This window comes from Peromyscus leucopus, chromosome 1 (genome assembly GCF_004664715.2).
Source record: "Peromyscus leucopus breed LL Stock chromosome 1, UCI_PerLeu_2.1, whole genome shotgun sequence".
Lineage (NCBI taxonomy): Eukaryota > Metazoa > Chordata > Mammalia > Rodentia > Cricetidae > Peromyscus > Peromyscus leucopus.
Window position 1 is genome coordinate 83,216,540 of NC_051063.1, and position 144,179 is coordinate 83,360,718.

Sequence of the window (144,179 nt, forward strand, 5' to 3'; positions counted from 1 at the left end):
CCCCCTGAGCCACCCCCTCAATCCAACAGTTACCTGTTTACCCTCTGCCTTAACCTGTTCAGGATACTGACACAAAAATGCCCTGACTGAGTTCCTGGTAAACAATGTCACTTCGTCTTCTAGTTCTACTGGCTAAAGTCCAAGACCAAAGCGATGGCCAGTTCAACTGCTCTCTGCTTCCAAGAGGATGGTTTGTAAGTGCTGTGTCCTTTGGAGACATAACAGACAGAAGGACAAAGGTGACTGAACTCCCTCTTTTAAGCCCTGTGACAGGGGCCTGCACAGAGCCCTAACAGCCTATTTGCCTTCTAAGGGCTCCGCCTGTTGCTGCTTTGCATAGAGGATTAAGCTTCAAAAGGGATTTTGGAGAGGACAGATAGTCAAGCTGTGATTGCCATGGTCCACCACTCACTAGATTTCTGGTTCACCCGGTTGAGCATCTGAAGCACTGGGTGGCTTTTGTTTAGGCACGCTGGAATTATAAAGACAGGTAGTACTCAACATCAGGACCAGTTAGTGAAGCAACATGTTCTCAGTGACAATCATATGCATGAAAGGGAAGAACAAAAGACCTGGGCCTCCTTCTCACAGTTATTCTACAGTGCGTGTGCGTTTTATCTGCAAAAATGGAAGATAAAATTGCTGTGCCATTTAAATCGTTTCTCCCTTTCTTTCCCTGACAGAATGGAATTGAACTTGGTTGGACTGGAGCTTTATAAAGAGGTGACTCCTTGAATCACCAGCTGAGTAGCATCTGACTCAATACCGAAAATGCATTTGGTCCAGGTCCCAGAGCTCAGGTTAATTCTAGGCACCAGGCACTTGAACACATAACACAAGTCCTGGCTGCTGATTTATCTCCTCAGGTCTTCTCTGGCCGGGGAAGCTGGGAGAGGAGCAATCAGGCAGCGGTGCATCCGAGCCGGCTACTTCTGTCTCCAAGGAGTTGGTTGTGTATAACTCCTCCTCTCTGGACACTCAGCCACGCTCACTGGTAGCTGGGAACCGGCCACAGAGGGAACATTTACCCCAGGGATGTTGGCAGATACTACAGTTGATGACCTTTGTCTTGCCGCTCCCTCAGAGATCTGATTTACTAATCTGGAGATGAGGTAGAGAAAAGTTGGTACTGGGGTCTCCTGCCTTCAGAACTCAAGTGGAAAAGAGGGGGAGACAAATTGGAAGTCTCAAATAGTACCCATGTTTGGGGAACATGGAGGCACTTCCTAGGTCCATTCTGAATATTGGTTGAAAAATGTTGGTAAGCAGGGACAACTTTTCAAACACTTGGGTTTCCTTCTAACAGAGCCTGTTAACTGCCTCTCTGACCTTCGTTTCTCCTTCTTCCCAGGCATCAACACTCTAGGTTGACATGTGTTCAGCAAAGAGACTGCATTCCCTGACTTTCTTTGCAGTCAGAGGTGACTAAAAGATATAAGTGTAAGAGCCACACTTGTTGGCCCAATTAAAAATATTTGTTGCTGCAGAGTTCTTAGGATGCCCCATATGGATGCAATGCCCAGGTTCTTAGGATATCCCACAATGCAACACCCAGATTCTTAGGATGTCCCATGATGCAATGCCCAGATTCTTAGGATGTTCCACAATGCAGTGCCCAGATTCTTAGGATGTCTCACAATGCAATGCCCAAATTCTTAGGATGCACTATGATTCAATGTCCAGGTTCTTTGTGTCTCAAACGATGAATTGAGCAAGATACATGTTAACGGGCAATCAAGATCCCCTTTTAAGAAAGACTAATTCTTTGTTTAAGCTACTGTTCTCATCAAAGCAACCAGTCAAGAATACTGGTCCTATGGAGCACATTTACATGTTCACTGTACAATGGCAAAATGCAGTAAGGGTTTTATAAGTGCATGCCAAGGCACGTATGCTTGTTCTCCAAGCTCCCAGAGGTAAAAGCAACATGTTTAAGCTGGGTTTATCCTGAACCAGTTTTGACTGAACTGCTCAATCCTGGGTTGTAAGAACAACTTCATTCAAAGTACGCGGGACGAGATAGGATGAAGGAAATTGCTATGAGCTCAGTTCAGTTAGAGCTGCAGGGCCTCTCATCTGACAGAAGACTAGCAGCTGTGGCAGGCTCTACTGCCAGGGGGCAAATAAACAAGAACAAACTGAGAACCTACTATGTGCCAAACAAGAGCTTTCTCACCTAATCTTCACACAAACCTCTTGAGTATGATGTATGTCTTGATTTACTGATGTTTAAATTATCCCGAGAAGAAATAATCTGCCCAAAGTCATACAGCTAGGAAAAAAGAGAGTTTGGGCTTAAACTGGAACCTCTTGACCCCCAGAGTAGTGCTTTCTCTAGCTGCCTTTAGGTAGAGGCAGGGCAGAGGAAGCAAGAACTGACTCACATTCTATTTAAATGGAGATGCATGTTCACATGCCACAGTCCCAGAACTACAGAGAGCAGCACACACTGGAAGCATTGCTCTATGAAGAGTCTGTGTCTGGGACGGGAAGGTGGCCCTCCATACATGCTGTACTCTGCTTCTAAAACAGAATCCCTTATATCTCCCCATCTCCCTGCACTTCGTAATGTGGCCAAGGGATTGAGTTCTACAGAAGTGGGTGTGGATAAAGGGAATGCTACCACCCCGTACAACCCTCAGGAGTACCATTCATAACACGAGGAGGCAATGAATAGAATGGATGCTGTAACCTGAAATAGAAATAGAAAGGATGTTATAGCCTCAACGAGAAGTGGCAGCTTTCTCCTGAACCTTCTTTGGCTCCTGAGGGAATGGAGTATGAGGGGCCAAAGGCCAGCCAATGTGATGGTAGATTTCTGACCCACCACCTCCAACAGTCTAGTCTTGGTCAGTGTGTGCTAGATAACTCTTCTTCATCTCCTCTTGCTTTCCTCTCAGCACCAACCACAGAAAGACAAACGTGACCCTCCACCTACACATCGGAGAGCCTATGGCCAGCTTCCCAGTGCCAGCCACCTCTGCTCAGGGCACACACACCCTAGTCCTTCTTCCCCTTCATTCCATGGGGAAGCTTTCCCTCTGACTTGGAGGCTGTGCCTAAGGCAAGGCTCCTTGCAGTAGTGAGCCGAGCGAGCTCTGAGTCAGTACCCCTGTTTCTTCTTTTTCAGGGTGGTCTTTATTTCTTGTCCTCTTTCTGTGGCGTGGAATGCGACCATGTGTCACCATCTTGAATTCACAAAGGTGTGAGGACCCTGCATCTCTGGTATTGAAGACCAGCCAGTCACCTGCTTCAGGATACTATCAAGAGAGAGAGGCACACTTTTCAGTCTTGTAAGGTACTGCTTTGGGTCTGGTTTCCACACCCCCACCTCATGTGCGTGTCTCCTTGAGGAGGCCTCCCTCTTGGACTCGAAGGAAAGAGGCAGACTTCATCTATTTAAACTGCACTAATGTGGGTCTTGTGCAACTCTGCCCTGGGGCAGCCTGAGCAAGAGGGAACATTTACACTGGATTAAAAATCAGAGTTTGCTGAGCAGACTCATGTACTCTGGATTTCAGTCATTTAAACTTGGATTTTAAATGCACCTTAACATCTTTCATTTGCATACAATGATTGATATGCTAATTACAGGAGGCATACCTATTCATTAAGATGGGGCGGCTGCTTAGCCCGAGCGGTCTGTGGATGCTGGCAATGTAGAGGGATGCAGCTTATCTGCATACAACATTCAAGATTTTTACAAATTCTTTGTGAACTCTTGGGAAGTTGAGATAAAGTCTCACATTTTTCTGACTCTTTATCTGAGGTTTCTTTTATGTCCCCATGAAACTCTGTCTCTATGGTTTTGGTCAGAGTGTGGCTTAGGATACCAGGACACTAAACAAATTTCAATAGGAAATACTACAGGGTGATTTATTGACATCCACATTCAACTTGTCCTTCTGTTCACTAATGGCTCAGGGTCTGGGTTCTAGGAAGCCATGGCTCCTCATTCCTCTGCATCACATTTTCAGATCCATAGGAGTGAACTCACAGTACTCATTTTTCAGCATCATAGGCGCAGTTATCTGCTGTCCTGGAAGATGCTTGGCTCACAAGACCTGCCTATACATACCGTTAACACCTTAGACTTCTGTGTCCTTTGATCCTGGTAAGTCAGATACTGCCTTCCTACGACCTACAGGCATTTAGAACTTGTACTGAAAAACAATAGTTCTTTACTTGGTCCCACAAGATACTATGGAAATTTGGCATCTCTGTCTTCATTTTGGACCTGGTTCCTTTTCTTAGGGTCACCTTCTTACCTCTGCATGCAGGCATGCAGGTGTCTATCTAGAAACACTAGATGTCTAGCTTGTCTTACTCCCCTCCAAGGGTAAAGGCACCAAGATAAGAATTGCAGAGACCTCTTAACATCAGTGTTTTACAATGTCCTGTTCACAATCCCCGAAGGGTATCAAAAGTCTCTAGCCATTATCTTAAGTCTGCAGTTGCTTCCAATGCCAGGAACAACATGACCTTGCAGGGACAGCACACCGCTCAGATAAGGGAATTACCTATGAATGGGAGGTATTCTGGAGCAGGGGTGATCACCCATGCTCATCAGATTGCTCTTCCCAAGTGATAAGGTCTTATTGGACCATCCTGCAAAACCAGAACTGGGCAAGAGCATCCAGACCATACTTGACCAGAATGGTGTAATTATGTCTACCTGGTACCATTCTCCCTCTGTTTAAACCCGAAGCTCTAGTCAATACCCTGAAGATGGACTTGGGGTCATGTGGTCCCTTTTTCTGTCCCCCTTCCCAGAGTAAATATGGATCCAAACCCCTCTCTCTGCTTTTCATTATTATTCATCTTAATTGGTTTAGTGGGACAGGAGGCCAATTGTTGGGGGCTTTTGCCCTAAAACTCTGCTAACACCTCTATAATGCTTGGCAGAGCACATGAATGCAGAGGCCCTCAGAGGTTCCCTAGTGCTTCCTGCCTCCTAGGCCATGGCACCATCCAGGAAGCATACTGCAGCAGTTTACTTCCTTGGCACATGCTTATCCAAGGCCCTAGTCTTCAGCATCCACCCACACACCTATCCATCCAGCCATTAAACATTTCCTGTGAGACTACACTGGGTTGGCATAAAACAGTCATGATCTTCCAAAGTTCATGGTCTATGGTGGAAACACATTTAAATGTCTATCTGTTATCTTAGTATAATGAAATCTGTTATTGATAAACTACCAGATGAAAACAGAAGAGTGAGCAGATGTCAGCAGACAGAGATGGCCTTGCAAATGCCAAGCAAGTGATACTTGAATGAAGTCTTACTGGGATCCTGGTTTTCAAGTGAGATGGAGATGTGGGGAGAGGGAGAAGAGCAAGTATTCCAAAGCAGAGGAAAGGGAATGGGCCAGAGTATGCAGACTTGAAAAGGGCACAAGAAAGCACGTAATTCTGGAGTGTTGGAGGAGAGGATGAGAAAGAAGCAGGAGAAGAGCCAGACGGACGGGGGGGGGGGGGGGTTAGGATTATCTTGGGTGCCATATTGGAGGGACTGGACACCATCTTGAGAGTCTGGGACATTTAAGGCAAGACTGGGAAATACCCACATGGGACAAGCAGATTATGCATATTAGAGAAAGGGCCTATGCAGGAGTTGGGAAGCTCAGGCGTGCAGGTCCTGTCCAAAAGTGGCCACCATTTCTCATGGTAGAGTACAGGCTTTGTGTAGACAAGTATCCATTTTTTGAAAAAGAAGCTGAAACCCCACACTTTGACACCAATACTTCCAGTTTGTAACCATTGCCAGGTATTTCAAAGCTTCATGCCAGCCAGGCAAAAACATGTCTGATGCTCCCTCAGTCCTCGGACCTTCCATTTGGTATTTTCAGTTGAAAGTATCTAAGCAGAGATATTATCCAGTCAAAAACATGTTTCAGAGAAGAAGCTGGGTCTGCAGTATATGACTTTAATCCCAGATACTCAGGAGGCTGAGGCTGCAAGACCTTTAGTTCAAGGCCAACCTGGGAAACTTAGTAAGACCCTACTCAAGATTTAAAAATACAGGAGCAGGGGAGAATCAGTAAAGCTTCCTGAGTAAGCATGAGAGCTTTTGTTTGATTCCCAGCACCGAAGGTAAAAGCTGGACCTGGTGGCAAGCATTTTCAAACCAAGCCCTGGGAAAGTGGACACAGGCAGATCCCTGAGGCTTTCTGCTCAGCCAGCTAAACCTAATCGGCAAGCTCCAGCCAACTAAGAGACTCTGCCTCAAAACCAAACAAAACAACAAAAACCAAGTGGACAGTCTACCTGAGACATAATACCCTAAGTGGCGAGCCTCAAACTAGTGAGAGACTCTGTCTCAAAAAAACAGTGTGGATGGCCTGCTCGATGAATGACACCTGAGACCAAGCTCTGGCTTCCACAGGTCTGTGCACACACGAGCATGTACATCCACACATACATGAGCACACTCTCCACCATCCTGAACATGTATGTATACAGCACACTACCTCAATAAGAAAACAAATGTAAAAATGACTGGGCTATAACTTTGTTTTAGAACACTCGCCTAGCATGTATAAGGGTCTGAGTTCAATGCCTAGCCCTGATGATAAATAAATAAAATGAACACATTCTTTACAGATCTCTACGAAATCTTTCTGTCCCAGATTCCTATAGCTAGAAACCACCCCTGTCTCCACCCTGGTTTCTCCCCCCACCCACAGTCTTCACACTCCCACCCACCCCTAACTGTCTTCCCATGTCTTCCACATCACTGACTTCTTCTTACACTGGGATTTACTGATGAATAAAGGCCTGGCTTAGAGAGAAACACTCAGTGGTAAGGACACGAGAGAGCCATATTTATTTCACATGGACAAGCATGATTCCGTGCATGTTGAACATGAAAGCTCGTGTGAAGAAAGTACCCGTAACAGCAGAATTATGTGCTTTTGTCCACAGGGAGCAGGGAGAGAGAGTCACAGAGTGCTTTTCAAAGACAGCATCCTCCAGGCCCAGTGGAGACCACAGGCTTTGAAGTCACTGGCTTGTTTCATCATCACAGAGTCTGTCTCCTGGAGTGGCCAGAGAGGTGTTTTTGGCTCTGCATACTGTTGATGAGCTGCTGCATTCTGAGGAGGGTGGAGGGCGTTCTCCTATCCTACCACTCAGGGCTGCTGGGGGAAATTAAGCTCAGAGGGAAAAGTACATGCCACATGGAATTAAGAAGTCCACCACTGAGTGCACAGTGATGGGATGGACTGATGTTCTCACAGCAACAGAACCATCTCCACTCAGAATGTCCCCTAACATTGGGAGACCCACCCTTCTTACAGCAATTCCCCAAGGCCTCTCATGGGTGGGAGGGAGCCGATTCTAGAACTGAATGGGTATGCTAGAAGCAGGTAGACTTTTCCTGGACAGAGCAGGGACCGCCGGTCTCTTGGCCTTTACTCAGCTTCCTGGTTCCAAGATGATCCATCATAGGGTTCAAGATGGGAAGAGGGGCTGGAGTTGAGGATCAGGGTCTCTGGGCACAAACCTCATGGGAGAGATAAGAGCCCTTGTACCTCAGAGACTCACTCCCACCGGAAGTCCTGCCCAACGGTTTCATAAAATTTAATATTATAAGGTCTATAAAATTCCCGGAGCTGGTCTATGACTTCAGGGTCGATCTGTACATGAGTTCTCCCTTTTGATTTGCCCAGGCATCGTGGCAGGAGTGTCGACTCTGGTTTTTTCAAGCAAGGGAATCCTTTGGTCTTGTTGAAGTAGAAGTGTTTGTCTGTGATGAATCGCTTGATGCCCAGGAAATCCTGGATGCGCCCCATCTCACCAGCTGGATCAGTGATGAGCCGCTCGCCACTGACGAAGTGGATCTGGGCCAGCGGGAAGTACTGCAGCCAGCTCTCCAGGTGCAGTGCGTACATGCCGATGCGGATGGCATTCCAAGACACGTCCACTAGGCCGAGGCTGCGATTGCGGAAGGACAGGCCCTCGAAGGTGGGGATGTCCGGCTTCTTGGAAAGTGTCTGCGTGTAATCAGAGATGGCGCGGGTCACCGGGTTCCGCACCACCACAATCAGCTTCGTGTCTCGTGACATGTTGAAGATCCGTCGGGGGGCTTCTTGAGTGACGAAATAGCTAGGCGTCTTCTCTAGTGTGATCTGGGTCTCCGAGGTCCTGGGCATCAGGCTCCTGGGGACAGAAACAACACATCATCAGAGAGCATGGCTGGTTTGGTTTGCTATTAGTTCCCTCCACTCCTGCAGGCCTCTCTCTCCTGCCCCATTTGAGTTTCTTACTTGGTGAGGAACTCCCTTCAACTCATGTTGAATTTTAAAAGCATATTTAACAAGGGCTTCTTTAAGGCATAAACAAACTGAATATCTGTCACTACGGGTTAAACAAATTGTTTAACCAACCCGTAGGGTCCAGTGGATCTACATGTATTACTATGCAATGATCTCTACCATACAGCAAGCCTCCGTATCCATGGGTTCTACAGCCAGAGATCCGACCAGTTGTCAATGGAAAATATTTGGGGAGGCCAGGCAAGTATGATGGCTGGAGTTTGAACCCCTAGAATCCATGTGAAGATGGGTATCTGTATGTCTGTGAATACCAGCACTCCTATGCAAGACGGGCAGAGACGAGACTCTCTGGAGGCTACTGGGCAGCTAGCTTGGTATATACAGCAGAGAAACAAAGGCAACCTGCCTCAAACAGAGTGGAAGATGAGGAATGGTACTTGAGCCTGTCCTCTGCTACACACACACACACACACACACACACACACACACACACACACATACACACACACACACACTGTACACGCACACACTGTACATGCACATACACACTGTACACACAGACACACACACTGTTGACACATTCACACACACTGTACATACAAATATACACTATACACTCATACACACACATACACACTGTATGCACACAAACTAAAAATATTTTAGGAAAAGGTATACATGCTAAATATATACAAATGTTTCTTTGTATACAATATTTATGCTGCATTATGTACTATAAACCGGTCACTTAGAGATGATTCCAAGACTACATGAAGGGGAGTGTGGGCCACACACAAATACTACACCATTATATAAGAGTCTTCAACATCTATAGAGTTTGGAATTGTGGCAATTTACACCAAGGATGACCCTATCCTTCATAATAAAGAAAGGCCAGGTATGGCCTCTTGTCTCAGGAAGGAGACACAGGACTCTGGTAATTGTAGCTAGTGCTGTGGGGGGGAACTGTATGTGGGTGGGGAGAGCCAGGCAATCGGGGATAAATGAGAATTACATTTGATTGTATAATCTTTTACGCTGCTTGAAATTTTTAATGTGTTTATTATGTATTCAGAAAGATACAAAGTAAGCCGTTGAGTATTATCCTGGCAAAAAATATATTTCTTCAAATATATTAAAATCTTTTTTTTTCCTGAGGAGCAAAAAGCTTGTTTTTGCAAGAATAGCAACAGTTATAGAAATGAGTTCTGACGTCTTCTGTGGAAGAACATCTGAATTTACACCCTTTGTGTAGGCTGCATGAAGCAAAGACCTCTCCAGGCTGGTAGCAAGCTCCATCAGAGCCAGGCAATGCCGCCCTCTTCCCCTTGTTTTTTAATTTTCTGGCTCTGCTTGGGACTTCAAGGGATGAGGGTAGCCGCCCTGCAGTCTCTGGTTGGTCCAGATGTATCTCTCTCCAGCCTTGATGAAGAACACCCCTAGTTCCCAGTTGCTACTATTTTTTGAAGGTCATGTTTTGTCTTTAAACCAGCATTTCTTGCTGCGGGCTGCACTTGAACATTATTACATAAGGATGTAACTTCTTCTTTCTTCCTGGTTCGTTCTTGGTTAGTTTGTTTCTTTCTCCCCTACACCTCTATTTAAATAAAGATCTCCAAGGTTCTTTCTATCCTAAACTAATCAATTCACAGCATTTTGGGCTAGGTCTGTTTTAAAGCTGTTCTAAAATTCACACAGAGTCAGATGAGGCCAACAGGAAAGCATCAGAGTTAAGACAAACCATCTCCTCAGTCTTATTACCCTCCAACAGTGCACTTCATCAGCCCCCAACACACCCCTCCTCACACTTCTTGGTGTCACAGACTCTCCATTCCCAGCATCCTCCCTGCCCCGACCTCCTATCACCTCCACCTGGCCTCACAGCTCTCCAGCTTCTTCTGTCACCAGTTTCGCTTTGCTTTCCTCTAGAGCAGAAGTTTTCCACCTTCCTAAGGCTGCTGCTCTTTAACACAGTTCCTCATGTTGTGGTGACCCCCCAACCGCAAAGTTACTTTTGTTACTACTTCATAACGCTAATCTTGCCACTGTTATGAATCATAGTGCAAATATCTGTGTTTTCTGATGGTCTTAGGCGACCCCTATGAAAGGGTCGGTGATTCCTCCCAGAGGGTCGTGACCCACATATTGAGAATCACTGCTTTAGAAAACTCTTACAGTCAAACTTTGGACCTTGTTGAAAGTGTCACGATTCTAAAATGCTTCACCCTGCAATTTATTTTAGGGCCATGAAATGAGTTTAGTGAGGACTGGCCCAAAGACATATCCACCTAGAACCTGTGAGTGTGAGTGACTACTGGGGGGAAGAGTCCATGAAGATGTAAAGGTGAAGTCCGGCATCCTGGATGTGTGGGACTCAAATCCACAGCAGTCACCTTAGACACATAGAGGACAGGGTAAGCTGACACAGTAAAGCTGTAAACCCGAAGGCCAAGAACAACACAGCAGTCACCAGAAGCTATGACAGGCACAGAGCAGGGCTCCTTCCTTCACGCACATAAAGGTGACTGACCCTGTTAGCAATCTGACCTCCAACACCAGGGAAAGAATCTCTTCCGTTGATTCAGTGTTACCTGGCTTCCAGTCTGTTATGGCCTGGAACCAGTCCAGGAAATGACTGGTTACAACTCTGTCTCCTTTTACCTTTACCACAGTTCCAAACTCATTATACCTGTCCTCAAATTTATCTATGAGCCTCTTTGTGGGGGCCCACAGAGACCCCCTAGTAAGGCCTTACTCAAGGTCAGAAAGTCTGAGCTTGCTTGGCCCCAGCAGGGCTGCATAGTGAGGTGATTTGGCCAAAGGCGTGGGTACCGGGTGTTTTGAAGGGTCTACACTTGTTGGTACCTTATACCTTGACCTTGGAAGGGGGAAGTCTTTTGCCCCTCCCCTTGCTGATGCATAAAAGGCCCGTTAGGAATAAAGTCTGGGCGGTTGGGTATTGACCCAGGGCCCTTCCGAAGCTATCCTGTGTCTCTGTCTTTCTTTGTCTAGGTTTATATTGCTATCTAACACTTCCTCATTCCTCTCTTCCCCCCCCCCCCCCCAAGAACCCTTCAACAGGTCGGAGCTGGTCTCTGACACCTCTTGGTTTCACTTTCTTCTGTATTCTGGACCCAGTGGACAATAATTTCAATATAATCACCATGTATCGCTTGATCTCTCATTCTCCAACAATGTAGCATTCCAACTGTTCATCCTTTCCAATTCTGTGCCCAAATTTCCAACCAGCAGACAGAATTGCCTTCAGACAGTTATCAGTTCCAGCTTTGGTTGACTCTCCAGGTGTGTTTGTACAGCACCCCCTGTCATTCTGCAATGGTTCAAATTCTCACTGTAAGCCCCCAACCTTGCTTCTCTTACCCACTCTTAATACGAGATTAGTGTCCCCCACACAAGAAAGGTATAAGCTCTTATATCCCAATTCTTTCAGTTTTCCTCTAGCCCATCTTGAAACTGACCCTTTTCTGGGGCCATCCCCAGGCCCTCTCACAGGTCCATCTGTGAGAAAAAGTATGCTGGCTTCATCCTCATGGTGCACCTGTGAGAACAAGGCTTTCTGGGCTCATGGTCCACCTGCGAGAGCAAGATGTGCTGGGCTCATGGTCCACCTGTGGGAATAAAGTGTGCTGGGCTCATGGTCTACCTGTGAGAAAAAGGCATGTTGGGCTCATGGTCCACCTGTGCTCAGCCCATTTCCTCAGACTTCTCTGAATACTCATCCTTAGGCTCTACATTTACTGTGCAGGAAGGCCAATATTTTTGTTTTGAGACCCAAGGTCTGTATCAACCCATATGGGATGAAAATTTTAATAGTGGTTATTAGTGAAAGGACCAAGCAGATACCATAACAGGCTGTCAGTCTTCTCTCAGAGATCAGGCCTCAATTTCAGTTTCCTGAGACTCAAGCAAGCAGTTTCTGGGAGAGCCATAAACAAAAGACATAGTCCTTGCAGTAGCTCCCTTTCTGAACGTACTCTGCTCAAGGTTCAACCAGTTGTTTACTGTCTGGGACCCCTCACCAACTTAGAGCTACAAGTATGGGTCAGTGTGAACATGTGAGGCCAGTCAGCCTCCATGGCAGCTCAAGGACAGAGCCTGGGACTTGTCCAGGCCTGCCCCCAAAATGATAACTGTAACCCCCAACCAGTAAATTCAAAGGTAACACATCCTCACCCAGTCATATGATGCCAAGGCTTGTACCACCCTGCTTGCAGTTTTTTTCCTTTAAAAACCCCTCACCCTGAGAGCTCAAGGCTGTCCTCCTCCTCCCTCTGTGTCGAGTGTTGGATGTGGACCAAGCCTGGGTTTGCTTCTTATTGATAACCATCTGTGTGTTTTGCATCAGATATCAGTTCTGTGGTGGTCTTGCTTGGGGGGGGTGTCTCATGATGAGGCCACAACATTAGTATGGAGTGGGCCAAGTTTTAAATGTGGGATATCAAGCCCAATATGGTAGCATGTCTGCAATCCCAGAACTTGGAAGGCAGAAACAGGAGGATTATGAATTTGTGGGTAGCCTGGGCTACATAGTGATACTCCTCTGTCTCAAAAGAAGAGAGAAGGGATGAGGGAATTAAAACAACCCCAAATGCATTTCAATAGACTCCTCAGACGGAGTTTCTTAGATATAAACTTGGTATACATTGAAATTAGACAGGTAGGGGTGTATGATGAGGGTAGACATAGTGCACATATGGCGCAGGACAGGTAAACCACCTCTAATGTTCTTCCAAACTCTGTGGGTGTAATTGATGCAAAGGTTTCCCCCAGCATAGGACTTGGTGCTTGACAGGCCACTAAATGTATATCTTTGCAATATCTTTTAGTGCAATAGGGAATGTCTGAGAAGGAATCCGTGGAGGCAGCATTTCTCAAGCTTTAGTAGGCCAACTGTGAACTCTGCCCTCAGCATCCATTAACCTCTCCCCCTTTACTAGTTTAGAAAATTCTGACCAATTCTGGTGACGTCCAGAGTAGCACAGCATCCCCCAGCTGGACACTAATAGAGACTCTACCATTCCAGTTCCTAATAGGCACATTAGTTGCAAAACCAACATGATCCATGCTAAAATCAAGGGGCATGTGCACCTGCTGTGAAAGCATGAGGCTCTGAGTTTGGATTTTAATAACTACAAAAATTTCCAGGTGTGACTGAGCATGCCTGTTTTCACAGTGACATAGAGGCAGCCGAGACAGGAGGATTGCTGGGGCTTGCTGGCTGCCAGCCTAGCTCTAGGTGCAGTAAGAGACCCTATCTCAAGGGAATAAGGGGTAGGGGAGTGTTAGAGCAGGGCAGCCAAGGGCCTCCTCCAGCTTTGGCGCGTGTGCGCACACACACGTACATACACACATAGGCATCCATACTTGCATACATGAGCACATCACACACACACATGCACACACACACATCTAAACACACATGGGCATCCATACTTGTATATATGTGCACATCATACACAACACACACACACACACACACACACACACACACACACACACACACAAGCCAGACTATAAGTTCACAGTAGTCATGCCCCTGTGCCCAGCAAATCATTTCTTTTTACATCATTGGAACAGGTCACGACCTGTGATAATACTGTGGGGAGAGGCTGAATGTCCACCTCCGTGCTCTCCACACACGGGTGGGGACATGAGCCTGCACCTTGAGGTCTGCTTTTTCTTCTTATACCACAGATGAAATTTTGCTTGTTTACAGTTTCTAGCAAACAGCAGAATGCTTCTCCTACTGCATATCCCTCTTGAGTCTCTGTATCCCTTCTTTTTTACATAGTGCTGGAAAAAAAATACCAGGAGACTATTCCTACACTTGCTGTTTGGACTTACCCCCCATCTGTTGTTTTAACTTGCTCAGCAAGGATTCTCCCTACAGCCAGTCACAGTCTGGATTTTCTTTCCTGGAACTGAACTGCCCCTCTTGCTTTGGACAGTCTTGCACACACCTGTATTTGTGTGTGCGTGCACACACACGCTTACGTGCGCGCGCGGGCGCGTGTGGTTTTCCTACATGTATGTCTATGCACCATGTGTTTGCAGTGCCCATGGAGTCCAGCAGGGGTCGTCTGATCCTATGGAACTGGAGTTACAGATGGTTGTGAAACCCCAAGTGGGTGTTGGTTGAACTTGGGTCCTCTGGAAGAGCAGTCAGTGCTCTTAACTGCTGAGCCATCTCTCCAGCCCTTCTCTATATATTTGAGATTTAAATGGAGCCAACAACCTCTCTAATCCAGGAATGTTCTGGATTCCTCAGCCTCTTTCAAGTTCCCGACTTTCCCCAGTCTATTCTGCCTCTTCCCAGTAGACTATCTCCCGTTTCTCTCCTTCTCCACGATCATCCTGAATGACCTACTTGCTCTCCCACGCAGGAAGTGATTCATAAGTTGGTAATGGGAGCTGTAACTTCAGCTTTTCTGTCTTCTAAACTGCAGGGTCTGACTGTCTCTGAACTGGACACTGCTCCTCAACAACCAAACTCACTAGCTTCCTCCGAAAATCATATTGCTTTAAAGACAGGGGAACAAATGTCTGTCTTTTTTCCTTGGAAGATGTGCCTTCCCAGCCTTCCCAAGTCTGCATCCTCCTCGCCTAGTCACAGGGTGTCCACACTTGTTTTCTCTCTGCCATTATAGCTTCCCATGCACATGCTTCTGCTGGCTTCAATCCAGTCTGCCACCAGCACAAACCCTCTAAAGCAAATCCAATCAACTCAAGCCTCGGTGATTCTTTTGAATAAAGCCTGTATTGCGTGGAATATGAGTTCCCTGGCTTTCTAAAATTAATCCCCATCACTTCCTGGTAAGCTGATGGTCATGCTACACTGAACATAAAACCCACTCTCCAAACACAAGTGTTTTTTTCATACGCGTTTTTCTTTGGCTGAATTTATTTTTTGTGGGTACATGTGCATGTGCATCTGTGTGTGCACACACTTGCACATGGAGGCCGGAGGTCATTCCTCATGAATATGTCCACCATATTTTTTGGAGAACTGGTCTCTCATTGGCTTGGAGTTCGCCAGTTCAGTGAGGCTGGTGGCCATGGAGCCCCAGGGATCCACCCATTTTAACCCCCCCTCCATGGAGATTGCAAGCACAGGCCTCCACCACTGTGTCCGCTTTCTGTGTAGATTCTGAGGTTGAAGCGCCTCCTCTTGCTTGTGTGGCAAGCACTTTGCTGGTTGAGCTGTCTCCACACTCAGGATTTTTAATTTTTCAGGGGTTGGTACTGGCTTTTGTCCTGCTTGTTCTGATGAATGCTTCCTCATCTTTACAAATCCAAACCGAAGTCACACATCTGTGACCCTTCCTCGTCGTCTCCTGGTGTTTCATATTCATTAGCATCATCCTGTCCTTTGGTAATTATCCCTTATGTCTCTTTTTATTACCAAAGATCATTAGTTATTTGGACATGCCTCTTGTTTATTTTTGCCTTCGGCATATAACCTAGCCCACCATCATTGCTCAGTGAGGGGATCCAAGATTCAACCTCAGAAACAGGCCTGTTGGGAAGTGTCCTGTTTTAGCCAGTTTTCTGCTGCTGTAACAACAACATAATGACCTACATAATCAACTTATAAGGAAACACATTTGACTCACAGTATTGGATGGTCCAGGGTGTGGCTAATGAGCTCCATTTCTTGGGGTCTGTGGTGAACATGTAGGAGAACGTGTGTTGAGGAAGCTTTCTACTTCACAGGCAGGAAGGATGAAAGGAGCTGGCACTAATACCTTCCTCAAGTGCACACTTCAGGGACCAAAGGGCCTCCTGCTGGGCCCCACCTCCTAGAGGTTTTACCACTTCCCACCAGCACCACTGGCTGGGGACTGAGCTGTTACCATATTGGCCTGTGGAGGACACAGTTGCCAACCATAGTGTGGCTTCTGAGTCCTCGGACATCAGCACTGGTTTAGAAGCTTAGTGCTTCTTTACCATTCTGGCAGAGGAAGCCTTGACAGAGAATCCTTGGAAGAGGTTTTTTGGTTTTGTTTTTCTTTTTTCTTTTCTTTTCTTTCTTCCTTCCTTCCTTCCTTCCTTCCTTCCTTCCTTTCTTTCTTTCTTTTTCTTTTTTCTTTTCTTTTTTTTTTTTTTTGAGACAGGGTTTCTCTGTGTAGCTTTGGAGCCTGTCCTGGAACTCACTCTGTAGCCCAGACTGGCCTGGAACTCATAGACATCCGCCTGCCTCTGCCTCCCAAGTGCTGGGATTAAAGGCGTGTACCACCACTGTCCAGCTTCTTTTCTCATTGTTTTTAAGATGTCATTATGGCCATAGGTGCCATAGACCAAGGGGGGAAATCCAAGCTCTGCTTCCATCACACATTCCAGATACAGGAAGGAAAATGAAGTGTAAAGGAGTGCTTCCCACAGAGTTTCTGTGCTGTTCACTGCACTTTCTCCCGAGCTCAAGGCTCAGCACTGGGCCTGGTGACCACCCTGGGAGTTCTTGGAGGAGCACTTCACCTGGATCCCAAGCCAGACTAATTCAATTAGAAACTGAGTGCAGCCCCAGGAGCCTCAGTGGGAAAGCTGATGTTTCTAGTGGACAAAGAAGGATCGATTAGACTATGTGTTTCAGTACCACAGCCTTCACCGGGGCTCTTTGTGAGCAATGGCTACCGTGTGCCCCATGCTGCTCCCCCATGCATCACTACTCCGTGAGAATGGAGTAAGGGTCTATAGCTTTTTTGTTTGTTTGTTTGTTTTTGTTTTCAACAAAGTCTCATGTATTCCAGGCTGGCCTCAAACTTGCTTTGTAGTCAAGGGTGACCTTGAATTTCTGATTTTTTTTTTTTTGCCTCCACTTGACATGTGCAGGGATCATAGTTTTGTGCCACCAAGTGAGGTTTATGTGGTTCTGGATCAAACCCAGGGTGTGCATGCTAGGCAGGCATTCTATTAATGGACTCACATCCCCAGCCCCCAGTCCATTTAATAGCATATTTAGAGTCCCTTCTGCCATGATAGGGCTGTAAACTCTCAGAGTTTGGATTGATGTCTTTGTCCATTGCTGTATTCTTGGCACTGGGGAGGAGGCGACTCTGAAAATATCCACTGAGGAGAGCAAGAGAAAGATAAGGCTTTCCTTTGGGAGGGATGACCATGCATTACTACATTGTTTACTACATTGTCCCACACCTCAGAATTCTGTGCCGTGTCATCTAAAGAAAAAACTCAAAAGACTTCCTGAAGAGCTTACTAGAGAGAAAAATAATTTTTTTTCCAGACATGACAAGATAGTTGGAGACACCATTTTAAGGGGGGGGAGCAGATTTATTTTAGCTCATGATTCCAGAGGTTTCAGTGTGTGATCAACAGTTTCCACTATTCCTGGCTTAGTGGTAAAATGTCCATTAAGCATACACCAGGTTCTAAGTTCAATTCCCAGCTCAGCAAAAAAGGAAAAACAAACAAACAAACAAAGCCAAGGCAGGGCAAGGAAGAGCAAGGACAGTGTGGACAGAGGGACCGGCACGTACTGAAGATGACAGACAGGAGACACACATTTGAAGAAACATCCTAGGTGTGGCGAGATGGCTTAGCAGGATCATCATGGTGTCAAGTACATGCAAGACAGAGCTGCTCCACAGCTGAGCTGCTGGGGACCTTGGGGACCTATAGGAAACTAGACTCATGTGTAGACCCATCTGCCAGAGGAGGAAGCCACCAATGTTTGTGGGAAGCTGAGTTTAGGCGCAGACCCTAACATGGCAAGTGGGAGACTTCACCTCTCCATTCCTGGCTGGCCCACACAACTGTTAACGCCTTGAGGAGGGAAACTGTACCACACATGTTTTTATATACCTGGTATGTAGTGGGTGCTAAATAAATGCTTCCCCAATGAATATGTAAATGGAGAGAGGGCTGCACGGACAAGATACGACCTTCAAAATTCCCCCGCTTCCCCGACCAGTGAGGGATTTTTTTCCAACAAATCTCTATGTCTTTCCGGCCATCCAGTGTGAACTCATCAATGGATTAACCGATTTGGTGATGGTGTAAGTGCCAGTTTTACTCTGTGTCCACTCTATAGCACCACCATCTAGGGACCAAGCCCTCAACATGTTAGCCTTTTGGGGACACTTCCTATCCAAACCATGACAGGTTTTCATCATCCTGAGGTTCTTTGGAAATTAGATTTCTGACTCACATTGGCCACCCAGTGGTATGCAGATGGCTCCCTCAGCTTCCCCTGTCCACACAAGGTACAACCTGCACACACAGGGGCCTGCTGGAGCTGAGCATTACTGGGAACACAGAGTAGGCCTGCCTCTGACTATTACAGATGGAGTCTCTGGCAAGCTTCCTTTTTGCTAAATCTGTGTGTTCTGCACTTGTGTTCTGGAAGGCTCAGCTGCCTGGGGGACTTTGGTGATTTATTAGCTCCTAAGTGGGCAACGAGGCTCCTTGAAAAGCACTGTGGTCTCCAGAGGGATAATTAGCAGCTGCAGTGGGGGATAGAGGCCTCATCGCAAAAAGAGCGGATTCTGAAAGCAAACCCGCTAACCCGCCATGCCCAGCCAAGCTCCAGACACCTGTGGCCATTTACCCTTTGGCTGAGGTAGACCGGTGTCAAGAGGTCTCTTCCTTCCGAGTCTACAGCAGCAAACCCTTACTGTTAAGTGATCCAGGAGCAAAACACTAGATTCCAGTTTAAACTCTCTATTGAACTAGCCCATATGATATTGAACCAGACACCACATCTATGGCTCTTTTGATTCTGGCTGTGGCCGCTGCTGCGCTATAGCCAGAGTGGACTATTCAAAGTCCAGCCTGTTCTTCTCTGGGCTGTTTTTTATGCCGAGGGACCTTTGACATGTGCCCTTTGCATGGAGCATTTCTTTTTTTACTTTTAATTAAATTTTTTTCATTCACTTTACACACCAATCAAAGATTCCTCTCTTCTCTCTTCCTGTCCGCTCCCCCCCCCCAGCCTCCACCACTCTCCTCCGCAAGAAGGCAAGGCCTCCCATGGGGAGGCACATCCAATATAGGCAAGTCCAAGCCTCAAGGATGCACGAGGTGTTCCATCATAGGTATTGGGCTCCAAAAAACCTGCTCACGCACCAGAGATGGATTCTGATCCTACCACCAGGGGACCCCCCAAGCAGATCAAGCTACACAACAGTCTTGCCATGCAGAGGGCCTAGTCCAGTCCCATGTAGGCTCCACAGACATTGATCCAGTGTTCATGAATTTCCACTAGTTTGGTTTGGTCGTCTCTGCAGGTTTCCCCATCATGATCTTGATGCACTTGCTCATAGAATCCCTCTCCTCTCTCTTTGACTGGACTGCTGGAGCTCTGCCTGGTGTTTAGATGTGGATCTTTGCATCTGCTTCCATAGTCATTGGAGGGAAGCTCTGTGATGACAGCTAGGGTATTCACCAGTCTGATCACTGGGGGTAAGCCAGTTCAGTTCAGGCACCCTCTCCACTATTTCTAGTAGTCCAAGCTGGGGTCATCCTTGGGGATTCCTGGTGACTTCCATAGTACTGGATTTCTCTCTATCCCCATGATATCTCCCTCTATCATGGTGTCTCTTTCATTGCTTCCCCCCTCCATCCCTGTTCCAGCTCAACCATCCCATTCCCTTATGATCTCATCCCCTATCCCCTACCCTCCATTGCCTGCCCCTTACCCCCAGCTTACTCATGGAGATCGCATCTATTTTCCCTTCCCAGGGTGATCCATGTATCCCTCTTTGGGTCTTCCTTGTTAGCTAGCTTCTCTGGAGTTGTGAGTTGTTGTCTGATTATCCTTTGTCTGATTATCTAGTATCGACTTATGAGTGGGTACATACTATGTTTGTCCTTCTGAATCTGGGTTACCTCACTCAGGATGATATTTTCTAGTTCCATCCATTTGCCTGCAAATTTCATGATGTCATTGTTTTTCTCTGCTGAGTAGTACTCCATTGTGTATTTGTACCACATTTTCTTAATCCATTCTTCAGTTGAGGGGCAGCTAGGTTGTTTCCAGGTTCTGGCTGTTATGAATAATGCTGCTATGAACATAGTTGAGCATGTGTCCTTGTGGTATCATTGAACATTCTTTAGGTATATGTCCAAGAGTTGTATAGCTGGGTCTTGAGGAAGATTGATTCCCAATTTTCTGAGAAACTACCACACTGATTTGCAAAGTGGCTGTACAAGTTTACACTCCCACCAACAGTGGACGAGTGTTCCCCTTGCTCCATATCCTCTCCAACATAATCTGTCTGCAGTGCTTTTGATCTTAGCCATCTGACAGGTGTAAGATGGTATCTCAGAGTCATTTTTATTTGCATCTCTCTGATGACTAAGGCTGCTGAGCAACTCCTTAAATGTCTTTCGGCCATTTGAAATTCTTCCTTTGAGATTTCTTAACATATGTAGCAGATTACTGCATCTACCATGAAGTCTTCCCTGACTGATTTGTCATTTCCTTGGTCTAGAGGAGTGAGACATTTGTTTCTACCCTTTATGATTACATGGTACCTGATATAGAGATGGCCCATTCTTGACACATTATCTGAGTAGAGCATCCTCTAGAAGGCAGGAATCCTTCCTGGCACATCTCTATCAATAAAGCCTATTCCTGTAGTGGCATAATTCAGGTGTTCATTAACAAGCATTTGTTTAGCACCTGCTACATTCCAGGGATACAAAGATATGTCAAGCACACTTTTTTCCCCTTAAGGAGTTAACAGCTTTGTGGACAAACTGGGACTGAAGGGGGGGGGGTCTGCATCAGAACTCAGCTTCCTGCAAGAACTGGATGCTTTATTCTCTGGCAGGGGGTCTATATCTGAAATGTTTCCTGTAGGTCCCCAAAGTCCCCAGTTAGCTCTTGTTGGCACTCAAAGCTCATCAACCAATCATCTGATTACCCCCTAACTGCAAGGCTTCTCTCCTCATTGCCCTAAAGATAGGAAGTCCATGCTCTTGGCCGTAGGTAGTGATCAATAGAGACCCATAACTGGCCAAGAGGCAGAGAGTAAGAGATGGTGGAATGTTCAGCCCTAAGAGGAGCACGTATACCTCACCCTTTTATAAAGGCTCAGGGATCGTTCCAGAAGAAGCACCAGGAAGAGTGTAAGAGCCTGAGAGAGTGGAAGACCACAAGGAAACAGTGCTCTCCGGACACACCAGGGCTGACACACATATGAACTCAGTTGTTGAGACAGCATGGGCAAGCCCTGTGCAAGCCCAAGCCAGAGCAGGTCCAGCATGGAGAGGGGCGCTGGGTATGGAGCCCCATCCTAGCCGTGGAGCTATTAGCAATTGGCAGCTGCTGGGGAAGAGAGAGACAGTTTTCTCTAAGAGAACAGACCCCGAGAAGTCAACCACTCTCTAGAACATTTGGGCGGTACAACTTAGCCTTGAGAGGGAACAAAAGGACACAATGTTGGGTGGGAAGGGAATAAAGGGGGTGGATCTAGGAAGAGCTGGGGGAAGGGTGACTGTGATAAACACATCATATGAAATTCTCAGAGAACCAATACAATTTTATTTTTTTGTGGGTTTTTTTTTTGGGGGGGGGGGTTTCGAGACAGGGTTTCTCTGTGTAGCTTTGTGCCTTTCCTGGAACTCACTTGGTAGCCCAGGCTGGCCTCGAACTCACAGAGATCCTCCTGGCTCTGCCTCCCGAGTGCTGGGATTAAAGGCGTGCGCCACCACTGCCCGGCACAATTTTATTTTTTTAAAAAAAGAAAATTGATGGAGGTGTGGAAGTAAGGGATCTTTCCCTGGGGATAAAAACCACAGGTGGTCCAGCCCTGGACAGGCTAGTTATTGAGAGAAGACAACATTACCTAGTCTCTCTGCGACTTCTGCAGTGACTCTTAGTTTTCAAAGGTCTCTCATAAAGGCATACCTTGAGCACTATGGGATTAGTCTTGAATTTTGTTGTGAGGGTTCATACCACGTGACAGTCATACAGGGGACAGTGCGTTCCTTCAATGACCAGCCATGCATTCAAAGTCTTCAATTTTGGAATTCAAGAAACTTATTTATTTATTTATTTATTTATTTATTTATTTATTTCAAAATTTCCATAACTTGCTCACCATAAGGAACAGATATACAGCAGGTATCAGCCATGTACAGGGTCGTATACCACAAACCTAGAGAGGAACCAGCCGACAGCTGACACATGCCTGGTGCGTCTCAGCCTAAATCTCTCCTAAGCTCAGAGACAGAATCATCTTGCTCCAACTCTCCAACAACCCCACCTAGCAGCAGCTCTTCCCGTTCCTGTTTGGGGGCTGTGGTAAGCGGACACGGAGAACTGAGGGAAATCACCAACGCAACACAGTTGCAGTCTGGATTCAAGTGCAGCTTCAGCACTGGAGGAAAACGTGAGAACATGAAAAATTCATCTTGGCACCAAGACAGCCTTTCTAGGCATGAGACAAAAACCATGGAGAAGTTAACGCGCATTAGAAAAACGTGTCTCTGCAATGGGAAAGTGGGAAGTAAAAGGAAAATAACAAAATGGGAAAAGTCTCAGAGCGTGTAAGCTGGGAACACAGAGGGATGGCGTCACATTGTTTCATTTACATATTTTATATCTTTTCCCTGACTCCTCCCAAATAACAAGCACTGGAGAAACAGGCAGTAGAAGAAAGGGACACAGGTCATGAGAAAGGAACCTCCAGACAAAGCCCCAGATGGAAAAATAAATGCGTGAAAACAATCCCGCTCTCTCTCAGCGCACACATTTAAGGGAATGCAAATTCAAACCACGATGAGATCCTGTTATTCACTTACAATACGGATCATCGTTTGGGGAGAGTGGGGGAGCACATGCATGTCCCAATGCATTTGTGGCAGTCAGAGGACAACCTCAGTCCTCCCTTCCATCGTGTTTGAGATGAGGTCTCTTGGTCACTGTCGTGCAGGCAGGCAGGCTAGCTGGCCTGCTCCTGGACTCTCCTGTCTCCACTTTCCATCTCGCCCAGTAGGAGTACTGGGCTTGCAGACACATGCTACCGTGTCTGTGTCTGGCTTTGCGTGGGTCTGAGGGTCTGAACTCAGGTCCTCGCATTTGCTTAGCCAGCCCTTTACCCACTGAGTCACCTCCCTAGCCTTAGGCTATATAAACGGTGTGACAATTGTAATTTTAACAAAGGTGTATAGAGCAGAAGCCTTCCTGACTCGGCAGGAGCACAAATAAATGCACTTTTAGGAGAGCAGTGAGACGTTACCTGTAACATCGAAAGTGCACATCCCCTGAACACAGCCATTACACTTCTGTAAATCTATCTGCACAAATGTGTAAAGGCGTGTGGGAGATGGGGATGTTCAGTGCAGTAATTGTGGTAGAGATGGAGAGGCATCCAACAGAGATTCCCCCTCTCCCCTCCTTGGGACCTCCTCCCTTCTGTGACCTTATTTGCACTGTTCCCACAGTTCCACAAGGACTACCTTTCTCCTTACCACACCCAAGTGAGTGGAAATGCGACGTATTGCTTCAAGGCCAAGGTGCTAATACAATGGGACTTTCCTCTTCCCTGTCTTTTCTGAGGCAGAAGACTCTAGAATGGGACCAGTTCAACAAATAAGAGGAACATCGGTCGTCCTATGACTGGGAAATACCCTCTCTGAGCTACTCTGAGCCAGGGACAAGCATTTTGTTTGCTTCCTTTATTATTATAGCAGCAGGCACGAACCTAACTCCCACATGTCATGTACAAAAGAGAAAGACCAGGAACGAAGCCAGGTGGCCATTAGTAGGATGTGGTTTAAATAAACTATAACAAGACTGTGCACTAGATTATAAAGTGGCTGCTAAAAGCAAGACAGATCTATTTAAAGACAGACATGGAAGAGAGTCCAGGGTGTATCATTAAGTGGGAAAAGGCAAGTTGCAGTCAGGTTAATGTGACCCTATTTGCGTCCAAAATCTACATACATATGCTGGCGTGCATATGCGTGTGACTCTTCTAAAGTGATGCACAGGACATTGTTAGCAGTGCTTACATTCAGAGAATGACCTTGGGAGGTGTGCAGTGGATGGTGGTGTACAATGGGAATTTATTTTCACCTTTAGCTCTCTGTGCGCACGGACTTGCTTCTTCTCTTCTTGACAAATGAGCACGTGCTCTTTGTCATCGAGAAACCCTAGCGTATGAAAAGCTATTTTTAAAAGCCTCCATTGATATTATTTAGGAAGACGAATGCCCGCACTGCAGATCGAGGGAAGGAAGAACGTTTGAAGTGGCTGAAGCGTGAGTGGGTGGCAAGGACATGGCAGGCATCTTTTCTCTAGACGCTGGCCCTGATAGGAGGCTGGGGGACCGTGGGTGTTGAGTGTTTTTGCGACTGCATGAGCAGCCCTGAGAAGTTTCCTGGCAACTGGACCTCGATTCCTCAGGCTCCATCTGTGGCTGAGCCTGGGGACACTAGCTGGAGGTAACTGCACATCTTTCCTCTTTTCCTCTCCTCTCTGAGCTTCTCCCCGGGTTGAGCCAGTCAAATCCCGGTGAGGACTCACTAATATACAAATTCTGTAGGTGTCAGGAAGGGGTCAAGAGCCTGCATTTCTATCCTGCTCCACGTGGAAGCTGACTTGCCGGCCCTTGCTATTGGAGTAACGGGGTGTCAAGGCAGCCCGGGTGATACTGGTGCAAGGTAAGTATTTATGAACGCTTATTGTAGTCAGTTCAGTGGTGTAACTGATGTCAGGTAAGGGAGTTGTGCGTGAGCAGGAATACTAAACACAACAGGTAGGATTTAAGCCAGAGCACTTCTGTTTCCTGGGTCTGTGACATATCCACTAGCTTCCTCACCAGCAACAGGTGGATGGCTCAGACTTCTTCAGCTGTCCCAAGGTCTAAGCAGCGAGGTAAGCAGGTGAGAGCCTATGCTAATCATAAAGCACCGCATCTGACTTTCAGTGGGCTTCCCATTTTCTATTTGATTTCGCCCCTTGGATTCAAGTCTTTTTGGGGAGACTGGTGCCGGCTCCCTCTCTCCTGCAGTCCTCTATGTCTGCTGGTCTTTCTAGCCAAGGATCTTGAACTAGATCTAATGCTTCCACTTCTTCCTGTTAGTCTTATTCCGCAGCCCCTGATTTCCCTGCTACCTCCTTCCCACATGTCTCTCTCCGAGCCCACCCCTAAGTGCCAATTCTAGTGTGTGTGCTTGTTTGTTTGTGGGTTTTGTTTTTACATAGGGCCCATAACCCTGCTGCTCCAACTCATTACGTAGTCAGGGATGACCTTGGTTTTCTGATCCTCATGGCTCCACCTCCTGAGTGCCGGGATTACAGGCATGTGTCACCACATTCCCTTTGTGCGATGCTGGGGATCAAACCAGGCAAGCATCCCACCAACTACGCCACAATCTCAGCCATTAATTCCAATTTTGGTCCTGTTTTTTGTTTTGTTTTGTTTTTACCTTTCTATGGCATCTGGAGTGTCCACTCACTCCTTCCTCCCTAAAATTTTTTTTCTTCTTGGCTTTGGGAATGCATGTTCCTGGTCTCCATGCCTATTTCACATGCATTTCCCCAGGACTTTGCACTGCTCTCCCAATGTCTCGATGAACGGCTCATCAACCGCCTGTTGTCAAGTGACACCCATGTCTGAACTATAAGCAGGTCCAGCTGGTAACCTCTTAGCTCTGACCTTCATCACAGCTAGCTCAGAGTTGTCTGAGCTCCTTTTGCCAACCAGAGCTTCACCGCCGTCCATTCTCTAGCTAGGGCCGACCTACTCAAATTCATCCTGATGCAGCTTACTCTTGTTCAGTACTCCCTGGTCACTGACATCAGCAGCCAGGAAACAGGATCGTAATGGCTTCCACGGGGCGCTGAGAGGGTTGTTTTTCCCCTTTGTGGCTGCCGTGAGTCTGTGAAACAGTACACAAACCAACTCCAAGAGACGCTTTCTCCCCTCCTTTCACAGCTTGGCCGCTCCTCCCCTTCACTTCCTACAGAACGGCAGATCATCTGTAAAGACCTGAAGGAGACAAGCACCACGGAGCTTTGCAGGCAGCAGTGGGGGCCTGAAGCTGGCTGCCCTCCCTCTTCCCCCATTTAAAAGAGTTGTGTCAGAAAACACCTGAGTCAGCAGGTGGCTTCCATCACAGACTCCTGGCTGCAGACATGGCTAGTCTACCATGCTTCTTTGGCCAAATGACCCTCCCCTCCACCTCCATGCAAACGTGACTTTAGCCCTTTCTCACGCTCTTCAAATCACCAAAGCCTGCCCTTTGCTGGTGAGCTTGGCTCATACTCCAGAGAAAATGGAAACCATGGGGTCAGGTGAAAATGAAGGGGACCAACCCAGTGGCTTTGGATGCCAGTCTCCTTAGTCTGAGCATGCTTATCTCCATCATGCTGTCTCTCCTACCTTCTATATCCACACAACTCCCCTCACCCCCTACAGTGTGTGCTCAGATCCACTGAATAAGAACCAGTCAGTCCCCAAAAATTCCCAGGGCACTTGCAATATTATATGTAATACATCACCAAGCTTTACAACCTCCTACACCAGGGTCCCCAGGGATATGAATGGATTTGCTGGGATGAGTTCCACAAGCTGGCCCCACTTCCTGCAGCACAACAGTGCCCCCTAGTGGGGAGTGATTCTGCTACAGCTGATGTAGCAGACACAGGCAAGTCCCCAAGTACCTTGGGCAAACTTGACTGCTGATAAGTCTTGTTGTGTCTTGCCTCTCAAAAGTTGTAGACACATCAACTCCTGCATTAAGCTTCATGGTTGCAAGAGTATCAGGAGTTGGCTTCCTAATCATTCAGGGAGCAAGGAGAAGTCGTTATTGCTACTGAGTCCACTGAGCATGGTCAACTCCCTCCATATAGTCCATGGTCTGATGTTATTGAAACGGCACTTGTGGCTATGGGGTCCCCAATGTGGATTTTTTTTTGGGTCAGGATCAAGACTAGACTTGCCTAAATTGTGCAACTGTGGATTCTTGGCTAGCTTTGGTGTAGAACAACTCCACATTGCTTTTTTTTTTTTTTTTTTTTTTTTTTTTTTTAAGTTCTAGAAGGCATTCAGGAAACCCAGCAAATTCAGTTAGCCTCATCTCTCAAATCCTCCAGCCCTGTCTTGTCCAATCCTAAGACTTTAGTATTCTTTCTGTCCAGGGTAGTTAACCCTAGCTCTTTCCATGGCTTACCCTTTCTCATCCTCAGATCAAATATCACCGCTTTCCAACATGACTTTCTAGTCCCACAGTTTCTTTCTCTCATAGCTGTGAGCACAGGCATGCAATGACTCTGCATATCTGTTTATACATTGCTTTTCTCCTCTATGTGTCCCCCCACTAAGCCCCATCACAGGAGATGGTTTCTGCCTGTCTCTGTGTTCCTTTAATCCTTGTCACGGAGTCAATCTCATCACAGGCAAGCAAATGGGCATGAATCATAGCCACCAAACACCTTGCTTGTCAGGAGAATAGGATGGGAAGGAATTGAGACCTAAATCAAAGTGACACGGGCTCCTTAAGCAAAGGATCTCCCAAAACATGTTTGTATATGGTCTGCAGCACACAACTGATTCAGGGATGGGGCGGACCTTTTTTATTTTTTCCAGTTAAGTGTTTATTTTAGCATATTCTAGGAAATTGCCAGAACACTGTAATGAGGACATATAATATTCATTCAATAGTCATTTACTGAACACCTACTGTTTGCTAGCCAGCTCCAAGGTCATGGCTATAAATAAAATAGACACAGGGCTTGCCCTTGTGAAGCTACAGGTTTGGTGGAGGTAATACAGGGCAAAAAAAAAAGTTTCATTACAACATGTGAAAAGGGAAAAGGAGAAAACATGTAATGATGGAATGAAGTGCTCAGAGAAACCCGAAGGGACCGAAAGTCAGGCGGTGAGCCCATCTTAGATGCAGAGTCAGCAGAAAATGCAGGGTGGGCTAGGGAGATGGTCCAGGGGGGAAAGGGCCTGCGGTGCAAGCATCCAGGAAGCCATGGGAAAGCCAGACATGGTGAAGTGTGTCTGTAATCCCAGCTCTCCTATGGTGAGATGGAGATAGACAGGACCATAGCCAGAATGTCCAGGAGGACCAGCTAACTTGCATACAAAACGGTGAACAATAAGACCCTGTCTCAGACAATGGTGGAAGGTGAGGACCGACATCTTAGGTTGTCCTGACTTCCACACATGTGTTATGCCATGGACATGGTATGCTCCTGAACACACACACACACACACACACACACACACACACACACACACACACACACCAGGCAGATGAGGTAAGACACCACTGCAGAGAATCTAAAAGTTTAGGAGCGCCCCATGTCGACAGCCATCAAAAGTGGTGCTAGTGATGCAGAAAGTAAAATCAGAACAAACTTGAAGCTATTTTAATTCAAGTGTCAGGGCCCATGGGAGAACTGACCAGAAAGATGTTGGTGCTGGAGACAGAGCAGCTGCAGCAATGCATAGTTTGTAGGTAGACTTGAAAGAAAGGCCTAAAGCAAATTGGCTGGAAGTACGAGGGCAGATTTCATTAAGCAGACATTTCCAGGATGATAAGATGACTGCATGGGTAGACTGAAAGGCTACTTACTCCTAATGAGATAAACCACACAGCCACGAATTTAAGCACCCACTCACCCATCCACCCACCCATTATCTATCCTATAGAAACACATTGTTTCAGACATCTTAAATGACAGGTAGGAAGCAAGTGTTTTGCTAGCATTATAGGCATTTGGCATATGTAAAAGAAACGTTTCTACAAAGTCAAGCTGGATAAGGACATCTTAGCTGCATGAAATGCTAGGAAAAACATCAACAAAGAAACAAAACACAGATTACCATCTGTAGAAGTTTGCAGAAAATATGGCTCCTAATATTTATTATTTCGTCAGTTTGCTTATGAGAGCAAGAGAAAGACCTTGTAAAACACTCAACAGCTCGGGAAAACATCACTTCCTGCCCTCCAAAGAGTCCCCTACACAGAACAACAACTGCCCAAGTGACAGGGTGACAGAGCTTGAGACTGCAGAAGCTGTGCATAAAAGGACAATAATTAGGGTTAAACTGTACCGAAGCCGATAAGTAATGCTTTTAGCTTCCACTGTCAAAATTATTCTTCTAACAAATGCCATGTGCTCTCATTTACATGTGAAGCGAAAACCCAGCAGATCTTATGGAGGCAGAGAGTAGAAGAGTGGGTACCAGAGGCAGGGCAGGGCTGGGGACAGGGTGGCCTGCGGCACAGGGATGGGCTGAGACAGGAGCAGGGGGGGCTCCTCTGCTGAGCAATGGGGATGACTAAGATCCACAGCAGCCAGCTGTGTGTGTTTAAAGGTCCCGGGCAGGATTCAAATATGAGGAAATGGGAGCTTATCCTTTGCCAACAGCGACCAGGCCCCAGACTCCATGGCACTGAGCACAGAGAAGAGTGGGTTGAGACGAGGAGTTGGGGTGACAAGTAGAGGGTCCCCCTCAAAGAACCCTCTGAATACAAAGAAATAGATAAAAGTAGATGGTTGACACTTGAGTGGCTTTAGAAGGAGTGGCAATAATGAAACGTTATTCTTTCCTCCCTCCCTCCCTCCCTCCCTCCTTCCCCCCTCCCTCCCTCCCTCCCTTCCTTCCTTCGCTCCTTCTCTCTTCATGCCCCCCCCCATTCTTCATTCATTTTTGTTTGGTGGAGCTGGGGATTGCCCCTGTACCTGATGCTTGCCAGGCATGGACCACTAAGTCACACCACCAGCAGCAGTAAATGGGTTCTGACACAATCTCCCAGCAGCTCAGGGATCACCCATCAGGACAGACCATGGCGGCTTGTCCTCTGGAGATGAGGACCGCCAGGCACGGTGACACAGGGCACAGAGTAGAGTGACTTGGGCACAGATGCTGGCAGCAGACAGATGGATCTACTCGGGGTGACAGAGGAAGACCCCCTCCCCCAAAATAGACTAGCTATCAAGTCCTTTCTCTCAAAGCACAGCACGTTTTAAAAGCTGCCAAGCTGCATTGAGTTCAATATCATTCCATTGAATACAGAGTTACCACTCAGTGCGGAAATAGGTCAAAAGAAAATTAACATCTCCACAGATTAGAACTTAGTAAATTCAGCATCCATTACAAAGTGAGAAAAATGAGCTTAAGAAGGCAGGAAGCCACATCTTCAGCAACAACAGAGCATCCATCTTAACCCATCGGCACCAAAGCAGGAAGAGAGCTGAGATTTATTGGGAGGCCCATGGCAGGCATAGTGCACACTCACCTCACACGTGGTATTACATTTGAATCTCTCAACACACCAGGTGTGTGTCACTATTAACTTTAGGACCCTATTTTTCACTTAGGAAATTAGGTGCAAAGGAGAGGGGGGGGGGACGACCCGCCTAAGGTACTGTAAAGTAGAAGCCAGCATTTCCATTGAGCGGCCTGCTCTCCACACCTCCAGGCTAGGAGCCTCATTAAAGCTAGGCAAGACAAAGATGCCCACTAACACAATTAATATTTAATATTGCTCTATAATTTATGGACAACTCAATTAAAACTTTAATAAATGGAGAGATGGGAACTCGTAATGTTAGTAAGACATCAATTCTTCTGAAATGAATCTATAAGTCAAGTGTAATTCCAACCCAAATCCCAAAAGGACTTAAAAATTGAATTTGACAAAATAATTATAAAGTTTCTATTGGGTTAATAAATTAATGAAAAGAGCCAGTTCATTTTATTAGAAGTAAGAGTGATAGAGGCAGGAAATTGCCACATCCCATATGAATACATGTATGAAAGCTGTCGTAATTAAAACAGTGTGGCTGTGGCTTGGGAGCAGATTGATGGAGTGTGAATAAAAATGGGTCAGGAACACAGATAGCTGGGGGACAATAGCCCCAGACTTCACTAATCCTTTCTTTCCTTCTTCTCTTTCTTTTCCTCACTTTCTTTCTTACTGTAGTCAATTTCTTTTTTCTTTTGTTTCCTTTTTTCTTCTCCTCCTCCTCTTCTCCTCCTCCTCCTTTTATATTTTTATTTTTATTTTTGCAGTGTTAGGAATAAAAACCAAGGGTTTTTTTGTGCATGCTAGGCAAGTACTCTACTGCTAAGCTACATCCCAGCCCCAGGGGTAGTGTTTCTAATTATTTGAGAAGTTCTGAGTGATTGGGTCTTTTGGTAAACAATTAGATAATCATTTGCAAGGTGGTGGGCTTAAAGATTTCTTTATTCACAGCTTATCCCAATGTTAAGTCAAAAGGAGCAAAATAATTCAGTAGTTCAGAAGGCAACAATGGGCCCAGTGAGATGGATCAGTGGGTAAAGGTGCTTGCAGCCAAGCCTGATGACCCGAGTCTAATCCACATAGTGGGAGGAGAGAACTGACTCCCACTAGTTACCCTCTGACCTCCACATGTGGCATGCATACCCTCCTTGACACCTCTCTCTCTCTCTCTCTCTCTCTCTCTCACACACACACACACACACACACACACACACACACACACACAGAGAGAGAGAGAGAGAGAGAGGGAGGGAGAGAGAGAGAGAAAGAGGACAATGACATAAACAATTAGTAATCCAGTGGGTGCATCTGTCCTTGCAAACTGGGAAAGACATAACCTGACTATGTGAGAAAAAAGCAAAAGGGCAAACTTTGGTTCTGACCACAAAATGTCCAAAGTTTCACAATAGAAAATAACAATAACAACAGGGACAAGAACAGAAAGAGGAAGACCATGCAAAGGCCAAGCCCCACTCCACATACAGCAGACACACAGCTAACATGTTGACATACACCATCTTTGTAGATGAGAAAATCACCTCTAGAGCCGGAGAGATGACTCAGCCGGCAAGAGGTCGCTGCTCTTGCAGAAGACCTGAGTTCGGTTCCCAGCTCCCACACAACTGACTAACTCCTGGCCAGGGCCTCCCATATCCTCTTCTGGCCTCCTCAGGCACTGCATGCACATGATGCATAGACATACACTCAGGCAAAATGCACATAAAATAAAATATTTTTTAAAAGAAAACACATAATTATTCAAAGATGTTATAAAATTGGTAAAACATTAAAATTCAGTAGCTATCAAAATAATACAAAATAAGTCCAAATAAGATCATGTTTTGACCTATCAGAATGTTAAAATTATTTATTGTACTCAGAAATGTGTGCCCTACATAATCATTGGGGCTGCAAATACATGTGCATATTATGGAAGGCATCACTGGAATGCATCCTGTCAAAATATTGAGATAGTTGTGGAAAGGTGTTCAAGGCCACTTTGCATATGTAAGTGGCAAAAATAATAAAGATAATCTAAATGTACACAATCCTATTATGATTAGTTTGAGGAAATGCTATGCTACGGTTATAAACTACACTTTAGCAGATGTTTTTAGATGGGGAAAAGGCTGATGTTTAAAAAATGATTTGGAAAATATTTTATACACACTCCCTATGTATATTTGGATATGCAAAGGAAGAACCTAATTTGCTTCATGATAGTCTAGTCTCACATCCTCCCCTTCACTATAGAACATGCTGCTCCTTGTCTGATATTCATATAAAATTCTCCACTTCTTCACTCCCAACACACTTATAAATTCTAAATAAAAACAGAGCTACAGTACATTTCTGCCAAACAAGTTATAACAGCAACTTCAAGGAGAAAATAAGGTGTAGACACCTAAAATGTATTAGATGAGGTGCAAGGAGAGGTTCAGATGAGCCTCTGGAAAGGGAAATTGGAGGTTCAGGATTGTAAGGAAACTCATTTCTCATCCTGAAACATAATTCCCCAAAGATCTAAAATTGGTGCAGAATTCAAATTCATGAGAGACAAAGAAACACAAGTTAAATCCCTTGTAATTTTGATTTTATACTTACATTTAAACTAGTTAGATTAAAAATTCAATTTAATTTAAAATCAACACTTTGTAATGTCATCTTTGGAATACACCTTACATCTTGTTTGTACCTTCAACTTTTTCCTCAAGTACTTTTTCCCCAAATGACTGTGGAAATTGAAAGTCTGAGTCTCTGTCTTGCTACTTAACATTGTGGAGTCTCTGCAAGCCCTCTCACCTCCAAGCCTCCATCTCCCTATCAAGGAGGATTAAATAAAATCGACTCTACAGAGCTGTGGAAAGGATTGGGAACGGTATGTGGAAATGTCCCGGATGTGTCTGTGCTTAGTGGGCTCCTGTAAGCTGTAGTTACTATCAACAACCTTGTACCTGCCTGGGACTGGAGGAAGAACCCAAGCAGAATGCAATTATCCACGCTGGAATAAAGCCAGGATACCTGCATTGCAAAACACACAGCTGAACGCTCCATCAAGACACCAGCGTATACACAGCGAGGAGCATCTCCATGCTTCCCCTGGGCTCAGGAAGTAAAATGCGTTTCACATGGCACATCTGCTTGTTTTTAAAAAATTCCACAACTAATTAACCAGTCTCCTCATCAGTCACGTCTGTGTGGATTAACTAAACTTGTCAGCAAACCCTGGCCTTTGCCTGTTAAACACAGGTGATTTCTACTACATCACAGTGCCTCCGGCAAGACACGAATGCCAGGGAATTGGACAGTTAAAAACTTTTACTTAGCCCCATTGGAGGGCATTTCTGATATAGTGGGTCAGTTTGATGGCTCTTTGAATCAGGAAGACACAGTATATTTCACATACTTTATACGGATTCAGAGATATGTCTGACGTAGCTTCCAGTCCTCTTTGCTCACATCCTGACGGAGTCATCAGATGTCAGTTATTTAACCTCAGCAAGCCCCAGCTTTCCTATCTATTAAATGGAACTATTGCAATAGCTGATGTGTGTAATAGTTGGTGCAAGGAGGTTGAGAGTTACATGAGGAGAGGTAGTTCATGTAATACACAGGGATTGTAGGGTTCTAAAAAACCTGGTGACAAGCAGAGCCAGGTGGTATTTGACTGTAATTCCAGTCAATTGGAAGTCCCAAGTTCAAGTCCTGCCTGGGCTACAGAGTGAATTCAAGACATGGTTGGCAACTTAGTGTGACAGTCACAAAGCCAAAAATCAAAAGAGGGATAGTGCTGTGTGGTGTCCAACCATGGGGCAGGAATTCACGAAAAAGCCACTTGCCTGTGGCCTTGCGGGCCCCAGCTCATGGAATGTCACTCTGTATGCTGTGAATATATGTTGCTCTGATTGATTGATAAATAAAATGCTGATTGGCAAGAAGCATAGGTTGGGTAAGCAGATGAGGAGAATTCTGGGAAGAGGAAGGCAAAGTCAGGAGACACCAGCCTGCCATCCAGGGAGCAGCATGTAATGGCATGGAACATGTAGCAACATATAGCTTAACAGAAATAGGTTGAATTTAAATGTAAGAGCTAGTCAGTAATAAGCTTGAGCTAATGGCCAAGAAGTTATAATTAATATAAGCCTCTGTGTGCTTACTTGGGGAATGTGAGTGGGAGAGATTTGTCCTGATCGCCGGCCAGCCAGGATACAGGAAAACTTCTAACTACAGCTGTAGCTCAGTCATAGAACACTTGCTTAGCATGCATGTCTCCCTCTGTCTTTGTCTCTTTCTCTCTCTCACACACACACATGTGGGAAGAGGGGCAGACAGACAGACAGGCAGAGACCAATAGACATAGACAGAGAGAAGGAAACAATTTTACCCCTGCTACTGTTAAGGCAAAACAAAAACAAAGATACCCATGCATTTGCATATGGTGATATTTTAATTGTACTGAAATGTGATTTTATCTGTATGTTAATAAATAAAGTTGCCTGGGGGTCAGAGCTAATAGCAAGTCATAGCAGAAACTGGGTGGTAGTGGTGGTGGTGGTGGTGGTGGCGGCGGCGGCGGCGGCGGCGGAGGCGGCGGCGGCGGCGGCAGCAGCAGCAGCAGCAGCAGCAGCAGCAGCAGCAGCGCACGCACGCCTTTAATTCCAGCTCTTGGGAGGCAGAGCTAGGCAGAGCTCTGTGTGTTCAAGGATACAGCCAGCATGGAGGGAGACATACGCCTTTAATCTTAATACCAACCATAGAAGACCTGGAGGTCTGTACAGACAGGCAGTGACGAGGAGGTCATGTGGTTGGGTTTACAACCAATGAGAAGGCAGAATAGAAAGTCTATAAAAAAGACAAATAGACAGGAAATAGGTCTCTTGCTGAGGAAGATAGCAGTAGCTGTAAAGGGTAAGGTTTTTAGCTCTTAGCTATTGCTCTGACCTCTTGGGCTTTCATCTTTGCATTGGCTCTGTGTTTCTTATTTAATAAGACGGTTACATCTACAGAACGGTATTTGAAAAATGTCCTCATGAAGACCATGAGAGAAGGATATAGAAAGAGGTTGCAGAAAGATGCATGTAGCTGAGATCTTTCTGTTATGGATGAGGTTGTCTCCTGTGTATGTGCGTTCATGCATATGTGTGTGCCTCTGTATGTGTGTGTATTTGTGTGTATGTATGTGTGCATGTATGTGTTTGTGTGTATGCATGCACATGTGTTCACAGGTGCTCTTGCTCATGCAGGTGTGTATGTGGAGGCTACAGGTTGACATGAGGATATCTTTCTCAATAACTTCTCAACCAGATCTCTCATGTGTCTGGAGCTCTCCATTTCAATGAGATTGGTTGGCCAGTGAGAACAGGATCTGCCTGTGTCCAGCCCCGCCCTGGGTTAGGGGCATGTGCCGCCACTTCTAGCTTCTATGTGGGGGTCTGGATCTGAACTCAGGTCTCCATGCTTGTCCAGCAAACACTTTACTCACCGAACCATTTTCTTGGCCCCGTACTGAGATTTCTTTAAGAAACACTTTAATAACCAGAAAAAGCTCAAAGGATGTCTACATTGTCTTTTGGGTTAAAAATATAAATAACTGCTTTATTAGATAATCTGAAACAGAAAGTGTGAAAAAGCATTACAAAGTATGGTTTTATTAAAGTAAAAAACATTTCAATGAGTTTCATGGAAAACAAGTAAATAAATGTTCTTTTAGGAAGGAATTGTCTTTAGAACTTCCACACCTGGTGTAGTTACCTTAGGTGGAATCACAGAGGTCCATGTTTTTTTTTCCCAAGGCTGTTATATAAATGTCAGTAGATCTTATTGAACCTTAAGAGCTTGTATGGAAGTAATTTCTGATTAACAAGGATATCAGAGGAGGGATATTAGCTTCTCTTCTGGTTGTGCAAGATGGACCTGCAAGAAGCCTGGAATCTTCCTCCTGGTATCCAGACCCTTGGAATGAATGAAGGTATTTACTGTTTAACTGCTGAGGGCTTCTGTCAGCCTTAAGAACAAGCACTGCTTTTTTGTCAAAAATCCACTATTTTCCAAATTCTCAAGTTCCATCTCACCTCCTAATTGTGATTTAAAAAAAAAAAAAAACCCAGTGGGATGTGTTTATGAATAACCCCAGTGGAAAACAGATCTGAGTTGTAATCTAGTCTCCATCATTTGAAGATCAGGGTACTCAGCTACTCTCAAGCTCTCTTGTTCCCGTGTTTATGAGTTGAATAAAGGACTATATGCTCTGCAAGCTTTTGTAGGATTTAAATAACATGCATAGGCGGTGTCAGCACAGTGCCCCGCACATGGATGATGGAATGATACCCTGCACTGCCTCCCGCTCCACTTATTGTCATGGCAACCAAGTTGGTTTTGATTGTACATTTATCACCAAAATTCTTGAGTCAGAAGGTTCTGTTGTTCTCAGAGCTTACTCCTTTGTTTAATTCCAAGAATTTATACACAGATTTGGGTCTGTATACATCCACATTTTTGCTTCTGTCTTTTCAGCTAGACACAGCCTTGTGTAGCCAGCACCCAGAGGAAGGTGGGTTGGTATTGATTTTCATGATGCAATGACTATTGTACAAAGTTGTCAACTGGTTCGCTCCAGAGTGTGTGCTGTACCCTGACCTTGGCGCGGCAACCGGTTTTTTAAAGCCTTAATTAAAGAGCCTGGAATCTAGCAGAGAAGACACACGGCTGCAGAGGAGGGAGAAATGCTAAAAATGGAGGTGCATTCGAGGTACAAGGACAGCAGGCACCTAACTTGACTCCAGAGAGTGCAAGGCTGTGTGCATGAAGCCAGTAGTCCTTGGTTAAATGTGTATGCTGACACTGTGAAGTGGAAAGGAGGGTGTATTTTCCAGTACACACCAAAAACGTCAGTGGTGTCTGATGCTGCAGTCCAGCTAGAAGCTCTCAACAATTAGCTCTATGTTGACGGGATGGTGGGCAGCCCTAGTGAGAGACGTGAGTGTAAGGGAGCTAGCTGAACATCAGCACTGACCGAGAGACCGAAGACCAGGAATGGACTTGGAGTCTAGGTGTGCACCCCTACCCCTCCTCCAAAAAGCAGATTCTGCGAAAGGATTTTCATGCAATACTCTTATTTGGAGGGTGACCTTTGAGAACAGCAGAGGGTGTGGACAGAAAGGAAGCCAATCAAAGCTGTGTGACCCCTGAGAGAAACGAGGGCCAAGAGACAGCACAGGACATGAGTGAGAGCTGTCCCGACCAAGGAGTCTGGAGTGGCTCTCCATGAGCCCTTGCTTGTTATCTGTTGAAGGCAGTTTCTAGAGATACGAACGTCCCAGAACTTTGGCCAGGCACGCTACTATCAAGTGACAGCCTTCATGTAGGGGTGACGACTGAGGCAGCTTTGAGCAGAGCACAGAGAGCAGCTATGGGTTCATGCATATATATGTGTAGACTGGGTTGTGCTGAGTATTGAAAGTCTGTGTTACTGCAAAGCCCGGATGCTGAAGTGAATCTGTGACAAGTGGAGGTGGGGACAGGGAGGTGATTAGGTCACAAGGTCAGAGTCCTTGTGAACTGGACTAGTGTCTTTACAGGGTCTTCCCAGAGCCCCCTTGTCTCTTGCACCATGTGAGGACCGGTGGGAAAACATGTCTATGGTCTGGAAGCTGACACTCTGAGCTTAGACTTGACTCCTACTGTGAGCAATACATGTCTGTCCATAACTCACCCAGTTTGTGGTGTTTTGTTGTATCAATTTGAATAGATTATGACATTGGCCAGTGACAGATTTATGGAGCAAGGTTGCCTGTTAAAGGGCTTCCAAGAACGGTCCAAAATATTTAAGGTGAAATAAATGGTTTTAAATATGCACGTGGGATAATAAAAGTGTGAGGTGACCAGGCACCACACACACACACACACACACACACACACACACACACACACACACACACACACACACCTCAAGAACACCAGGGCCTTGGGTGAATCAGGGCTCATTGTTCCAAAATGAGATCCATGCTGCAGTGTAATTGTCCAGTAAAAACCAGCGAAGGAGAGTGGGTCAAATGCCTCCCTCTGAAGGTCCTTCAGCCGGTGTGATTGATTTTCAACTCTATGAAGCAGAGGCTGCTTTTTGTGTGCTGTGATGTGGCTGGGTGCTCGTGTGCTTGCCTAGCATGTGTCAGGCCCTGAGTTCGGTCCCCTGCACTGCAAAAAGTAAAAGAAAAACGCCTGCCTTGGGCCCCCTACTTAAAGTTTTGTGGATTTTCTTCTACCCAGATGCAACCAAGGAAAAATGGAGACCAAATTAAGTGTCCATGGAGTTTGCCAGCCTGTCTCCCCTGGGGCCGGGCTTGCCTGGAAGTGACACATTCATCTCTTCTGCACAAGTCGGACTGTGGCCCTTGGCCTCCTATGAGAACTCTTTCCCTGGGTTTTGGGACAAGGCACAGCTTCAGAGGTGGGTCATCCAGGCTCTATGTGCAGTGGAGTGACCTAGCCACCCTCACCTTACAGCACCTCGTCCCTAAGTTGTACTTCCTGGGAAGGCTTTCTGCTGCGAGTACCAAGAAGAGAAACACCAAGCTGTATATCACTTTGTTTACTGCAAGAAAGCATCTGTTACTTCGCTATGTTTTGCAAGGAAACTTGGCATCTCATATTCATAAACGGGTTGCTTTGAGTTTAATTGTACAGCTAACTGGAGCTATAAAGCAGAATTCGTGGCTGTCTGGAGAGGAGTTTGAGGGAGAAGCAAATGAGCCCACAGGACCACTTTGCTTAGAGGAAAACCCTAGTGTTAACTGCACCCCCTGAAAGCAATGCACATTCAGCCATCAGTCTTGGGATGCCAGGGAATCTGCCCCCCACAGGGTGCTGGTAAAGGAAGGCTACCTTCATGCATTCTCTCTCTCTTTCCCTCTACCCCTCCTGTTCCTCCCTACTCCTTCTCCCTTTACCTCTCTCTCTTGCACATGTTCCTCTTGAGACAGGGCCTTGTTATGCAGCCAAGCTGTCCCTGAACTTACAGTCTTTCTGCTTCTTCCTCCCAAGTAAGTATTGGGATTACAGGCATGCACCATCACACCAGACTGATTTCTTGATGTGTGTGAACTCACATGCACATGTATAGAGGCCAGAGATTGACACTGGATGTCTTCCACAACTACTGTTCACTTTATTTTTGTAAGACTAAACTTGGAGCTCACTGCCTAGCTAGGATGGCCAGCGAGCCCCAGGGATCCTCTCTCTCCATCTCCTCAGTGCTGGGATTACAGGCATGTGATGTCACTCTTGTCTTTTATGTTGGTGCTGGAGATTCAAACCCAGGACCTCCTGCTTGAGCAGCAAGCACTTCACTAATTGAACATCTCTCTAGCCCCAAATATTGATTTCTGATGTGTACACTCTCAGAGAGTTTGAAAGCAGAGCTAGCCAGGTCAATTGAAATCTGTGGTCCCCAGACTTTGGGCAACCAAGGATGACAATTAACCAGGTAAAATACGCCTGACTTCAACCTAGTTCCATATGCGAGATCCTCATTGAAGTGTTTATCTGGGGGAGGGAGTCCATTTTCTCCCAGGTAGAGGGGGGCATTTCTGGTATTAAAAAATAAACGAGGACAAAAAAGCCTCACAGGGACACATGCTGAGCCACTCTAGTAGGAAGTGAGATTTGAGAGCAGAAGCCCCAAGTTCAAACATTCTGTTCTTCCAGGGGGTCTTCTTGACTCCTTTCAACCTATCTTCAAAAACTATGGGTCCAATCAGTGTCTGGGCTGTCCTCCTGTGTTGGAGGAAGCGTAGGTGGTGGAGCCAGTCCATGCCTGAGGGAGCCTTTGCTCTGTTTGTACAGTGATTTGTTGTGGCAGGGGCATGTTGTGTCGTCTAAAAGTAAACAGTGCAATGGTTGTGGGCGGGACCTATCTGGCCACAGGAGTGATGGCTGAGTAGCCGTCTAGATGGAATCAGAACCTGCCTGGCTTCATAGGGGATCGACAAGACAGTAAACATATTTTTTCCTCCATTTTGCAGATGCAAGAACTGATGTTAAGGAAGTTGCCCGAGGTTACCCAACTTAAATGTGATGAAGCAGAGGCCCAAACCCAGCAGCCCATCTGTGAAGCGCCTGCACTGGAATTTGACTCCCCAGGACCCAGGGTGATCCATGGCATGAGAATCCTTCTACCACACAGTCCTGTGGCAACAGGGTATAGGGATTCCAGTGTGCTCTTAGGCAAGCTGCTCAAGGCCCCTATTCCTTGAGTCTCTTGTCTATAAAACGGAGGTGCTGATAGCACCACTTCAGAGGGCTGATGAAAGGACTACAGTGATGTAAAGCTTTTAGAACAATCCCTGATTTAGAATAAGCATGGTGTCAGTGTTAGATGTCAGAGCTAACAGGGTGGGATTGGAGCCCAGGGTATCTCTGCTTCTTTACTGATCTCTACTTTCTTTCCCACCCCCCATCTCTGTGACTTGCCCATCACATGCAAATTATGGATCCTTTGGCAGGACCTGTCCTGGTTTCTAGAGCACATCTGGAAGTCACTCTCTGACATTCTGTCATGAGATATAAAAGACAGTCTGATGTCCCCCTGTGACTGGCTACATGGGTGCCCCAACTTTCTGTAAAGGCAGGACTCAGCATCACTATGGGCTTGTGTTCAAGATCATGATTCAGTCTAGCCTGACCACAAATACAAACAAATTATATTTTAATTTCTCACTGCATCTATATTTTTCCCTTAATTTAAAGTTTAGAATCAGGAAGTAAGGAGGGCTGTAATTAACTGCTAGCCTCAGTAGAAGGAGAATATGGATACAGTTCAATCACACTTGAGCAAAACAACAACAAAAATCCCAAACACAACTCCAAATTCATCTAAGTGTTATTCCTAGTGTCTTTCTTTAATTTTTTTCTGTTGCAATTATTTATTTCTCATGTGTGGGAGGGGTACATGCATGTGGGAGGGGTGCAGTGTATGGATTCTTGCATGCCAAGGAATGCACTTGGAGGTCAGAGGACAACCCACAGGAGTCACTTCTCTCCTACCACATGGGACCAAGCTCAGGCGGTCAGGCTTGGTGGCAATCTCCTTTGCCTGCTGAGCCATCTTGCCGACCCACTGGAGTGCTGTCTAAGCATATTTCATCTCTTTAGATGGTGCTGTCTGTGATTCCCCACACTTCCAATCCATCCTACATAGCACGGACTCAGTTTCCCTTCCATATGGTAGCTTTTCAAATGCTTCCACCTTAGCTAATGCCTGTCCTGGCAAAACAGTTCCTACTCCTTCAACTTCTGCCCTCCAGAAAATCTCTTTCATTTTCTTGGCCTTTCCAGTTCTCTGGCCTTCTCTTAAGGGGCATTGGACTTTCAGGTGGAGTTGCTGGGCACCATTGGCAGGCACAGCTTGGCTAGAGGGAGTCTGAGTTTCTCAGCTGTCACTTTCTGTCCTGTGACCGTCAGAGGTGGGATTGGTCAGTGTGCTCTGGCGCTCGAGTCTATTTAAAGTTGATAATGTTACTGTAAGGAGATCTGGATTTTCCCCAAATGGAGCATATGGACATCTGGGACATTGCTGTGGTCTGAGGATCTCCATGCAGCTAAGTTCACCTCCCTCACTGATCCCAAAGGATCTCCTTGGAAATCCCCACATATGCTGTTTTTTAATATGAAATTAGAAACAAAAATATTTTCCCATGTGAAATTTCTCGGTTTTAAAACGTTCTTCTTAAAAAGCAACAAAACAAAACGAAACTCCAAGGGCTACCAAACACACGATAACGGTCCAGTGAAACGCGTTTCTGTCGCTGCATCTTACTGGCTGCCAGCAGGCAGTGCATGTCTGTAACACCGTACTGACTTATTTTTTCTTTGGCTGATGTGTATTAATGACTAATAAAGTGCCAGAGAGCGGAAGAGATGCTGGAGGACGAACAAGCAGGAGACTCATAGTGCTGTCTCCTGGAGAGCTTGCAAACAAACGGGGCTGAGAAGGGCTGGCATACATTTCCTCCCTCTCCTTCCCTCCCCTCCCCTCCCCTCCTTGTCCTCCTCCTCCTTCTCTCTTTCTTTCCTTCCTCCATTTCCTCTTATTGTACATGTGTGGAGGCCTGAGGTGGCTGTCAACTATCTTCTTCAGCCACTTCTCCATCTTATTTATTAAATACTTAGCTTTATTTTTGAATTAGCGTACAAAGTATAAACATCACTGCGACACTTTAAACAGTTGGTTTTAGTACATCCTTCATCTCCCTCATCTTTCCCAGACCCATCACCCTGGTATCCTACCCCCAGCCTCTTTTCCTCTTTCCTGTGACATTTGTCCTTTGGCTCTCTTCCTACCAGTCCTTAGCATCTACTGAGACTGAGTATGGCTAATCTTGGTTTTCAACGTGATTAAATCTGAAATCAAATTAAACCTCAGGAACTGGACAAGCCTGTGAAGGAATTTACTGATTGGGTCATTTGAGGTGAGAAGACCTACCCTAAATCTGGGCCACACATTCGGATGGCAGCCCACATAAAAAGACAAGGAAGAAGGAGGCATCTGCCTTTTGCCTGCTTGCCCTCACTCTGGCTGGCAAGTTCATCCGTCCTGCCACTGATTCGTTCCTTTGCTGATATTAGAGCCTACTTCTTTGGGGTTCCAACACAGACTGAAGACTGGTGGCTCTCTAGGGCACCCCCAAAACTCCAGCAGCAGATCAGGACTGCTGAGACATTCAGTCTCGTGAACTGAACAACCACCAGACCGTGGGCCTTGGTCTCCATCAGAACACAACCATTGATGGACTCGGACCACAGCCTACAGGCAACTCTAATAAATCATACACATCATTCCACCAGTTCTGTTTCTTACAGAACCCTGACTAATACACAGGGTCTCTCACTTAACCTGGAGCTTGCCAATTCAGCTAGACTAGCTGGTCAGCAAGCCCTATGAATCCTCCACTTCCTCTGCACTGGGATTACAGGCATGAACTGCCAACCTGGCTTTTTATGTGGGTTCTGGGGGATCTGAACTCATGTTCTCATGCTTTTCATGGGAGACATTTTTCTGGAGGAGGCATCTTTCCAGGCAAACTGGAAAAAAAGTTTTTGTCTTTGTTTTTATGATATGAAGTATCTCTTGTTTCCCAAAGCCACTGGAAACCTCTGTGTCCAATTTTGCCAAGAAAGATGAGAGTTTGTTATAGACATCACATATTTTTAATGTTCATTCATTTGTTCCTAATCCTGAAGTGGGCCAGGTAAGGTTTATTAAGGAATTAAGGTACACTCATGAAACAGAACAGAGCTGAGAGGTGGACGCTGATCAGTCACTGCTGTGCTGCCGTTCTGCTCAAGGGTGATGGAACCAAACTGCAAGCCACGCTTCTCCACCACTCGCTCCTGTCAGCCCAAGAGAGAGGGTGCAACCCTTGCTCCACAGTTTTTAAGGGGTCCCATATCTTCAGAGAAGACCATGCCCATAAGGCCAAAACAACAACAACAAAAACCACTTCATTGGATTTGTCAATGAACCAATAACATAATCCCACCAACACCCTACAGGCTCTGGCTTCTCTCAGTTGGCTTCCTTTAAATCTTACAATTCCAGCATGGCAGCCACAATGTCCAAATGTGAATTCTGATGCCTTTTTCTAGAGAATGGAGTGACTGGTGAATGAAGGGAGTGGAAAGCAGAAGATGAGAAAAAGCACAAAGATCAAGGGCTGAAGTAGCCTTTGGAGCTTGCTGTGTTGACGTGGATTCTGCTGTGTTCTTCCCAAGAGTACTGGCGTCTGCACCAGCCACAGAGGGCACAGGGAAGGAAGGTGATGAGCGTATGTTCAAGTCAGAAAATGGTCACATCTACAGGTGTCCTCACTAGTCTTCTCTGGAGCCCCACATGACACGTGCTGTTACTATGCCAGATATTCAGATAAGGAAAGTGAGTTAGATACTTTCCCAAGATCATAGAACTAGGAGATGGTAGAGACAGGGTTAGAGTTGAGTTTTAGCTGTGTGGTCACAAGTGACAGAAACTCAACTCAATGACAAGGGAATTGATTGTCATACATGCTCTGGGAGTTCAGGGATTCATTTAGTCTAAGGCTTCTCTGGAGCCAGAGATCAAATAGTGTTCTTGGTGCCCTCTGTCTTTATCACTTAGTGATCCTTTCCCTACATCTCTTCTTCTCTGTGTAGAGCCAGGTCTGTACCCCAGAGCCTTGTACAAGCTGCACAAGCTCATCAAATACTGAGCTACATCCCCAGCCAGCTCCACTTCATTGTGAGATAAATTCTCACTAAGTTGCTCTGACTGGGCTTGGACTCACATGTAGCCCAAATTGCTTCTGAACTTGTGATAACTTGCTGTTTGAACGTGGATTCTACCGTGTCTTCTTCCAACAGGATATCTGTGTCCAAACCAGCCAGCCAGGGGGCATAACCAGTCTGTCGCTGAGCACGCCTCTCACCTGCTTATCAGGAATAAGGTCCTGCAGTCTATATTAACACCACTCTGAAGGAGGAGGGAAGTGGAGGTCCACCTAGCGCCTTCGCCTCTTGAATGCTGGCATCACAGGCCTGTGCCACCATGCCTGGCTGGTTCTGCTGAGCTCTGTGTCGTGCCTTTACTTTAAAGACTGATTCTTTGGTGTTTATGGCAGAGATGTCCATCCACACTTTTGTTACATAATATTTACAGCTTGAGATCTCAGAGGAGAAACAATTTATTTCTGCCAGCATTCCTACTCCAAATGTTAGGGAATTTAAGATCAGCTAGGTTTGAGACCCTATAACTAACAGACAAGGAACGTCCTCACTGGCCAGCCCAGGTTAAAGGTTCACCTTTAGCAGAAAGATCGGATGAATTCCTCAACCAGGACCACAAAACACAGAAGATGTTCCACAGCAGAAAAAAAAAAAATCCCAGGGCCAGGGCCAGTACTAGTCAAAGAAGGAATGGATGCTGGGCAGGCAGAATTGACACATATCATCTATACTTTGCAGAACCAAATTATTTTCCCCCATTAGCACTATTGAAGAAAAGACAAACCAAGATAAGATACTTAGCAAACACACATGATTCTGAAGTCATTCGATTGTTCTCTACATACCTTAGCAGAGAGTCCTTAAACAATTCCCACAGGCTGGACTCCATGCCTCACAGAGCTTTGTGGGCCACTAGAGGCTTCCTATTCTTTCTCACTATGGGTCACTCAGTCCCTAGTTGACAAATTAGGGGTATCTTCCCAGGCTAATGGCCCCTGAGCCTTGTCTGAGGTTCATAACCATGGAAAATCCCCATGCTTTTATGGTAGGAGGCTGAATGGGCTGCCTTACCCTCTCCGGGAGTTCAGGGGAAGATTTCAGATACAAACTGACTTGGAGGAAGAATTCAGTGGTGGAGTTGCTACTTTCACATTAATTTTCACCACAGCAGCCCCCAGAAGGCCGACAGACTGATGGATGGCAATGCCTGCTGGGTGTGCAGCCACATTAATGCTGCCGTGGACCAAGCTCATCAGCTCCAAGGCACTCTCCTTCCCACATCACACCTTAGATGCAGCTAATCTCATGTAAAATGGGGCCAGACCACTTGGGCCATGTGTCCACAATGTCAGGCCCCTGGGGTGACTTTTCAACAGGACTGAAAACCCAGCAGAGGGCATTGAACTCCCCACCTCCTCCACCATCTGTCTTTGCCCTTTCAAGGACACAGTCCACAACAGAGCTTTATTGCTTTCCCATGGGACTCCATAACAGGGTCAAAGACACGAGAACTCACTACATCAGCTGTTCTTCCTGCAGGGCATTAGGTTTGTGGAATCTCTAGAGGTTATCTACAAGGTACCAAAACACATGGTGGATTCGTGGGGATTCCAGAGGCAACCATTCCAACTGCTTAGCCACCCAAAAAAGCAGAGCCTGGATGTGGGGTTGTCTGAGCAGAATGACCAACATTGAATTTGTAGTCAGAACCCAAGTGGTGGTACTTCTGATGGCTATCTCATCCTCCCTGACTTAATGAATTGGTGTCAAAACCAAGGGTATGAGCCCTGGATAGACCTTCAGCATCATCTCTCCACCTACCCTTATCTGAACCAGCATAAGAGGCTCCCATGGATTCCTTAAAAGAATAATTAATAATAACAATAGCACTCATAATACAGACATCACAGGGTTCAGTGTCTGGGGATGGGGTGTATAATGAGTGTTCTCTCAGTATTGATTGCTGCCTCATACAGGCATGCCTCTGCAGGCTTGACCCTCAGCCTCCCGCATACAATTTGGCATGACCTTCAAATTCCATGCTTTGCTGTAGTTAAGAGTCAATCCCACTGGGGTAACCTAACTCTGAGGGAGACAGAGAGGGTGACGTAGTCCCCATTGCAATCCCATAAGGGAGAAAGATCAGATGGATTCCAATCTACTGGGACTCTAGCTACGTCCTGAGACTTTGGGAGACACAGAACACCGGTTGCTTTTGGAACCAGCGACAGAACCAGGATCCAGAAGAGAGACCACAGGAGAGCCAGGAGACCTGTCATTAGTTCAGCTGTTTCAGCTCCTGGGGCCTGGAGGTACACCGGGTCCTGGTACTTGTCTGGACCATGACAGGTTCCAGCCCCAGCAGATGTTTCTGCCCATTCTCAGCAATGATGCCTGAGTGAGCAATGGCTTTTCCCAGACAGCATATGGTACTGGCAGAGTCTGGTGTTGTAGAGACACAGCCATATGGGCCGGCTGCCTAAGCTGCTGTGGTCAAGTCAGGCCACACAGAGAAGCAAGCATTGGAGGGCTTGGGTGGGATCTCTGTGAACAGCTGGAGGAGAGCTGAGCACAGGTTTTTCTGGAGCAAACGCCTTACCAGTCCCCAAATTTGCAAGTGGTATATGGAGGAGGACAGCCCCGTGCTGGGTTTTGTACTCACTAGGAGTTGGAAGTTTCTTAACTTATGGTTTCTATAGGGTCTAACACTCCCCTTCTGCTGCTGCCCCCCTTGGTAGTGCCTTCTCACACTGACTCAAAACTTGGTTACATGACTTGCTTCGACCAATAGATCATAACACATGTAGCAGATGTAAATGCACTCTTGGGCACCAAGGTTTGCCCTTCTGTGGACCCTGAACCCCTTGGTTACTATTGAGTAAGACCAACATCTTACTGGAGAATGGTTGACCATGTGGAGACACGGTTTTCATGATTTCCAGACCAAGCTTCCATATGTCAGCCAGCCCCAGTTGACCTGCAAGATGGCCACAGATGTGGGGATGAACCCAACTGAGTTTAGCTAAATCTGATCCAGACTGGAAGAACCATCCAAGTGACCTTGAACCAAACCTGCACCCTAGAGAATTGTTATACTCAATGCATGGGGATTGCTTTAAGCTAAGTGTTACAGTCGTAATATAAGAACTAAGAAGAATATATGGCTCTTAATCCAACAAGATTTGGATAACTGTCTACAACATCCCACCGTGTTAATAAATTTATTAATGAAGTGTTTACATCAAAGATAGAGGCTATATGTTTAAAATTACCTGTGCCAAGACAAAAACATCCATCTCCCACTGCCTTTTTCTACCCTGGGATATTTGTCCCCTAACATTTTAAGATGGATATTGAGTAGAGGTCAACAGAAAATGGTCCAAGAAACTCACCATTAAAGTGAGACAAGACTTAATGAATATTTAAATATCTGCTGTGTTCCAGGCTTTGAATTTGCTATTTTAGAGGTTTTGTTTTCCTCCAATTTTCCATTTCATGGTCAATGAAATAAATTCTGCTTCCAGACTTGAGGAAGTCAAGCCACAGAAGTAGTGCTTTCTGGAGGAACAGTGGAGTCAGGCTTTAAACCCATCTGCCAGCTCAGAAACTCCTCTTTCCTTCCTTCCCCGTCTCTATCCCTTATTTTCTTCCTTCCTTCCTCCATCCTTTCCTCCTGCTTCTCTCTTTCTTTTCTTGAGACAAGATTTCACTGTGTGTCCCAGGCTAGCCTCCAACCCACAATCTTCCTGCCTCAGCTTCCCAAGTGCAGATATCACAAACATGTGCAGCTTGTGAGGTCTTTCTACAAATGCCTCCTGCACAGCTGAGAATGTTTGTTAAGTACCCATAATTCCAACACCGAGAAGCCATAGGTAAGGGGATCAAAGTTTGAGGCTAGCCTGGGCTATTTAGTCTAGTTTCATGCCATCAGGCCATCCTGGGCTATGCAGTGAGTGATTATCTCAAAAAAAATTTAAATAAATGGTATCCTTCCCATTTTACCTGTCACAAGCCACCCAGGAGAAGACTGTTCAATACGTTCATGTTTGGGGCTTCAGAATACAGCCTCGGAAAACTCCGATATTGTGGGACAATATAGAAGGAGTGCTCCCCCCTCCTCAGCAGGGTGGCCACCACCTAAGGGTAGAAGCCAGGTTTGCTAGTTTAAACTTTTATATAATCATTCAGATAATGGTGAGTGTAGTGGCCTGGGCAGGGCGGACAAAGAGCCCCAGGATACCCTCCTGCTTTCCAGCTAGCTGCTAACAGATAGGAATATGGATCCAATGTTGCCTAAATCTCCCATTTTCCAAGATAAATTGTGTTATATTTTGTTATGTTTTCATTTTTAAGTAGGCATACAATAATATTTTTTCCTCAAAATATTATATGAGTCAAGCAAAACTTTTGGGGCAACAGCAGCTCAGGAGCAGCATTGACTGTATTTGACACAGGAGACGAAGCACAGGCAAATGACAATAAAAATCAGGATACATTTAAGGAGGAACTTATCTCCTGGAAAATAAGTCGGAAGTCATCATTTTTCGGGTCGATATGAGAAGTGAAGGGTAGATTATTAAGTAGTTCCTTCCTGGGTTTATCTCCAGGCTGCTACTTGCCATCCGGATGCTCCACTGACAGATCACAGGGCTGTCCCTGTTCTGTGCAGAGAGATTTACAGGCTAGCTTCTGAAATGTTCATCTCAGAGTGTCTGCTCTGCTACTGGCTTGTTTGGGCATCTAAGGTACACAGATCTCATTTCCATCAACAATAAGCAGTCTGGAGAATAGGGGCCATCTGTAGTTGTTATAGCTGGCACCCAAGTAAATGTTTACATTCCTGGTCACTTCCCCAAGGGGCAATTTCCGTTCCTTCACACCTCCCAGCTGAGCCTACATTGGCCCTGTCCCTGCCAACACCAGTGATGGAACAACACACATTGGTAGCTCATAAGCTGCATTACTAGCAGGTGCTACTCATGTAGCCTTGCAAGGTTCTCTAGGACTTTGACTCCCAAATGCCAGACCCCTGGTGATCAAAGAGATGAGGCAAAGTCATACATCCATAAAATATTTATTAATCATCTACTATGTGCTTGGTGCTGGTCTAAAGCCCAGACATGGACTGACCTGAAAAGGCCAAAGTCTCTGTGGTGTGGGGAGATAGACATGGGACATATCTGATAGGTAATCTACACTAGAGGGCTCAAGTTCTAAATGGGAAACTAAACCAGGGGAGGAGGGGTAGTCTGAAGGGCTGAGGAGGCTGGGATTTTTCAAAGGTGACAGAGGAGATTTTATTCAGGAGATGTTTAAGTAAAGGCCAACAGAGAGTGGATGGTGGTGGTGGTGGTCTGGACAGGTGTGCAGTCCCCCAGGTGGGTTCCAGTGTGTTCCACTGGTGTTAAGGAGGCCACTGTTGCCTGGAGGGACAGATACACAAAAAATACAAAGTCTCTGCATTTATATCAAATACAACAAGAAGCTGATGGAGGTCCGGGTCTAGTCTTCTCCATGTGACCTGTTTTACAGATACCATGGGATGCTGTGTGGGGACAGATGTAAGAGTGGGGACGACAAAGGAGGATCACTTAGGAGGCTTGGACTGTCATCCCTATACACTTGACTGTTACTGCCCTGACGTTATTGTCTGGACATTCCCAGGAGGCTCACATTAGCTACTTGTCTGATTCTGCAACAAAATACCGGACAAAAGCGATTTAAGGAAGGGAGAGTTTGTTTTCTCTCGAAGTCCTGGAGTCATGTCCATCTTCACAGTGAACACATGCAGGAACATGAGGCAGCTGGTCCCACTGCATCCACAGTCGGGAAGCAGAGAGAGGGCGAATGCCAGTGCTCAGCTCGCTTACTCCTTTTTATTTAGTCCAGTTAATGTGGGTCTTCCCAACTCGTTGACCCAATCTATCTACATAATCGGCTACAGCCTCTCTCCAGGGTGATCACAGAACCTGTCAGTTTGACAGTGCATAGTAGCAGGCTCCATGGATGCCCAGAAATTGTCTGTGAAGTGCTATATGTCTATGACACATACATGAGCTGGGCAACTCAGGGCAGAACACCCCAGAGGTCAAAAGTTGCATGGTGCATTCAAACAGCTCAAGTTCATTCCATGTTGGAGTGAGCTCTCTATAGGCATAGGCAAACTTTTAGAGCTTCCAGAACCTCTCAGTTTCCCCACTCGCAAGTTCAGGAGAGCCCACAGTTGTACTGTTTTGTAAATCAGCGCTAGCATTTTGGATTATGACTGTATAACACTGCTGATAACATTCACAGTATACACAGCTGTTTTTATACTGTCTTCTCAAGGAGTGTGTCTCCAGGAAGATCATGGCTCCGAGCCTTTGATTTCAATCCACTTAGGCCATGGGCTGGTCCAGGGCTTCTTCTGAATGCTTGGTCTAAAGTAACAATTGACTGAAGATCTTAAATCTTGGGTGGCAAAGTAACTTGCAAAAACTCATCCAACTCCTAGTTCACTCAGTCTGAGGTTTTCTTTGTTGATATCCCCAACCAGCAATCAATAAATGCATTTTTCTATTCCTAAAACAGCAACAAAAACCTAAGATCACAAAGCTGGAACTTGGCAAAGTGGACTTGAACTCACAGTTGCCTGATGCTGACGCCACATCTTGAATTATGACCTTCTAGATGTGCTAGAGGATAGGCTCAGAGACTGGTCCAGCAGCCCAACTGAGGGAGGGTCTGTCAGTCGGCTCAGCCTCCTAGGACTAGTTTTACAGAGGCCTCCTTTCCAGCTTGCCTGGGTTTCTGGGCTGTTCGTGCAGCAACATAAATCCCACGTGCAGTCCTTGCTTTAGCCCCTGTTAGGAAGGTGGTAATTTCATTGTTGGTCCCACTGCTGTTCAGATGTTCACAAACAGGTCCATCATCAATCCTCAAGGGACGTCGTTGATAAGCAATTCTCCCCCACAGAGTGTAGCATCAGAGGTTCCTAAAGCTGCTGTTTCATTAATGGGCCATCTTCATACTTGTTAATGTCTAATTACTGACACTAATGGGTCCATGTATTTTAAAAATGAAATTATGAGTTATATTCAATTAGGAAAAACACTTGAGAAATCACCGAATAAATCTGGAGAGGGACACAAAGGACCGGGAGTTAAGTACATGCCCCAGCTCCAGGGATCGGAGTGAGCTGCAGAAGCAAAATTAACTCCAAGAAGAAACAGATCGATGCCTGAAAGTGAAAGATGGAGCACAAGTGTGTATGAACTCATCAGAGATTAGCAGCGGGCCTGGGTAGGGCCAGGCTTGGAAACAGATCTGAAACTTAACCGCTGCTGACATTAAAACATTTCCCGACTTTGCATTCTCTGGTTAATGTGCACAGAAATAACACATCCGACAAGGAAAGAGAGGGAAAAAGGATCTTATATAATCCCCGTATGCAGGGATGAACACTATTAATAGTGTGTTGTATATCCTTCTGGACATTTATGTTTCCATTTGTAAATGTGATTTGGTACCCGTGCAGTTATTTTTAAAACAGCAACAGAATCAAACTAAATGATTGCTTTATGCCGTAATCATTTCACATGTGGTTGTATGCTGTGGATAATATTCTTCGTTTGCATTTACTACATCTTTTCAAACAGCTGTATAGTATTCCATGCCAATCTCTCACATCAGCACCCGTTTGCGCTTTGAATGTCCAGCAAAGCTGTATCAAACACTCCTGGGGTTAAACAGGCATGTACTCTGTGTCATTGAACTTCTTCTCTGGAAGAAGCTTCTGGTATGACTGAGTCAATTCAGCCAGCCAAATCTCCTTCCAGAAGACTGTTGTACCAGCCATCATGTACCAAGAGCATGCCGCGAGGCTCTTTGCCGTTTGCCAGAAGCTCTGGCTTCGGAATTCAAAAGTTTCTCCTATTACCTCACTGTATTCTTTCTAACAAATGAGTTGGCCATTTAGCCTTTGATTTGTTGGTTTTCTACTTGAATCCCCTTGTTAATGCCCAGTATGAGATTTTCTTGTTTGTATGTAATAACTCTTTACTTGTTAAGGTGATAACCCTTGACTTCATGTGTTCAGGATCCTGATGACCATCTTACTGTCTACTTTGCTTTTGTGATTTGAAAAATTGTAAAATGTTCTGTGTTTAAACAGATGATATGGTTCTATATCAACTAAGCCTAATTTCTTAGCTTCTTGATACATCCTGTCATGGGCACTGTACTTACATTTTCCCACCATTCTGTTGGTGTAAAATGGTTTTATTTTTAGTGTTAAATCTGTAATCACTTTAAGACTAATATTTGGTATACATGAGGGAGAAATCCTTTTCCCACTGGCTAGACAGTTGTCCCAATATTACCAGCTAAATAAGTTTCTCCTACTAACAATATTGCATATTGATTCCAAACATGTTCACAGATTTTTCTCTTATTCATTGATTTTTTCTTCTAATGTCACCATTTTTTAATTATTATAGATTTTCATTGCATTTAGTGCAATATTCTTAATCTGTGTTCAATTAAATATTCACTTTTATTCTAATTGATCTGCAGATGAACTTGTAAAGTTTCTTTTGAACTGAATAAAAAGAACAGATGACCTGGAAGGTGATTCACATCCAGGGATATACCATAGCTCCAGCACTCAAGTGTTTGGTATACACCATCTAGTTAGAGTTTAGAGTTCTCTTCATACAAATTCCTTCAGAAAATTTATTCAAATGCTTATGATTTGTGTACCGGTCATACTTTTGTATGACACCTCCCCACATATATTCCAGTTGGTTAGTGTGTGTGTGTGTGTGTGTGTGTGTGTGTGTGTGCGCGTGTGTGTGTGCGTGTGTGTGTGTGTGTCCCTCTCCTCTAATTCATTTCCTTGGGTTTTTGAACAGACAATACTACCCTCTGTTAGTCATGGACAAACATAGCTCTTTCCAGAATTCGTATCAAGTCTCTCTCCCCCTCCCCCCCCCCCCCCCCTCTCTCTCTCTCTCTCTCTCTCTCTCTCTATATATATATATATATATATATATATATATATATATATATGGCATTTCCAGGCTCCAAATTCTGTGTTAAGGAAACTACAAGCAGGTATCTAGGTGTCTCTATACGGAAGGTTACCCTGCAGTCCCAATTCAGCATTTTGTTCATAGACATGACCACTGCCTACTTTAGAAACTGCCCAGCTGATGGCATAGTCTCTCTTCTTCTGGCCACTGCAGTGATTTAATTGTATTATTGGGCTTCCTAAAAGTAAAACATTCTCAAAAGAAATTTTACTTGGCCACTGAACATGAACACATTTCCCCTAAATTCTCTAAATGTTTATTTCCCTTTGCTATTTTTGCTGAATATTCAGCTTCTACATATTAAGGTTTTCTATCTGTATAATCAGTGTAATTCAGTCCCCAGATAACCAAATAAACAAGGGGGATTCTTTTTTTAATGTCTGGAATGGCATACAGAGTCTAGCTTCTTGAAAATATGATTGAACTCTGTCATAAAATCTTTTGGGTCTGTTAAGTTTTTCAAAATATTACCATCATTGTTGGACTGTTAGTTTTACTGCATTTTCTTATAAATTTCTCTAGAAGCTATTTCTTGAATAACACTTCCTGCTTAGCAAACACAATTTTTAGAATATTTGCCATTTTTTCTTTCTAATATTATATGTTTGGATTTACCCCCTCTCCCTTCCTCCCTCACCTCCACATTCCTTTTCTTTGTTTCTTTTATTTACCTAGGCATAAATCTGTCTATTTTATTTTCTGAAAGCAACAGTCCCTGGGGGAATCTGTTTTATTTATTTATTATTTATTTATCTATTTATGTATTGTTATGTGACGTTTTGTAGTCAGCCATTCAAATAGGTTTATTCTGGGGCTCTCAGCTCCACTTCCTGGGAAAAGCCCTGTTGCCCACAGGAGTATTCCCCTGCAGCCACACTTCTACCAAACAGCCTAAAAGTTCTGGTATGGACTAGCTCATCTATGCACGCTTGCCTCAATCTACACCAGTCAAACTATCTCTCCTGGTGACTTAGAGTTTAGAGTCAGAAATGATAATTAATAGTGTCTGCTGTTTGCTCAAATGAATCATGGGCATCTCGGGTCCTGTTGACAGTTCTTTTTGAATTTCCTGTGCTTTGTGAAATGCCCTCATAACTTTGTAGAAAACGCACTTATTCTTCTGTATATGATTTGAATATGTTCCTCCTATTCACATCCAGATGATACTTAAATGAGATGGTTACTGAGGATGAGGCAGTCATCACATCGCCATACCCAGGATGTGACTGTGCCATGTTATCATAGCTTCAACTGATGGGACTACAAAAATTGTACGAATGCCAGTCCCTCCATTACCTTGAAATTTAAATTCCCACATAACTACCATGAAAACGTCTGTCTTCTACATCAGACGTGACCTTGGTCTTATGAACTGCTTGCTAGGGGCTTTCAGGCAGGTTAAGGACTCCTGCCAACCTCACCATGGGAAGACACTGTGGGACACTGAGTACTGGGAGCTACAGAGGAAGATGAGAAAGGGTGGCAGCTAGCCACATCCACACTGGGCTGTCTGGATACCCCGTGTGTGTGAGAGTCCTGTGAGCTGCGGTGATTTGCTGAATCGGAGGTGCTGTGGCAGGAGCTAGTGACTTTGACAGTAACCAAAAGAAAAGCACTAACATGAGAGGACGGAAATATTTTTTAAATTTATTTCAGTGTGTGTGTGTGTGTGTGTGTGTGTGTGTGTGTGTGTATACAAGTGAGCACACACAGGCATGCAGTGCTCATGGAGGCAGAAGAAAAAGACATGAGATATCCTGGAGCTCTAGTTACAGGGAGTTGTGATGCACCTTACTACGTGAATGCTAGGAACTGAACTCAGGTACTCTAGGAGAGTAACACGTGTTCTTAACCACCGAGACATCTCTCAAGCCTCTAGGTCAGAAAGCCAAGCTGCTTTTGTTTTGTTTTGTTTTGTTTGCTTGTTTGAGGAAGAGGAGGCAGTGACATCTATGATAACTCAGAGGGCAAACCATTCTCTAACACCCATTATGAATTTTACACTTCTGGAGGCCCTAGCGAGGCCACCCGAAGATCCTTCCTTCCTTCCTTCCTTCCTTCCTTCCTTCCTTCCTTCCTTCCTTCCTTCCTTCCTTCCTTCCTTCCTTCCTTCCTTCCTTCCTTCCTTGTGGAAGACCCATTTCTGGTGGTACTTTCACACACAGCATGATGGAGAAGGCTGTATCCAGTTGGCAGGGTGATGCCCCCCCCCCAGTGCATTGGATTTAAACCCCTGAGAGCTATGTTTTCTTTAATAAAAACAGTCTTTGCAGATGTGTTAGAGTTAAGATGCCTTCAGTGGCCACTTGATCGTAATCTTTGCTGGGGGCTAAGGGTATAAGCAGTGATCAAAACTGACCTGGCTCTACTTTGATGGGTTGCCTTGATATGGCTTTGAGATGGCTCCTCCTGAGAGAAGTTTCATCCTCTCTCTACCCTAGTCTTCTTCCCTCTTGGCTCTTGGCCTTGCTTTCCTTTTCCAGAACCATCAGCCACATCTTGCCTACTCCCTGAACCTGGCAATGTTTGTATACATGCCCAAGGCTGGCAGCCTGGGGCAGTGAGAAGACTGATTCTTCAGCCAGTTCCCCACAAATGGACTGAAAAGGAAAGCCAAAGAAGAAGAAAACCACAGAAGTTTCTGAGTTCCAATGATCTAGAGGTCCAGGGTAGGTGAGCTGAAATGCTTCAGGAGCAGGCAGGCCACAGAGTTATGTAAAATGGGGATGATAGATTGGTGCTGAACAGCTGGGGCTTCACAGGTGCCTGGTTAGCATGCCTTTAAACCACTCCAGAGGTGGGGAGGCACTCCCAAAAATCTACTGGCTCTTTGGAGCCTGGAGCTTCCTAGTTGGCAGTCTTTGCTTTGATTCTCTTCAAAGCCTGCTGTATGAATGAGACACCCACACAGTTAGTTGCCTTTGGATCCTAATACAGCAATGCCTGGTGGCTTGTTGGTGCTCTTCATTGATTTATTCACCAATAAATGTATAGTGAGCACCTAGGCAACAAAGGGTGCTGCATTCCTCCATATTGAGGCTACATTGGTAAATGAACCAGGGGAAGAGTAGGCGTGTGCACAAAGTGGGAATGAAGCAAAACAATTTGCCATCCTCCTGTGGAGGGAGGATACCGGAAGGTGACTATTTCACACATGAAAGGTGTGTGAATACATTGAGGTGAGGTTTAAATGAAGAGAAAGACAAGCCTAGGCAACAGAGAATTCTGGAAAACAAGTGAAAAGGCCCTAGGTAGATTCAAGGGGCAGAGAGGTCCACATCTGAGTCTAAAGTGGTCACATTACAATCTCAGAGGCCACTGTTAGAGCCTTTGTGTTTTATTAATCTATTATTGAGTGCATGTGTGTATGATGCATGTGTGTATTCATTTTTTCTGCATGTATATGTGTGTCCATGTATGTGCATGCATGTAATGGCCCTAGGTAGAAATAAGGAATCATCCTTGATCAATGTTCTACTTTATTCATTGATGCAGAGTCTGTCCATCAAATTCTGAACTTGCTGACATGGAGATCCTCTGTCTCCACATCTGAGGCTGGAATTACAGGTGGACCTCTGTGCTCAAAGAGCATTTATGTGAGTATCTGGTGATCTGAACTCGGGCACCAAGTTCCTAACTTTTGCACCATTTCTGCAGCTCCATTTCAGGATGTTATATTTATCAGTGAGTCTAGAAAGTGACCCCCACTCCATCTTTGGGTTAGAAGATGTGCTTCTAGTCTTCCTCTAAAGTTCCCTGTTGCCCAGCTTTTTGTGTTGTTTACTATCTAGGTGACAGCTAAGGCCTACAGGAGAGGAGATGGCAAGATTAAAGCTTGACCTGGGACTGTCTCTTCAGAGTCTTATCAGCTGAGATGCATGTGTTTCGTTAGTGTTCTGCTGCTGTGATGATAAACACCATGACCAAAAGTGCTTGGGAAGGAGTGGCTTTATTTCATCCTACAGCTTACAGGGAAGCCAGGGCAGGAACTCAAGGAAGAAGCATGAAGCCGGAGATGAAGATGCTCCCTGGCTTGCTCTCACACTTACGCTCAGCTACCATTTTATACCACCAGACCTACCTGCCTAGGGATGGCACTGCCCACAGTGGGCTAGGCCCTTCCACATCAATCATCTGAGACAAACCAGCCAAGTCAACCCCCCATAGCCATGCTCACTAAGCCATCTGATGGAAGCAATTCCTCAACTGAGGTTTCTTCTTCCCAGATGTTTCTGTCACCACCACAACTAACCAATACAATATATTTTATATGATGCATGTATTCTACATCTTAGTTAAATATGCTCTATGTTCTTGAGTGGCCATGATGCATAAAAGCAAGCTCTAAGTACAGGACATGGCTGTTTCATTTTTTTCCCCTTCCACAAACATTTCCCCAGAGCCTATGAGAGCCTGAGATGGCCAAGGGTTGCAGTAGCAAATGAAATAGAAATTTGTCTGAGATGGCGTGGCGAGTGCTGAAGACCCACAAAAAGGAAATGATACAGGTAAAGGAAATTACTGCACCAATAAGGGCCAAGGAAATTAAAATACCAAAGTGATGAGGAGTTCTGGTGTGTATGGGGAGGGAGATCGTTGTAATTTTAAGTGGAGTTTTAGGGAGACACTGAAGCATTGGTTTTGTAAACCAGGAGAGTAAGCCATGTGGTAACTGGGGGAGTCTAGCAAGGCATGTGCATGCAGTGTAGAGACTTCAAGGCAGTATACCAAGGAAGGGTGGCATGGTCTATAGTCAGGGAGGGAGCTGATTGAGCTGCACAGCACATGACCAGAGCTGCCCATTTCTGCATTCTGCCTCCATATTCTATCTGCCCAACACCCCCTGTCCACGGGGCCCAGTGCAACTGCCAGGTTCCCTTAGACCAGACCAGCTTAAATTCAGTCTCAGCCCTCAGCAGTGTGCTTACAGCCAGTGTCCTTATTTGTCCCTCATTCCTGCTGGAGATTAATGTTTACAGGTTTCACTGAGTGTAAATCATGGGTTGCAGATTTCTGGGTTTTCCATCAAGTGTAGAGGTTCCGAAGGCAGGGAACTCCTCCAGGATAGGCCAGGCAGCAGACTAGATCTGGGGTAGGAGTAAGGATGGCAAAACAGTCTGGCCCAATGAGTAAAACTTTGAGACCATAGGTGGTCCGGGTACAGTCTCAATGTAAGTCCCGTTTTACAGAAAAGGCTGCCTTGGAGGAGTAGGTTTTCAGATATTCAGTAAATTTGCTCTTTAAATTAGGAAAGGAAAAGGAGAGAGAGGTGAGGGGGTTTGGCAGCCAGCATGCCAAAATGAAAATAGGCAGTAAGGTATTGGACTTTTCTGCAAATACCGACAGAATACACACCACTGTCAGCATATCCTGCCTTCTGCAAACTTGGGGGTCCCTGGCACCTTCCCCCAAAGTGATTGAGAATGACTAGAGGCAGTTTGCACTGTTTGCAAGCAAGCAGAGTTTACACTGGGGTACTTGGGAAGACTCTGCACTTGCCGCCTATATGAAGGTTCTGAGCTGTCTAATGTGGGCGATAGCTGGATCAGAGGAATAAGGGCAACTTCGTCTCATGATATTTCCTAGGATTACGTAATGGTTTGAATTGTCTCTGCTACTGGTAAGAGTGCTTGGTCGTCCACATGGTGAGTTCGTGCATGTGATCTCAGAGAGGCCTAGGGAAAGAAGTCATTTTCCAACATAGAAATAGGCTCAGAGATGTGAATCAATTTGTATAAGGTCACACAGTGCAGAGCTGGGACTTGTACCCCAGCTGACTGCTGCAAATTCGGCGTTTTCTTCTTATTGAACTGACTGCCTCCCCAGAATAGCTCACTCTTTCTCAAGTAAAAGAAACTGGCCCCACACAGGCCTTCCTGAGATTATATTTGTGATAACACAGTGATCTAATTATCCCATTTCTTCATCATTCGAGAACAGAAAACATTTCGGTTGTTGTAGCAGCTGAAGTTTGCTGCAAGCGCACAGGCACAGTCCATACCACAGATGTTTGTGTGTGTGCGTCTGCCTTCACAGTCGAGGCCTCTCTGCAATAAAAGCATGCGTTATCCTGTTACCTTTGGGTCTAGCGAGGCTCCTGCATTCTGTAGACACCAGTAAAGGTTTGTAAAAATGAATGAATGAACGGCCGCCGAAAGAGCTGTGCTCCCGAGGAATGCCTACCGTCTCTCCTTCAGCTCCCCTCCAATGCACCGAGGGGCTTATTAATTATGGATGAAGCTGGAAGCTCTGAAACAGAAGCTGATGTGGGTATAATCACACCCTGTGTTTGCATGATCATAAGTAGATTATTAAAAATGGATAAGGCAGACATAATTGGGCTCCAGCCTACCAGAAATCTTAGAGGAAGCAGATGGAGCGTTTGGGCATTTTCTGTGATTTAATCTAAACCAGCAGGAAAAAAGAGGAATTGATTAGAAGATTGTCTTTCACATTCCATTATTGATGCCGGGGCTATCATTAGCAAAGGGGTCGCTGGAAGGGCTCCCCCCAGCACAGAACTGGGAGAAACACGGAATTTTATTTAGAGAGAGTTCAACTTTGTTCAGCTTGTCAGGCTCCTTCCTGTGCTCAGGCAGCTGGCCAAACTTGTAAGTGAATTTTTTTCCCTAAACACATTTCCCTTTCATTTTGCAATGGGGCTGGAGAAGAAATTATATTAACGAATTTTCCACTGTTCCTGCTTTAAGACCACCTCAAATACCCCCCAAGGGGCCATGGGTGGGGGGAGTTTCTTAAAAGAAACCTTCCGATTTCTTCTCACATGAAAGAGGAGGGCAGTGCTTCACAGGCTTAGGAAAGATACAGGGAGCATCCTGTGAAACAACCAGAGATCAAGGTTGTCTTTCCCTCGTAAGATGTTAAGAATGTGGGAATTCACAATGCTATATCTTCAGCCTCCTACTTATCAGGAACAAACTCACTATGTTTTCAGGAGAGTAAGACCCTGACCTGTTTGTTTGAGGGAGGATGGGTGGGCAGGGTCTCATTATGTAGCCCAGGCTGGCCACATCTAATGGGCAATCCTCCTGCCTCAGACTCCTGAGTGCTCAGTTTGTAGTCGTGCATCACCATGTGCTTGTGTGTGTGTGTTTCACCTGTGTATATTGATGCAGATGCATGTGTGTGCACGTGAATCTGGGTATCAGAGGACAGCCTTAGGTGACATTCCACTTTGTCTTTTTTTTTCAGACAGTCACTCACTAGAATCAGGGCCTCACTGATTCAGACAGGCTAGCTGGTCAGGGAGCCCCCAAAGATCTACCTGTGTTCACTTGCTCAGTGCTGGGACTACAGGTGTGTGTTCCCGTGCCCAGCTTCTTAAATGTGGGTTCTGGGGATCCAACCCAGGTCCTCCTGCTTGCAAGGTAAACACTTCAACAGCAGTGCTAGGTCCACCGCCACCAGCACTAACTGCTAAATTTTGAATGAGGAGTCTTCAGCTCAGTGAGTCTCCTAGTCATCACTGATGCACAGAGGTCTCAGTAGCATCCCCTCTGGGAGTGATGTAGAAACTCCATAGGGCAGCATGCACAGGTCCTGACTTACGTTGGGTCAACTGATGATTGTTCAATTTCACCATGGTAGGACAGCAATCCTCACTCAGTAACAACTGCGCTTTGAATTCTGACCTTGCCTTGGGCTAGTGTTACATGGATCCATTTTTTTCCTGAGCTGTTGGGCAGAAACAGCTAGCTACAGCTTCCAGCTGGCCATGCAGTCATAGCCGGGGAGATACAACCAACACTATGATACACTATGGTGCTAAGCCGAGATATTCAGAAGGCTGAGAGAGACACATGCATTACTGATGTATAATATTTTCAGTGTAATGTGTGTATTTCAGGGATGTAACGCCCCCATAGTGTCTTTATAAAGCATTGGGACAGTGTCTCTTGTGATTACACACAGCAGTGGGCAAAGGGCTTCCTTTGATATGGTGTAACCTTGGTCAGTGTGTTTTTATTCTCTCCACTGGACACCCGCAAGCATTAGATCTGAACGAGTCAAGCCATGGTAAACGGCCCCACTCTGCTCTACCACAGAAAGAGCCAGAGAAGTGTGGAGACGTACAAGTCCACAGAGTAGTCAAGATTAGAACCCAGAGGACTCCCAGCCTGGACTCCTGCTCAGGGAGGGCTGCTTCCTGGGCTCTTGGAGGTCATTGCCAACTTGATGGTCCTTCAGCAACCAAAGAGAAGCAGAGATGAGCCTAGCATGCTCCTCAAGGGTCTAGGGTCTTGCCCATATACCTCAGTAGTACTTTTCTGTCACTATTTTTGATTTTTTCCAAGGGATTTTAAAAAATATATTTTTATACAGTTACAAAATGCCATTTTCAGGCAGGTTTATAGTGTACTTTTGAGAAATTTCCCCCCAAACTCCACTACTCACTCCATTCTCCCTGCTCCTACCTCCTTCTGTTATAATCCCTTTTCTTCTCCAGACGGCCTGGCTTCTACTCTCAGGTCATCTGGACATGTGTGGTTTTTATTTACATTATTCATGTGAGTGTGTGTGTGTGTGTGTGTGTGTGTGTGTGTGTGTGTGTGTGTGTGTGAGAGAGAGAGAGAGAGAGAGAGAGAGAGAGAGAGAGAGAGAGAGAGGACAATTTTGGGGGGTTGGTTCTCTCCCTCTACCATGAGGTTCCTGGGAATTGAACGTAAGTCATCAGTTTGGTGGCGAACGCCTTTCCCCAATGAGCCCTCTTGCCAGCCCCCAACATATATTATTTTATGTATTTATAAATTCCAGGAGCCACAAATCAAGGAAAATGGGAAATGTGAGATATTTGTCTTTCTGGGACCATCTTTCCCATAGAAATGCTCAATACCAAAATGGCCAGGATGGAGAGAACTGGAGCTTTTAGTGGTTTGTGGACTTCTGTACTGGGTTGCCAGAGAACAGGCCTAGATGAGCAACAGGTTTCCATGTCTGGGAAAAGACAAAACATCAGAGACTTAAAACTTAAAGATGCAAAATGGCCTGAAGAAACTGTATCAGGGCTGACAGCTAAGGGAACCATTGTAGCCTGCAGAGAGAACCATGAGGAGAGGCGTGTCGAGATAAGACCACTTCGCCGGTCTACGTAGTACCTTTATGCTGTTTGCAGAAGGTGCCGCTACTGGAAACTTTTAAAGGTTTATAGAAATCCATAGCATCTGTGATGTGACTAAGTCCTCTTACATATGAACGGACCCGCCCAACTGAATCCATTCATAGCCTGTCACGCTTTGAAGGCTGAGTGACTTTTCAGAAGTAGTGGGGACGTTTTCTATGACATATATGTATCCTTTGTGCTGTTAGTGGGGACGTTTTCTATGTGGATAGACATATATGTATCCTTTGTGCTGCTTCCTGTCCAGTCAACCTTCTTACAGCTGTGGCATGTTGACATTCTTCTGAAGATTTGGGGGTAGATTCAGATCCTGCTTAACAAGTAAGAAGGTCTCTTTGCTTGACTAGGCAAAGTATCCTGTCCCTAGATGTGAGGAGTGGCTCAAAGATGAACAGATGATGCAAGGAGCTGTAAGTAGACTTTGGAGATGCTGAGAGAAAAGAGAACGTTCTTTCTGCTGTGTGTGTGTTAGGGGAGGAGGAGAGGAGAGAGGAGAGAGACAGAGACAGATTGTTTCTGAAAACTCAAAGGCTAGAACCGCTCCTATACTTCTGCAATGCGCTTAGAAAACAGCCTTGGCAGTAGTCAGTAGGAAGGTGAAATGTCTTCTCCTAACAGCAGGTATGGCATGAGCAGGCAACAAATCTGCCACACTGCCAGGTGTGGACCCTTGGGATGTCTGAAACTGCTATGGTGGCCTTGCCAATGTGAAGTGTCAGCCCACCTTCTTTCTGAGTTGCAATCCCTGTATTAATTACTTTTCTGCTGTGGTCATAAAATGCCATGACCAGAAGCAACTTAAAGAAGGGGTTTATTTTGGCCTGTGGTTCCAGGGGGAGAGAGTCCATCAGGGCAGGGAATGCATAGCATGGCAGCAGGAGTAGGAAGCAGAATGATCCCATTTCATCTGTGCACAGGAAGCAGCGAGAGAGAGAGAGAGAGAGAGAGAGAGAGAGAGAGAGAGAGAGAGAGAGAGAGAGAGAGAGCCAGAGAATGGGAGAGAGTAAGGCTGTGAACCCAGCCGGTCTCAGTCACAGGCTTCCTCCAACAAGTCTCCACCTCCTAAAGGTTCCAGAACCTCCTCAAACAGCACCACCAACTGGGACCAAGTGTTCAAACACGTGAGCCTATGAAAGATATTTTCATTCAAACCACCAAAGTCTCTCACCTCAAAGTCCATGTGCGGAAAACTAGCAGAAAAAAATTTACTAAAGGAAAAAAATGGGCTGGAGAGATGGCTCAGTGGTTAGGAGCACTTGCTGCTCTTGCAGAGGACCCAGGTTCAGTTCCCAGAGCCCACATGGAGACTCACCACTGTCTGTAACTCCAGTTCCAGCAGATCTGATACCCCTCCTTACCTCTGCAGGCACTACATGCAAACAGTTTATATACATACAATCAGGCACATGCACACATACACATAAAATAACTATTTTTAAAAAGAAAAAAAATACCAGACCCAAACAGAAGTTTCATCAATTAAAAACAATAAAAGGGGGGGGGGAGAGCAAAGTCTGTGAAAAATGCCTGTTGTAAAAGAGAAGAAGAAAAATGTTCTCAGAACGATCTACTGCAGGAAGCAGAAGCAAATTCCAACAGCATTGTACTATCAAAAAATTGCTTTAAGAAATGCAGACTCAATGAAACTAAAATATGGATTGAGGAGAAGGCAAAGAAAAAAATAATTATGCTTTTAATGCAGAGAGAAATTGAACTATTTAAAATGCATTTGATACAGTAACAGCTAAATTAGCAAAGTAGAAAAATGGCTCGGAGGATGTCGGCCAGCTGAAGCCAGTGCCACAGGACCCAGAGGAACGGGGTGAGAAGACAGGCTGCAGACAGGCGGCGTGGTGTGACACAGCAGAGGAAGTGTATATTTGTAGTTGGGATTGGTGGCACAGGGTTGTAGTCTGCCTGGAATGCCAGCACTACGGAGGTTGAAGCAGAAGGACTGTAAGACCAAAGCCATGCAGAAACTCGCTATTGCAGAAGATGTCTAAAGATCACACGTGCACACTCATCATGTACATATACAAAAGGAGTTTAAATGCAGTCGCCTACAACAATAGGACAAAGCCTCCCCCCAGATACCACAGGCTAACAGATCAAAATCTCAGTGCCCAAAACCGGTTACCTCTATTGGAGATGCTGGCTATTCCCATTCCTCTTGGTTACACCCCAGAGCTTGATACAAGACCAGATTGCTGGAGATACCCACACTTGAGTCAGAACTTGGAGAGGTCAAGCTGGTACTCACCTGGAAGCTTCACCCCTGCTGACTAGTTTTCATGGTGCTTGAAAACATGATGTATACTATCAAGGGGGAAAAATAATCATAAATCTTACCTGACTGTGAACCCAATGAGCTAAAATAACAGCTGGTCTGGCAAGACATGCCCAGTCACATGATAGTGACATGATGTTATGGCAATAACCAACCGCTTTCTGATTAAATTTAAGACCCACCCTATAAGAAGGAACTCATATCCAAGCCAAGAACTCATAGCCAAGAACCTGTGGCTAGATAGGTCCTCGTTCTTAGAGGAGAACCTACTATTATTTTTCTGCTAATAACTTATTATTATACCCATAGATCAACACATCTCTCAGTCCTCATTGGAGAAACTTCTTTTTGCAGTAGAAGGGAATTAACACAGAGATCAACAATTGGCCGAAGTACAAAGAACAGGAGATTACAGAGTTCTCAGACTTCACTTGGACATCTGTACACACCCCTCTTCCCAAAGCTCAAGGCTCATTTCAGAAGAGCGGGTGGAAAGACTGTGTGAGCCAGACAGAGGTCGTGGGTGATTACAGCAAAACTCCTTTCCAGACACAACAGGCAGTCGCACACATAAATGCACAGCAGTTATGATGCCATGCACAAGAGCTGCACAAGCTCAAGCCAGAGAAAACCCCAGCGTGGAGGAGGGAGGTGGCCATGAAGTTCCACTCCTAGCTGAGGAGCTAAGGGAAACTGACAGCTGGGAAAGGGAGAGCCAGTTCTCTGAAGGGCGTGGTCGCTGGTGAGTCGCTCACGCTCCAGTGGCCAGCCCCATACCTGAGAGTGTGTGAGCAGCAAAAATCGGACTCCATAGGTGTTTTGTCTGTCCATTTGTTGGTTTTGTTTTGGAGAGTACACAAAGCTGGGTGGGTGGGGAAGAGAAGTAGGTTAGGGAGGGCTCGGGGAAGGAGTGAATATGATCAAAATATATTGCATAAAATTCTCAACGAATTATTAAAAAAATCATTAAAAAGAAAAAAGGAAAACCTTAGGACTTGGGAAATAAATCAGTGCCGGAGAACTTGCAAGACCCTGGTTTGATCCTCAGGAGAAAGGAAGAAATGGGGGAGAGCACACAGGGTGGGAGGAGGGAGAGGGGGCAGAAATGTATGTTTTGTGCAAGGATGAGATGAAATACATGAAACAGAAATAATAATATTCAATGTGAGGGAAAATGTTCCCAAGTTAAACAAAAACCCTGGTCTGTGTTTCAAAATACAAATCAAATCAGAAAAAAAATTCATGAAAAGAGACATGCATCCTGGTGAAGTTCTAACTTCAAGGAAAAGATCTCTATAAATACCCAGGGGGGAAGCTTATGAAGGAGAGGAGACAGCCCAGCCTTGCATCCCACATCCGTGGCAGAAGACATCAAAGACAACACCATGATTTGAGGGTTCTGAAGCCTGCACCCCAGGGCTCTGCACAAACAGCCCTGTGCTCTTCCACCCCGCTTCAGCAACAGGAGGGCATTCTCTAGGGTTCAAGAACCCAGAAATTCCAATAGCCACACTCCACAGGATTGAAGTCAGATGACTGCCATCCCTCAGCTGATTCAAAACACAATGGTCAGACCACATGCCCACACTTTAAAATTGAAAACCTGGGTGTTTTTCTAGGGGAAAAAATAACTCATTCAAATTAACTAATGAAGAATTAACCTGCTTAGACCAGTAACTCTGCCAGGGTTCTTGTGTGATCAGACAACCAGCCTTGGAGGAAGCCCCACCTTAGTGGGGTTTATTTATTTTGACTTCTGGCACTGGAGACTGGGGGGCGGAGGAGCTTTCCAGAATTGTATGTGTGGCAGCCTTCCAGTGTTGGAGGAAGCCCAAGCACAAGCTACCTCCTGCCTTAGTTCCTCTGCCTGCCCTGTGGTCATCTCAGGCTGCAGGGGCAGGGGCAGGGGGTGGGAGGATTGCTGTGGCAGCTTCATACTTCCTGGATCTAGCACAAAGTCCTGACCTTTCTTAGTCCTCCTGCCTCAGCCTCCCGAATAGCTAGGATTGAAGCTGTGTGCCACTGCACCTAGGTAGCTTGAGATATCTGTCATACAGGCGATGCCATTCTCGGTACAAGTTCAGTTTTCCTTATCCAAAATATTGGGAAACAGTCACATTTCCTATTTTTAATTTTTTTGTTGTGGGACATTTGCATACATATAATGAGACATTATATAGACAGGACCCAAGTTTAATGTGACAAAATAAATTTCACACACACCTTACTGCAAAACAGAAAGGTAATTTATAGGGTATTTCCAGGGTGTCACAGTGTCAGGACATGTATGTAATTTTCCATTTGTGGCATGAGATCAGCCTTCAAACAGTTTTAGAATTTGGAATACTTAGGCTTTAGGACTTTTGGATTAGGAATGCTCAAACTATGTCAAAACCCCTATGGGCATGGTCCTCCTGTTATGCTGTGTTGATTCTCATTGAGGAGGTGATGGGAGGTAGAGATACATACAGATGCCTGTGTTAAATAGCTATTATTCTCAGAAGTCCTTAATTCCCCTTTTCATTTATTCTCGGACTCATGAGCTACCAGTGATGGAAATTCTACCCACTATCTGTTCCCACTTCTCTGTGGAAGAGGCCATTTAGAACTCGCCGACGTGTAGTCCTATCAACGTTGATTTAAAAACACATTCAGAGGGGAAAAAATGGAAAACAAGTGAGGACACTCTGAGTGATTTACTGGTAGGACCCACCCCATATGATATTCAGTAGCAGGTAAAATTAATCATTGTTGATTATTAGGCTTAGATCGGGATATCCCCAGAAGGGTCATGTATTGAAGGCTCAGCTCCCATTGCAACAGGAGACCATTAATCTACTGATTATAACTGCATGGGATATTGAGGGGCACAGGAAGCTTTGGGAAGGTAAGGCCCCAATGGAGCAAATGAGTTATTGAGGGTTTACCCTTAAAGGATATATTCTCATTCATTCATTCATTCATTCGTTCATCCATCCATCCATCCATCCATCCATCCATCCATCCATCCATCCATTCATGCTCTGTCTCTCTCTCATCCTCTCTTCCTCCCTCCCCTTCCCGATTCCTGGCTGTCAGGAGTTGAATATCCTTTGTTCCACCACATGTTTTGCACAACTTCTGAAATCACAAGGCAACATAATTCTCTTCTTTTTAATTTAACTCAGGTATTTTCTCACAGCAACAGAAAGCTAATAGTGATAGAAGGTACAACAGGGGTTACCTTTGTCAGGAATGATGGCGTGGAGGGGGCTACAAGGATCTTTGGAGGCAGTAGAATATTCTATTAAGGGATCTCCTGAGAAGTGATTACATGGATGATGTATATAAGAACTTATCAAGCTTTTGTGATTGATTTCTACATTTTACAAATTGAAAAATTACACACCTCTCTCTCTCTCTCCATATATATATATATATATAAAAATATATATATATATTAAATTTTTGAAAATTTCACACATACATACAATATCTTTTGATTATAATGACCCCTCTCTTCAGCTCTCACTCCTTCCAGGACTACCTCCAATCACCACCCCCTCCCAACTTCATGTGCCCCCCCCAATAGCCTGCTGGTTCTAATTTGTGTTGCTTACATAGTCCTGAGTATGAGGCCATTAACTGGAGCATGGTTGACCTCCCAAGGTCTACAGTATCAAAGAGAAATCTGACTCTCCTTCCCCCAGCAGCCGTCAACTGCCAACAGCTCCGAAGCCAGAAGTGGGGCTTCATGAGAGCCTTCATCCTCCATGCTGGGCCTTGAGTGGCTTGATCTGGTGCAGGTCTTGTGCAGGCCGCTGCAGCTACTGTAAGTTGATGTGTGCAACAGTTCTGTCATGTTTCGAGGACATGAATTGCTTCACTCCAGTCTTTCTGACCTCTGGCTCTTAGAGTCTTCCATCCCCTTATCAAAGACAGTCCCTGAGCCTTGGTGGGAGGGGTGTGATATAGATATTCCATTAGTGACTGAGCACTCCACAGACACTAATTCTCTGCACTTTGAACAGTTCCGTCAATTCTTAAGAATCTTCCACATCAGATACGTATGAAAACATCCCTGATATAGAATATAATGGCATGTTCAGTAAATTTTTTAAAAAAATCTGTGATTTTTTTTCTGTGTCAATTAGTCAAAACCAGATTCTTTTCTCAGTTTGGGAACTAAGATGCTGAAAAGGATGGAAATCTTATGGGGGTTTTATGAAGGAGCACTAGGAACATTTGTCATCTGGTCTGGAAAAATACAGAACGGATTAGGTTCCTTTGGGAACACCGTCACCACTGCAGCAGGTGGTCCTCAATGCTGGAGAGTCTGGGCTGTGGGGAGGAGGGAAGTATGTGATGTTTTCTGCAGGAGAAAAACCATCATTATAACCATCTGGAGGAAAATCTTAAATAGAATGTGATAGAGAGGAGGAGGAGCGGTCCTTGTAAGGAAGAGACTCATTAAGACTCATGGTGGTCACAGTTAACTGTCACCTTGGCAGAATCTAGAATCACTTGGGAGATGGGCCTCTGGGAATTCCGGCGGGAGATTATCCTGATTGTGTTAATTGAGGTGAGAAGACCCACCCACAATGGGTGGCATCATTCTCTGGCTGGGATCCCAGACTGTGTAACTGGAGAAAGGGATCTGAGCAGTCATGTGCACCCATCATCTGTTAATGGTTTTGGATGGGTTACGACCAGCTGCTTCAAGCTCCTCCTGCTTTTGCTCCCTGACTCCGCTGGACTGTACCCTTGAGCTGTGAGTCAGAATAAACCCTTTCTCCTTTAGGTTGTTTAGGTTGTTTTACCACATCAATGGGAAAAGTAACTAGGACAGGGTTTCATAGGGCAAGAGAGAAGCTGTCACACACAAGGGAGGAAGTAGACCTTGGAGGCTAAGATGTCCTCTCTCCCAGGAGACTATGAACTGCAGAGAATCTGCAGACCTTCGCTTTTCCAGAGAGAATGACCAGGGACCAGAGCCAGCAAGGAGACTGCAAAGTTAAGCTGGGAGGAACATTTTATTGAGCTGGCCTCATAAAGCATGGTTCTCACGGTTGCCATTACTGATGCCATTTATTACCACAATAATGCTGCATTTAAAACCGCCCACAAAACTGAGGCTTCAAATAGCAATCTTGTAGCCGTGCTCATGTGTCGGTAGGTGGACTGGAGTTTTCCTGGTGTAGACCAGGGCATCTCATCTCAGCACCACTGACATTTTATTTTTGTTCCCACAGGTGTGTGCATGCCTACATGCATGCAGGTGTGCACAAGAATGTTCATGAATGTGGAGGACAGTATTGGGTGGTGTCCTTCAGGCAGCATCTATCTTTGTTATTCTATGATGTGGAGTCTCTCACTGGCCTGGAACTCACCAAGTAGGCAAGACTGTCTGGCCATTGAGTTCCAGGGATCTGCTTGTTTTCACCTCCCCAAAGCTTGGATTACAAGCCTGCACCACCACACCCAGCTTTTTTTTCTGCAGATGCTGGGAATTGAACTCCAGTCCTTGTGCTGGCGTGGAAAGTACCTTAGTGATGGAGCCATCTCCCCACTCCTACCACTGATGTCTGACGCCAGATAATAAATTATTGGTTTATTTAGCGGAGTTTTGAGGTGGCTTGGTGTTGGATAACCAGAACACTACTGTGTCACCCCCAACTATTACTTTCTAGGGCTCTGTCACACCTGGGAGGAGTATCATGTCCTTCCATCCCTAGTCTGAACAACTGTGGTCTGTGCCACTCAGAGATGGCTCTTCCATCTCTGAATACAGTGTCTTTTCTAGTTTGCTTTCTATGGCAGTGATAAGTGCCAGGACCAAACCAGCTTAGGGAGGAAAGGATGCGTTTGGCTTATATGCCCATCACTGAGGGAAGTCAAGGTAGGGACTCAAGGCAGGAACCTGGAGGCTGGAGCTGAAGAGAGACCATGGACAAATAGTGTTTATGACTTCCTCCTTGTGTCTTGCTGAACTTTCTTGTACAAGCCAGGACCACCAGCCCAGGGATAGCACTGCCTACAGTGAGCTGGACCCTCTCATATCGACCCTTAAACAAGAAAAGACTTCACAGACAGGCAATCTGATGGAGGTCTTTTCTCCATTGAGTCTCCTCTTCCAATTGACTCTAGCTGAGTCAACTTGACAAAAAAAAAAAAAAAAACACAACCTGCACAGCATCCCAGCTCAGAAAAACCAACTTTTCCCTTTGTGTGGTTTGCTAATAAATTCCTATTAGGAGTTGCCATTTTTTTTTTCAAATAAAATTATAGGACACCCAGTTAAATTTGAATTTCAGATAAGCAATAGCTTTTTAGTGTTCTGTATAACACATAAAAAATGGACTTACATTAAAAAGGTATTTCTTGTATAAAATTCAATGTTATTTTCTCTTTAAAAAAATTAAAATTCGTATTGTTGCTATTTTATTAGATACTTTTCTCACTGCTGTGACAAAATATCCAGTGGCAGAAGCCACTTAAGGAAGGAAGGGCTTGCGCTGGCTCACGGTGGGAGGCTAGAGTCCATCATGGCGGGGAAGCGCCGTGCCAGGAGTGTGAAATGGCTGGCCACATTGCGTCTGCTGTCAGGAAGCAGAGAGAGATAAAGTTGTGCCCAGCCTGCTTTCTCTTCCCAAGTCAGTCTGGGATCCCAGACTAGGAGATGGTGCCGCCCACGTTCCTGGTGGGCCTTCCTACTGCAGTTAACTGGTTCCAGGAAAGCCTTCAAAGGCACAACACCCAGAGTTTGGTCTCCAGGTGACTCTACATGTTGTCAACTTGGAGATCAAAATGAACCACCACCTCACAGACATTCTTAATTGTACTAATGAATGGGATTCCCAGTGAGACTTCCATACAGACATACACTGTGCACCGGCTGTGTCCATCCACTCTTCATCTAAACACTCAATACACACACACTACACACACACACACACACACACACACACACACACACACACACCATACACCATACACACACATATACACACACCACACACCACATACACTACACACACACACACACACACACACACACACACACCACATCCTGGAACTTTTCCTAGTCCCTAGTAATCCCTCTTTTGCCTCTAAGTCAACCTTTCTTCCTTCTTTCTTCTTTCTCTTTCATTCATTGTGTTTTTCAGTTTCCACATCTAATTCTTTATGACTGAGCAATATTCTCTCTCTCTCTCTCTCTCTCTCTATATATATATATATATATATATATATATATATATATATATATATATAATGTGTGTACAGTATGTATATATTACATATAATATCATACATGTATATGCATGTATATATATACATATATACATATATATATATATGACATTGAAATCAAACTTAACAGACAGTCCACAACTTATTGTGTAGAAACAACTCTGCTTCCAGACTCTACATCCAGGACATACACTAAGCCAGTAAAACATTTCAGTCCCCAACTCACAGCCATCACTTCAAAGTGTCCAGGGCGCTGGAAACCCTTGTTTATGTGGGAACTATTCAAGGGGACACTTGTCTCTTTGCTGAATTGAGTGTTATGAGTTAGGGAATGGTAAGCCAGAGAAAGCAGATTTACAAGCAGCGTGTTGAGCTCTTCCTGGCAGGAGTGTTAGGAGCCAGTGAACTCCTCCCTGCATTCATTCCCTTTCCACACCTGCGCTGAGCTGGGAAGCAGATGTTGTAACAGGGTTTATATCAGCTGCATCTCTGATCGACCACAGCCAGTGCACATCTGCCACAGACTTCAAGGGCCGTGTAGCAGAAACAAGAGGAAACTTTATAGTGCTAAGCCACTGAGGCACTGGGGCTTTTTGTTCCTGCGGCACAGCCCACTCTACCCCATCTGCCTACAAAGCATCAGAATGAGAACCAGATAGTAAAATAGACGGTTTCCTCACACATAAAAATGAAGCTGTAACATCTACACTGAGACCCTTTTAGTAAAGGATCTGTGTATTCGTCGCTGTTCTCATCATTGTGATAAAACACATGAAAGAAGCAACTTAAAGGATAAATAAATAAAATTCCAGTTTGTTCTGGATCAAGCTTGAGAGGGTCCAGCACATCATGGCAGGGAAGGCGAGGCAGCGTTCAAAGCAGCTGTTAGCAGCAGCAGCAGCAGCAGCAGCAGCAGCAGCAGCAGCAAGAATCTGCTTGCTAATTGTCTTGGCGGATCAGGAAAGAGAGGCAAGGGTTGGGGAAAATGGGACATCAGAGTTAGAGAATCACTCCTGAGATCTGTCTCCAGTGATCCACTTCCTCCATCACGGCCCCATCTCTGGAAGTTCCCACAATACCCCAAAGCAGTACCACCAGCTGAGCACCAAGTCAAACCCTAACAGTGTGTTTTCTGTAATGTACGCTGTCCGACTCGGACTGGGGTGGATGACTTTAAGAGCAGGATGACTGGGTTCTGTCAGAGGTAAATACAGGAACAACAAAAAGGAAGCCTTCCCTAGAGGGTGGGAAAGCCATTTCTGTCCGTGTGTGGCTACACACACACACACCCAGTTACTTCAGACCATTACCTGCTCCACTGCCCCCAGGGGTGTTTAAGTACATCATGCTAAAGATCATTCCCGTTTCCCAGATGAGAAAAACAAGGCCCGGAATGTGGTGAGGCAGTTGCATTGTCCAAATCTGCCAGAGTGAAAACGTTCACAATGTAAAAGCTTTTAAAGACTCTCGGGTTGAATGGGAGATTTTAGGAAACAGCTGGATAATTTTATAGTGCATATAACCTGCTGCTAAGATGAATGCAATCAATCTAAGGACCTCGGAAAATCACTGTAGTCCATGGGACAATGTCGGGGTTTCTTCACTTGGCAGCAGGAGTGGGATAATCACAAAGCCGCTGTAAGCTATGGTCTCTCTGACAGACAGTAGAGAACACAGGCAAGTGAGAAATCAACTTGAGCGCTAAGGGGACTTCTCCCTGAGCGGAGAAGTGAGTGAGAAGTCACAGAGTCCTCCAGACAGAAGGCAGGAAGACAGCTGGGAGGGGATGGCAGAGGTCTGTGCTCAAAGGTGACAAGTCCTTCTTAAAGGTATTCAAGGGAGAGTACTTCACAGCACTCAGAAACAACCCTGAGTGCTTTTAAAAACACTGTGTGGAAGTTTCTCTTCTTTTTTTTTTTTTTTAATTTAAAACTAGAGCCAACACCAGCACCTTTTGCTCCAGTTTTTGCTGGAAATCAGCGAATTTCCACTCAGGAAATCTTGACTGAACACTATGTGTTACAGACCGAGACCCCGGGGAGTATAATCAAGGAGAGGGCAATCGTGTTTGTGGACTATCTGCACTCACCACAGTCCTGCAAATAATTTGTAATTTCTCATTTTGCTCCTGTAACAGCCCTCAGGGGTCTTGGTCCTTTACAAATGGGGAAACTGCGGCCCAGAAGTTGAAATGATCTGTCACCCAAGATCAAATAGCCAATATGTAGAAGAGACTCATCTGGTCCCCAAATCACATTCTGTTACATCTTGCTGCAGCCAAGTAGCCATAAACAAGACACCAATTAATAAGAAGTACAGGACTCCAGAAAATACTTAAGGTGTGTGTGTGTGTGTGTGTGTGTGTGTGTGTGTGTGTGTGTGTGAGAGAGAGAGAGAGAGAGAGAGAGAGAGAGAGAGAGAGAGAGAGAGAGAGAGAGAGAGAGAGAGAGAGAGAGAACTGGACAGTCTTCTCCTTTTCTGCTTTTTTTGTTTTGTTGTTGTTGTTGTTGAGACAGGATCTCTCCTTCCTCCCTCGTGTGTGTGTGTGTGTGTGTGTGTGTGTGTGTGTGTGTGTGTGTGTCCCAGACTGGCCTCAAACTCATGGTCCTCCTGCCTAAGCCTCCCAAGTGCTGGGATCGCTGGTGTGCACCATCACACTTGGTCTCCTCTTTATCTTTCCAGCACCATGTGTCTAGAGCTAACCATCCTCCGGACTCTGTGGCTTGTCATCATTGTTAATCTTTTTGCGACATCTCTCTTAAGTGTTTATTAATTAATATGTTTGTCTATGTCCTTCCCCTCTTCCACAGGGAATCCATTCTCACATATTTAATGTTTATCTTTTGGCTGGAGTCTCTTCTTGCAATATGTATATTGTTCTGCATGTGGGTTTTAAAAAATTTACATAAGTGTTATTGTACTAAGGCTCTTCCTTTCTTGCATTTTTAAACCCAGTGCTGTGCTTTTACAGTCTTTCCACATTCTGAGTGCTCTGACCTACCGATTCTAGGAGCTACAGAGAACTCAGGGCTGTGCATTGCCTCTTTTGCCCACCCATTGCCAGGGATGAGCATTGAGAGGATCCCCAATATCCTCTCCCCTCATTATGACTACCCTGCATTGGTCATCTTTGTCCCTCCACTTTTATGAAGTTTTGTGAGGATGTTGTATTAGTTAGGGTTCTCTAGGAGAACAGAACAGAGACAGAGACAGAGACAGAGACAGAGACAGAGGCAGAGGCAGAGACAGACAGAGAGACAGAGACAGACAGAGACAGAGAGACAGACACAGACACAGAGACATGGAGACACAGAGAGTGTTAAAGGAGCATTTATTAGAGAGGCTTACAGACCGTGGTCCTGCTAGTCCAACAATGGCTGTCTCCCAACGAAAAAGACAAGAATCCTGTGGTAGTTCAGTTCACGAGGCTGGGTTTCCCAGCTGGTCTTTGATCTTTGTTGGAATCCTGAAGATGTAGGTTCCAACACCAGCAAAGGAATGCCTCGGCAACTGGATAGATGAACTTGCCAGAAAGTGAAAGCAAGCAGGAATAAGGCAGAAGCGTCCCTGTTCCATGTCCTTTTATGTGGACTGCCACTAAAAGGTGCATCCCAGATTTAGGGTGGGTCTTCCCATCTCGAGTGATCCAGCTAAGAAAATCCTTCACAGGTGTGCCCTGTTACTTGGTTCTAGTTGATTCCGGGTGTTGCCAAATCAACAACCAAGATTAATGCCTTGGGCTGCCTACCCAAGAGGGGAACTCTGGGAATTGGTATGCCGAGTTAGACAGCATGTCGAGCCCACCTCTGGTCAGCACTGCATGGCAGTTCTTTGATCCTCTCATTACTGAGTACTGATTTGGAGTCTCCTATCTAACAGGTGTGGCATGACACCCCAGACTGTGTTCAAGTTCACATCTCTGGTTAAAAACTTGCTCCTGTTAAGTATATCGATTATCAGCATGCTTTCTGTGCGCTCGGCAGCATAGGTGATTGCAAGGTGACTCTGACTTGGTTCAGGTCCTCAGTAAGTTTACAGGAGGAAACAAAGTAACCAAATTGTAAGACCCAGGGAATGAAAGGTAAGACCACACACAGGGCTAGCCATGAGCCCAGCTGGCAACATCCTCACCCAAAAATCAGGACAATGCCTAAGTGTTAACTGGTCCAACACAGCAACCAGTCTGAAGGGCCAACCTCTGTGCACTCTGAAATGACATTAGACTGTAAGAATATTTTGTTAATGAGACCAAAGCTCAAACTGAACAGTCAAGAACTTGACTAAAAGTTGGATCCTTAACATCCTATCCTTAACATCCTGTTAAATTGTCCATTGTGTCATGAAATACACATTGCTGTGATTAAAGAGAATTATGGAGCCCCCAGAAACATAACCCTAGCTATTTTTATGGGTTAATAGGAGAGAGGTTGACATTTATAGCAACTTTTATAAAATGCCAAGTTCTATGCTGGATCTCAGTCTCGGGTAACAACCTCACAGAAACCCTCATCACACCCCCATTCCTCTGGTGACACTGTAACTCCACCCACTGGGAATCAACTACGGCTTCAATGTTGCTTCTCCTCCAGAACATGCACTGAATCTTTGATTTCCAATGTGATGCTGGGGTGGGGGCATGGAGCTCAGGCCCCTGAAAGGAATGAATGTCTTTCTAAGTGAGTAGATGATTTTCCACAAGAGTGGGTTGTTATAATTCAAGAATTATAGAAATGACAAATAAAATGTCATAATAAAAATACATACAGAAGTTCACATTGAAAGGAAAAGAAATTCTCAAGTGCTCAAAATTTTGCAAATGCTGGCAGTTGGAATTCTGCCACCATGGCCTATAGAGATAGACTTTATATAGACTGCAGCACTGTTTTCTGTTACCATTACAGAGTACCTGAGACCAGTTCATCTATAAAGACGTAGTCACAAGTCGACTGGTCATCTTAGCAGGGTGCCCTGATGCACTGTAACACGGGCAGGCAGGAGAAAAACAGAGGCTAGCTCGGCCTTGTAACCATCTGCTCAGTGGTAACCAACCCAAGCCTGCAAAAGGGTTTAATCCCTTTCAAAAGCCAAATCACCTCTAAATGGTTTTACCTCCCAATACTCCCAGCTAGCAAGCCAGTTTTCACATGAACTTCAGCTGGGACAAACCATTGCACTGGCCTTAGTGAGTAGAGCTATAATGCCATAGAAGGACTGAAGGTGTGACCCTGAGTTCCTGTGAAATATTACCTGGAACTGAGACCCAGTGTAGAGCAAGGAATCTTACACTGGTTATTGCTTTAGAAGAGGAAATCTAGAGAAACTCTTCCCCCACAACCTGTAGAACTATGAAGAACTCTGGGGTCAAGGGAAAAACCCTAAGTCTTGACAAAATAAGTCCCAAGGTTACATGTATGGTACATGAATCAAAGAGCAAGGAATGAACAGAATTAGCTAGACATAGGACCACATGCCTATAATCCTAACGCTCAGGAGGCTGGGGAGGAGGCTCTCAAGCTTGAAGCTGGTCTGGATTGCACAAAAGGTGGAAGCCCAGCCAGGGTTGCATAGCAAGACCCTATCTCAATAGAGGGAGAAGAGGGAAGAGAAAGGAAAGGGAGGGGAGGGGAGGACAAGTGTGTCTCAGTACACAAACGCAAAGCCACTCAGTGGCTTCTACACCCAAGACAGTGTGGCATCCTTATGACAAAAGCAACCCCAGCTAAAACAACCTCTAAATGTAAAACAAACAAAAACCTCAAAAACACAGATGATTCATCATCATGAACAGTAAGGACATATGATAGAGCACAAGCTTCCCAGGACTCCGTACCTGGGAGCAGTTTAACAGACAGTAAGAGAAATTTACACAGAAAGGTGGTTAATGTAATTGAAGAGGCTAAGAGAAATGGAACCACTTAGGAAGGCACTGTGGGGAGACGGGTGAATGCAAACTTTGGCAAAAGTCTCAACCCTTCCAGATCGGGCCTTTTCCTTGTCAAAGGCATCCTGAGCACATGAAGAAACAGAAGAAAATCCCTATAGTTCAGCAAAGAGAAGTTAAAGGAAGAAGAAAGAGGAAGGAATGAGCAGAGACTGGAGAAATACATCAGATGATACAGCTTGTGTCTAACAGGAAGCCCTGAAGGAGGAAGTAGAGAGAATGGAAAAGAAGTGTTCAGAGATGGTGGCTGAGAATGTTTCAGAAGTGCCCCAAACCATCAATCTCTAGAATTCAAAAGGAACATGAGTCCGGATCAAAAAACAATAAGGAAAATGGTGGTTAACTAGAGGTCGGGGCTAGGTGGAGGTTTGGCAAGATCTTGAACTAGGGTTATAAATTTTCAGTTAAGAGGGAGGAGTAAGTTACAGGGACTTGGAATACAGTGTGTGAGCATACCACAGCGGTAGCAGCATATAAAATTCCCAAAAGGTAACAAATAAGATGAATCTGCTTAGAGACTTTGTCCTAAATTACAGAGCACCAAACATAGAGCAAAAAACAATCAAAGGAAAAAGAGAGAGTTCAAATTCAGAGCAAGTTTCCTAACAAGAAAGTTCTAGAAGACACTGGAATAGAATTCTACCCTAAGCCAATCTTCATTGAAAGTGAGCACAAAACAGAAAGTTTCTTCATTTGGCGCTTAGTTTTGAACTCAGGGACTTGCACTATCCTAATGAGCCTCATCCTCAGTCTAAGATAGCCACATTTTGATGGAACACAAACTATCAAGATTTAACAATAGACAAATGAAATTCAGAAGAGCGTCATTGAAAGAAGCAGTGGGGACCAATGGGTGGTTTATTTTGACTTACAGTTCAAAGGAGCATGGTCCATGGGCGCCAAGCAGGGGGCAGAGAAGGGGGAAAGCAGCTGGTAGACTGCCTTCTCCTTTCTCTTTTTTATTCAGTCCAGCATCCTAGCCTATGGCGACACTCACATTCATGCTCAGTCAGATCTCTCCGGAGACACCACCACAGATACAGCCAGAGTTATCTGCCACTAATGCATCATGTGCTTCTTAATCCAATCAGTTTGACAACTGAAATTAACCATGACAAGCCCCCCTTTGTCAATCTCACACCCAAACATATTACTTTACCATAACATTCCACCCCTGGTCCCCTTGGCCTCATGGCCAGCTCATAACTTCAAAAGTCCTCATTGTCTGAACAGTTTTAACACTCTTAAAGAGCCCAAGGTCTCCTTTGAGACTCAAAGACCTCAAGCTCTCTTTTGAGACTCAAGACAATCCCTTAACTGTGAATGCCTACAAAATAAAGATAGCAATTAGCAACAACTTACATGCTTTCGGGATACAGTGTCACAGAGTAAACATTCCCATTACAAAAGGGAGGAGGGAGGCACAGCAAGGAATGATGGGACCAAAGTAACACTGAAACATTGCAAGGAAAATGCCCTCTCCTGCAGCTCTATATCTGGCCCCGGGCTCTCGGTGGCACGCTTGCTGTTTTCAAAATGGAATAAATGGTGATCAGGTGATTTGGGTTGCAGCACCCAGGGTGTAACTCAAATACTAGACAATTGCACAGTGAGGGGTTGGTGATGGGTATTTTTGTGCAAAGTTACCATGTTATTCAGGAAAAAGATAAAATACTGATAATTTCTAGATCAAATCAACTTCATTGTAAGAACAGCCTTTGTGTGACAGACAGCATACTTCCAAAGTGCACGCGGCTGGCGAGCCAGCTTGTGGCTCCCAGCAAAGGAAGACAACCGGCAGGGCTCTGTGTGGTGTTGTAAAATGTGTCCCCTTTGCCGGCAGCACCCTCCTTTCTCCTGTTGGTGCTGGGCCATGGAGAAAGTGATCTCTGTGCCATGCACTCCAGCCCGCTGCTAGAGAAACTGCCCCCCTCTTCCAGTGGAACCGTTTTCTCCTCCTGTGTGCACGCTGACCGTCAAGTTCTGTAAGCTTCTTGGGGTGAACTGTAAAAGCAAGACAATGCTTCTGAAGCTACAGAATATGTAGATGAGCTTGACCTCCCTGGTGAGAAAGTCCAAGTGCATGATGGGGCATGAACTCTACTGAAGGAGCAAGGGAGAACTCTTGTTCTCGCTGGCTTCAGGCCAACCTCATTGGGTAAAGCTACCCATGGCATCTTTTGAGTGTGTCTCATCTGCTTCTACTTACCTTTGTGACTAGGTGCCCATCCAAACCAACATCAGCACCCACTGCTGTCAAAGATGGCGGGAGCTGTGCAGCCCGATTATCACATGATTATAACTTCTTCTCAAGTTAAAAGCTAGTTCCTGTCTTACTTTGCACAATTTCAAGTTCATATATTCCCCAGAAAAATTAACGTTTATTCTTCCATTGGGAAGCTGAAATGAGAAAGCCTAATTCTTCTTTTCTAAAGATCACATCCACATTACATGGACTTGAAGCACCCATTGCAGACAGATAAGCTCTGTGGAACTGTGGTGTGGATCTGTGAACTGAGGGGGTTGGGGTAGTTTTCATCACATTCTCAGAGAAACTTTTGGACAAGAATGAGAGCAAGAGGCAGCCGAGGTATTAGTTCTCCTAAGAGTAGCAGATATGATGATGGAGGAGGAATATCAGAATCTTAGCTGAAAATGGGGGAAGATTATGTGTCTTCTCAAGAGAAAATACAATATGCTGCCGTGAATTGAGAAAAAAGCATGAGATTACAGCTACCAGGAAAGAAAATTCCCATAAGTCACAGAAGTTACCTATATTTCAGCTTTTGTGCGAAGAAGAAAAAACATTGAGAAGTGCTGCTTAAAGGTATGATTTAATTTATCAAGTGTGATTGACAGATCATTCAAAATTACAACTATTTCAAAGCTCTAGGCAGGAAGGAACATTGTTATACCCTTCCTTCCTCTTTACACTTTTGTTCTCGCCCAGAGCTCTTTCCAGGTTTCCTGAGTGCTGCTCCATTCCCTTCGTGAATTTGCAACTGGGAGCCAATAGTCCAACGGGCTTTCAGTGGGTGCCCGTGAGCTTTTCTGAGCCCGGATTTTGTATGGTTTGAACCCTCATGCATTCATCCAGCAAATATTTATTAACCTTGTGATGTGCCCAGATACTTTCTGAGGCTTGTGGGAGACAGAGGCATGGACAAGGCTATGCTTCCTTTCACAGTCACACACGTGTGTTTGAAGATCCTCAGGATAGCGAGGGGTGTGTTACACAGGTTTGCCAAAGACAATCAGGAATGTACCATGTTAATCACTGTTTCATGCAGTTCATAGATGAGGAAGCAACACTGGCTTGTGCTGTGCAGGCTGAGCTCTGCCGAGCAGTAGAAGATGGGCTATTTGTGGTTGGGCAGGAAAGGGCAGCATGGGGCAGGGCTGGGACTGTGGGGGGGAAATAAAGGGTTGGGGAGGTGGCTCAAGGGGGTAAAATGTTTGCTGTGTAAGCATGAGAACCATTTTGGATTCCCAGCACCCACGTGAGGGCATGACAGCCTGTCTGTAATCCCAGAACCCAGGGAATGGAGATAAGAAATCCCTAGAGCGCCGGGCGGTGGTGGTGCACGCCTTTAATCCCAGCACTTGGGAGGCAGAGGCAGGCGGATCTCTGTGAGTTCAAGGCCAGCCTGGTCTCCAAAGTGAGTTCCAGGAAAGGCACAAAGCTACACAGAGAAACCCTGTCTCGAAAAAACAAAAAACAAAAAAAAATCCCTAGAGCAAGTTAGCTAGCCAGACTAGCCAAATTGGTAAGCTCTGGGCTTAAGTGAGAGACCCTGCCTCAGTGTACAAGGTGAAGAGCGAGCAAGGAGATACCCAACATCAACCACTGGCATCCACATGTACATAGCACCTGTACACACACATGGACATGTACACGCATGAAAATACATGTGCACAGATCTCTCTCTCTCTCTCTCTCTCTCTCTCTCTCTCTCTCTCTCTCTCACACACACACACACACACACACACACACACACACACACACACACACAGAGGAACATGAGGCTGTAGAGAGATTAGTTGGTAAAGTGCTTGCCTTACAAGCACAAAGATCTGAATTGACTCTCCAGAACATGTGTAAGAAATCCAGATGCCGTGGTGGCTCACACTTATGTGCAAGGGAGGTGGAAACAGGTGGACCCCTGGGGTTAGCCAGCTAGCCAGCCTAACCTAGTCATTTTGTTCCAGGCCAATGAGAGACAAACAAACAAAGCAAGGCAGGTGGCACCTGAGGAACGACAGCCAAGGTTGTCCTCTGGCCTTTGCATGCATGTGCACACATATGTACCTGTATCCACATGATCATGCAACACACACACAAAGAACAGAAAATCATTTGAGTCAAAGAAAGATTTCCCAGGAAAGAAGCAGTGTCCCCAGAGCCTTGCCCTGGCTGTAAGAGAGAGAAAGACATGCCCAGCAGACACCTGCATGGCCTGCCCCAGCATGGGAAGAGCTGAGCCCAGGTCTTCCTGCCTTCACACACCATTGTCCTTTAAACAAATTGCCTCCTCACTTCCTCACATCCTTGCCCTTCTCTGTGACCCCATGCCCTTTCATAAATGCAGCTCCAGAAGCTTCCGCCGCCGAGCTTCAGCAGCTGTGGACACCTAATCGATAGCTCTTCATAATGATTTTCTCCCCAGCCCAGACTCGGGCCCAACTATTCAGCTACAACACACCTGGACTGCACTAAACAAGGACGTCAAGGCAGCCACAAAAGCAATTTGTCATTTATGATTTTCAAAGGACTCATTCTGTGGCTGCTGCAGGAGAGAGGAGAGAGGCCTCCACCAATTGTCAGAAAAGCTTCCTTGGTGACGCAATGCCCAAGAAAGGATGCAGCTGAAGGATGCTGGCCCCGGGACCAGCTATGAGCCTACTCCAGAAGGGCTCCAAAAGGGATCCTTCAAAATCCGGAGTGTCCGACAGTGCAGCCTCCACCTGGTGGTAGTCAATTTCGCCTCGAAGAGATTCTAGAACTAGGCAAACGATCCACACTCATTTCCCTCCAATTCGGCACTCACACACAACCCTCCAAATCCCACATTCTTGAACAATTTTTCCCTTTGGGTTACTCTTTAAATTAGTGTTTTAGTTACATTTTTTAGTTACATCTTTTTTTTTCTCCTGAAACTCTGTTAGGGGTGTAACTGGAAACTCAGTACCTCTTTCCTTCAACAGCAGGTAAATGTAGCAAATGCAGAGAGAAACTGCCAAGGTTAAACTCTAACTAGATTGTTACTGTTGTTCCTGTAGAAGGTGGAGCCTTCTAATTCCATAAATGAAAGGGGGAAAGTCCCAAGAACATGCAAGATATTGGCCAAAAGTCAAAGGGAAGTTGATGTCCTTCCTGGAACTCAAGTGAGGGTTTCCCGACTCAGGACCAGAGCTCTTGACACCTGTCCTTCCCTCCTGAGCACTGTTCGGCTCTCTTGGGAGAGGCAGCTGACGTTCTCAGTCTACTGAGGCTCTGCTGTCTCTCCAACACCTATGGCAGCTCTCGTCAGCACAGCTGAGTGCCAATGCCCTAGAAATGGCTGGGCTGCTGTATCACGGTGGGTGCCTCTAGAGTCCCTTTTCTGGAGAAGGTGGCCTGATCTAAAGAATTCAGAGCAGACTAAGGCCTGGCAGGCACATTTCAGCCAAGAGAACAAAAACTAAAGGCTGACAATAGGATACCAGATCCAGACCAAGCGCCACGGAAACAACTGAGGGTCATGGATGAGTTATCCACACAGGGCAGTAGGTCAGGTCCTGGGTGGGATGCTTAGTACCTGGTGTGTATCTGCTCCCAGTGATGGGGCTCCAGGAGCGGAAATGGCTGGCAGAAAGTGAGACTTTATTTTAAGTTCCTGATCAAGAAAACTCTTGTACATTAAGGAGCAGACCCACTGTGTTCTCTTTTCACTCCTAGCTTAGCCCACTTGGAAATTCAGCTGTGGGCAATTCCTGGGATACCCAACTGCACCCCTCATGGGGTTTCTTGGTCACCCAGGGCTTTACTAAAAGTGGAGACACTTGCTTTTCTCTCCTCTAATATGGGCAGACTTGAAGTATGGGAAGGAAGCATGCTTTGGAAATACCCTCCACCAATAGCTCCTCAGTTGGGTGATTCTGAGGCACTGTCTACATGATCTCCTAGGCTCCCCAGGAGGATCGAATCTAACTCACCATAGTGGTAAGTGACCACCTCTAACTTGCTTTTCTCCCTTGCTTTCAGGAACCACCTCCCGAATAAACAGCCTGCAGACATATGTACATCTTTGACTTCACAATGTAGAAAAATTATATATGTCAGCATCTCATGCAATTTAGATATAACCCAAGGGCATTTTATATTGGAGGGGTCTACAGTATTGAGGATTGGCTAGAAGGGCTAAATTCCTGTGTTTCTCGAAAAAGGGTGCTCTTCCTGGAGAGAAAGCATCTAATGCCCAGCAATGTAAAGGAAGGAAGGGGGACTAACTATAGACCAACGAAGAGGCCTAGATTTAAAATCTCGATTCCACTCTGAAGAAGCCCCACAGTTCCATGATAATAAAGTTGATATCAAAAGCAGGGATGCAGCCGGGCTCATGGAGTGTTTGACTGGTTTGTACAAAGCCTTGGGTTTGAGCCCTAGCACCAGGTAAACCAAGTATACTGGGCACTTGGGAGGTAGAGGCAAAAGAATCAGAAATTCAAGACCATCCTCAGCTACATGTGGAGTTTAAAGCCAGCCTAGGCTACATGAGGCCCTATTCAAACAAACAAGCAAAAAAAAAAAAAAAAAAAAAAAAAAAAAGCTCCAGATTAAAAGGGCTCCTTGAACCTAGAGCTTCCTCCATCTAGCCTCCTTGGTCCCTCTTAGTGGTGACAAACAGAAGTCTGCATCTGTTCTGGGGGCTAGAGATGCATTTGGCTGACATACCACAAGCAGAATAATTTTTTACAAGATGCAAGATGAGACCAGGAAGAAAAAGACCCAACCAACCTGCAAAGTGCAGCCTGGGCTGTAACTGCTTCCCTGGGGTATGTGGGGAACTTCAGCAGGGTCATGGAGCATCCCTGAATTCAAAAATAGGTGTGGGGGAAGGGCTCGCTGAGTACAGATTTGGGGTGTATCCAAATATCCATCTCATGATGTCCAGGGGGGTTCTCCAGATACAAGAAACCTAGAACACAAAACACTTTACTGAGGTACATTGTTGGGGTGGCAGTCTGTGCCAAGTACAGAGACAGTAGTCTGTCATGTGTCCCAAAAACAAAAAAGAGAAAGCCAATTTGGGAGATGATGTGCTTACAGGGAACTATGGAAAATTTCCTCATAGGTGCTGGAAACCTTGGCTATTTATAGGAGCAAATATAATTAATAGCAAGATAAAGCCTAAATATTTAGTAGTAGTAACCACAATGATAAAATAATGTTAAGTAAAAAATATTAAATACAATATAAAATAATATTAAATCTGGATATAGTCCCTGCTATGGGCTTGGTTCTTCTTCTAAGCACTTGTGCACACATTAATTCATACTGGGCCTCTTATGATCCCTATACAGCCAGACATCACACTTGTGACACCTAGGACAGAATACAGTACAGATCAGGGAAGTAAGCTTCACAAACAGACACACTAGTGGAAAGAGGAGTCTGGACTTGAACTGAGGTCAGCCTGGCTCAGAGCCTGTATTTTTAATTTAAGTAAAGGAGAAAATGTATGTAAGCATCTGAGGCAAAGAGAAAGAAGTCCAGCAAAGCAGTGTGTCTATGAAGAAGAAAAGGATCCAGCTGACACTGGATTCTCCTCTGCTACACATGCACAAAAGCCTTGTGACAATCAGATCCTATTTTCACAGCTTTTAAAAAATATTTTTGTCCTGAGAATTCCAACCCAGTCAAAGTATTATGTGAAAAAGAAACAGAAAAACATTTTTCAGTCTGCAAGGGGCTCAGGTTAAAGCATCAACATGGGGCTGGCGAGAGAGCATGAACTGCTCATGCAGAGGACCTGGGTTCAGTTCCCAGCACCCACACTTGTTTGCTTAAGCTGTCTCCTCCTTCCCCTAACACCTGGGTTGAATTTTCAGTAAGTGCATTTTCTCCAGTTAATCAACCCTAGTTGCTGTTGAATAGCTCTTTGGTCACATCTGTCTGATCTGGGCAGAGATTCTATGTATTACCATTGTTTTCGACATATTGTACAGTTACAACACCAAAATTTTTAACTGAATAACTAGCAGGTGCAATTTTAATTCCCAAGGTTAGGCTTTATATGATTTATAAGACACAGCCGCATAAACACGTTACTTAGTAATATGCAGAACATAGAAGAAGCAAACTGGAAGAATTCTAAAATTGATTACTTCCATAACCAGAAATCAGAATTCACAGATGACAGGCTGCTGTTGTTCACTAAGTATCATGATATTTTTTAACTGTTTAAACTATATAGACCAGTGCTTCTCAACCCTCCTAATGCTGTGACCCCTTAATACAGCTCCTCGCGTCATAGTGATTCCCCCAGCCATAAAATTATTTTCATTGCTATTTTGTAGCTGTAATTTTGCTCCTGTTATGAATCATAATGTACATACCTGTGTTTTCTGATGGTCTTAGGTGGCCCCGGTGAAAGGGTCATTCGACCTCCAGAGGTTTTGACCTACAGGTTGAGAACCACTGATGTAGCCACAGGGTCCCTGATGAATGATAACATCACAAAAGCAAGTCTTGTGCTCGGCAGTCACCCCATGTTGGGGCTGCATTCACTGTTTGTATTGTTCTTTAGCGAGTGTTTGATCAGCTCTAAAAGCACTTACTAAAAATCCAGATACAGGTAACACAACTTTCACTCCAGAAGAGGAGAGAAAGAAAATCCCACTAACCCAAAGAAACAGGAGGATGCAAGAGTGCGCAGCAAGGGGGGATGAAAGCTGAGCATAGAGGTATCTGTGTGATCCCAGCCCTGGAGAGACTGAGGATGGAAGATCCCTGTGAGGCCAAGCCTAGCCTGGACTCCACAGAAAGATCCTGTATCAAAAAACAAAACAAAATAACAAAACAAAACAAAAAAAACTACATATATATAAAAAAAAAAAAAGAAAGAAAATGATAGCCAGGCGGTGGTGGCGCACACCTTTAATCCCAGCACTCGGGAGGCAGAGGCAGGTGGATCTCTGTGAGTTCAAGGCCAGCCTGGTTTCCAAAGCAAGTTCCAGGAAAGGTGCAAAGCTACACAGAGAAACCCTGTCTTCAAAAACCAAAGACCAAAAAAAAAAAAAAAAAAAGAAAAGAAAAGAAAATGATAAAGAACACAGTATGTGATTTCTAAAAAGTCCAAATATTTTATTCACCGAGTTCATAAATGCTGTGGGATGGTCTGTATGTCAAATTGCTCTGATTGGTCAATAAGTAAAACACTGATTGGCCAGTGGCCAGGCAGGAAGTAGGTGGGACAAGGAGAGAGGAGAATTCTGGGAAGTAGAAGGCTGAGTCAGAGAGACACTGCCAGCCACCGCCATGACAAGCAGCATGTGAAGATGCCAGTAAGCCACGAGCCACATGGCAAGGTATAGATTTATCAAAATGGATTAATTTAAGATGTAAGAACTAGATGGCTAGAAGCCTGAGCCATTAGGCCAAACAGTTTAAACAATATAAGTCTCTGTGTTTACTCAGTTGGGTCTGAGCATCTGTGGGACTGATGGGTGACAGAGATTTGTCCTGACTGTGGGCCAGGCAGGAAAACTCTAGCTATACACTCTAGCTACACATAAAACTTAAAGCTTTTATATTTGAAGATGAAAATTATGAAGCTGGAGGCAGGCCTGCAGGTATGGGTCTGTAATTCTGGCTACATTCAGGAAGCTAAGGTAGGAGGATCACAGGTTCAAGACTTGCCAAGGTCAGCCTGGGCACTTAGTGAGACTCTCAAAGTAAAGAGTAAGACTTGCTGAGGGTGCAGCTCAGTGATGGAGGGCATACCCAGAGTGCTCCAGGCCCTGTGTTCAAGCCTCAACATCACAGGTTTTCTTTTTAAGTAAAGGAAAAAGAAAATCATCACCAGGCTTAATATAAAGACAAAAGCAGCCAAATGCAACTGTTGGGAACATATTAGAAGCTGAAGTCAGCTAGAGGTCAGCCCAGCCATTAACTTCAAGTGTCCTCTCTCAAGCCAGATGAAGAAATACCTAATGGACCAAAGTAACCAAAATTTTAAGAATAAAATCACAACTGGACTAAAACATTCTTTAAAACACAAAAATCCAAATTAAAAGGACATAGTTTCATGCATTAGACTTGCAATGACTAACTAGATGGGTAATATTAGAGAATTGACAAGATTGAAACTCCCTCTTTGACAAAGGACAAAGGCCCTTTTCGGGTCCCCTAGGGAACACTATACACTTCTCTTAAGATGTGAGGGCTGGGGTGGGGAAAAAAACTGGAAATTTATGTTAAAATTGATACATCCATGTTTTCAGCATACTTATTCTCAAAGCTGACAATTCCTCCAAAAGAGGATTTGTCCTGAGAGGAAACTGGGCAAAGAGCCTGCTGCTGCCCTTACATTAAAATTTTTAGGAACAAAAGTTGGGAAGCAACTGAAGAGCTTATCAATAGTTTGTTTAAATAGACAACACTCATCTATACAATCAAACACTGCACAGACATTTAATGACTGAATATCTCTATACTTCCTGGTATGAAGAAAACCGTGTTACATTGTTAATTGAAACTGTAACTTACAAAGCAACCTCTGAAGCACAGGACATGTACTATATACGTGTGTGTGTGTGTGTGTGTGTGTGTGTGTGTGTGTGTGTGTGTGTGTAAAATGCTGTATAACATACACAATGACTTTTCCAGAACAGTGGAAAGCAATATACTAATAGTGATCACAACCCTGAGGACTGTTTGAGTGACTTTTTAATCCTCTTATCAGGTTCCCGTTTTTCCCCCACAGTGTACAGTTTCCACTTCTTCATAGGTTGAACTCACAAAGCATAAGAAATATAAAAGGTCGATCAGAAGTCTGTCCTCTATCCATGTCCCCCATCCACCCGAGTTTACTCTTAGGAAACTACTGCTAGCGGGTTGGACTTTTTTCTGTAGCCATTCAGAATTTATGCATAAATAAGAACATTTGAATATATTATCCCCTTTTCCTCTTCTATACAGAAGATAACATATGGCTTTCACTTTGCGGCTTTGGGGTGCGTGTGTGTATGTGATTGGGGATTGAGCCCAGGGTCTTGTGCATGGGAGGTGAGCACTCTACTGCTGAGTTACATCTACAACCCATGCTGTTCTTGTAATTGAGCAATATATCTTAAGAATGTTTGTAAATTTTCTTTATCTGCTGTGCTGAATTCTATCTGGATGTCTCTTTCTTTGCTTATTCATTTGCTTATAGATCCATTTCTCTTTAACTCAAGTAAATAAAAGTAGTTCTGCATTGGGGGAAGTAATGGCAGCATCAGGGACCAAATGTCTTGCTACCTGATGTGACCATTTTTAAAACATGCAAATCCCAAGCTGACCCTACAAGAGCCCAGCATACAAGGTAGGTGGATCAGCTCAGTGAGTGGTAAAGTGGACATGTATTGTACCTTTCCAAAGACACTCACACGGGAGAAAAAATGCTGAAGAGGTAGGTACCCCACCATGCCTGGTCACCTATAATCTGCTCCACCGTATTTTAGGAAGTGACATCATCTTCTTGCCCCCCTCATCCCTCTCTTATTTTCTTCATGACACACCTTGTCCTTCTTTTCTGTACACACTCCTGGGCCACTGCAGCCCCTCTTCTGAGTTAACTATCATCCATGGGATGGCAACACCCACATTCTTTTTTTCTTTTCTTTTTTCTTTTTTTCGGGCCTCTGGTCTAGGTAGTTTTGGCACAACCATTTCATTAAGGGGGATGACAATAATATGAACGGTGTCTTACTTCTCTAAGGAAAAGCAAACTATTTTAGTGAAGCCAAGTGACAGACAGGCCCCTGGTCAGGTTGCAAGAGCACCTTGTGTGAGAGCTTTAAAGGCAGGCCCTGCTGGTTCTCTTCTGTCCTGGGCATGTGGTCTTTGTGTTTAGTTCCGGATGTCATGAAAGAGAGGACATGATTGGTGACCTCTGATTAACACTGTTGAGAATTTATGCAGTGCCTGGGACTCTGGAAAGGTTAGAGTCAACAGTGTGTGTGGAGGAGAACTGTGGGTAGCTACACTCCAAAATGAGCATTCTTCTGGCCCTGGCTGCTTTGGCCAGGAGGGTGCATTATAGAGGCTTCTGTCTCTGCTCTGCTCTGTGCAGTCAAGTGCACAAATGAGCAAGAGGATGCTTCTAGTTCAGACAGTTGGCTCTCTGCGAGGGAGGCTTCACCACAATTGGTTCACCTCAGCCTTGCCTCCACACCTCTGTGTTATTCAGGAAGGCACATGTGAGATATGGAGTAAGATTCCAATGCAACCTGCAGCCTTGAAGCTAATAGGTAACAAGGATGAAAGTTAAGAAATCTTGGAAACTCAGAAAAATAAAAAAAAAAGAGCTGTCCCTCTGATAATTAGGACTCCATTCTACTGAGTATAGGGCGTCCATCAGTGAGTCCTACAGCTAGAGATGTTCCTAATATTTTCTCTTCTAATTTTATCTTTGAAAATATACCATAAAATGGACTTTCATTGAGTGCTCTATGCTATGATTTTTGTTTGTTTGTTTGTTTTATCCTGATAAGTTTAAACCCAAGGCTTCATGAATGCTAGCTAAAGTTTCTACCACTGAGATACACCCTGACCCTTGCGGTTTGTATTTTAATATATTTTTTTGTTTTATTGTTCGAGAATTCGCACATGTATGCAATGTGTTTTTTTTTTATCAAATCCACCCCCATTCCCTCCCAACCCCCTACTTGTCTGTTTCAATTGCTATTTTCCTTTTTATTAACCCACTTAACCCTCTAGAGCTGTTCCCATAGGTACATGTACACGTGTTAGCTCATGTGTGGGTTTATTTGACCACCCCTCCAGTCAGGATACAGGACAGTGGGTCACTTAGGCCAGTGGTTCTCAAACTGTGGGTCATGACCCCTTTGAGAGTCAAATGACCTTTTCACAGGGTCACATATCAGGCATCCTGCATATCAGATATTTGCATTATGATTCATAACAGTAGCAAAATTACAGTTACGAAGTAGCGACAGGATAATTTTATGGTTGGGGGGTCACCACAACATGAGGAACTGTATTAAAGGGTCACAGCATTAGGAAGGCTGAGCACCACTGTCTGAGGGCAACCCTAACAGAAAACGACCCACCTTGACTGTTTCTGGGCGCCCTCCCTACTGTCCTAAGCCCTGGCAACCATTAGGTTTTTCTCTAGCTCATTGCTTTGCGTATTTGAGAGTGTCATATATAATTGGAAACATGCAGTAGATAACCTTCTTTTCACTCAGCATGGCATGATGCCTCTGAGACCCATCCAAGTCACTGTGTTTTTAAGGAGCACTTCACAAGGGTTTTACAAGGGGGTTTGAGGGAGGTTGGGAGGAAACCTTGGGTTAGCCCTTGGTGAGCACATTGGTGAGTAAAGATTGGAACTTATTGAAGCCAAAGTCCAGATACAAATTATGCAAAACAGATGGGGGGGATATCTAAAAATACTGCCGAGCTGGATCTTTTCCTCCCATTTTTCACGGCTGCGTTCGCTTTCCCATGATGCCCCATCCATTTGCAATTTAAATCAGAATCACAGCTTTTTAAACCACTCAGACTTGGTAAAGTCAGCCAGTCCCTCCCAAGCTGCTGATGGACCATGACAACTAAATATGATACAGTAATAGGGTGACACCAAAGCCAGAGGGGCGGGGCTGGGTCAGCACTTCCCAAAATGTGGGAGACACAGCACTGATGCTTAAAAAATGAGGTGGTACACACAGTCACTTTACTATCACTCAATCAGGTCATTAGCAAATAATTAGCTTCTCCATTCCATGACATTTGTGTCTCCGACTTGCATCATGAAGAAAGTCTTAGTTGCTAGAACGCTGTTGATAGCTTTCTAAGTGTGTGTGAGTGTGTGAGCGTGTGTGTGTGTGTGTGTGTGTGTGTGTGTGTGTGTGTGTGTGTGTTAAGGCCTTAAGCGTGTTAGGCAAGCACTCTACCACTGAGCTATATTCCCAGACGTCTGACTGTTTATTTTCCTCCTCAGTAGAGAAGGGTTGCCTCAGGCAGAGCATGGTGGCCAGCAGAGCAGAGCAGATCAGCCACCGGTGTTGGACTAGCGCTGAGCTCATGGTTTGGTGATGACTGTGTTTGGTTTCTTGATTACTTTCTATTTCTGGCAAAAAGCAAGGAATGTCATTAATGATGGTGATATAAAGTTTGTGTGTGTGTGTGTGTGTACATTTGTGCAGGGGCATGTGCACTTATGTCCATGTGCATGTAGAAGCCAGATGTTGATGTTACCTATTTTTCTCAATTGCTCGCCACCTTATTAATTTTTAAAGATTTATTTATTATTATTTATGTATATGGGTGTCACCTGCACGCATGTCTGTTCACCATGTATGTGCCTAGTGCCCACAGAGGCCAAAAGAGGGCATTGTAACTAGAGTTATAAATGGTTCTGAACTGTCGTGTGGATGCTAGGAATCGAAACTGAGTCCTCTGGAAGAGCAGTCAGTGCTCTTAACCTCCGAGACATCTCTCCAGCCCCTACCATGTTTTTTTGAGGCACAATTTCTTATTGAATCTGGAGCTCACAAAATTGGCTAGATGAACTGGGCAGCAAGTCCCAGGATCCTCCTGTCTCTATCACTCCAGTCTGAGATTACAGGAGCATGCCACTTTACCTGTCTTCTTTCGTGAGTCTGGGGATGGACTTCAGGTCTTCACACTTATGCAGCCACTAATTTTCTGACAGAGTCATCTCCCCCGTCTCCTAAAGTTTCATTTTTAAGTAAATGTACAAGAATAAAAATTATGAGAGGTCCTTGACAGAGTATGAAGTAAATAGTATTTGTAGGTGTGTGGAAAATTAAGTCGTGAGGATGGCACAGAAACAGCTGGAGGTTGGAAACAAGGTATTCGCTTTTTGAAAGGTTTCTGAAAGCCTCATGAATTCAGAGGTACGTGGACATTGCCTCAGAAGCAGGATATGGCCTGAGAACTTTCTGGCTTGCCCATTGATGGTTCCTAGGGCTGAACTCACAACTGTCATGGACCATCCTTAACACCAAGGCTTCACTTGGTTTCAGAGAGGTTCATGTTAACCTTGGCAGCCCATTTGTTCTTGAGCTGTGGCTGCCTTTTCTGGTCTTGACTCTCTCCTTTCTCCAGCTTCATCTACCCCCCAAACCACAATGTTCCTCTATCTTTCTGTACATGCTGAGTACTGAGCCACAGAGGTTCTTCTGGGATGATCTTTATGGTCCAGCCCTGTACATCCCTGGGCCTCTTCTTGTCAAGAAGGTCTCCCTCTCCAGGATGGATTCCATCTATCAAACCTCCAGAATCAGTGGACATTGACATTCACTGCAAGCAAGATCATCTCTAAAATAATGAACCTCTAAGCACCTGTCCCAGATGCTGGTGCCACGAGAAGTGGGGGATGATGGAGAAACAGAGCCACTGTAAATACAGCATCGAGAGCTTTGAAGAGCTTCAGTCTCCTGGAAAAGCAGCTCGGGGCAGTGACAGCATCACAAACTCAGCATCCTACAGAGATGCTGCGAGCACACACCTGACTGACAAAGAGCAGCAGAGACTGACGGCTCTCTCTCTCCCTGGGGTCCAGGATTAGAACCAAACGGATTCCTCCCATCATGTATCATCCTGACTCGGGGTTATTCTCCTCATTCTCCGGCTGATAAGACCATAGTTTTCCACATACAAAAGTCTGCATTAAGACAGCAAAAGTCTGTTCTTTTCTTGGCATAGCCATAAACTAACCAATAGTCATACCTGCTGCAACCACAACTCTGGAAAGAGGACCAATGGGGAGGAGAGTAAAATCTAATACTGCATGCTAGATTGACTTATTTCAGAAAGCTACGGGGTAAGAGCACTTGAGACGGTTAGCTTGTATAAAAGAAACCAAGGCTTAGCAGAACAGAGCAACACACATCCCAGTATATCAGTAGCAGAGGGCCAGTGGTGTCTGCTTCTGAAGCCCGCTATCCCAGTTTCAAAAAAACAGGTGACCCAGTAATACCTTGTCCACACCATATTTTTGTAAAAAGTTTTGAATCCGTGAAACACACTTACAAATGGAGATTTCACTGTCTGTTTTCGAGGCAGGGTCTTGCTGTGTAGTCCAGACTAACCCTGAACATGCTACAAAACCTAGACTGCCCCTTAACTTATGATCGCCTGCCTCAGCTTCCCTGGTGCTGGGATTATAGGTGTGCACCACCATTTCTGTTATATTTTAAAGGCCTTTTTTTAATGAAGGAAGAGAAGAAGAGACAGCAGGAAGAAAAGAAGGGAGCGAGAGAGGGAGGGAGGGAAGAAGAGAAGAGAAGTGAAAATTTGGGGATACCAAGATGCTGAAATGGGACTTAGGTCTTTGGGGTGAGCTCCGGATTTTTGTTGGCCCACGGCCAACTTCATTCATTCATTCATGACCCACAGAGCCCGTGAGAACACTCCATCTTTGAAGCTTTGGACTTGCTATTCTGCAAGGCTCAGTCCCTGCCTCCAACTCCCAATGCCAGTTTCTGATAGCCCAGGGTGTCCCAATCCTTCTACATATTTCTCTTGGCATCAGCCAACTGGCAGAGGTGCCTAGACATGACCTTGTTTACACAGTTGTCATTAAAATGAAGTTCAAGAACCTGTAAATGCCTTTGACAGAGCACATATCCTCCTCCTGCCCCCCCCCCCAAAAAAAACCTGGTGTAGTTCTTTCCCTCAGCAAATGACTAACAAAGAGAGATCTAGCCATTTTACCTAGGAGTTCTGGTTAACTGAGATGTTCTTGCTGGAGAAATATGAGAAAGCACCCAGAGTGGAGCTGGTGCCACTACAGAGCTCTGCGGTGACTTAACTCATTTTTCACAGAATTAATAATTCAGATCCCACACCGTTCCAGTGAGAAGTGGCTATAACTGCAGAGAGTTTAACCAACCACTTCTGAAGATGGGGATTGATCCTGGGAAACGCTGCCTCCACTTTAAGCCATCTCGCCTGAGCAAAATGAAAGCTGTTAGATGATTTCATATCTTCATTAAAGCCATCAAAGCAGAAACACACTGCAAAGAGGCTGCCAAGGCAGAGAACATTCCCTATGCTTCAGCAGCTTGGGGGAAGTCCGCGAGAGTCGGAACCCGATTATTTTAGAGACATGCTAGCATTCAATTCTTCCAGAAGGAAATCACAGGCATTGGTCTCCAATAGGGTAATGTCATCAAGACAGCTACCTTGTCACACCTGTGGGTGGGGCTAGAGCAAAGTGGAGAAGCTGGGTAACTCATACAAGTGACATGAGCTTTTTTGGGGGTTGGACAAGATCCTTCAAAGGATGTCAAGAGGTTATCCAAACACCCCATCTATTTTAAATGGGCTCCAAAGAGCCCTAGGAATGGGTGCTCTGCCATTGTCCACCTATTTGGGAATGAAGAATCCAGGTTACAGATGAACAACATTCTTTGGTTAGTTCATCCATCCACACCTATGGATGGACGCTTGAAAAGTCAGAACAGGGATTGGATTTGGAAGGGTTAGGTTCAAACCCCAGCCTGCCACTTGTAACGGACTTTAAAAACTTAACAGAGAGAAATCACAGGTGCACCGTAGCTCAGCCCTTGCGCCCAGTAGCAGCATGACCGTCATCATCCTCACTGTCACGGTCACCATCTTGTTTGACCCCTCCCACACACCTTCATCAACTAATCCCGAAATCACATTGTCAGACCGTGTTGGACGTCTGCCACCGGGCTTCTCCATCTGCCGCTATCGTTGCAGCAGCACCAGTACCAGCAGCAGCAGCAGCAGCAGCAGCAGCAGCAGCAGCAGCATTTCCTGCTCTGGCCTTGCTCCCCCTGTCAGAGCAGCTCAGGAGAGCCTGTTAAAGCAGCATGTCAGGAGCTCAGGATGTAACTCAGTGGGTAGGGTGCTTGCCTAGCATGTACAAAGCCCCAGTTCTGCCCTCGGTGCTGCACAAAAACTAGACATGGTGTGCCTCTGTAATTCCAGCGCTCGGAAAACAGAGGTAGCAAGATCTAAAGTTCAGGGTCATCCTTGGCCCCGTAGCAAGTTTAAAGCTAGACTGAGATACATGAGAACCTGTCTAAATGCAAAAGCAAACAAAATCAGATCACAGGATTCCAGAACTCCATCAACACAGCTCCTTCTCATTGACTCAGAGCAGAAGTCAAGGCTCTTGAAGGAGTCTCTAAGGCCCTGCTTAATCTGTCCCCAGTTGCTCCCTGAATTTATTAGATATTTCTCCCCTTGCTAGACCCACTCTGGCTACCCTGGTCCTGCAATCCTGAGGGTTATCACCACTACTCCACCATCCCAGATGCCATGGGAAGCTTTGCATTTGCTTCTCTTTGCTAGAATGTTCTTCCCATTAAATTATAGCATTCTTTGTCCCTGTATCTTCTTCAGGTCTTAGTTCAAATACCACCATCTCAGAGAGGCCTCTTTGAACCGTTAACCACTGGCGGCTGCAATCCCTTGTCCCCACCAACACCTTTCTGCCCACCCTTCTTCCCCGCATTCTCTCTGTCACACTTACCATCGTCTGACACAGATATATCTTAGTTGCTGACTGCAGAGGACATGGGCTTTTGTCTGGATGTTTCACTAATTTCTTTCTCTCCAGTGACTATTATAGAGCCTGGTACATAGTAGGTGCTCAATAGACATCTGATGACATGATAATCAAGTCCCAAACATACAGATTCTGTCTTTTCTCACTCTGTCAGAGACCCTAAGGTAATCCAAGTAAAGGGATATAAATTACTGGTGGCCTCAGAACAGACTCATGATCTCAGCCATGCCTCATATCTGAGCATATTCACTCAACAAGATTTCTTGAGGACACACAGTGTGTCAGGCTCCACTCTGAACTCTGGGATGTCGACATAAATGAAGCAGGCAAGGTTCTGCACCTAGGGAGCTTTCAAAGCCAAGAGAGAACGATCAAGACACATTGGAATTGTAGCAAGAAGCACGCAGTAGGCAAGATAAGGCAGTGAAGAAAGCTACAAGAGGATGAGGGAGGGGAGCTGCCCCGGCAGGCCGCAAAGGAGGGCTAGGTGTTGTTTCCTTTTGTTTCTGAGGAGATGACGTGCATATCATCCAAGGCCTGTGTTACAAAAAGAACCAAATCCAGAGACTACTGGGGAAGGAAGAATCCCAGCAGAGGCGAAAGTGACTGCAAACTCCCTCCCTCACGCTGAGGCCTCGGCTGGAAAGCTTCTCACTGCCCTGCCCCACATGGGGACCTCGCCCCTGGGACCACACAGGAGCTGGGAGTTTCTGTTGCTTAGGTCTTCCTGACTTATATTTCCCACTCAGCTCCCTAAAATAAGGACCCCCCCCCTTCTGAGGTTAGTATGGGCTTGACACATACCAAGTGCTCACCAAGTGGATGGCACTGTCTCCGGAAGAGAAATTGTGAGACAGGGATGTTTAGACACAACATCCCCACAGGGACACCTCTCCAGCAGCTGGTAGAGCATCATCTCTGGCTGTCTGCTCTTTGGGGTTCAGTTCACACACCATCTCTTCCAGGAAGCCATCCTCTGACTAGATGCCATCTTTCTGTTTCACTCTTGCTCTCCTAGGGCCTCTGTTGCAGTACTCTGACTTGTGTATGAAACTGTCACGGGCATCTCAAAACCCTCGCAACATGTGAGAAGCCCAGAGGCAGAACCTGCGTTCTGTTCATTTTTGTGTTGTTAGTGTTAAAATCCTGTACATGCGCAGTTCGGGGTTTTGTGTCTCACTTACGTACCCACCTTAAAAAAGCCAGACCGTAGACCCCCACTTCTCTCTCTCTCTCTCTCTCTCTCTCTCTCTCTCTCTCTCTCTCTCTCTCTTCTCTCCCTGCTCCCTGCTCTCTGCTCTGCTCCCTCCCCCCAGGCCTGGCTCCCTTCCCTTTCCCCCCTAATAAAGCTCTTAAAGTACCACTGGGTTCTGTCGAGAGACCATGACCTTTCCATGCAGTAACCAGCGCCGATTACTATCAATTAGTATTGAAATAAATAAAATCTCAATGATGGTATCAATGGCCAATAATCACAGTTAATACTTTTGGGCATTTTTTTATACAAGAAATACTTGGAGCACTTTTATTGCCCAGTGAACCCTCACTGCTTCCCTATCAGACACTCGGTATGATGGAGCCCCATTGTGCACACAGAACACTGTGCCAAAGAGAAGCGACCGGTTGGTGGGCACAGACCCAGCAAGTGGTGGAGCAGAAATACCAACACAGTCCTCCTGATTTCAGGGTCTGAGCTTTTGATTGCTCTTGACAACTACCCATGCCCCATGTCTATGGTTTGGCTTTCTGTAGTTTCTTGTGCAGTGTGATTTAAACTTATTAAATAAGAAACCCCAGAATGAAAGAATTTGTAAGTGTTAATTGTTCATTACAATGAATAACACGATGGCGTTGTGGAATATTTGTTTACACCATGTGAAAATGTGTCACTGTGATTGGTTTAATAAAGAGCTGAATGGCCAATGGCTAGGCTGGAGAGACTAGGCAGGACTTCCAGGCAGAGAGAGGAACCAGTGGTGAATCTAGGCTCAAGAGAGATGCCAGTGAGACACTGAAGAAGTTGGACATATGGTACAGAGGAGAGGTATCCAAGCCGCGTGGTAGGACATAGACTAATAAAAACAGGTTAATTTAAGTTCTAAGAGCCAGTTGGGGACAATCCTTAGCTAAGGCCAAGCTTTCATTATTAATAATAAGTCTCCTTATCATTATTTGTGAGCTGGCAGCTCAAAGAAAAGTCTGACTATACAATTGCATTTCCACTCTTGTGTATTCTAAATGGGAAGTGAATCATCCTTTTATGTAGTGTATCCACACTGTATACCCTACCCACCCATTACTCAGTAACTGCCTTAGTTATCCGATTGACTATCATAAAGTTATTATATAGCCGGGCGGTGGTGACGCATGCCTTTAATCCCAGCACTCGGGAGGCAGAGGCAGGCGGATCTCTGTGAGTTCGAGACCAGCCTGGGCTACCAAGTGAGCTCCAGGAAAGGCGCAAAGCTACGCAGAGAAACCCTGTCTCGAAAAAACCAAAAAAATAAAAAATAAAAAAATAAAGTTATTATTTAAGTATTACATGCATCCCACAGTTTCAGATGTTGCATGCTTGGTTTTCAGATGGGGGCACTAATTTGGAAGGTTCTGGAAGCTATAGGAAGTAAAACCTAGCTGCCAGTAGTAAATCACTGGGGGCAGTTCCTCAGGGAAAATCTTGCTCCTGGACATTTTCTGTTTCTTCTCCTCCCCCTCCTCCTCTTCCTCCTCTACTTCTTCTTCCTCTTTCTGTCTCTTTCTTCCTCCCTCCATCCCTCCTTTTGCTATGAGTTAAGAAATCCCTTTGTCTGGCCCATGCTTTCATCACCATGATGTTCTGCCCAAGCACATGGGACAAACAAAACTTTGAGCTAAAATACATCCTTCCTCTCTGGAACTTGTCTCTCGGTATTTTGTCACAGTAATAAGGAAAGTAACTATACATACAGTTTCTCAGTACCTGTGTTAAATAACCCCCATTTTACTTAATCATAGCCCCAGAGTGCAAGGGTAGCAGTGCTGGAGATTTTGTGATGCCAAGGAGATACTGTGAAGTGCTTCCGTAAATGAAAAACTGAAGGTACAATAAGATGCTGACAGAGAGAGAGCATGAATGAGTGTGTGAGTGAGTGTGTGTGTGTGTGTGTGTGACAGAGAGAGGGAGAGAGAGAGACAGAGACAGAGACAGAGACAGAGAGAACATAACTTACAGTAGTACATTGTTACCAATATTCTGTTTCCATAGTTATTGCTACGCATCTCTCACTGTGCCAAATTTATGTATCAAATTTTATTATATATGTGGGGGGGGACAAATCACAGTGTGCATAGCATTTGTGTTCACGCTACCCATTTGTAGGCATCTACTTGGTGTATTGGAAAAGCCTGCCAATAAGGTGACCCACTGTAGTCTCTGTCTTTTCTGGTTTTTAAGCTCATCCCACACACCCTTTGAATCTGGTCATTGCTCCCCTCCCCATGATCTATCTTTTCATTCTTTTTTGAGGCTCCCAGCTCAACCAGAGGCAGAGCTTCAATGTCGATTCATTGTACACCCCAGCTTCACAGTAGATTTGGGGTTCTTTGTCTGGCAGTGGGCACTCAGAGCAGGGAAACACTCAGTAGCAAGAAACCATCTCCCTAGCAATTACTGATGACTACTGCCCCATGAAAGCAGGACCAGGGAGCCTTGTCATAGACACCATGTAAATGTCTCTGCTAAGGACATGACATGGGCGAAGTCCCACACACACTTTCTTCACTCTTGGCTCAGGGACATTAAGCAGACTGGGGAAGCAGAACTGACTCCCTGCTCTCCCCGAATACACACTTCATGTATTAGTGCCTCCCTCTTTGCTGTGACCAGAATGATTTACATAAACCGTGTAGGGAGAAAGGCTTCATTTTGGCTCACAGTTCCAGAGGGCTCAGTGTGTCATGGCAGCAGTAGCATGATGGAGTGCTTGGCAGCAGGAGCCTGGGCCAACAGCTACTCATATTGCACTGGACCAAGAAGCAGGGTATGGGACCCAAACTGAGACTACGTAATCACCAACAGCTGCTCACCTCCTAAAGATTCCATGGTCCCTCAAAACAGCAGTACCAGCCAAGACTGAGTGTTCAAAGCATGATTCATGGGAACCATTTCAAACTCAAACTCATACACCTTGTGTCACTCACAACAGAATGGAAGAGACAGAAATTTGCACACAGAAGGTTTTCTTGGGAGGTCCACATCCATAAGTGTGCACGTACGTGTGGAGACAAGGGATCAGCTTTGGCTGTCCTTCTTCAGGAGCCATCTAGTGTGTACTGTGTATTTTCTGAGTAAGGGTCCCTCTCTGGGACCTGGGGCTCACAGGGTAAGCTAGGCTGCCTGACTGGTGAGCCACAGGGGTCCTCCTGTCTCTGCCCCCCAGCACTGTGACTGCAAGAATGTTCCCATGCCTGGCTTTTCCCCCTGGAAGCTGTGGCTTAAATGCAGGTCATTATGCTTCCATGGCAAACACTTTACTGACTGAGTCACCTCCCCAGCCCCAGATGTACATTTCAAAGAAACACCCTGTCTCGTGTAAACCTCAAAATAGACACAGAAACACTCCCAAGCCCCCTCCCGTAGATTTCTGACTCTCTAACAGAAACAACTTTTCTCTTATTTTTGCACTGACATCTTGGATTTAACATCTACAATTACGCACAAAGTAGGTTAAAGTGACAGTTGGTGTGTGTGTTGGCAGGGAGGGGGCATGGTGTTTTTTCCCTAATAGTGGGAATAGCAAGGAAGCCTGGTAGCTTAATGTAGTTTTCCCTTTAAATATCCACCATCTATTTTCTTGGGGGAAGCTTGGCTCTACCGAAGCCTTGATGCCCTTGTGAACACTGCATGTTGGAACACTTCTCTTAGCACTTGCATTTGTTCTGAATTTTCATTTTGATTTTCTTTCCCAATCATTAACACATCATTGGAACCTGAAAAACCCAGAGCCACTGCTGTATTCACTTAAGTTGGATTTTTTACAATATCTAGACATGTTTCTCATGATGTTGGTCATGTTCTGTGTGTCCTGCAGAATCTGAAAAATACCACTGCACCACAGAAAGGAAATTTACCATCATTTTTACTGTGGTTCCATCCCTACTGCTCACATCACGGAGGAAAATCTCAGCTTGATATCAATATTTTCTTAACCTATTAGTGTCTCTTGATAGCCCCACTAAAGACAGAGAATGCAGTAGGCTTGGAACATCCGGCATGCTTTTTGGTAAAAACTCAATAACACTGCTTTGTTTTCACGCTGTCTGCTTTGAGATCACTTTCAGAAAGTGGTGCTAGCTTTCCATTTAGGGTGATTCATTTAAATGGAGTTGTTTTGTAAATATATTTATTTGAAATGCATTTGCATAGAATGAGTCGGGTTTACAAATGGATAGCATCATTAGAGGGGTTCACAGAACTGGGGCTTGTCACTCCTTCTTAAAAGAGAAACTCTGCGCCCCAAAGATGAGGCATGCAGAACTTCCCTTCATCACTTCTGAGCTGCATTACATACATCTATTCAAGTATGCTATTTACTCTAAAATAGGAACTAAAAAAAACGAAGCCTCGTTCTTTATGAAAGATTATAATTTTCCTTTACTCTAGAGAATTTTATTCATGTATACAATAAATATGATTATATCTACTCCCTACTTCTACCCACTAACTCCCTCCATAAACTTCTTAACATGTAAGATTATATAATTTTTTTAAATTAAGTTTATTTTTTTAGTTGATGCATAAAATATTTTAAAATGTGTATAGAGATGGCAGCATGCTTAGGACCTAGAAAATGTTGCTCAAGGATCATGTATTTAAGGCTTGGTGCTTCTGGGAGTGGTGGATCCTTTAAGAGGAGGGGTCCTACAGGGCCCAGAGGCCCCTGAGCTGGAACTGACCTGAAACTCTCCTACTGAGGACTAACTTTAATGGTACCAGAAGGCTCTAAGCAAGGTTCCAAAGGAAGAAAGCAACCAACAGTCCTACCCAGCTATGATGGCCCTATGACAGCAATGAACCACATCAACGGCCAGCAAACCAAGGGTGCAGTAGTGGGACGGACATGTGTAGCCTTGATGGTAACCAGCAGCTCTCTAATCACACTTACGACCCACTCAACAAGAGGGAGTTCATGCCTGCTACCGGACACCTAGCTAACCGCCCAGGGCTAGTGAAGTCAGGGATTTTAGAGGAGAACACACAACTTCCACAGCACAATCCCTAATACATTATAAATACATTATAATATACCCACAGATAAATGTCATTTTCACTCCTCATCAAGGAAACTTCCCTTTGCACCAAACCTCCAGAGATCCTTACAGAAAACCTCAGCCAATCAAAATGCAGAGTTCTAGATCCCAGTCGCAATGGATACATCTACAGAACACTCTTGCCCCTAAGGCTCAGAAAACATTGCAGAAGGAGCGCAGGAAGATTGTAAGAACATGGAGTTTACGTGAGATTATGCCTCCTAGTAACAACAGGAGGCTACATGCATGAAATCTCACCAACATGACTGCCTAAACATGACATGAACAAGGATGATAATAGCCATGCTGACGCAGATGGGGGAAATCCCAGGAAGCCTCCACCCTACACAAAGAACTACAGGCAACTGAAGCATGTTGAGAGCAGGAGAAAGTCTTCCCAGGGGAAGAACACACCAACTGGTTATCCAGTACCAAAGGATGAGTCGTGAAAATGTACATACAGTTACCATTGAACAGACTGAGTCTTTGATATTTGTGTAGTTAGGAATATATGTGTATATAATATATGTATGTAACAACAAATAATCAAAAGGGGGCCATGAATTTGGAAGAGAGCAAGGGGTGTATATGAGAGTATTTGAGTGGAGAAAAGAGAGGGGGAAATGATGTAATTCTATTACAATCTCAAAAACTGAAAGAAATAATTTTTTAAAAGAAGGTTGAGTGTTTCAGAAGGTGTTAGATCCCTGGCATGTGTCCTTGGAGAGAATAATAGGAATCTAGACCCTTTATCTCTGTCTCCTGTGTTCCCAGCATTAGATTAGGGCTTCCTCCACCTACTCAGCATGGTATATTGCCTTTGCATATACCATAGGAATGGAGCAATCAATGGTGAGCTGAAACCTCTAAAAATATGAGCCAAAATAAATATTTCCCTCTTAAAGTTGCCTATCTCTGGTATTTTGTTACAATAACAAAGCCTAACATAAAGGGATTAATTATCATCTGATACTTCAACACTCATATACGTTGTATCATATGTATGTCAGCTTAAATATATCTATCTCCTCATTTATCAGTTCTTTATAGTGGAGCATTCAAAATTCTCCTAGTTTTTTGAGATGTGGAGTGCATTATTGTCATCTTTATTCACTCTACAGTGCAATAGCTTACCAGAGTCTTGTGTTCCTAGTTGTAACTTAGTACTCATCGACCAAGCCTCCCTCTTCCACACTCTACTCAGTCTCAGCTAAATACCATCACAAGTTTAAATGAGATCACTGGAATACAAATACTAAGAAAATCATAGTAGAGGTAGTGGACTATAATGACTGAGCTCTGTAAAATGCTGGATTTATCCCTCCAAAATGGGAGCTCTGCCACAGATTGGAAGATGGTAGTGGGAAGCCCCTCCAGATCCCACCTAGAGCAGAGATGGGAGCTATAGGCACTGAGGGAGCTATAGGCACTGAGAAAGAACCCACTGCCCGTTGGAGGTTTGGGAAGACACAACAACTGATGTGTACCTAGGAACCCTACATGATGCCAAAGGCCCCATGACCAAACCAGAGCATCTGGCCGTGTCTCCTGGGAGACACACAGAGCCTTCAGTTCCTCATCCTGTCCCATCATCCCACAGAGAAAGCCCTGGGGAGTGACGCATTGGACCAACAGCCCAGCTGTGTAGCCTGACAGGCAGCAATTACCTCTGAAATGCTAAGTTATTTCCACTCACTGGTGGCTTTTTACCCACCTTGTCAAGCTGCTCATGGACTACAAAGCACTTCAGCCCATCAGTGCAGCCCATTAGGAGAGAAGAGTGGCAGCAGAGCCAGCCCACAGCAGCCTGGCACTGAGCCTGGCCAATGGTGGGCGTTTGACAAATAAATGGATTAACCCACCTCAGAGTCAGCGCTGGGGGGAATGGAGGGTGCCACAGACTTAGCTTGGCTGCATGACCTTTTAGACCCCTCTGGCCTGACTCACAGCCCGAGTATCTGCTTATCTACTTCCACCTTCCCTGCCCACTGGCTGTGAGCCATCACACAGAGAGCTGGCCTCCCCTCCAAGTCCTCCAGCAGATCCGGATCAATAGGGAGCTGTGTGCTTCCGCCCCTCCACACCCACTCTGTCACTCAATCATTCAGAAATGATTCATGGAGGGCTAACCAAGGAAAGAATGCTATTCAACACTGCTGAACACTGGATGCAGAGAACATTAACAAGCACTCAGGAAACAGCACCTATTGGCATTGACTCTGCACCAGAATGGATAGGGGCTCCTGGGACATGCCTCTTTATAGTTGCCCATGGAGAACATCACAGCAGCGCATCTCTGGTGGGCATCTGCCCCACACCTTCTCTAGTTGTGAAATAGATGCTTTCAGAATGATGGCGTGAGTAACACTCAAAATTTCAAAATGGATGCAGCTCCCAACAGAGACCCCTTGCCGCTGGCTATAGAGATGCCATGTTGGGGATTTTCCATGTAGTCAGTGGTCCTTTGGAAGACTGATGGATTTCAGGATAAGTGGAGAAGCCACACTTTCAAGGCAGAAGACAGCTTGGTGAGGAGCAGCTCGGCAACCAAGGTGGAAGCAGAGGACATCTGTCATTTGTTGTAAGACACTCTAATCTCAGAAAAGTTAAAACAAAACAAAAAAATATGCTTCTTACTTGCTCTATTAAATGATACTTTTCTCTATTTTAACATCATGAACAGTCTTAACAGTATTCAATGAGAATCTCAGGGCCTGCCAGAGTCTCCTTCACTTCATAAGCTCAAGCAAAGGGTTTGGGGACATTCCATTCTTCGTTCCCAGCTCACCCAGTCTCTTGAAGCTCCAGAGAAAAGTAAGACCAACTCTCCCCACCCAAACTCTCCTGGAGCAATGACAGCTCCACATTTTGAATGTCCTTTGGTGCCTGAGAAGAACTGTACACATGCTGGAACTGACTAATATATCTCCAGCCTGCTGCAAGGCTGACAGATGGGGGTTTCCAGACTCAATGGTTTCATTTAATCAGAACATGTCACACTCCCCTGGACCCAGGTAGGAGAACTCCTCATAAAAAAAGACACTTGTACATGAGACCACATACATGTGGGGGCAGGGGAGGACACAAATCCCTTGTATTCACAGTGAGCATTGGCTGGTCTGTTTCGTGTGTTGATCAGTTTGTTATAAGATTGCAAAGCCTTCTGTGTTCTCTTCTTCATGCAGAAGGCCCCTGTCTCCTGCCTGTGGGCTTCCTCCTAATGCTTGCTAAGCCAGAGTTTGGCTTTGCTGTTACATATGAGTCACTGATTTGGATGAGCTTGATAATGTGGTAGATTCATTCTGTGCCTCCCATCCTGTCTTACTTAGACCATCACCTCTGTGACAAAACCTGTGTCTGCTTGCCTTACACAGTCCCCAAAACACACCGATGCAGAGCAAGAAAGGAAGCAGAGATGTGAGATAGAGTCTAACATTTATAACAAGTTCATCTATCAACATTTGGACACGAGTGCAGACTCAATTATCATGTATTAACTTGCTCCTGCTGGCATTTCAGTGCACTTAGAAAAGACTCCCTTCCTCTCCACATGTACACCCTACCAACACACAGTGCTAGCAAAATTGAGGCGCTTGAAACAACACTCACCTTCATCTTGAACCCTAAAGACTCCTGGACACAACACCATTTATATTTCTTTATAAATGATGATCCTACCGAATAGACTTTATTGGAGGTGAACTTTGGTAAAACATTAGTATCTTACCTGAAATCTTAGGTCAGTTGAACGTTTCCCACATAAGGTATCATACATGGTTTTTATATCACGAAAGACTAGGTCAGGCATCATTCTCATCTTTAAAGGTGGTAAATAGATATGCAGAAATATGAGGTGAAATCTTATCAATGCAAAGTTAGGAAGAGAAGATGATGGGGAGAGAGGGAAAAGCAAGGAAGGAGGAAGAATGTGGGGGGAGGAAGTAAGAAAAAGGGAAGTATGGGCTGAGGAAGTTGGTGAAATGTTTGCAGTGCACAGAAGCATTGGGGTCCTCAGTTCAGGTCCCCAGAACTCACATGAAACCCAAAACCCACTAGCGGGTGCCTACAATCTCTTTGCTGAGGAGGCAGTTCCCTGGAGTTTGCTGGTCATTCTCCCTAGTGGAATCAGTGAGTCCCAGGTTCAGTGAGAGACCCTGCTTCAAACACCAAGGAGGAAAATGACTCAGCTTCCATACACACACTCACATGTGTGCCTGCACTCACAGGCACACACATACACATACACCACACACACATGGAACACTCACATGTGTGCCTGCACTCACAGGCACACACATACACATACACCACACACACATGGAACACTCACATGTGTGCCTGCACTCACAGGCACACACATACACCACACACAAAGGGAGAAAGGGAAGCTTTAAACTAGTTCTTTAGCAATGCATTCCTCAGTCCCATTTGGTCATGGAGGCAGGTACAGCACTAACAGTTTTGGCAATAACTTGAGTATTGGTATTGTTAATGGCAATCACAGGAGTATTGGTAGCAAAACAGCAGTAACTGTGGCAACAGCAATAACACCACTGACTTGCTTATCTTTATATACCAAAGATTTTCCCATGGAACTTTGATATGCAGTGTTTCAAGGTTTATTCTTCAAACCTGAGATAATTATCATGGGCTCCATTCCACAAGAAGGCAGTGGAGACTCGGGGCGATCACCCTTTTCCAAATCGTACAGCATCTAAAGAGGTCATCTCTGGCCTTTAACACAGTGGGTTCTGTCCTGGGACCATGATCAACCTAGTATAACTTTTCTTTTCTTCTGAGCAGCTAGTGGCTCCCACCCTGCACCCCCACAGATCCATATACTACTGCATCTGGGAGGAAATTTGCCCAGGTAAGGTAAGAGCCAGAAATGAGAGCACAGAAGGGTCTTAGAGCAATACCCCTGCAGAGGGCTGGGCTCTCTGAGGGTGGCCTGACTTAGTGGTTCCCAAGAAGGGATTAGGATCCAGGAATAAAGAGGGTGAGGGCTCTGTTAGCTGGCCCCTTTTGCTGATGGTATCTCTCTGGCTCTATCAACTCTGCCTTCAGGGAGAAGTCTCACCTGTGGCTTGATGGTGGTGATTCTTATTTTCCCACTGTCTGTCTGCATTTACAACTTCTGGCCTAAATGCTCCAGGGCTTCAAAATGAGCAGGGTACCAAGGACTCCACTGCATGCATGTAGCTCCACCCCAGGAAACCCAGGCCACAACAGTGGGTGAGAGGCCCCTTGAACACACACTGTAAGGAATCCCAGGAATCCCCATAGTTTCTGCAATTGCTGCATGTAACTCAAGTGATGATAACAGAAAAGAACAGAAAGAGTGCCCAAGTATGGGGAATATATTACATTTTGTGGAAACAGCAATTCCCACATGAAATCCTTGACCCTGGGGCTGTTGGTTGCAGCCCCCCCCCCCCCCCAGAAAAAAAGCACAAAATGCACAAGCCTTTCCTGAGTGCTGTGGACTTCCCAGCCTTCCTGGGAAACTGATGGGTATCATAGTTATGACCAGACCTCTAGGCTAATCTTTCCTTTAGAAATATCAAGAAGGAAAGGGGAATGGGGGAGGGGAGAGAGAAAGAAGTGGAGCTGTCAGTGTGCTTCATGTTAAATAAAACCTACCAAGATTCAGCTGAGAATTTTAGCAGAATCCAAATGTGCTAGGAGAAAAAAAGAAAAAAAAAAAAGGCATGGCTCCCATCTCCAAGGTTCACAGCTAAGCTGGCTTAGAATCACACATGCCAAGGTTAAAAATAAAAAGCAGTCATCCCTGAATGACACAGGCTCCAGAAAGGAAGCCTGAGGTATGCTGTTTGGTGGAGGAGAGAGGAGCAGAGAAGGAAAGTCTGGGCTCAACACAGAGGTGTTTATGGGAGAGTGCATTACCTAAAAGCTCAGAATTTGGCTATTTTGCACTTAAAAAGCACTTCACAGTGGGAAAGGGTTTCCTAACGATCTTCACATTTGCCATTGAGGAAACCCTGGCATGCAGTGAGTATGCTGACCTCGGGCAGGGCACTAGTGTTCAGTGCGACTGCAGCCTGTTCCCTGGGGTCTGGCTCAGACAGTGTTTGCACATAACTAGATGAAACACCCGTGGGTCACAGTTCAGACAACATGATGGGCCATCAGCACTGGCGTGAAGCCATACCTGACTGTGTGCCAACTGTCCCTTGACTGGCTCCACTACCGACAGTGTGTCTGCCTCTTGGGGACAGCACATGTCCCATCCCTTGCTCCTAACAGCCATAGTTACCACTGACTAGGGCTAGCTGGAAAGGTGACAAGTCACTCCTATGGGTCCCCCTTCTTTGAAAACCCAGAACCCTTTGTCATGACTTCATTAGGGTCATCTTTCTAGTGAAATCATCCTTTGTCCAGTATGCTTATGAGTCTACTGACTAAAGGGTCTCCTTTTGTGTGAAAATAAAGGAAATAGCCTCAGCAACTGTGTCAGCTACCATGGCATCTCTCCACAATTCCATTACTATGCAGAGCTGTCTAGAATGTCTCCAGGTAGACTGTGACATCTCAGAGGTCCATGCATTATATTCCAGCCCCAAAGGTGCCCTGACTCAGTCCTTCTGTGGACCTATTCTGCACCACACAGGGTGTGCAAGGCCAATGGACATTGGAGGACTGGAGAATGAAGACCACCACCTCAGTGAAGCTTCATTGTATGTCCAGACACCACCCACTAGGACGAACTGGAGCCAGCAGAAGTTCAAGGGAAGAGTGAGCATTCTAGGCATGTCTGACTATTCCTGGGATCCTGTCTAGCCCTCGCTTTCAGTGTCCACCTGTCTTCCAAATTCCTCCTGTTGGTTGCTATTTTAAAACACCCCCCCCCCCGACACTAAGTGTCATTTTTACATCTTCCAAACACTTTGAAAAAGCCTTGGCAGGGGAACAGGGCAAGAACTATTTTCCTGCCCCTTGTGATGGATGGGGAAAGAGAGGCTGCCAGAGTTTGAGGAACTTGCTTAATCTAAGTGTCAGAGCCACGACTGAAATCCGAGGTCACTTCCTTTCCTCCAAGCTCACTAACCCAAGACTGGAGCGGCTAAGGGAGTGAATTCAGAATGGTAGCAAATATTTGCAGCTGAGATTGGCATTCTGAATGGGCAGAGCTTGTTCCCTTTCTCAGTGCAAGAACTGGGGGCACACTCTCATTTTGTCTGAAGCATGGGAACCTATTCAGGCAGGAACCACTCCAGTTAGCCTTTGTCCTGGCTCCCTTTTCTCGGCGTCAGGTGCTACCGATCAGGGATCAGGGAAGACCAGCTTAGGGCCCGAGTAAGGCTGTGGTCAGACAACCAAATGGCTTGAGCAAGCAGCCCCATCCCGCCCTAAAAACTGGACAGGGAAGCCAGCCTTCCAGCCAGCACCTATGTTTGACTGGAGACGCTCCCTTTCTTCCAGGGACCCCAGGGACAGGAAGGAATGCCCCCCTTCCTTTTGCACTTCAAAGAACCTCGTGTAGAGCTAGTCTCTGGGAAGTTCTGGGTGATTCCTCCTACCGTAATCACCCACACCCCCTTGCCGGCTTAAAAGAGGACCTTCTGAGCGGACCTAACATTCAGAGTGGAGCTGTGGTCTTCCCCCTTACCTGTACCAGTCTAGCCCTCGGCCGTAGTTCCTGTCGAAGAAGTGGGGCTCGGTACCCAAGGCCCGCACGTCCGGGTGCACACGGATAAACTCCAGCACCGCCCGGGTTCCCCCTTTCTTGACGCCCACAATGAGGGCTTGGGGCAGCCGTTTAGTACCCAGCTTCGGGGAGCCGGAGTGATTGGACCCGGAGAGGCGCGGTGCTGGAGCGGCTGCCGCGGGCGCGCTGGGAGCGCTGGGCTCACTGGGCGTCGGCCCCGGGGGATCACACGGGCGGGACTTCGCCAGAAGTTTCTGGCCGCTTGCGCTGGGGCTGCGGAGGCAGCGCGGCGCGCCGAGCAGGCGGCTCTGGCCCAGGCCGTCGCAGCAGCACAGGAAGCTGTAACACAGGTAAGTGCAGGACAAGGACAGCGTGAAGGCGAAGAGCAGCCTGCGCGCCCTCCGCGGCTGAGGTGGCCCCGCGCGGCCCAGGACCCTATAGGCCATAGCTCCATGGGCCCGCGCCGGGGGTCATGGTTTCTAAGGTGGCACCTGCGGTGGAGCTGCTGCGTGGCCCTACGATCGCCTAGAGGGCTCGTGTGGCGCTGTCCCCGCCGTGCGGGTCCGGCGTAGGGGACGCCGTCTCCTCCGGGGGTTGCTGGCCTGGGCGAGCACCTCGCCCGGGGGTCCCGGAGACGGTGGCTCCTCGGGGACCGGGTGGCTGCATTGCCAGCATCTCCCGGTGCTAGGCGATGGGGGCTCCGGGCAGCGGGGCGGCTCCCGGCACTCTTCGGCTCTCACGCGCGTCGGGTTCGGAGCGCGCCCAGCGCCCGAAGCCCCATTCCGGATGCTCGGAGCGCCTTTCAGGGGACTCTCGGTGGCCGCGCGGCTGTGCCGGCGGGAGGATGCGCGGACCGGACGGTGGCGCTGGCGCCGGCCGCGTTCAGGCTCCTCGGGAAATGCCGAGTGGAGCGCGCTGCCGGCTCTATTTAAGGAGTCGCCTGACGTCAGCCGCGCGGGTCCCCCGAGCCCGCGCCGCGCCCGGGGACCTGGCCCGCCCCTTGCACCCCCACACTCTTATTCCGCTCAGGTACAACACCACCCCAGGCCCTCCCCATGCGGACTGCTCCCGAAAGAGCCTTGGCCAGCTTGGAGCGGTGAGGGGAGGGTGGCCAGGTACACCGTGCACTCCTGCGGGAGATTGGACACCCCCACCACTCTGGCCTCTGGACACCTGAGTCGAGATTATGCCAACACCCACCCTAGACATTGACCTGGGTGCTGATGCAAGCACCCAACCCTGATACTCGGTTCCACTACACTCACCCACACATGCACCATGCACGCACTAGCACAGGAGCAAGCTCACCCTAATCCGGACACACCCCAAAACCCCACAGAGGGTGGCGAATACCCCTAACTCGAGCCTAGGAACACAACAAGGACACACCCCATCCCCAGCCATCTCCCTGAACCAATACACACAGCCTGGAATCTGACTTCGTGCAGTGTGCGCACACGCCTGGGACCAGGGCGCACACAGTAAAACCGATGGGTGGAGGAACCGAGCGTGAGTGAGATTGCGTGACTAGTTACCAAGCCCCCTAGCACCCGCGCGCTGACTCATACCCAGGCTGCTTGCTCTGTCTCGCACCCATGGAGCAGAAACCTCCACCCGACTCGCACACCACCTCATCCCGTCCCACTCCGCCTCGCACTACCCCACCTCCCCTGGGGCCTGGAAGGAAAAGGAGCCCCAGAGCCGCAAGACTTATTCATCTCCTGGCGGCCGCCCCCTAGCGGTTGGACTGCTCCCCAGGGAGCTGTCCAGGGTACCAAAAGCCCTAAGGGCCAGCGTGTAGCTGGTTTCTTCACAGTGATTGCCAAGTGGCTGTCGACAGAACAGTTCCCAGGGACTAATCCCAGAACATGTTTGCGTGACGAACTCCAGTACTGTCCTAAGAGATCACACTAGTACCTTGTTAGAACCCTGCATCTCAGGTGGGAACCGTGTCCCCTAATCACTACGACCAATGTTCCCAAAGTGAAGACTCACAAAATGGATGGATGACCCCTCCACCACCTCAGCTTCCGTTGGGCTACTGATGACTTCAGGGCAAGGTATGGGTATTCTTGCTCAAACTAGGAAATATATTTTCCCCCAAGCCATGCCCATCCCTAGAAAACTTAGACCATTCTCTTCTGTAGGCACTAACTACTAATATTTGTTAGCATGTGTTAAACCATTTAATAACTCTTAAAGCCTACCATAGTATTACCATTTTCCCACATTTCCTTGAATTATTTTTAAATAATATTTTGATTTATTCTGAGAATTTTATATGACCCCCAATCCCAGCTCCTTCCAGAACCCTCTAACATATTCCCTCTCAATTTCATTTCTTCTTCATCTTAAAAAATAACCTGAGTTCAATTAGTGAGTTCCATAGATGATTGGGTGTGGGGCTGGAACATGGGTGTCTTACCAGTAGTCACACTTCTGAAGAAAAAGGACTCCCCCAGCAGCCATCATCATCCTCAGCCTGGAGTGGGACCTGGTGGGTTCTTTCTCCCTCTATTTTGGAATGTTGACTGGCTTGATCTGGTGTGGATCTTGCGCAGGTAACTACTGATGCTGTGACATGTTTAGAAAGCACTCATCTCCACCTTCCAGCTCTACCATTCTTACATCCCCCTCTTCCACAATGTTCCCCAAGCCTTGGAAAGCATGGGACACAGATGTCCTTCTTAGGGCTGAACATTCAGGGTCACTTATTCTTAACACTTTGACCAGTTGAGTCTCTGGAGTAATCATTGTCTACTGAGAAAAGAAGCTTCTCTGATAAAGGTTGAGAGTGGCACAGATCTGTGCCTATGTACCATAGGAACAGATAGTACCATGCCGAGTCTACTCTGCACTTTAGAATCTTAATTCTAGCAATAGCTAACATGTATCAAGTGCTTGTTTTGTGCCACAATGTGCAAACTACTTAAAGGGCTTTACTTCATTTATCTTTGGAGATAGGTATTATTATAGGCATTATTATAAGTCCTAATTTACAGAGAGTGAAAAAGAGGTTAAATAAACATATACTCAGTAATTGGCAGAGCTAGGATTAAACCCAGACAGTCTGGCTCCAAGATTCAAGGTTTTAATTACAGAGCTCTGAAGCTTCCGAACTTCCTTTGAGCATTATTCACATAATTCCATCCCAGGCTACTCTCCTGGATATGAACAAATTTGTCTAGATTGCTATTAAAATTGGGTACCCAGGACTGGATGAGAATTCTAGATATAGAATAAAAAGTTCAACAGGACCTTCACTCCCTTTGATAAATTCTATTTCTAGTAATGCTACTTAAGACCCCACATCTTTTTCTTGTAACTGCATCATACTGATGACATCTCCAGCTTGCCACCAAGTAACATCTCTAAGTGTTTCTTACAAGGGCTGATGATTAAGGCATGTCTATTCCCTACTGTGCTTGTACAGTGGACTTAAAGAAAAAAAAAGACCTAACATGTAGGTCCTTGCACATTTGACCTGATTAAATTTCATCTCATCTCATCAGTTCATGGCAACAGTTATGGCTTTTTTTCAAATGTCTGCTTGAATCCCAAGTCATGATTTAGCTTTCATATTCTTGAAAAAATAGAAAGGTTAAATTCACACTTTATTTTTTGAGGGTTTTAGAAATTGAACCCAGGTGTTTGTACAGCTAGGAAAACACTCTACCACTGAGCTACATTCCCCACTCTTGGCTTTACTCTTGATTCTCTGGGCAGGTGTTTTGTCCTCTCTAAGCCTCAGTTTCTTTGATCTGTAAAATGGGGAGCTATGAGCTATGAGCCACAAAAGCCTCAAAGTCCTACTGTTGTAATTCTGTAGTTATATGATTTCATTTCCCAAAGCAGGAGACAGTTTCTTGACACCATGTCACCTCCACATCTGATTACAATTTAATTAATTCTTCACTCAAATTGTTAATAAAAATGTCAAAACAGATATGCTGAAAGCAGTTGTATGCATGCCTTCAACAGTTCTTCACATTGCCCGCCTGCTATTTCTGCACTCCATTGTTAAAAATCACAAGGTTGAATGTAGTGTAATCCACCCTGGCACACCTTTTCCTTAGGAAAAAGAGCCCTGGATAAGGTTATACCTTGTCATTTTGTACTTTCTTCATTTTTAAATTACCTTATTTTTTTAAAATAAACTCTAAAAGTTCAGATGCATCAGAAACAGGTGGATTTTCTCCTTCAAATCTTAACCAGAGTAAAGACGAAGACTGTGGTAGAATTTCTGGGGGAACGGGAGGGGCAGTGCCCGAGATTCTCCCTAGGGAGTATCCAGTAGGATTATGAGTCACATGACTCATCAGATGGCATTCACTTAGAGAAGGTACATGTCTGATTTTCTATCACATGCAAGTCCTGAAGAAAGTGATTCAGGGATGGCATGAAAGTCCCTCAATGGCAGGGACCCAGGCTACCATGTGCTTGGCCATGTTTCCTCCACTGTAAAGTCACCCCATATTTCATGATGACCTAACCACCTGCTGTCGGTTGTTCATATTCTGATCACCACTCAGGAAGAAGAAGATGGTAGAATGCATGTCTTTTCCCTTTAAGGACACTTTTATGGGTCATCCACATTATTTTCACACATAATTGATCAGTATTGCCACGTACGATAGTGGTTTGAATAAAAATGGATCCCATAGGCTCATATATTTGAATGCTTAGTCACCAGGGAGTGGAACCGTTTGATAGGATTAGAAAGATGGGAGGTGTAGCCTTGTTGGAGGAAGTGTGTCACTGGGGTGGCTTTGAGGTTTCAAAAGCCCAAGCCAGACTCAGTCTCACTTCTGCCTGTGGATCAGAATGTCACTCCCAACTGCATTTCCAGCACTGTACCTACATCGCCATATTCCCTGCCCAAATGCTAATAGACTAAGTCTCTGAAACACTGAGCAATGCCCCCAGTTAAATGCTTTCTCTTTAAGAGTTGCCCTGGTCACGCCATCCCTTCACAGCAATTGAACAGTGACCAGGACACATGCTTTCTAGCAGCAGGTTACCTTTAAAGTGTGGTCTTGGCCTTGGGTAACTACACCTGGATAAATCTGAATATTTCAAAAATTACTTTGTAGATTTTATTTTACATGTATGACCATTTTGCCTGGATATACGCATATGCACTGTGTGTATGCCTGATACCCTCAGAGGTCAGAAGAGGCCTGTTGGAGTCCCTGAAACTGGAGTTGCAGAAAGTTGTGAGCTACCATGAGAGTGTCAGGAACTGAATCTGGGTCCTCTACAAGAGCAACAGATGTTCTTCATCTCTGAGCCACCACTCCAGTTCCAAATTTGGAAGTATTGTTGCTGGTGAGGAACTTACAACAATTATGAAAAGCAAATAATTAGCTCTACTACCTTGAAAAATAATGTTTTTCTTTATAGCTTGTGTGGGCTGAATCTAGTTTGAAAAAAAAAAAAAAAGATGTGTAACCAAGCCCAATGTCTTATCATTTTATTTCCATGAATCTAAGCAATTCAACTCTTTCCAGTGAGAATTAGCCACAGAGTTTTATGGAAACTTTCCCTTATGACAAACTGTCCAGAAAGAGCTCCATCTCCATATGAGCCTAAGGGGGCTTCCCTGGCTTTGCTTTCTATTGCCGTGATAAGCAACATGGCCAAAAGCAACTTGGGGAGGAGAGAGTTTATTTCCTCTTACAGATTGCAGTTCTGTGGTGATATATTGTGTCCCCTCATGTATTGTGCACCCTAATAAACTTATCTGGGGGTCAGAGAACAGAACAGCCATTATATTAAACATAGAGGTTAGGCAGTGGTAGCACACGCCTTTAATCCTAGCATTCAGGAGGCAGAGATCCATCTGGATTTCCAGGAGTTCAAGGCCACACGGGGAACAGAGTCAGACATGGTGGCACATACCTTTAATCCCTTTAATCCCAGGACTTGAGATCTTATGTGTTTGCTTGGGGAAGTCATGCACCCTTAATCCCAGGAAGTGATGGCAGGGAGCAGAAAGGTATATAAGATGTGAGGACCAGGAACTAGAGGCTTTTTAGCAGCAGTTCAGTGGAGACACTTTTGGGTGAGGACTCAGAGGCTTCCAGGTCCAGGAAACGGGATCGGCTAAGGAGTTGACGAGGTGAAGTTGGCTGTGGCTTGCTCTATTCCTCTGATCTCTCAGTTTTCACCCTAATATCTGGCCCTGGGTTTTTTTTTTATTAATAAGACCTTTTAAGATTTGTGTTACACAGTTCATCATAAAGGGATGTCAATGAAGAAACTCAAGGCAGGAAGCTGGAGGCAGGAAGGGAAGCAGAGGCCATGGAGGAGTGCTGCTTACTGGCTTGCTCCCCATGGCTTGCTCAGCCTGCTTCCTTCCTTCCTCCCTCCCTTCCTTCCTTCCTTCCTCCCTTCCTTCCTTCCTTCTTCTTTTCTCTCTCTCTTTTTTTTTTTTTGAAACAGGATTTCTCTGTGCAACACCTCTGGCTGTCCTGGAACTCACTTTGTAGACCAGGCTGGCCTCAAACTCATATAGATCCACCTGCCTCTGCCTCCCGAGTGCTAGGGTTAAGGGCGTGCACCACCAGGACTTGATTAGGTCCAAAAATGTGAGGGAAAGAGAACTTTCTTGTTTTATAATTTCAAATTCAAGGTCTTCAATGCAGGGCACTAGAGTGGGAGGGAAGGATCATTCCAGCAGGTGCTATTAGCCTACTTTCTTATACAACCCAGGATCACCAGCCCAAGGGTGGCACCACCCACAGTGAGTTTGACCCCCCACACACACACATCAATCATTAATCAAGAAAATGTCCCATTAGACTTAAGGTTAGGGGCTACTTTGATGAAAACTGACAGAGGCGGGGAGGCACTTATTTTTAAGGACCCAAAAAACTGAAACTGCCATGAATCTGAGACCATTATAGGTCCAGTTACCTTTTTTTTTTTTTCAACTTTTCTGTTTCTCTGTGTATTCAGTAAAGGTTACTGACATGTGAGCAACAGAAAGTGACTTTGGCTGAGATAAACATGAAGATGAGTGGCTCACCCAGGACAAACACTTCCACCTCGGTGTAGACCACAGAATCAGAAAGGATGAGGGAAGGCAGGGGACAGAGCTGATGAGTGACAGCAGCGCAGGATGAGTTCTTTTCCTTCCGTCTCTTTTGCACCTGCTGGGATGATCCTTCCCTCCCACTCTAGTGCCCTGCATTGAAGACCTTGAATTTGAAATTATAAAACAAGGAAGTTCTCTTTCCCTTACATTTTTGGACCTAATCAAGTCTCATTATTCAGTTTTGTTTGAGGGTAAGTTTCAATTTTTTTCCTGGGAGCTGAGTTTTGTAAAATGTAAGAAAATATCCCCAAAGAGAGTGATTCCTAGGGAGCAGAGGACAGTGGAGTCGCGTGATCTGTTGGTTCCCTTCTGGGAGACACAAAGTTCATATTTGAGCCTAGAGGATGGGCATAAACATTCCACTTTCAGAAGGTGGGGAGGAAACAGCCTTGCTGCCATTGTCGATAAACCCCAAAGTGCAAGGCGCTCCAGATCCTCTGAACAGGAGAAAAATCCAGAAGACCAGCGACCCTGAGGACTTAAAGGACTTGGAGTCTAAACCCTGCTTTATTCCCCACTCCCGTTATTGGCAACAATCACAGACCTAATAATAGATACCATTTATTGCACCAGGAACAGGGGTTTGGTTGCACTACCTAATTTAATCCTCTCAATAAACCAATACCATATGCATTGTTAAAACCCTTATTTTAAAAGAAAGGAAGCAGCCTCTGGGTGGTTGAATTTTCTGTTCTCCCAGATGCTGCCGCTCAGGGGAGTGTAGAACAAAAGCATGGGTGGGGAGGGTCAGCACCAGCCTCACTTCACTTCAGCATCTTTCCTCAGCAGCCCAGCACCAGTTGGTCTCTCAGGTCCTGCATTACTTAACCTCTTTTATCTTGTCTCCTTCTCTTGCATTGACACAGCTACTTCCAACTCAGCCTGGTCCTTAGAACTTGGGCTGTATAGTCATGTTAAGGTAGTCCTGTTTTCTTCATGGTTTTTCTCCTTTTGATCAACCACTCAATGTGAATCCTGTCCAGGCCTTCCAAGGATGAAATAAAATTTCATTTCAAAATGTACCTGAAGTGTAACACCAGGGAAGACGCCAGGCCCTGCCCACTCATTTGCTCAATCCTATAGTAGAGGGGGCTGGGAATGGCCATTTTCGTTAACCCCGCACACACAGAGGAGAATGGCACTACTGTTGGTTGTATCAATTCTACTCCATCAATTTCACAAGACACAGACCTCAGCTGTATAGGTGAGATGAGTGCAAGGTAGCTCCAGGGAGAAATATAAAGCTCTCTCTATACTTGCTAGTTTGTACTGTGTCTTTTTAGACTTATTTTATTTTACGTGTATGACTGTTTTGCCTGGATATGTGCATATGTACTGTGTCTATGCCTGATACCCTCAGAGGTCAGAAGAGGTCTGCTGGAGTCCCTGAAACTGGAGTTACAGAAAGTTGTGAGCTACCGTGAGAGTGTCAGGAACTGAATCCGGGTCCTCTACGAGAGCAACAGCTGTTCTTCATCTCTGAGCCACCACTCCAGGTTCCAAACTCGGAAGCATTGTTGCTGATGAGGAACTTACAACAATTATGAAAAGCAAATGTGGTGGTATTCTAATTGTACTGAAATGTGATTCTGATTGTATGTTAATAAATAAAGTTACCCGGGGGTCAAGCTATTAGAGCCATAGACAGAGTGTGGCGGTGGTGGCGCACGCCTTTAATCCCATAGAACTCTGTGTGTTCAGGGATACAGCCAGCATTGGAGACATATGCCTTTAAGACCTGGGGGGGCTGTACATACAGAAAGTGATGAGGCAGTCACGTGTTTGGGTTTACAACCAATGAGAAGGCAGAATGAATATAAAACGACTTACACACAGGAAATAGCTCTCTTTCGGGAAGCTGGGACACCGTAGGAGGAAGGGTGAGATTTTAGCTCTGAGCTCTGACCTCTCGGCTTTCTCTTTTACATTGGTTCTGTGTTTCTTATTTAATAAGACTGTTGGTTACATCTACATCTGGCGCCCAACGTTTGTGTTATGAATTCATGAAAAAGCTGTTTGACTGTGGCCTTGTGAGCCCCAGCTCAGGCCCAAGCTACACTCAGTCGGTTGTGGTGGCGCGCACCAGTAGGATTTTCTGAAGGAGACAGAGGCAGGAGGATCCCGAGTTTGAGGCCGACCTAGGAGGCTTGGGAGAAGCTTTGGCCTGGACTGAGCCACAAACAGTGGTGGGACCATGGAAGCAGTGGCTACTGCTCCACATTGCCAGCTCCTTCTCATCGTGTTGGTGACTGCGGTGATGCTGCTACCTGGGACGAAGGGTTTACTGCTGCCGTTTCAGAGAAGAATTGCCAGGACCATCGTGTTACAAGAAAGCATCGGCAAAGGTCAGTTTGGAAAAGTTTGGCAAGACAAATGGTGGGGAGAAATTGCTGTGAAGATTTTCTGTTCTAGGGAAGAATGTTCATGGTTCTGAGAGACAGACATTTATCAGACTGTGATTGCTCCAAACCACAGAGGAGGAAAAAAAAAAAAAAAAAGTCCACAGGAAACCATGACCACGCCTAATAGTGACTTTGAAATCTTCAAAAAGATGACAGGATCCTACAACGATGATTCCACATGGACTATGATAAAGCCATTTAGCCAATTAATACCACGGAAAAATCGACTTTGGACTACAAATTGGTCAGGACAATTTTGAGAGGACTAGCTGAGATGATACAGCCTGACAGACTACTTGAACAAGGACTTGAAACAAGCCCTGAACTTTCCTATTATGCAGAGACTGGACAAATGATACAGGACTTGATGATTAACCCAAAAATTTTTTTTCAAGATTCCCTAAAGATATCTTCAACCCTAGAAAGAAAAAAGAAAAAGAGAATATAGATATGAGATCGAGTCTACTCTGAGAAAAAAAGATAAAGAAATAATAGGATAAATAGGTAGATCATTGAATCTACACTGAAGAAAAGGGGAAGATATAAAAATGACAAAAGGTAGACTACTGAATGTATTATGAAAAGAAAAAAGAGAATATGGATATGATAAGATAAAAAGGGAGATTATGGAATCTACTTTTAAAAAGGAACTACTTGTTTTAAATAAGATAAGTAATGAAAATTTTTTTGGTTTGAGTTTATCAGATGTTACTGGACTGGACATTGTTAATATATATAATGGAGTTTTTATCTGAATCTGTCAAATGTTAATTGACTAGACATCATTAATGTAATTTTTGGCTGTATATATTGTATATACTTATTGGATAGTTTTTTCTTGTATTAGTTATAAGCTTTCTTTAATTTTAGACAAAAAGAGAGGAAATGTGGTGGTATTGTGTTCCCCAAAATATTGTGTACCTTAATAAACTTATCTGGGGTCAGAGAACAGAAAAGCCACTAGTTAGGCAGTGATAGCACACGCCTTTAATCCTGGCATTCCAGAGATAGAAATCCCCTCTGGATCTCTGTGAGTTCAAGGTCACATTGGAAAAAGCCAAGCATGGTGACACACGCCTTTAATCCCAGAAAACCAGCCTTTAATCCCAGAGAGTGGTGGTAGAAAGCAGAAAGGTATATAAGGCGTGAGGACCAGAAACTAAAAGCATTTGGCTGGCTAAGCATTTGGCTGGTTAAGCATGTGGCTGGTTAAGCTTCAGGCTTTCCAGCAGCAGTTCAGCTGAGAGCCATCGGGATGAGGACACAGAAGCTTCCAGTCTGAGGAAACAAGACCAGCTGAGGAATTGGCAAGGTGAGATAGCTGTGGCTTGTTCTGTCTCTCTGACCTTCCAGTATTCACCCCAATAACTGGCCTCGGGTTTGATTTTATTAATAAGAACTTTTAAGATTCCTGCTACAGTTCTACTACCTTGAAAAATCATTTTTTTCCTGTGTAGCTTGTGTGGGCTGGATCTAGTTTTTTTTTTTTTTTTTAAAAAAAAAAGATGTGTAACCAAGCCCAATGTCTTATCATTATATTCCCATGAATCTAAGCAATTCAACTCTTTTTTAAAAAAAAACACTTTCAGCTAGCTTTTTTCTTTTTTCTTCCTGCCTTTTTTTTTCCTTTTCTTTTTCTTTTGAGACAAGGTCTCATGGAACCCACACTGGCCCTGAGCTTATTATCATGTAGCCCAGGCTTGCCTCAATATCATACTGGTCCTCCTGCCTTAGCTCCCGGTGTCCTTTTATCATTTTTTTGTTGGGATAACATTCTTGATGTAGAAACAAGTGAAAACAGCAAGAATGGAGAAGAAAAAACATGCTAACACCCAGAAACTTGTCAGCGTTTTGCATATTGTTAATTTTGTTAGGATTTTGTCTGTACCCTTTCCATTGATTTACCTGTTTGCTTATAGGTCAGGTATTTTCTACTGCTTTGTGAAATGTTTTTCTTTACTTCATATCATTATGAGTCCCTTCCATAGCATTAAGAACAGATGTAGACAAATTTCTAAACAGTCTTACTAAATAAGAAACACAGAGCCAAATACAGAGGTGCAAGCCATAGAGATTAGAGCAATTGCTGCCAACTAACCTTAGCTCACCACCTCCCCGTAGCTTCCCAAGAGAACCTCTTCCTGTCTAACCTGCACTTTTATTGCCTTCCTGTTCTGCCTTCTCATTGGCTCTAAGCCCAGCCACATCACTTCCTCGTCACTGCCTGTCTATACAGACCTCCAGGTCTCTATGGTTGGTACTGGGATTAAAGGTATGCATCACCACGCTTGGCTGTGTCCTTGAACACACAGAGACTCTGCCTGTCATGTGATTGGATTAAGGGCATGTGCTACCACCGCCTGACTTCGGTTTTTGGCTGACTATGACCTCTGATCTCCAGGCAAACTTTATTTATTAACATACAAATAAAATATCACATTTCAGCACAAATAAAATATCACCACAAACAGATTTATGGAGCAGGGCTTTCAGAGAGAGAAAAGATTCTATGGGAAATGCTAGGCTGAGGGTGACATAAACCTGCAGCTGCTGTGACTGGAGGAAGCCTCAGCTACATGTAAATTAAGCAAAGTCAGGGTGAAGAATTGGTCCTGATGAGAAACTGGAGATCCCTGGATCCAACTTTGCCTGAAGCTGTCCTTTAAAGAGGCAATAATGCATAGTGGTTAGGAGTATGGTCTCTGGGTGCAGGCTGTTTATGCTCAAATGTTGGCTTTCCTTCTGGCTTAAACAAAACAGTGTGATGCCTTTAGGATAGAGTCGGGCTAACAGACAGCCTTCAGTGAATACTGATTGGCCATGACAATACTAAGAGTTGCCAGTGGCATAGGTCAATAAATTTTCTTTTTGACCTGAATTATTTTGATTGATACAAATGTACACACTTCAGAGAGATATGCATCTTTCAGCCAACCTGAAAAATGCATTGATAACAAATAAAATCAAGTTCAAGCTATGAAAATCAACCATAGCTCTCCTTCCATGGATCCATTGTATAACCCCAGTATTTTAAATATCCCCATGAAAGTAACCAAATGCCCTCTCTAGACACAGCTCATGGCATGTGTTCCATAAGTGCTTCCTGGATAAGTAGGCAGATAATATCTCCAAACAGCCAGTTGTCAATATGACAACTGCATTAGCCACAGGAGCTGGTGCACTCGCATTAAAGGACTAAACCATCCATTTGTCAGTTACTCCTCATGATCTCTCTTCTCTTGACTAAGTCTGGATAATAAATACATCTCAAATAAACAGGATAACCATATTGTCACCTATCTTGTGGAGTCCTTTGACCCTCTTTCTCTGTACTAGATTTCCTGGTTGAAATCATCTCTCTCCCCACTCAGTGCTTTCACAACATAGATGAATACAGCAAGTGCAGAAGTGCCCTGACTAGTCCCACTTAAAATTCATCATTTCTAGTCTCAAGTGGCCCCTCAACGCTTCCTCACAATCACGCTCCGTTTTCTAGCCCATTCAATCTCGAGTCCTCCCATGAACATCCTTAAGACCACCCATCCTCTTCCCACACCCCTGATGCCACCTTTCTGGGCCCTGCAGCTGATGACCTTGGTCCCACTTCACTGGGAAATCAGAGCAATCCGGAGAGAACTTCCCCCTCACCTCTCCCCACATGCCAGCATCTACGTCAATGGACATTATTTTCTGTCCTGTTTGTGTGATTTTTCTGTGTGCTTTTAGATAAGATTCTTTCGCTTGTGCATGCATCCAATCTATTCCTGTCTTCTCAAGGACATGACCCCTGACATCTTTCTATTTCTCTTCTTCACCATCATTTCCCCCCCTGTGGCCCTGGACTGCTCCCAACAGCATACAAGTGTGGGGGCTAGTTATTCCATCTTTAAAAGAAACTAGCCTGTCTTGACCTCACCTTTCCCTCCCAGGGCTGCTCCATTGACATTTCTCCCTTTACAGCTCAGCTGCAGAATCAGCTCTGCTCATTGGCTCCTCCCATTGGCCCAGGAGCCTATTCTGCTCTGGCTCTCACTGCTCCTGCCTTGTCTTAAAAGACTGTTCTTTTTAAGGTCACCCACGAGTCTCATAATAATAAATTCAATTCGTTTTAGTTTTTCTTTCAATGTTACGGTGCTAGGTAGGGATCAAACCTAGGGCCTCACTGGGGTTAGGCAAGCACTCTGCCCCAGCCGGTCTTTAGCCCTTCTTGATCCTACATACAAGCAGCAGCTGGCACAGCTGGCACTCTCTTCTCCTAGCTGTGTCCCCTGAAACACACAGTCTGTGAGACATTCTCCCTGTTTTTCTTCCAAGTCTCCATCAATGGTTGCCTTTGGTTTCCATGACCTCTAACTTGGAGTATCCTAGAGATTAGTTTGGGGACATCATTTCTTTTCTTTCTAGGCTCATTCTCTTAGTGGCATCACAAGTTCTCAGACTTGATAGGCCTCCCTCATACTTAACAAACTACAAATGTGCCTCCTTTCTCCCCTGAGCTGTCAATTTCTCAGCGCTCCACTGGGGGGTCTGATGGATATCTCAAACTAAGCGTGTCCCAATTTGAGGTCTTACTAGCTGTCTAGAACTTGACTTTACCCCAATCGCAGACATGTAAGTAAGCAGAAACTCTAGTCTTTTCATTGTTTAAGTCAAGACAACTCCAGTCAGTGTGAATCTTTCGTTTTTTTATACCCCACATCTAACCTGTTGGCAAGTTCCAATTATTCTCCCCTCAGAACATGGCTGACCCTCATCACCTCTGTTGCTCCCGTCCCATCCTAGTAGCCATCCTTTTTCATCCGAATTCCACAGGCAGTACTGTAAACCCACCCCCCTCTCTTCCTTCCCCACTTCCTCATGTTGCCCTTTGGTTTAAAAGTTGCTGTATCCCTGAAAACTGCATTTCCCAGAATCCGCTGCCAGGTGGTTTCTAGTTAGGTTCCCTGAAAGGAAGTCTAGGAAGCAGAAAAGAAAATAGACAGACAAGAGAAAAGATAGGTTGTTTATACATCACATTAGCAGTAGCAACAGTGGTGATTAGACTTCTAATTCATGGTCACATCGCATGGTGCTTGCAGTGGCAGACCTTTAGGCTCAGCACCACAGAACCCACAGGCTTTGCTCTGTCCGTGTAACAGCCCCTCAGACAATGTGACCATGGTAACAGAAGTGTATCTCCAGCAGTCACATCCTACAGCAACTGTGGGCTTTTAACATCACCCTCCTTTCTGTTCCCACAGCCCAGGAGTAATTCCTGTAGTGTTTAATGTTTTTAAAGTAACTAACTTCCATTCTCACTCCTCCAAACCCTCCATCACTTTTGGATCCAGTTTCCCCTTCACACACACACACACACACACAGAGAGAGAGAGAGAGAGAGAGAGAGAGAGAGAGAGAGAGAGAGAGAGAGAGAGAGAGAGAGAGAGAGTTCTTTGTTTGAAATACCTGGAGCAGCTCTGTTTTCTGGACAGATGTTGTTAAAGCCCCTAGGAGGTCTGAAGTCCAGTTTCAAAAGCAAGCTGGGTTTGGCTACTCAAAGCTGTCTGTGGCTTCTGAGCTTACTCAGAAACTCCATTCTTGGGGCTAAAGACTTTCCAATAACACTGGAAGTCTTCTGATATAATAAGCCAAAGGGAACTGCGCCTGATTCCCAGGTCGTTCCCCCTCCACTCTGCCCCACACTCTTCCCAGACAACCAGCAGACTCAAAGCCATTTCCATTAAAAACTGAAAAGCTAACAGAAAGATCTGCCATGAGAATCATGAGGAAATAGAATGATTCCCTTTTTATTTTTAAGAAGACCAAATGCGCTGATGCTAGTAGATTTACACAAACACTAAGTGTGCACAGGGAGGTGGCTTGGCTGGCAAAGTGTTCACCATCCAAGCATGATGTTCCATCCCCAGCACCCACATAGAATGCCAGGTGGAGGGTTTAAGTGGGGACAGTAAGATGCTCGGCAGGCAAAGGCACTTACAGCCAGGCCTGCCCATCTGAGTTAGATCTATAGGACTACATGGTAGGAGAGAGCAAATTCCCAACATTTGTCCTTTAACAGCTACACGTGTGTCATGGCTTGTGTGCCAACACACACACACACACACACACACACACGCTATGCAGACAAGCATATGTAATAACTTTTGAGAACCCAGGTGTAACACTCTGCGTTTCTAATCCCAGTGTTGAGAAGCAGGACAGGAGCGTCACTCCAGTTTGTAAACCGAGCAGCCCAGCCTAATCCGAGAGCCACACACCCCAGACTCAGTCTCATAAAAAACAAAACAGAACAAAAAGTGTCACCTGCTCAGCTAAAATTAATAAAGCTCTGTACAAACTGAGAGGCAGCCACAAGGGTTAAGAAAATGACACACTGAATTTTGATGGATTTGCTTTTTAACTAGTCCTCTGTCGATTGTAAAGAGTAAGTCTGGTCATTTTAACTTAAAGAAAACCGTTTAGTATTGTGACAAGGAGGTTTTCCTACTGTCCTGACAATTCCCCACACCCCTGTTGTGTTTGGAAAGTTTTATTCATGCAAGGCATGACGGTGAACTAATTTTCTTCTCTTTATGTTGACACTTGACCTACTACCAGTGTGGGGTCACCCAGAACAGAGTCATCTTATTTTCCTGTAGAATAAGTAACGAGAGAGGAAACCACACTACTGTCTGACTGTGCACATGGCCAGGGTTACTTCACAAAGGTGGCGGTGAGGGGGTGGGGTGATTAATTTCCTTGTCAACTTTACTGAATCTAGAATCACCTAGGGCATTAATGAGGCTTCCTCTGATATGTCTGTGTCCATGTTTCTAGAGAAGACTGATAAAAGAGAAGACCCAGCATGAATGTGGATGGCAATCTTCTCATGGGCTGGGAACTTGGACAAAATAAAAGGAGAAAAAGGAGACAGTGAGATAAACACCAGGATCTGCCTCGCTCTGCTTCTGTCCACTCTGAAGTGAGGGCAGCCTCCACCACAGGCTCCCACTGCCACGAGGCTCTGCCCAACCACATGGGGATAAGGGACCCGAAGCAGGCCCTCCAACCATGAGTCAAAATAGCCAGTCCTCCCTCTGGTTATTTTGGCCATAACAATGCAGAGGTAATGAAGTAGGATCGCAGCTCTCAACCTGTACCTCTTCTGCCTTCCATGCTGGGTGATACCTCTAGATGCAGAAGAACCGTTTAGATACTTGCCTGAGGAAATATTTCCTGTTCCAGACTGTGGTGGCAGCGCTGCTGGCTTTGCTGTGCCTGACCCTGCTTCCGGTGTTCTATCGTGACCTTGGATTGCTGCTGTGCCCTCTCAGTTTTCCTCCTTGTGAATTAGTGACCCCCTTTCCTTTGTCTCCCAGTGGCACGGTGAAAACACAGTGCACACAACAGAGGGCTTCTGAAAGAACCATGAACTCCGCCAACGAAAACATTCGGTGCGACCTCTTGAGCTATCTCTCTTCGCCATAGAGGTTGATTTTTTTCACATCCAGGTCTCCAGCCCTGGCGGTTTTGAGGTCCCCACAGGTGGCAAGCAGCAGGCATGAAAACAGTTTAAGGAGGTCAGGGGCTGTGCCTGTGGGAGACCTAACTAATTTATACCGTACAAACAGTCCATGAGTCATTCGTTAGGTGAAAATGTAGACTAGCGCAGGCAAAGACAGGGTGGCTTTTGACAGTTCCGGGTATATTTTTTTCATGTATTCTCTTCATCACCCCCTGAACTTTTTAACATTATCATAGTTTAAGAAATATAATTATGCTCTTTTAAAAGACATTTCATACACAGAAAAATGGGACAACACTTCTGTGTTTGGGGGGGGGGCGGCTTGAGAGACACGTGCACAGAGTGCTATGGTGTCCTGCAACTTTGGTTCCCACGACATGCTGACACCTATAGACTGAACCCAGTTTCTGAGAGACATTCCTCACAGAGCTGCTGCCTCTAGTTGGTTACAATTGGGATGAAATTTAGCTGCATCTGACTGACACCCCCCTCCCCACACACACCCAACAACAGCAGTTTGAATAAGATATAAATTTGTCTCATTTCAAGATTGTCCAATAGAAGGCAGTCTGGGTCTGTGTGGAGTTTGGTGGTGTCAGCCACCCCAGCTGCTTCCAGATCTCTGCAGCTTTGGATGTACCCCACCTCCTCCTGGAAGATAGGTGCCAAGGTTCTCGAAGGCTGTGTCTCCAGTGAAATGATGGCTTGGGGGATGGGAGATGGGGTGCTGCCTGCTTCTGAGGGAAACTGTCTGCACACTTTTCATTTGTTAGGATTTAATCATATAGGGGGCGGAAAGATGGCTCAGTGGGTAGAGATGCTTGTGGCCAAGCTTGATGACCTAAGTGATCACACCATGGAAGGAGAAAACAGACACCTGCAAATTGTCCTCTGACCTCCATTTCCATGCAGTGGTACTTGTGCCCACATGCATACACACAGATAGATAGATAGATAGATAGATAGATAGATAGATAGATAGATGATAGATACATACATACATATATACACACATGCATACACGATAGATGCATAGATATGTAGATAGATAAATAAATGTATTTTTTAATTTAAAGAATTTAATTACACAGCAACACCTGGCTGAATGTTAGGACATAGCCACTTTTGATGGACAAAATATCAACTGGTTGGATTTTTCCTCCAAAAGGAAAGTAGATATTCAGAAGGCAAGTGGCAGTTTTGGCCTCAGTTTCTTGAGATTCTAATCCTTATGAGGCTTTGGGGAGCCTCTTTTGACACAGAGGTCAGTCTTGTGTTCTCAGCCAGTGAAACCTTTGAGTAGCCATGGACTTGCTCCTTATGTGCCAGTCACTAACACAGTGTCTGGTTCCATGAGAACGTGAAGCTGAGAGGAAAGTGGCCTGGGATGTACGGGTGTAAGGGTCAAGAGCACATTCAAGAGGTCCAGGCTCTCTGCCAACCAAAGAGAAGTTGGGTAGTTCATGGAGTACTGCTTCTGCTTGTCCTGGGAGTGGACACTTCCTCAGTAAAGGGCATTTACTGCCTCTCAGTATGTGATATGCATGGTTTTTAACTTCAATAATTTCTCTCAAAGTAGCTATGTTAAGCCACACTTCCAGCAGGTCCATCTAATCTCAACTCTGCAAATTAATTAAGAAATTAGATTTAGCCGGGCGTGGTGGCGCACGCCTTTAATCCCAGCACTTGGGAGGCAGAGGCAGGCGGATCTTTGTGAGTTCGAGGCCAGCCTGGGCTACCAAGTGAGCTCCAGGAAAGGCGCAAAGCTACACAGAGAAACCCTGTCTCGAAAAAACCAAAAAAAAAAAAAAAAAAGAAAAGAAAAGAAATTAGATTTAAAATATAATTTTAAGGTGGATGTGGTGGTGCATATCTGCAAATGGATTGTTGAATCCAGTAGGAGAGGCAAGGAGAGCTTACACTCAGGGTTATCCTTGGCTACACAGGGAGTTTCAGGCAAGCCTGAGCTATATAGGAAGACTGTGCCTCAGAACCTCAAAGCCTCCTGACATCGTTCAATGCGAGTGCTCTTTCCAAGGGTGTTCAAGGTTCTGGGTTCAAGGTTCCCCAGGACCGCAAATGCCAGTCATATAGAAAACAGTTTATATGTAATTACTTTTCTATTTGTATCCCTCTATTGCTGAGGGTGAGAACATTTTCATATGTTTTTAAACATTGGTAATTTCTTGTCTGGAATTCTCCTCTTCGCTGACTTTGCCGAATTTCCTGAAATGTATTTTCATGTCATCTGAGACAAGGCTGTCAGTAGTTTGCAATAGGATGAGCAATTGGCCAAGAGCAGCTGCTGAATGACCAACCATCTCTCTTCACTGTTTGGTCCAAGAGCGACTGCTGGATGGTCCTCTCTCCTCACTGAAATTAACGGCTCCATCCCTCATCTCTCTCGTGACTAAATGCACGAGTGGAAAAATAGCACTGAAGTTACAAAATGAATGTTAAATAGATCTGATCAGTTTTCAAGCTGGCCGATATCATTTCAGCCATAAGCAATAGGTTAATGGAAAGAGTGTTTAAAAACTTGAGCAATTACATCAGGACAGCGATTCTGGGAGACATTTTGACCGTTAGTATCATGAACTTTAGCCAATACCTGTAATTGGAAGCCATCTGAAGGACAATGCTCTGCAGAAAACTTCAGCTATACTCGGGATTTTTTTTACGTGGCCGTCTTGTAGTCTTTTGCTCTCTTGTCTTCCAGTTCAGAGTTGGCCAGGAAAAGGCAGGTCACTTAGACTGCTGACAAGGGAGAGCAGTACTAGGCATGTGTGTTTGAATTTGTCCCTTTATTGGGCCAGCCTCGTGGTTCAGTTCTGACTTCACGTTAAAATCACCCGGAGAGGGCTTGGAGAGCAGCACAAGCCTACACCGCCCAGGTAGGACAGTCAAGTTCAGTTCCCAGCCTGATCGGCATCAGGATGCTCACAACTACCTGTAACTCCAGCTTAAGGGACCCACTGCCAGTGTGGGCACTTGTACCCATGCGCGCGCGCGCGCACGCACACACACACACACACACACACAATTAAAAATACAAAATAAAATAAAATAACAAAAAATAAATCTTAAAAACACCTGCAGAGATTTAAAAAAAAAAAAAATTCCCCTTGTATCCCAGGCCTCACTGGCTCTTGATTCCATTGGTCCTGGATGAGGCCGGGGGGTGGGGGGGTTGTTAGTCTTCATTTTAAAACTCCCTGGATGATTCTTATGTGCAGCCGGGGTCAAGATCCACTGCTAACCAGAACTCCCTTTAAGTTGATTAATTATACAGGCTATTGACCAACACTGCAAATAACGGCCCTCAAGAAACCCTAGGGAGACCAGGCCACTGCCTGCGTCTGGCCAGTCAGAAATGGGCAGTAGCCAACCTTATCCCCCAAGAGCTTGGCTTCCCTGGACACGCTAGCGCCCCGCCAGCCAAGTGTCTGTTTGATTTAGTGCCCAAAGGGCCGTGGGCGACCTTGACAGGCACACCTACTAGAGAAGGATTCTTGACTGTTCTGTGACAAACTGCCATAACAAAGCCACACACCAGTTTGAGTTTCCATTTTTAGCCTCTTTATTACCTCCATCTGTTGATGGGGGTGGCGGCGGCAAACAGAGTGTGAGCGGCAGCGTTATCTGGTATTGTATAAATAAAGGCAGACAAACTCCTACAGAGTCTCCCACATGCGGGGGTCTACTGCTCCTTAAGTGGGTACCTCCTTCTGTCCCTCTAGTTTATTTCTACCCTCCTTCTTCCTGTCTCTGCTGCCTTCTCCCCCACCTCAATAGCAAGTTGGCAGTTTACACTCCATTTCACACAAACAACTTTTCTGCTCCCCCTTGCTCACACAGTGATGGTATGGGGCTTAGCTGCAGACCTTGAAAACGCTTCCCTATTTTCATCAGTGACTATCTACTCTGTAATCTCTATCTGCCTCCCAACCTCCCCCCCCCCATTTTCCCTGTCTAAGGATGTGAGATGGAAAACTAGACTGTGGTTCACTTCAGATGCTACTACCACACTAAAGGGGGAGGGTACTAACGTGTAGAGCCCGCTTTCTGGATATAGAGCAAAAGAAGCGGGGAACGCGCGGATAATGTTCGTTGTGGTGTCCGAGTCTCTGGGCTATTTCTACTTCACTAAGATCCCTAAGAGAGAGGAAACGGAGTGGGGTACACACACTTCCCATATCCCAAGCACTGTTCCTGAAGTTCAGTCATTTATACCAGCACCTTGTGTCTGTCTCACCCACGGGCCAGCTACATGATTGATTCTGTCACAGTTCTTCGTCTCTGTGTTTGTGTGTTTGTTTTGAGTCAGGGCCTTATTTTGTAGCCCAAGACAGCCTTGAACTCACAGCAACCCTGCCCTCCGAGTGCCGGGGTTGCAGGCGCATGGCACCACAGCTGTCTTGTTCTTTATGCTTAGATACTATTCCGGTTTCGTTTCTGTGGCTGTGATAAAGACTCTGACCAAAAGCAATTAGGGAAAGAAAGGTTTATGTCAGCTTGGAGGTTTCATCTCATCACTGAGGGAAGTCAGGGCAAGAACTTGAAGAAGAAACCATGGAGGATGCTGCTAATTAGCTTGATCAGAGACTCATGCTTAGCTAGCTTTCTTATACATCCCAAGACAACCTATCCAGGGAATGGTGCCGCCCATAGTGGGCTGGGCCCTTCTGTGTCAGCTAGCAATCAAGACAATCATCTACAAACATGCCCACAGGCCATTCTGATGTGCGTAATCCCTCAACTGAAATTCCCTTCTCAAATGACTCTAGATAGTGGTTCTTAACCTGTGAACCCTGCCCCTTTGAGGGCCATATATCAGATATCCTGCATAGTAGATATTTACATTACAATTCATAACAGTAGCAAAATCACAGCAGTGAAATCATTTTATTAGCAGCAAAATAGTCTTATGATTGGGGATACAGTAGTTTCAATGTAATGGGGCCCCATAATCTCATAGGGAGTGGCACTATTAGGAGGTGTGGCTTTGTTGGAGTTGGTATGGCCTTGTTGGAGGAAGTGTGTCACTGTGGGGGCGGGCTTTGATGTTTCCTATGTTCAGGGTACCACCCAGTTGACTTCCTGTTGCCTGCAAGGTGCAGCACTCCCAGCTGTCTCTCCAGCACTGTGTCTGTCTGAATGCCTCCATGATAATGAACTGAACCTCTGAACTGTCAGTGAGCCACCTTGAGTGAATGTTTTCTTTATAAGAGTTGTCATGGTCATAGTGACTCTTCACAGCAATAAAAAAAAAAACTAAGACAGGGGGTTACGACCACATGAGGAACCGTATTAAAGGGTCAGCAGCATTGGGAAGGTTGAGAACCACTGCTCTAGAGTATTGAGTTGACAGTTAAAGCTGACTAGGATGCATACATCTGTATATTACTAAAAACAAAAGACCAGTGTCATTTTCCAAAATTGAAGGTAAGTTTAAAACATATGACACAGACCAAACAGTGTTGTATCATTCTTTAGATACTGCTGCCTGCCAGGGGCTGGGTTTGAAACCTCATCTCTCCTTGTTTAAAAGTTGAATAAGCATAAGAGGTAAAAGAAACGATATTTTAGCCCCAGGTTAATATCTTGTGAAATAATCAAAAGGACTGAAAGATGCTTATAGTAGAACAACGTTCTTTGCAGTTGGTGGCTGTGTGAGAGAGAGCTGATTTTTTTTCTTGGTCCTTAAACAGTTGGAGAGGCCAGCCCAATGCTTGCTTTTCTTTCTAGTGAGAGCCTCTCCCTGCCCATCTCCCTGTTTTAGCTGTACCCAGAAGTACCCTTGAATATGATTTGGGATTCTTCTGCCTTTAAGCCAAGTCAACCATCTAGCACCAAAAATCTCTTCCTGAAATGCTCTAATTTAGCAGGTCTGGATCACAGCTGTGCTGAGCTTCTGGGGAGTACCTTGCTGTGAGGATAAGCTACTCCTCTCTTAGGAGGCAACTCCTCTCTTAGGCATTCCACTGAGAGCAATAAGACACCTCCATCACCCCCAGAATCACCTGGATTAACCCTCCAAGTCACTCAGCTCAAAAGCCCCAGGGACTGTTAGTCATGATTATAGAACTTCATGGAACTGAGAAACTACAAGGAGATTAATGTCTGTGATGTATCTCCAGGGTCGATTAGACTCTAACCAGATTCATCCACTGACACGTCCCTATGATGACATTATAGAGTAGTGGTGAAAGGTAGGAAGTGTGGCCTCATTACAGAAAATATATCACTGGGGGTGTGTCTTCCCAGACCCCTTCCTGCATCCTCTCCTACTTCCTGCCCTCCATAAAGTGAACAGCTCCCTTCTGCTGTGCGTACCCACTGCCATGAGAGTCTGCTCATGTGCTCGGGGCCAGTGACGATGGACTGAACTCTACAACCATGAGCAAGAGAAACCCTTCTCCCTTCAGGTTCTTTCAGGGGTTTGATCACAGAGATGAGGAAATAGCTAACAGACACCAAACTAATCCAAACCACTTGAGCCAAATGGTCAAAACTGAAAAGCGTTTTCGATATTGATGACTCCAAGGAACATGTGACCTTCAACCTGTACCTGAGACGTGGAGACTGGAGAAGGAAGTGAGGTGACAGAAGCCTTCTCTCTGCTCTAACAGCAGCACCGCTCCGCTTCCCAGTCTCTTGCTATGCTGATTTCCATTTCACTGTGAGGCCTTAGACCTGGTTCTACAGCTGCAACCTTTGTGAATCCTGGTCCCGAAGAAACAAATAAAACAAACAAACAACCTGGTGAGAGGAAATCAGTCAGTCCGGCTGTTCAAATCACCTTGAACTCATCATCTTCATTACCTGCCCCAAAGGACACACCAAGCAGTGAACCCATCGTGGGTAGTGTGACTCAGACCTGACACTTGTACCAGAATAGGTCTGGATTCCTAGTCAAGGACAGACCTAAATTTCAATGTTCTGGACCCAAGTCATCTCCAGTTTGCCCCCCTGCCTGTAGATGTAGGAGCCTGGCCAACTTGAGCTCAAGGTCTGTCTGTTATGACTTCCCAGGTGACCCTGACCGAATTAATGGAATTTCTAGTAACTCAGCTTTAATCTCTGTTGGGGGTAATAATAACAATGAGGATTTCATCTCGGAATTGTTAGGAAAATTAAGTAAGAAGGGATGTAAAGAGATTGCCTAGTGCTGGCAGACAGAAGTGAGCACTTAGAAAAGGTTAGCCTCCAGGTGTTATTATCATCATTGTTATTCATGACTCTGAGTGAACCACAGATAATAGTCAAGTGTTAAACCGTGGTGGTGGACATTTCCTCTTATTTTGTGCCAACCGTCCAAGAAAGAATGGACTTTCTTGCACAATGAGTGTTGGCAGCCAAGTCCACTCTATTCCTTGTGGGGAAAGTGTCCACTTTCACTTTCTTGGACTCCCTTACAAGTAGGGATACTCAAAAGATTTCCTGTGTTGTTTTGCAGGGAATGATGAGTGAGCACAGAGGAAGCAGCTGTGATTATTAAGGGGATTACGTCGTGAAAGAGAAACCAGCTTGTTCTGCACTGCAGAGTAGTAAAGGTTGCCTGAGGGTGGGACTCTACCCGCTAAAGTGTCCAGCTTGTGGAAATGCAAGTGAGCTGAGAACCCACTGAAGAAGTCCACGCTTGAGAGCAGCTGCCTAGGGAAGTGTTGGCCTGGGTTCTGTTGTCAGGGTGCTCAGAGGCCACTCCGGATGTGGTAGGAGGGAGCCAGGCTTCATCTGAAGCTGGCAGCAGAACCTGACAGCATCATCCCCGTGTCGCTGCTTTTGCTGGTATGAGACATTCAAGAGGTACAGGGGTCATGGAGGCTTGCACCAAGTTCCAGAAAGTCACTGAAGCCAGGCAATGTGTTGGCAGGTTAGATTCTCTCTAAGGAGGCCCCTAGTGAGCAACCATTACCTGAAGATGGAAAGGTGAAGCTTGAGTTGTAGTGGGGACCCAAGGATGTTGGAGTTTGCAGACGCAGAGTGGACCCAACCCAACCAAAAGGTCCTATGTGCTGTAAGCCGCATAGATGGAGGGGTGGGACTGCCCAAGGCCATCAGAGTCCAAATGACCCCATCATGAGCCTCAGGTGGTGGACCTGGAACTCCTGGGGTTAATGGTTCTTCTGCTAGATTTTGCTCTTTGGCCCAATCTTTCCTTGCCATATTCCTGTTCCTTTCTTGGTATGGGAATGCAGATGCCAATTTTTATTTTACAAGGGCTTACAGTTGAGGGGTTGTCTTGAGTGGCAGAAGTGATTGTTAAAAACTATCGTGAGCCAGGTAGGTGGTTCAGTGGTTCAGCGGGTAAAGGTACTGGCCACCAAGCCTGGTGACCTGAGTTCAGTCCCCAGAACTAAAATGGTAGAAGGAGAAAACCAACTTCTGAAAGCTGTCTTCAGACTTCCACAAGTGCTATGGCATGTATATGCATGGGTACACACACACACACACACACACACACACACACACACAGAGAGAGAGAGAGAGAGAGAGAGAGAGAGAGGAATGAATGAATGAATGAATGAATGAATGAATGAAATAAACACTTTGATTTAAAGACTTTTGGGACCAAGGGTACAAGATTATGGCTTAAAGCTATTCATTTGGGTATCAAAGTGACAAGTGGTGGATTTGGTGAATGATCAATGTGGCTGGATTTGGAATCACCTAGGAGACAGACACCTGGGCACATCTGTGAAAGCACTTCCAGAGGTTTAACTAAGATTACCCCTGAATATGACAGCACCATCCCATGGACTGGGGGCTCATTATTTTCTTAATAATTTATTCACATTATTTTATGTGCATTGGTGTGAAGGTGCCAGGTACCCCGAAACTGGAGTTACAGGCAGTTGTGAGCTGCCATATGGGTGCTGGGAATTGAACCTGGGTCCTCTGGAAAAGCAGCCAGTGCTCTTAATCTTCATTATTTTTAAACAAAGCCCCCCGGTTTTGTTTGTGCTCATCCGAGTGTGGATTTGCTTATATAGCATGTTAGAGGTCATATGTCCAGCTCTGCAGCCAAAGTACAGAGCAGCCCCAGCATTCCCAGAAACCTGTCGTGCAACCTTTTAATGAGCTTCCCTCCCTCTCCCCCATGCCACTCCTTAGGCTAACAAGCAACATGCTCTCCAGTTCAACTATTGCACACATAGAATCACATGCCAGACAATGTTTGAGAATGGGCCCTTTTCGCTCCGCATAATTTCATATGTTACATGTGTCAACAGTTCATTCCTGTGTGTGCTATGGTTACTCTGTGCTTTTCTTTAGTCATGGTACTTACCGATTACAAATAAAGCCGCTAGGTGTGCATGTGTAGGGGTTTTTTGTGTGGACATAACTTTTCATTTCTGTGGATAAATAAATGCCCAAGAGCTCAATTGTGGATCAAGCAGTAATTGAATGTTTACCTCAAAAGAAACAGGCCAACTCTTTCTGAGTAACCGTCCCATTCAAAAGCACACACGCAATCCAATTTCTCCACATCCACAGCGTTCGCTGCTGTCACTACTTTTTCATTCTGGCAGTCCTAATAGGTGTGTGTAGTGACACCCCTCTAGAATCAGGGACCACTTCCCTCATGGCTAGTGATGCTTAGCATCTTTCTGTGTGCTTGTTCCCACAATCTATGTACTTCTTGGTAAAATGTATCTTCACGTCTCTCACGCGTTCTCTAAGCTGAATTTTTCAATCTTGGTATAAAGAGGTCTTTATCTATTCTCTTTACTGGTCCTTTGGGGGACACATGGTTTGCAAATATTTTCTCTTGTGTCTGCAGCTTGCTTTCTCATTCTTTTCACGAGGTCTTTTTATTTTGTTTATATTTTATGTCTATGGGAGTTTTGCCTGCACATATGTCTGTGACCTCCTGTGTGCCTGGTGCTGGAGGAGGCCAGAGGAGTGCGTGTATATCTGATCCCAGGGAACTAGACTTACAGATGGTTGTTAGACCCCATTGTAGGCGCTGGGAATTGAACGCTGTAGAAACAGCTGAACTGCTGAAGCATCTTTCTAGCTCCTTCCTAGGGTCTTTTGAAGAGAAAGCCTTCTAAACTTGGGTGAGGTCAAACTCACCAACTTTTCCTTTTATAAACTAATGCTTTTGGTGTGGAGCCTAAGGACTCATATTTTTCTCACTTTTCTGGAAGTTTGAGGTGTATAAATACATTTTGTATTTAAAGCTATGCTCCATCCTGTTTTGTATCCATTTTGTGTCTAACCATACAAATAAATGTAAATTGTGACGTTAGAAAGGTAAACCCTGTCACAACTCAATCCTGTTGTATAACCTAATTTTCTCACAAACCTTTATATTATGGGCCTTTTGTATATTAATACAAGTTTAATCTGTTTGGTTGTCTAATAAGTCACTGCCTCGATGCATCAGAAGGCAGGCATATTTTAAACCCGCTTATGCTGTCCCAATATCCATTTAATAGGTTTCTTTTCAGCTTAAACAGGCAGCTTTGGTATCTGTTGCTAGAAGCTAAGGACTCTCACACAAGCACATAAGCTGCTTTCTGAGGTTATTTAAGCAAACATCACATGTTGACTGTGCCCGAAAAAGAGCTAGAACCTGGAAAATGTTTCCTCTTGCTCCTTGAATCAGAGAAGCCTGCAGCTTCAACGTTACTCCATCTCTGCGTGTAAAGAGCTGCTCCCAGCCCACAGCACTCAGGTCATCTGTTTCTATTTCAGGGCATATTTGAGGATTTACATAGACTTGTTCTGGAAGACAGGAGTGAGTCATTGCCAAGGTTGAGGTTTCAGACTTGTAGAGGTCATTGAGCTCACTTAGTGAGGTTCTTCCCTGGTAGCACAAGCCAGCACCATGGCAGGGTGGGGGTTAACTTGTGCCTGCTCAGCTCCCACCTGGCTTTGCTGGATTATAGTCATCCAAGAAGGGACCTACTAACACCCAGTCCATACTCGGGACAGTGGATAGCTGCCTTGGCCCAGTCTTTGCTCATTTCAAATATCCCAAAGTTAGACTCTCTGGAGAAAGATGTCTGTTTGACTACTTAAGTCATCTGACTCTTAGGAAGTTCCACCTCCTGGATTTTAAGTTGCCTTGCTTTAGAGCTTCCACCCACTATAAGGTCCCCTAGCCATACCGTGCTTTCTCAGGTTCAGTGCTGTGGACAATCTAAGCTGGCTCATTCTGAGTTCTGAGGTTTCCCCTTGTATTGCAGGGTGCTGAATAGCATCCTTAGCTTCTCCTTTTACAAGCCAATCATAGCTTTCCCCTGCCCCAGTTGAAATTATCAACAAAGTCTACAGACCTGGGCAAATATTCTTGGGAGGGGTTGCAAAAATCCCAAATTGCCTTTCTAAAAACATCTCTGTGTATGTGTGTGCACATGCAGGCGTGTGTGTGTGTGTGTGTGTGTGTGTGTGTGTGTGTGTGTGTGTACACGTACATGTGTATGAGCATGTGGAAGCCAGAGGTCATCATTTGGTGTCTTCTGTTATCACGTCCCATCTTACTATTTTTATTCTAACTCTTATTGTTTTGAGATTATGATTCCATCTTACTTTGTCAGGGCCTCTCTGGACCTGGAACTCACCAACTGGAGTCAGACTACCTGGCCAGTCCCAGGATCCTCCTGTCTCCATCTCCCAGTGCTGGGGCTGCATGTACGCGCTGCTGCCCAACCTTTTAAATGAGCACTAGCAATCTGATCTCAGATCCTCATGTTTACACAGCAGTGCTTTGCTAACTGAGCCATTTCCCCAGATCCCTACAACATCTTTTTTCTGACAGAGTCCAGCTACACAGCCCTGTCTGGCTTGAAACTCATTATGTAGACAAGGCTGGCCTTGAACTTACAGAGATTCACCTGCCTCTGTGTACTGAATATATGTGCCACTATATCTGCCCATCCCTAAAACAACTAATTGCCTCAAATGATGGGGAACTCACTCTGAAGCAGCCGATTTGATTGTCTCAGAAGTCCAACCATAGAACTATTTTGCTGAGTAGACACATTCCTTCCCACAACTTCCAACTTTGACTTATAATTCTGACTTCTGACACCACATCAAAGCAAGCTTTACTGATTTCAAAGTCATCTCCCTTGTTCCCCTGCAAGGGTGCTGCATTTCCAGATACACTTCCTGCTCCTCGGGTGACATATTTTCCATGTCATTCACCCTCTGCCAAACAGCCTCCAGTCTGCTATCCCTCAGGACCCATGGCACCGAACTGAACACAGCATTCCTGGTGTGGCCTACCCATCCAGGCTTCACAGGAGCTACTTCCTGCGTGCTGCAGCTCTTAATGCATCCCTGGATCACATCAATCATTTATTTGGTGACCACATCCCGCTGTTGACTCAGACTGAGCTTGTGGTCAATTAAGAACCACAGTCTCTGCTCACACGGCTCTTCCTTTCGCTCCATCCTGTGCTGTGGCTTGTGTGAGTGAGCCTGTTTGCCTGCATGCGCATGTGCTAGCTAGCCTAATTTTAGCCTGATACACTGATTTGTGGTTAAGCTTCATATCCTTGGTTTCAGTGTGTCATTTTAGAACACGGTGTCTTTCGAACCCGTATTCATCATCAACAGAAGAGCTGTTCTGACCAATTTGTACTATCCTCAAGGTTTTAGATGGGCAGTCCCTACTGTGTGTTCACTACAGTTACTGTTAGAAACACATGCTATCTGGAGCAGAATGGATAAAGGTGCTGAGGGACTTCTGAGACAGCTTGTATCTAATAACAGGGGTTCTGTGATGCTTTAGCCTCCAACGCCCCCACTCCACATTCTGAACAGCCTTAAAAGGAAATTCTAGAACAATAAACTTGGGGGCATCAGTTTAAATTAACTATGCCATTCTCAAAGGACAGGTGCAGGCTTTCTCTGTGTGGAGTTCCTATGTTGTCAAAAACTCAGAGTGGAGGGGTCGGGGGGGTAGTTCGGTGGATAAAGTGTTTGCCATGCAAGCAGGTATGGAGACTTGAGTTCAAATCCCCAGAATCCACTAAAGTTAGACACAGTAGTTAATATCCATAATCCTAGCACTGCTACAAGGAGATGGAGGGAGTCGAGAGACTTCCCGGAAGCTCGTGAGCCAGTTAGCTTGGCATGTACAAGAAAACCAAAAGATCCCATCTCAAGCAAGGTGGAAGGCAAGGGCCGAAACCCCAGGTTGTCCTCTGACTTGCAGGTGTGCACTGTGGCGTGTGTGCACCCACACTCAGGTGTTGAGGGGCTTAAACGTTCCCACTTTTTACAACTGAACTTAGGTTTCAGTTCTCTGAGAGGGGCAGAACAGGTGTCTCTCCCAACAAAGGGCCAGTAATCAACACCACCCTTCTTCAGGGAACAAGGGAGAGAGTACACACAAGGCCTGAGTCTGCCCCACAGTGTCTCAAGGACAAATCCTGCAGCCACCTCCTTCAGAGTCATGTCCAGACTTGCCCAAACTTGCTCAAGTATATCCAAAAATGGTAAAAAACCTCAGCCAATTAAAAATATACTAATAACTAATAATAAAAATGTGAAAATAACTGCTCCTTGCTTGACCAGTTATGTTTGAGATGACCTAACTGCTCTTGAAATTCCCCTGGCTGTGTATAAAAGGAGCCCGCATGCTCCTCTCAGGATCGTCGCCATTTTGTACAGGTATTCAACCCCTACATGCTGGTATAGCAATAAATACTCTTTTAGTCTGGGATCTTCAGTGTTTTTTTGGACCTCTGTGTTGTGAATGTACACACACACACACACACACACCACGCACACACCAGGGTTCAAGGGTTAAGAAAAGGAAGATAGTGATTACCAGGGTCTGGGGAATGACTGAATGGAGTTTCAGTTTGGAAAATGAGAATCTTATGTAGATAGTGATGATGTCTGAACAGTAGCATGCCTGTCTTTCTACCACTGAAATGAACACTTAAAAATGTTTGGGAGGCATCTAGGCAGTGGTACCATGTCCTGTGCTCATTGCATGAGTTGGCTGTTTGAAACCTGGAGCTTATGCAGGGACACTTGGCTCAGTCTGGGAGGAGGGGACTGGACCTGCCTGGACTGAGTCTACCAGGTTGGTCTAGGTCCTCGGGGGAGGCTTTGCCCTGGAGGAGGTGGGAATGAGGGGTGGGCTGGGGGGAGGGGGAGGAGGTGGGAGTGGGGAGAACAAGGGAATCCGTGGATGATATGTAGAACTGAATGGTATTGTAAAATAAAATAAAAGGAAAAAAATGGTTAGGACATGACCAGGCGTTGGTGGCGCATGCCTTTAATCTCAGCACTCGGGAGGCAGAGGCAGGCGGATCTCTGTGAGTTCAAGGCTAATCTGGTCTACAGAGTGAGATCCAGGACAGGCACCAAAACTACACAAAGAAACCCTGTCTCAAAAAACCAAAAAAAAAAAAAAATGGTTAGGTCAGTAAATTTAAAGTTTGATTTATTCTGCCACAATAAAAAGTAGATTCATTGTGCAACCGAACAGTTGAATCATGCAAGTTCTACACCACACTCCTGAGATTGACCCTCTCAGGATCAGGAGATGAGGTCAGTTTCATGTGACTTACCCAGTGACCACAGAATTCCTTCCCCGTTATTCACAAAGCAGTCAAGGACTTGCCGGTCTACTTGCTTTAGTTGCTCTGAGTTTTCTTTTGTTAGAATCAAGTATTAGCTTTTGTTTCAAAATTCATAATTCACTATGACCCCAAGGCTGGCCTTGAACTCATGGTCCTTCTGCTTCAGCTAGGATTACAGGTGTGTGCCACAGGACTTGCATCTCTTTCCAGTCACCCAGAGTGTGGTGATGTTTTGTTTGTGCTTTAATAAATAAATCTTGCCTGAAGATCAGAGTGTAGAGCTAGCCACTAGAGGCCAGGCAGTAGTGGCACATGCCTTTAATCCTAGCACTGGGGTGGGGAGATGAAGTGATAAGACGGGGTGGAGACAGGAGCTCCCCTTTCAGGCTGAGGGTTCAGTAGAGGTAAGAAGTCTCTCTAGTGGCTGGCTGCTCGGCTGCTCTGATCTTTGAACATTTACCCCATATCTGGCTCCAGGTTTTTATTATTAAGACTAATTAGGATTCATGCTATACCAGAGTCTCTTCCCATGTATATGGCAGCCACTTAGGTTGGAAAGAGTGGCTCCTCAATCATCTCTCTCACCAGCACAAGTTGCAAACTAAACGAGAATGTGACCACAACTGAATGGCAGCCTGGGTCCAAGCCTGGGGGAGAGGCAGTGAATACATGAAATGGCACGGGCGATTGGGTTGACAGTCATGTTGGGTTTGGGAATTCCTCATCTAATAAATCAGAATTCCATCTCTCTCATGTCTCTCTTACTCTTTGTGGTACTGGGGGTGGAACTGAGAGCCTTGTGCCCTCTAGAGAAGGGCTCTTCTACTGAGGTACATCTCTGGCCCTTGACTTTTGAAGACAGGATCATGTTGTAGCTCAGACAGGTCTTGAACTTGTAATTCAACAACCTCAGCCCTGAGTCCTGGCATGGCAGGCACACACCACTGTGCCTGGAGCTCTCTTGCTCTTAGATTTTGTATTGTAAAATTTCTTACTTCAGATCAGAAGGCCATTTTCTTTGTTGGAAACAACTAAAATCCAAGTTCTGCTTCCAATCTGTCATCTGTTGGCACAATCCTGTCATTTATCTTCTTGCTTCAAATGTGCCCCCAAATCAATTTTTCTTGTCCTTAACATTTTTGCAAACCTTAGCTCTTTTTTTTTTTTTTAAACACAGCCTCCCTGAAACCACTTTCAGCCAATGGATACAACTCTGTGCCTTCACCTTTGATTTTTTTATCCTTCTTTTTAGTGTGTGTGTGTGTGTGTGTGTGTGTGTGTGTGTGTGTGTGTGTGAATGTACATTTAGGGAATAGAGACTGACATCAGATGTCTTCCTCAATGAACTCTACCTTATTCTTTGAGACGGGGTCTCTCTGAGCCTGGAGCTCATTGACTTGCTAGGCTGGACTAGTGAGCTCCAGGG

At 45.3% G+C, this 144,179-nt stretch overlaps 1 protein-coding gene across 1 annotated transcript; it reads right to left on the reverse strand.

Moving 5' to 3' along the window:
• Window positions 1-6,784: 6,784 nt before the first annotated feature.
• Window positions 6,785-112,822, reverse strand: Hs3st2 (heparan sulfate-glucosamine 3-sulfotransferase 2). Its single transcript, XM_028867848.2, has 2 exons — window positions 111,152-112,822; window positions 6,785-8,163 (listed from the first exon to the last, which is right to left on the reverse strand). Exons 1-2 carry the CDS (start codon window positions 111,634-111,636, stop codon window positions 7,545-7,547), a joined length of 1,104 nt encoding a protein of 367 aa, XP_028723681.1. The 5' UTR covers window positions 111,637-112,822; the 3' UTR covers window positions 6,785-7,544.
• Window positions 112,823-144,179: the final 31,357 nt, after the last annotated feature.

What these genes read in the sequence shown, in the direction of transcription:
- Hs3st2 (XM_028867848.2), bottom strand. Translation starts at nt 111,636, where the DNA reads ATGGCCTATAGGGTCCTGGGCCGCGCGGGGCCACCTCAGCCGCGGAGG. An exon ending in CGAGGGCTAGACTGGTACAG is followed by an intron (nt 8,164 to 111,151) that starts GTAAGGGGGAAG and finishes TTCTGTCCCCAG; the next exon opens with GAGCCTGATGCCCAGGACCT.